Raw genomic sequence first — 144,179 nt, forward strand, 5'->3', positions numbered from 1 at the left:
GTGACTTGCTCAAAATCACATTGCTAGTAAGTATCGAGTGCCTGAGGCTGGATTTGAACTCAGGGTCAGTGATCTAACCACTGTACCACCTAGTTGCTCCAAATGTATGTATTTTTTTTTAGAAAAAATCTATAACCTGGACAACATTCCTGCTAGGCAGTTCAGATTATCAGGATTTTCTTAGCTTGATGATGAGATAGGCAAGAATAATGATATTGAACATGAGGTTTGGGTGGACAGGATTAAAGCAAGTCAGTTTCTCTGTTAAGATTATAAACCACTGGGAAAGTGAATGGTTAACAGAAATGCCCAGTATAATTTTTTAGCCCTGAAAAATGCTAAAAAAGACAAAAAAATTATACTTTCTAGTTACTTTTAGTAATCAACAAGGTTACTTATTTTTATGCATATTCATTGTTTCTATAACTAGATTGATTAATAAATCCATTAAGGGAAGGAATTCTTATAATTTTCTCTAAACTGGAGATTCTTTTTTTTATAGGTTTTTTTTTTTTTGCAAAGGCAAATGGGCTTAGGTGGCTTGCCCAAGGCCACACAGCTAAGTAATTATTAAGTGTCTGAGGCCGGATTTGAACCCAGGTACTCCTGACTCCAGGGCCGGTGCTTTATCCACTGCGCCACCTAGCTGTCCCTAAACTGGGGATTCTTAACCTGGGGTCTGTGAACTTTTAAAAAATATTTTGATAATTGTATTTCAATATAATTTATTTTTATAATTCTGTGTATTTTATCTTAAATATTTATTTAAAAATATTTTTCAGAAAAGGGGTCCTGTAGGTTTTATCAGACTGCCAAAAGGGTCCGTTTCACACACACACACACACACACACACATTTAGGAACCTCTCCTCTGAATTAAACATTCAGACTTGTATCTAGCAAATGGTTCAATAAACACTTGTCACTGATTATGAGCTATTTAGATTGTGTGATGATCTGATTTAATCTCTTCTGCAAATGGGTTTATGAATGTTGAATTTTCCACTATATGTATGAGTGTATATATTAGTCAATAAGCATTTATTAAGTGCCTACTTTATACCAGGTGCTATGTTAAGCACTGGAGATAAAGGCAAAAGACTTTTGTTTTTAAAACAATCTAATAGGGAAAAAGACATGCAAAAAATTGTGTTCAAACAAACCATATACAGTATAATTAGGAAATAACTAACAGAGAGGAGGCACTAGAAATAGGAGGAATCAGGAAAGGCTTCCGTAGAAGGTAGGATATTAGTTGAGACTTAAAGGAAACCAGAGATGAGGAGGGGGAGGCTTCCAGGCATAAGGGACTACCAGACCAGACATGTGGAGTAGAGAAAGAGGTGCTTGATTGGACAGCAAGGATCCTGGTATCACTAAATTTAAGAGTGTGCAAGAGAGATGGGGGGGGGCTCCAAGATATTAAAAGACTAGAAAGGAGGAGTGCATTATGAAAAGCTTTGAACAGGCAGTTGAAGTGCAAGTCTGGAGGTCAGCAGAAAGGTTGGGAGAGTATAGTAGATTTAAGAATCACCATCATAGAAATGATAGATTCATGGGGAGCTGATGCAATCACCAAGAAGAGAAGGCGGCCCAGGACAGAACAATGTGGAACTTTGTTACGGTTTAGTGAACTTGGCCTGGATGAAGAAAAGTAATTTTTCTTATTTTTTTTGTCTTGCAAAGATCATTAAGCATGCCAATACTCTCAGCCTCCTGGAAGTTGATTAAATTTTTTTTAAAAAGAGGTAATGTCATTTTCAGGCTGAGTTTAATTATAGTTTTTATAAAGCAGCCAATGAAGCAATAAAAAGCCTCAGTACAGAGAGATCTCAGAATGTCAGCTTGAAGGGCAGATAGAATGAAAATGAGCAACAAACACTTGGACTTAAGTAGTAAATGTTGCTATTTGTCAATCATAATTAGCCAGCAGCATTTATTAAGCATCCACTATATATGCTGTTATAATGATGTTTGTTCATTTTTTCTTTTTAGGTTTTTGCAAGGAAGTGGGGTTAAGTGACTTGCCCAAGGCCACACAGCTAGGTAATTATTAAGTGATTGAGCCTAGATCTGAACTCAAATCCTTCTAACTCTAGAGCCAGTGTTCTATTCACTGCTCCACCTAGCTGTCCCTATCCTTCATTTTCTTTTTGTTTTGTTTTCTTGCAAGGCAATGAGGTTAAAGTGACTTGCCCAAGGTCACACAACTAAGTAATTATTAAGTGTCTGAGGCTAGCTTGGAACTCAGGTCCTCCTGATTCTAGGCCTGGTGCTCTGTCCACTGTGCCACCTAGCTGCTCCCATCCTTAATTTTCAAAGAAAACCACATCATGACAAGCACATGAATTGAATTTGAGTGAAAGGGTACTGTGCTACGTCACCAGACTCATTTTCTCCTCCAGAGCCGTCTGGGTCCATTGGCCAGATGAATCAGGAAGACGGGAGATGGCCCTGGATGTGAGGCAATCGGGGTTAAATGACTTGCCCAATGTCACACGGCTAGTGTCTGAGGTCAGATTTGACTTTGTCCTCTTGACTCCAGGGTTAGTGCTCTATCCACTATACTACAAAGAAAGAATTTTATTCTTTTGTATCTTCTTCCCATTCTTATTCCTCATGTATTATTCCTATGGCAATGTGCTGGACAAGGATTTAGTCAGCTAGTCAGTTAGCATTGGATTTGAGTTTGAATCTTACTTTTGCTATATTTTCACTATGACTTTGAGTAAGTTTTTTTATTTCTTTTATCCTGCCTTTCCTCATCTGTCCAGGGAAGACATTGGGTGAAAAGATGGGTCTCTAACATCTACTTTCAAACTACACTCCTAATAGAACAAATTTCTGAGTGAGGAAATGACTGATGATTAATTTAATTCTTCAGAAGTTTATTAACTGTGTAAAGAATACTATATTGACACTGATTGAATTGGAAAGTTTAGATAAGATAGGGTCCAAGATCCTATTCCTCTTGGGGCTTCTCTTTGATTATTTTACTGAGAATCAGCAAAATCTGAACAGAAATTCATACTGATCTTATTGTTCCTACACAACAGCTGTGTTTATGCTTAGTAAGCCCTAGCTAATCATGGATGGACCATTTCCATAAAAATGTCAGGGGAAGTTCAACCTCAAGCCAAAAGGCAATTTCTGGTAGTGACAATCTACTGTTGCTCCCTCTTCTGAAAGGATAAATGGAAAAAGTCCAGGTTGCCTTCCAAGATTTGGGGGGAATTTTTGAAAAAGCCTATGATCCTCACTCCCACAAGAAAATCTGTCTGATAAATTAAGCATGAAGTCAATATACTTATTATGGTAGAAGGGCTATAAGTTTGTGTTTGTTTATCTCAAGACTGGCTTTTTTTTAAAAATTGCATTTAAAGTAAAATAGATGGTGATGAAATGCAGATCCTGGGTGAATCTGACCTTGCCCCAGTGTGTTCAAGTCTCAAGTCCTAGATATGTTGTAAAGTGTCATTATGTAGAAGGCCATAAGGAGACGGCCGGCTTTTTCTTAGGGCTGGAATCTAGTGATTCAGAAGGATGGCTTCTTCAGATTCTCCAATAGCCGCTGTCCCATGCATTACTCTATAAAGCAGCAAGTTATTGGATTGCAAATGGAGAGAGTCGTGAGTAGGAAAAATATGACAGAGTTCAGAGTAAGAAGACTTGGATAAATTCTAGCTTTGTTATTTGTTTCTTCTATAGCACAGGGGTCTCTGCCAAATCAGTAATTTAGAGTGGAGGCTGAGGTGCATTGGGGGAATGTGACATGGCTCTAATGAGTGTGTCATGAACCAAAGCGAGAAACATCTACCCTTCTGCATGATACCCCATGATGGAGCTTTTCTCGAATATAACCAAATAGCCTTAGTCCCCCACTTCTCCCTCCAACTCTACCATGGAAATTCCCAACCTGCATGTAGGGGGTCCACCCCTCAGGGCAGTTATAATTTAACAGTGTACAGAGATACCATAGGAAAATCTGCTATTCTGCCCATCTCACAATAGCTCTACCTCTTGTCCCCCAGATCCCTCCCTGGCTGTGGTAGGTTCTCCACTGGATGGGAGGCTGCACTCTCTAGCCCTGCCTGCCTTCTTCTTCATTTTGGGTGATGCAGAATAAGTTATAAAGATGGACAAGCCTGGATGGGTACTGTCTACATCATACATTTCAGTTCGTTATATTCTTCTATCCTTTCTTCCCATTCATCCCTCTTCCAAACTTCCCTATTCCTGTCCAAAACACTACCATCTTTCTTTCACTTGGATTCACAATGGCCATCTTCGATTGCGTTGCCATGTCTTGTCAGTTCTAACCTTCCACACTTCTTTATTACTTTCTTTACTGAACTTGGCCTATAGCTATCCTCCACACTGATTTTCCTAGTGTATATCATTTCCTTATTCAATAAATTACTGGCCCTCTGTTGGCCCTTTTGTCAAATGCTATTTCATCCTTATCTCATTTGAAATGTCTGTTTTTCCTTAAGTTTTATAAAGTACATAATTACTAGTATAGTACATATATGTTTATTTTAAAAAGTAAATAAACACAGTTGGATAAAGCACTAGGCCTGGAATCAGGAAGACATATCAACTCTGGTCTCAGCCACTAGTTATATGGGACAAAGCACTTAACCTTGTTTGTCTCAGTTTCCTCTTTTATAAAATAACTGGAGAAAGAAATGGCAAACCATTCCAGTACCTTTGCCAAGAAAACCCCAGAGTCAATGAAGAGTTGTATACAATTGAAATGATTCAATAACAAAAAAAAAATAAATCAGCAATCAACGAAGATAATTCCTTTAACTTGTAAGAAAAATTTTATTTAAGGCAATGGGATTAAGTGACTTGCCCAAGGTCACACAGCTAGGCAATTAGCACATGAGGCAGATTTGAACTCAGGTCCTCCTGACTCCAGGGCCCATGCTCTATCCACTATGCCACCTAGCTACCCCTTTTAAATTTTTTTAAAAAATTATTTAACTTTTTATCTTTTAATTTAATGAAAGGTAGAGGTTGGAAAGCAATGGTCCAGATGATGTCTGATACTCTGATAGGTTTACTATAATAGATATATTCAGTTCTCAGTTATTTAAGAATTAAGATCTTAACCATCTTTTCTTTTGCTTTCCTATATTACTCATTATTCCTGTTCTTTCAGACAGTCCCTGCTCTCTTATATTCAGGATTCTTATGGCTCAGGAAACTATATCTATTAAACAACCACATTTATGAAATGACTATTTAAAAACAACTTTTTCTCCCTTTCACTTTAAAACTCATTGGCTTTTCTTTTGTTTTTGGAGACTGGGTCTCTCTATCTCACCTAAGCTGGAAATGCTGATTGGCAGGAAAATTCTGACCTGCTGCTTTTCTGATGTAGATACTAAATTGAGTGGACTTTTGATTAGCTTGGCCAGAACTCCTGAGCTAGAGCAATCCACCAACCTCAGTGTCCCCAGCAGCTCCCCATGGGTAATCACAACCACTTCTCCCCTTCCCCCTTAAATTCTTCAAATCAGATATCACCTGATTCTGGTTAAAGGGAAGGGTCCTACCTACTAGAACCTGCATATATCAATGAACCTTAAAGAAATCCTTGGTTTCTTTTAAGGCTTTGCTCAGGCTCCATCTACTATAGGAAACTTTTCTTGATGATTGAAACAAATATTAAGTGCTTATGTCAGACATTGGGGACACAAATAGAATAGTTTCCACGAGAGCCAACACTTGTGGAAGTTGGGGTCAGGGAAGTAAGTGTCAAGAGTCATGTCCACAGAGCAGCCCGTAAAGAGTTAGAACAATTATAGAATCGGGTTTAATTTCTGTGCCGAGGGTAAAAGGAAGAACAAAATGAGATGGGGTTGATTGAGATGTGGAGCAGAGTCTCACTTGAGGCTGCTAGGTATGAGTTGGCTAGTTGAGTTTAAACTTTGTCCTAGTCCTCACAAATAGGAGAGGAGAGATGCTCCTCCAAGTGGTGAGAATCAAGGGCAGATGGAAAGCAATGCTGGTGTGATCTGTTGGTCTGGTCCAAGGATGGCTAATGAGGTAGTTAAATTTGTGCTTTTCCTTTCATTAAATTATCTTTATTTACTTATGTGTGTACATGTTGCACCACCTGAATGGTATAAGTTCACAAATTTAATTTTTATTAAAAAATGTTTAATAAACAAAAATCTTATTTTCTCTCACTTCACTCCCTCGCCCATTGGAGAGAAAAAAAAAACAATTCAGATCTTGTAACAAAGATTCATAGCCAAGTAAAAATAATTCTCTCAATGGCCATGTACTAAGTCTATGGGAGGAAGTATCGCTTCATGAGCAGTCCTATGGAATTATGGTCATTTATTTTGTTTTGTTTTGTTTTGTTTTTTGCAAGGCAAATGGGGTTAAGTGGCTTGTCCAAGGCCACACAGCTAGGTAATTATTAAGTGTCTGAGACCGGATTTGAACCCAGGTACTCCTGACTCCAGGGCCGGTGCTTTATCCATTACGCCACCTAGCTGCCCCGGATCAGGACTTTTTATAGGTTTTTTTTCCCCCTCCCTGAATCTTTGGACTTTATAGAACATGCCTAATAAATGTTTATTGAACTGAACTTGTAGTAGGAAAAAACAGGATTTTAAAAAACAATTTAATATCTAGTCTCTTTCTTTTTCTCCCAAATTGCATGGTGTTTTAAAAGCATCTTCATCATTGCTTCCCTTGTCTGGGTTATCATTTAATATATACTCAACACTCACCTTGATGGGGACAATAGACAAGTCCAAAACTGTCATCACCCTTAGTGTGATGGGGGAAAAAAGCAGGTGTTCCCTCCCTATAGTTCAAATGTTTATAGTTGATTACAAGTTGAAGAAAATAACCTCTTTGTGAGAACAGTTTATACCAGAAATGCTGACAATTAAAAAAAATCATTTTGCAATATTAAACAAACTTTTATTTCCAGGTTAAGCATCACATCTTGTTTTTTTTTTTTTAATATCCCACCTTTATTTGAATATTTCCAGGGAACACTAGGAAAAGCAACTCATTTTGTTTTGGATTACCTGTAATTATTAAAATTTCTTTATATTAAGCCAAAAATCTATTTCCTTTAACTAAATTTTGGTCCATCCTAGTAACTGGCCATTATTCTGCCTCCTGAAATTTATATAAAGTCTAATGACCCTTCTGCACAAGATCCTTCAAATGTTGGACAGAGCACAGACCCTTCTTACATCTTCCCTTTCACCAACTAAATATCCTCTATTCTTTCAGGCATTGCTCCAAAGGTCTAATTTCCACACGTTCTGTTATCCTCCTTTTCTTTTTCCTCTGTCTCTTTAAAAAAATTTTTTTTTACAATTTAATATTTATTTATTCTCATTCTGTGCAAATAATGTTTTTTACACATTAATAAAATATTCTTGTTTAAGAGTAAACAAAATACCCCCTCCCCCCAAAAATATAGACTCACTTGAGCGATAAAGGGGAGAGAAAAAAATTAAAATTAAAATAAATAGTAATAATTGTAGGTATAGCCAGGTGTCGTAGTGGACAGAGCACCAGCCCTGGAGCCACGAACACCCGAGCCCGTATTCGGCCCTGTACACCCAACAGTCACCCAGCTGTGTGACATACAAGCCACCCCAACCCCAATGCCCTGCAAAAACCAAAAAAAAAAAAAAAAAAAAAAAAGAAAAAGAAAAAAGATCCAAAATAAAATAAAATAAAATAGTAATAATAGTAGGGGCGGCTGGGTGGCGGACAGAGCACTGGCCCTTGAGCCAGGAGCACCCGGGTCCAAATCTGGCCTCAGACACCCAACGATCACTCTGCTACGTGGCCCTAGGCAGGCCACCCAGCACCATTTGCCCCGCACCCCCCCAAATAATCATAATAAAAAATGTGCTTGAGTCTTTGTTCCAACACCAACAACTCTGTCACGGGTGGATCACATTCTTTATGATGAGTCCATCACAAAAGTTACTTCCATATTTTTCCAACGTTGCCATTGCTGACTGCAACTCCCTCCTTTCATATTTCTCTACTACCATGTACTATATTTTCTCTCTCCTTGCACTCTGACTTTGCTGTAGGGTAGCTGAATGGCGCAGCAGACAGATCCCTGGTCCTGGGGCCAAGAGGCCCCGAGCCCCCATACCACCCCTTAGGCCCAGCATCCACCTGGCACTATGGTAATGGACAGGCCTTCCAATCCCAGCCCCTTGCAAGAAGTAAAAAAGAAAATGTGTTATATCTGACCACTCTCCCCCCATGGTCCATCCTCTCCTCCATCACTCACATCCCCCCCTTCCCCCTGTCCCCGCCTCTCTCCTTACTCCAGATGTCTATACCCCATTGAGTATATATGCTGTTTCCTCTCCTAGCCACATCTGATGACAGCAAAGATTCCCTCATTCCCCCTTGCCCCCCCTTCATATCATTGTAACAGCTCATTGTAATAAAGAAAAATCTTATTATATGAAATATCTTGGCCTGTTACCCCTCTCCTTTTTCTTTCTCCCATTACATTTCCCTTTTTTCTATTGACTCCATTTTTATACCATATTTTATCTTCAAATTCAGCTTTCTCCTGTGCTTCATCTATAAAATCTCCTTCTACCTGCTGTTAATTTAAGCATCACATCTTGAAAACAGTATTTTTCAAACAGTTCTTTAATTGTAAAGTTCATAATGACAAGATCGAATAAAGCAGTACATATGTATTTTTCCACATTCATAGTTCACACCAGAAAATTCAAAGTGATTTTTGAGTTTAAAAAATTAACTTTTCCTGCAGAAGGAAACAATCTCCTATGACTTGAGATTTAAATCACATGATGGCATTAAATGCAAGTTCAAAAATAAAATGATGTTTTGGAGTAGAAATCTTTAGTTTTCTGTTCAGTAGACGTGATTGCCTATCCTTTTCTTCCATAATTCTTGTTAGGAATTACTCATTGGAAAGTATTTCTTCTAGAAAATGCATAAATGGTCCTTAAATCCCCAGATTGGGGGACCCTGCTTCCGCATGGCCGGACACCTGGCTCCTGAATGTTTCTCATCACCCCCTGGTGGTGGGGCGGGAGGGTCAGAGCCTACATGGAATTGGTTGGGCTTCCAAGGCCCACCCGGAGGGACTGGAACCAGACCAGGGCCCGACGGGTGGGGAATGGCCCCGTGCCATTTGTAGAAAATGCATAAACACTCAAAAGAGACAAAGGGAGAAGAGAAAGTAGCAGCTGAAAAAGCAATCTTCAATATCTGTATATATCTGTAACTCAATGACAGTTCATCTTTCAAGGTCCTAGATTCTTAAATACTGTTATAAAAGTTATTCCAGCAATTAGCAGCTTTGTTTTTTTAAAAGAGATTATGTATTATTTTTTTAGTCAAATGGTCCATATAGAAACTACTAATTAATTTTGAAGCCCTATGGTATTAGTAAAAGGTGAATTTCCAATCAATTAATCTTGACAAAATCCATACAACAATTCCAAAATACTATTATTTGACAATCATCCAAGCCAGACAATGATCAAAAATGTTAGTGAGATGGCATTTGGAAGACAATAACCAAATGTATGTGTAAATGTCCAAATGTATAAGTATAAAACATACAAGGGTTTGGTTTATCTAACAAAAAAACAGCATTATTATCTATAGTACAGAAAAAAAGTTTAAATGGGTACAATCCTTTACTTACCTATGTTCTAGATACCAATGTGAGTATCTGAATCAATATGATTTATTATATTTTCCCACGATTTGTGGACAATATCAAATGATACCTGGAATAATGTTAAATGCTAAGTTCAACAAGAGAAAATATCAAAATTAATCCAAGGTTCTTTTTCAGTTGAAAGTCTCCAAACTCAATTTTTAGCATGTAGGTGAGCCCAAATCTCTGACATAGTATCAGAGACTGGATTTCAATTAGCCTTCTGCAGGAAGAACATTTTCTTTCTCTTTATCTATCTATTCATTTTCTGGGCTTCTGAACACACTACTCGGTGCAGCTTTTATTGGAGGCCCAGCTTAAATAAGTTTAGGAACTCCCAAAGAACAGAAAAATGGTTATCTGCCTCAGTGGCAGGAAGTACCAAACGAGTACCAAGCCTAAGAAAATCAAAAATCTCTGAAGGCTGAGAGAAAAAAGCTCAAGTCTGGTAGCTGCTCCTATATTCTTAAATTGTCATTAAAGGTGGGACAAAGTAACTTGCTGGATTCAGTATGTCACTGTAAGTGTGCACACACACAAATGAAGGAAGCACACCTCTCTTGGGTGATGTGTGAACCCTACCATGTGGAGAGAAGAATGATAACAGTAAGAAAGAGCTTTGTGAAGGAATATCACCAATATTTTATTTTATTTATTTTTATTTTATTTATCACATTATATGTATGCCTAATAAGCAAAATGTTGCAAAAGAAAAGTCATTCGAGTGATTCAGTGTGTTAACAGCTGGGCTGGGAATCTTAACTTTGAACTTAACTCTTCTGCTAGTAAAGAATACGCCGGGGCGGCTAGGTGGCGCAGTGGATAAAGCACTGGCCCTGGAATCAGGAGTACCTGGGTTCAAATCTGGTCTCAAACACTTAATAATGACCTAGCTGTGTGGCCTTGGGCAAGCCACTTAAACCCCGTTTGCCTTGCAAAAAACCTAAAAAAAATAAATAAAAATAAAAAAAATAAAAAAGAATATGCCTAAAAAATACCTACCCAAAAATAAAATTTTGGCTTCAAATAAAGATAAAGCTTTAAAATTTCATGAAATCCTTCTTCAGAATTTCTGAAAAATTACAGCTGAATATAAAGATACTATTAAAAATATTTCTGACTTGTCTTGATAAAATATTTTTTAAAGATAAAACTAAATGAAGACCAAGCCTTTGTGTTTTAGAAGGTTTTAGGAAGAAAATGGTGCACTATGCATCTTTGTCCAATTGACTTGTTTTTTTCCCAAACTGAACTTTGTTTTTTTTTTTTTGGCTTTTGCACGGCAATGGGGTTAAGTGACTTGCCCAGGGTCACACAGGTAATTATTACGTATCTGAGGCCAAATTTGAACTCAGGTCCTCTTGACTCTGAGGTTGATGCTCTATCTACTGTGCCACCTAGCTGCCAAAATGAAGTTAAACTTTGTTTAGTGACATTTCAGTGAAACCTCACTATTTTAGAAAGTGATAACTCATGTTTCCTTGTCTCTAGTGAACTACTATTTACATTTGTGAATGTTAGGAAAGACAACACTACAGTGAGAGGAAGAGTCATTTGTGCAATGATGTGACCTAATTCATTATTTACATAAGATGGTGAAAAGCTAAAATTAAGCTTTCAATAAAAATTAATTTTCTCATTACTGATGTTAGCACCATATGTTTATTCCAAACCACAAGACAGAAGCAGTGGAACAAATGTGATTAATTTGTTGTAGAATATGAGTAATGGAATTTGCATCTGAGATTAGAGTTTTATGTCTTACATAGTAAGGAGAATTGCTTAAAGCATTAACAAGTTATCTTAATACTTTCTTTTGGGTAGTTGAAATTAAAGGTTGCATGAATTTCCCATTTATGTTCCTCCTATTCAGGGGATTTAGCCATCTATAAATAAAATGGCATTCATGATTGCTCTAAAATAGCTGCCTAAATAAATTAGCTGAAAACTTTTAAATGTTCAAGAACAAACTATGATAACTTACCCCCTAACAAAACCCAGATTAAGACAACTTCTTCCCTCCAAGTAAACAACACAGACCTTTTTATTTAAAAAAAAAGAAGCATGTCATGTTGATCCGTGCCTAGTTTCTGCCATACTATTTTCCAGTTTTCCCAAAAGTTTTTGTCAAATAGTGACTTCTTAGCCCAGAAACTGAAGTCTTTGGTTTTTATCAAACAGCATATTATCATTGTCATGTACTACTGTACCTTTTGTACCTAATCTATTCCACTGATCCACTTCTCTATTGCTTAACCAGTACCAGACAATTTGGATGACTGCCACTTTATAATATAGTTTTAGATCTGGTGTGCTTGGCCACCTTCCTCTGTATCTTTTTTCATTAATTCCTTGATAGTGTTGACCTTTTGTTCCTCCAGATGAATTTTATTACTGTTTCTTCTAACTCTGTAAAATAATTTTTTGGTAGTTTGATTGCTATGGCACTGATTAAGTTATTTGATTTAGGAAGAATAGTGATTTTTATTCAATTAGCTTGCCCTACCCATGAGCAACTGATATTTTTCCAATTGTTTAGATCTGACTTTATTTGTGTGAAAAGTGTTTTGTAATTGTGTTCATATGGATTCTGAGTTTGTCTTGGCAGATAAATTCTCAAGTATTTCATGTTGTCTTCAGTTACTTTAGATGGAATTTCTTTTTCGTTCTCTTGCTTCTGGGCTTTGTGGTAATATTTAGAGATGCTGATGATTTATTTGGGTTTATTTTATATCCTGCTACTCCACATCCAAAGAGGAAGCTTTGGGGTTGGATGCAGAGTAAAGTATGCTATGTTCACTTTTAAAAGTTTCTTTTATGTTTTTTCCTCTTAGCTCTCATTCTTTCACAACATGACTAATATGAAGGTGTAGTGAACATGGCTGTACATGTATAACCTATGTCAGATTGCTCACTGCCATGGGGAAAGGAAAAGAGGGTGGTGAAGGAATGTGGAACTCAAAAGCTTACAGAAAGATGAATGTTAAGGACTATCTTTGCATGGAATTAGATGAAATAAAATAAGAAAAATAATAATAATTTTACTTAGATGTAATTATGGGCATAGACAGTTGTTTAGAAGGAAATGGCCATGAATCATAGGTTAGAGGACTCACTGCAAATGTTTCCCCTCACACTTTGATCCCAGGGTAGATTCAGAATCAGAGAGGGAGAATCTATAGTCAGAGCCGATGAAGAGATGTTGATCCGAAGGATTTTAGCACAGGTTTAAATTTTCATAGATTTCACAAGAATATGCTGTGCTTGTTAAACTCTTTTAATGAGATGAAAAGCTCATAATAATATTTATAGAGAAGCCCACTCAAAGGAGCCTAAGAAAGTCAGGATCTGAACTGGATTATATATATATATATTATTATTTATATTATCTTTCACATTTTAAAGGCCACAAAAGATAATGTAGAATTTGTAGGTTTACTTGAATATGAAAGAGTAGACTCTTTAAAAAAAATAAAGATAAAATAAAAGAAGTTAATTATAAGAGACTTATTCTTCACTTATTTTTTTTTACTATATGGAATTACAATTCCTCTCCACCCCATTCCCTATGAGGCAGAAAAAAAAGATCTATTAATATATTCTTCTACAGCTATAGCTTTGTTTTTTTTCCCCCTTAACCTCTGTAAAATAGTTGCTTCTGCTTTAACAGGTTTTTTTTTTAGTTTAATGTAATGAATAGATTAAAGAGAAATATTTTAAAGAAAGAAATGCTTCATCACCTTCTCAGTCCTTATGTTATTGATATATGTTAAGTAGAGCTAGGGAATAAGTATAAAAAAGAAGAATTTTGGCCTTTAAGAACTGTCAAGGCAATGCAAACAATTTTTAACAGGATTTCTTGGTCAAATTAGATGTAAGAAATGTATATTTCTAAAAAAGATTGCTGACAAGTCTCCTTTCTCAAGCCTTTAATGAGTTGTATTTCCCAGGGCTTTAAATTATAGCTTCATGTCAACTCTGCCACTTAAGATTAAATTTAAATTTTCTTTAACATTTCTGATAGCAATATTCTCTTTTTGACTTTTAATTGCAATACCAGACTATACTGTCATTAGACTATATTTTCTTTCCCAAATGGAGTTTCAAAAACCAGAGATTTTATTTATACAGAAAGGCAGTATTATAATTTGCTCTCTTTTAAAATCAAATACATTTTGCATACAAATTAAAGAATATTTACATATCAAGTAACTGAATTCATTACTTCAGTGTACAGAAGTATGAAAATACATCTTGCTGTAAAGAGTAGGATACTCACATCATAAAAACATGTTGCCTTTGCCATGTGAAAATCGACTGTTTAGTTCTCTAGATTTCTTAATGAGAGCTTTCTTCTGGGCTTCATCAAACCGGTTGACTTTGAGATCCTGATCACGGTCAAATGGCCTTCTCTCTTGGGGCTTATTTTTATCCTCAGCTGTCTTGTTCTTTAATTTTTTGTGATGTATGTCCATTAGAGACTCTGATCTTTTTGAGTCCTGGGGTGAGATGGAAAGGGGCATATTAAGAAAGAGGAAATAAAAATCTTAGCAGAATTAGCCATAATCACATGCAAAAAGAGATTCTAGGGGGTCACTGCAAACATTTTAATATTCCAATGTGCAGAGCTGATATTAACAAGGGAATGCTGAAAATAGAAAAAAAATTATATAATATCTTATTTTATTAAAGCCTCATAACATTAAAGCTAAAATTTAGAAAGGATATATTCCACAATACTACTGATAGCAGATAGTCCTTACTCTACCTAAGGGGGAAAAATGGAAAAGGCAAAAGAATAGGTCACAAAATTCAAATTTTTATTTCCATTCTAAAAAAGGTGTTTTTTCAGAGTCAATTTATGGTGCTTCACTGACAGTCACTTAAACTCTGACAATACAAACCAGGAAAAGAAGATGTTCAAAAAAAAAAGATAAGAATGGTAATTACAACCTAAGAGAAATTAAGGAGAGAGACAAATTTGAAAATCAAAAGCTAGAACTAAATGAAACAATCAAATATATAAAGAAATAAATGTTCATCATAGTTCAATCAAACATCTAGGTACAAAACAAATTAAACATAATTAAATTATGTATGATCTAGAAAGGACCTTGGAGGTCATCTAGTCCAATTGTCTCATTTTACAGATGAGTTTAAGTATATCTATCACCCAATTAATCAGGTTGGATGTGGAAAAGCAAAACTCTAAATTTAGTGATTATTTTAATTATAATATTCTATTACCAAAATAACATAACAGAGTTTAGTTTCATTTCTAGGCTGGCATGCATATGACCAAAGGTGACAGATTTATAAGAGAAAAATAAATAGTAAAAATATAATGAGAAGCCCCAACTCAGGGGGAAAAAGTCTGGAATTTATGCGATATCAATTTTCAAAACAGTATGACAGATAAAGAAAAAAAAACAAAAGTTTTTATTTTCCCATGTAAGAATAATTTTTCTAAGGTTATATATTTGTGCATAAAACATTGTTGTCTAATACTTCTGTTGATGTTCTAAATTGTATAAGTTAAGAAAGAAGCAAAAACTTAATGAGTTAATAAAACTATGGATTAAAAATGGAGAACTATAAATGTATTTGTTCTCTTAGTGAATTACCATCTGCTGGAATTTTGGAAGGCTTAATGTAGGGGCGGCTAGGTGGTGCAGTGGATAAAGCACCGGCCCTGGAGTCAGGAGTACCTGGGTTCAAATCTGGTCTCAGACACTTAATAATTACCTAGCTGTGTGGCCTTGGGCAAGCCACTTAACCCCATTGCCTTGCCAAAAAAAAAAAAAAATCTAAAAAAAAAAGACTTAATGTAGAAGTGGAGAGAGACTATTTCTTGTACCCCTGGTAGAAAGACTGTTCAAGTGTTGTATGTGAACATAAAAGCATTTTCCTTTCAGTTTCCTAGCTAGCAAGACTGCTTTAGTAATGACTAAAGTTGCAGACCAAAGTCCCTTACAGTTCTATGTGTCAATATAGGAAAGAAGAGCTTGATTTAAAAGTAGATAAAGCTACTCAAGGTGTTAAATATATATCAGCTCTCAACAAGTGTGCAAATAGAGGAGAGAGGAGGCAAGATAGTTCTAAATCATGAATATATTAAAGTAATCTTATTTGGCTTTGAAATGCCATCAATATAAAACACTCATCCTTAAAAACAGTCATCCTCAATTATACTTAGCTTTACTCTATGACTGGCTGATTGCATCGAAATGGATTGCTTTGGATAAGCCACAAACTCAATCACGAAGAGTCAGAATAAATTGCAGAGACTCATTTTTGGTAAAAGTTTAACCAAAGTTTCCTTGAGAGGCTATTAACTTGAAAGGGAAGAATGAAATAAGGTTGTGGTCATTAACAATGGACCAGTGATTAATTGCTTTTCTTCCTTTGGTGTCTCAGTAATGACATCTGAAACAGCTGCTATGACTGTATGAACTGGGCATAGGAAAGTTATCCAGGAAGATTCTTGTCAGTAATGCCATAGATGGGGGGCACCTAGGTGGCATAGTGGAGAGAGCACCAGTCCTGGAGTCAGGAGGACCTGAGTTCAAACCCGCCCTCAGACACAGATTTGGTTACAATCACTGAAATGAGTACCAATGAGGAGTGAAGGAATTTTCATCAAAAAGAAATGGAAAAATGTTTTGGGTTTCAATATTCTCAATGCTTTATCTCAATTTCTCAAAGTTGAAAAGCATTTCTTGGAAATACAAGAGATTATAATAGAAGAGAAAAAAGACAAAGACATTCTCAAATATAATCTGTTAAATGTAAATTTCCTTTGATGTGGGTTTAGAGTTTTATATCAAATATTCCAAATCTATTTCTCCTTTAAACTCTTGAACACTAGGGGCAGCTAGGTGGCGCAGTGGATAGAGCACCAGCCTTGGAGTCAGGAGTACCTGAGTTCAAATTCTGGTCTCAGACACTTAATAATTACCTAGCTGTGCGGCCTTGGGTAAGCTACTTAACCCCATTGCCTTGCAAAAACCTAAAAAAAAAAAAAAAAGAAAAACCCCAAAACTCTTGAACACCAATGAAGATATGTATAACTTCGGGAAACTCCTAGTTTCTGAAATAGGGTTATCTGGAAATTTTGACATGAGGCACTTAAATACAAGACAAAGTGAAAAATATTACCTAAGGACATATAAAAAATATTGTAAACAAAGGGGAATTATTTTTTAAAAAAAGTCTGATGTTGCTTTCAGCAGCAGCTTAATAAAAAGAAGGCAACAGTGATATTACCATGGAAACCAACAGAACTATATATTTTTCAAGAGAGAAGGGAGGAAAGCAGGGAAAGAAACAGGTGTATGTGTGTGCATGTGTATGTGTTTGAACGGAGGGATGGATGAGGAGATTAGAATGAGGGTGAGTAGAAGACAGAAAAAGAGAGAAGATAAAATAAAGATGAGCATTTTGCTTTATTACTTACATTGTAGGAAGACACCTGTTCAGCCAATTTCTTGTCTCTTCCTGATAATATTCTTTCCTCATCACTCTTACCAGTTAGCTTCTTTGCTTCCTGTGCTTCCTAGTGAATAAAAAAAGGATTAAGCATAACCAAATAATAAAATAAACAGAAACAAATCACTACCAATAATATAAAGGTTAAATTATAACAAAATTCTGAATGAAGATTGGGTCATGGAATTCCCTCCCATTACTGCTAGACACAAAAACAGGCAGAGAAGGGATCTAAAATTCTTTGTATTAAAAGAATAGAATTGAATGACTGGTGAAACAAAAGAGATGAGAGCTTTGTTTTAAAATTCTGTGTTTTGTTTGTAAGGTCTTTGTAATTTTACCAGCACCATGAAATTATCTTTTAGAATCTTAAAATGTTATACACATTATCCATCATAAAAATCACATCAGCTCCTTATCTATAAAATGAGGGAATTGTTCTACATTATTCCTAAATTCTCTTCCATTTGGAATTTATGGCCCTACATAAAGCCAAGTTAAAGAGCTTAATCTAGGATGTTTACTCCATTTTTTGCCTTAGTTACTGAAAAAAAAAAGTTACTAATAATATTTATTCTGTGCAACTCACTATGCTAAGTTCTGGGGATACAAAAGGAAGAAAAGAAAGTTCCAGTTCTTTACAAGCTTACAGTCCAATGGGGTTGATGACCTAAAGAGGATTGATTTGCAAGCCAGAAGGAAATGTCTGGTGGTCCTTCACAATTTCTGGGTCTTGAGAGGCAGTGAGCTGCCATGTCCCATCTCTATAAGAATTGTTGGATAATGGTTGCAGGAGATGGCTGTAAGCAATGCATGAAGTTAAAAAATTATGAACATTTATACTTTCTAGTCTTTTCAAGATGTCCTGATTTTCCCAAATTTTCCAAGATGGATGATGGCAAAAAACATGTTTTTTTCCAATTAAAATTTTTTATTTAAAGTTTTGAGTTTTACATTTTTCCCATTCCCTGGGATGGTACGCAATCAGATAGAGGTTATACATGTGCAATTATATAAAACATTTCACATTTGCCATTTTTTTACAAGACTAGAATAAAAGAAAAAAAATGAAACAGTGAAAAATAGCATGCTTCAGTCTGTATTCAATCAATCTTAGTTTTTCTCTGGAGGTAAATAGTATGCTTCATCAATAGTCTTGTGGGATTGTTTTGGATCACTGTGTTACTGAGAACAGCCAAGTCATTCACAATCCTTCCTTGAAAAATATTGTTTTTGCTCTGTAAAACATTTTCCTTGTTCTGCTCACCTCATGCTTAGTTCATATAAGTCTTTCCAAGTTTTTCTGAAAGCATTTTGCATGTCATTTCTTGCTTTAATTTCCTCCTCATTGGTGGTGAGTTCACCTTTTTCATTTAGGATACTAGCAATTTGGTTTTCTTCTTTTTCTTTTAATCAAATTGACCAGAGGTTTATCAATTTTATTGTTTTTTTTTCATAAAACCAACTCTTGGTTTTATTTATTAATTCAATAGTTTTTTTGCTTTCAATTTTATTAATTTCTCCTTTAATTTTTAGAATTTCTAATTTGGTATTTAATGGGGGGGTTTATTTTGTTCTATCTCTAATTTTTTTTAGTTGCATATTTAGTTCATTGATTTCCTCTTTTTCTAATTTATTCAAGTAAGCATTTAAAGATATATCCCGACAGCTGCTTTGAGTGAATCCCATAGCTTTTGGTATGTTGTTTCATTATTGTCATTACCTAGGATAAAATAATTAATTCCTTCTATAATTTGCTGCTTGATCCACTCATTCTTTAAAATGAGGTTATTTAGTTTTCAATTAGTTCTGGGCCTAAATCTTCCTGGCCCAATATTGCATGATTTTTATTGCATTGTGATCTGAGAAAGATGTATTCACTATTTCTGCCTTTCTGCAGTTGATCATTAGGTTTTTATGCCCTAGTACATGGTCAATTTTTGTATAAGTGCCATGTACTGCAGAGAAAAAGGTATATTCCTTTCTATCCCCAATCAATTTCCTCCATAAGTCCATCATAGCTAGTTTTTTTTAAACAATCTATTTACCTCCTTAACTTTTCTTATTTTATGGTTAGATGTATCTAAATCTGAGAGGTTGAGGTCTCCCACTAGTAGAATTTTGCTGTCTATGTCTTCCTGTAGTGCTTTCAGCTTCTCCTCTAAGAATCTGGATGCTATCCCATTGTGTGCATACATATTCGGTATGGAAATCACTTTTATTGTCTTTGGTACCTTTTAGGAGGATATGGTTTCCTTCCTTATCTAATAATATCTATTTTTGCAGCTGCTTTGTCTGAGATAAAGATTGCTACCCCTGCTTTTTTTTCACTTCAGGTGAAGCAAAATATATTTTTCTCCTTTTACCTTCACTCTGTATGTATCTCTTTGCTTCAAATGAGTTTCTTGTAAGCAGCATATTGTAGGATTCTGGTTTTTAAGCCACACTATTTGCTTACGTTTTAAGGGAGTTTTCATCCCATTCACATTCAAAGTTATACTCTTTATTGCCCTCCATGCTCTCTTCCCTCTGTTTGTATTTTGCCTCCTTTATCTGGATTCCCCAGCATTTTGTTTCTGCATACCACCCCCTTCAGTGCATTTGCCCTCCTAAATCCACCCCCACTCCCCTTTCCCTTCCTTCTGTTAGTTCCCCTTTTTCTCCCCTGCCCTGTCTCCATCCTCCCCTCCCCTTTTAATACTTGAAAGGTAAGATGTTTTTTGTTAACTGAGTATGTGTTTAAATTAACTTTAAGCCAAGTCTGATGAGAGGAAGATTCAGATTTCTCATCGCCTCCCTTCTTCCCCTCTATTACCATAGGTCTTTTGTACCTCTTAATGTAATGAGATTTACCCCATTCAATCCCCTCCCTCCTCCCAGCTCCTTCCTGTCCTCCTTTTTAAGGAGGAAGTGTTTTTAAATCATTCTATCTGAATATTCATCACTTCTAGTTAAGTATATTCTATCTAATAGGGTTAAGACAAATCCTGAGGTATATTTCTTCCTGGCTTTTCTTTCTGGGTTTTGTTGCTTGGATTTCTGTTAAGAGGTTTGTTTCATATCATATATGGGGAAAGATCAGGAGATTTTAGAACTGTGCCTGTCTTCTCCCTGCCATCTTGACTGGAAGTCTCTTGTCATTTCTTATAACACAAAAATATTCCATTATAATCATATACTACAACTTGTTTAGCCATTCCCCAATTGATGGGCATCCCTTTGATATCTAATTCTTAGCTACCTCAAAAAGGTCCTTTCCCCCCTTTTTATTGATGTCTTTGGGATAGACAAATCAGTATTATTGTTGGATTAAAGGGTATGCAGTTTTATAGCTTTGGGGGCAAAGTTCCAAATTCATGCCAGATTGGGTGGATCAGTTCACAATTCTACCAACAATGCATTAATATTCCAGTTTTCTCACATCCCGTTAAATATTCAATAAGTACATTTTTTGTCATATTAGCCATTCTGAATAAATATAAGTTAGTATCTAAAGTTGTTTTTATTTGTATTTCTCTGATCAATAGTGAGTTAGAGCATTTTTGTATGATTATAATTCACTTTGGTTTTTAAATGTTCATATCTTTGTTTTTTTCTATTGGGAATGATTTTTAAAAAAATTTGACTCAGTTCTCAATATATTTGAGAAATGAGGTGTTTATCAGATTCTTGTTGTAAAAATATTTCCCCCAGTTTTCTGATTTTCTTATAATTTTGGTCGTATTGGTTTTGTCTGCACAAAAAAATTTTAAATTTTATATAATCAAAACGATCTATTTTACGTATTGTTTGGTTCTAAATTTTTCCCTTATTCATAGATTTGATGGATCATCTCTTCCATCTCTTAAATCTGCTTATTCTATTATCTATGAATCATATACCATTTTGACCTTCTCTTGGTATATGATATAAAACACTGGTCTATACCTAGTTTCTCCCACACTTTCTCCTAGTTTTCTCATCGGTTTTTGCTAAATAATAAGCTTTTGTTCCAAAAGCTCAAATTTTTGGATTTATCATACATAGATTACTGTAATGCAGTTTGTACCTAATCTATTTCACTAATTCACCAATCTATTTTTAAGTCAGTAACGGATTGTTTTGATGATTATTGCCTTATAATACAGTCTAACATCTGATACAACTAAACCAACTTCTTTTGTACTTTCTTTTTCTCATTGGTATCCTTGAGTTTTTCTTCTTCCAGATGAATTTTATTATTTTTTTCTAGCTTTATCAAATAAATTTTGATAGTTTGATTGGTATGGCATTGAATAGATTAATTTAATTAGAATTATCATTTTAATTATATTGGCTCAGCCTACCCATGAGAAATTCATATTTTTTTCCAATGGTTTAGATCTAATTTTATTTGTTGAAAAAGTATTTTAAAGTTGTGTTCATATAGTTCTAGATTTGTCCTGGCAAGCAGACTCTCAAGTATTATATACTGTCTAGAGTTATTTTGTAATCATTATTTGGATTTGGCAAGGCAACTGGGATTAAGTGACATGGTCAGAATCACACAGCTAATAGATGTCAAATGTCTGAGTCCAGATTTGAACTCTATAGTCTGAGGTCCTGCTGACTCCAGGGGTAGTGCTCTATATACTGAACCATCTAGCTGCCCTTGTCTATAGTTATTTTAAATGGAATTTTTTAGTATTGCCCCGTCTATAATTTTTAAAAAATGGAATTTCTCTTTCTATTTCTTGCTGCTGGACTTTGTAGGCTGATGATTTATGTGTTTATTTTGTATGCTGCAACTAGCTCAAGTTGTTAATGATTTCAACTAGTCTTTTAGCTGATTCTCTAGGATTTTCTAAGCATAATATATCATCTGCCAATTGATAGTTTTGTTTCCACAATGACTATTCTGATTCCTTTTAATCCTTCTTCTTATTGCTAATGCTAACACCTCTAGTACAATACTAAATAATAGAGGTGATTATGCTGAAAAGGTTTCTAGCTTATTATTACAGATGTTTGCTGATAGTTTTAGAAAAATACTATTCGTCATTTTAAGGTAAGCTCCACTGATTCCAATGTTCTCTGGTGTTTTTAAAAGGAATGGGTGCTATCTTCTGTACCAAAGGCTTTTTTTTTTGCATCTATTGAGATAAACAAGGGATTCTGTTGTTTTTGTTATTGATATGGTCAATCATACTGATAGTTTTCCCAATACTGAACCAACCCTTCATCCAGGGATTAAATTGCACTTGGTTTTATAGTATATAGTCTTTGTTATATTATATTAAATTTTTTGCATCAATTTCATTAGGGAATTGGCCTAGAATTTCCCTGATTTGGCTCTTCTTGATGCATGAGGTGAAGAGGTATGTATCATAAAGGGAACTTGGTAGGACTCCTTTATTTTTCCAGATATTTTATATAGTATTGGGATTAACTATTTTTTAAATGTTTGGTAGAATTCACTTAAGAATTCATCTGGTCCTGAGGACTTTTTTTTAAAGGAAGTTCACTGATTCCTTGTTCAATTTCTTTTTCTAAAATCAGATTATGTAAGAATTTTATTTTTGTTAATCTGAGAAATTTATATTTTTGTAGATATTTATACATTTCATTTAAATGGTCAAATTTATTGGCATTTGACTGGGTAAAATTATTCCTAACAGTTATCTTAATTTCTTCTTCATTGGTGGTGAATTCATCTCTTTCATTTTTGATACTAGTAAATTGTTTTTCTTCTTTCCTTTTTTAAATTAAAATAACCAATCGTTTATGTATTTTATTGTTTTTTCATAAGACCAGCTTCTAGTTTTATTTTTAGTTCAATGGTTTTCTTATTTCCCATTTTATTTATCTCTTCTTTAATTTTCAGGATTTCCAAATTGGTGTTTAAATGGGGATTTTAAATTTGTTCTTTTTCTAGTTTTTTGTTTCATGTCCAATTCATTGATCTTTTTTTCCATTTTCTTGATTAAGCAATTAATCAATTTTCCCCCTAAGTCCTGACTACAACTCATAAAGTTTTCTCATTCTTGTCATTTTCTTTAATGAAATTATTGTTTCTATGATTTGTTTTTGATCCATTTGGTTTTTAGGGCTAAATTATTTAATTTCCAATTAGTTTTTAATTTCTCTTTCCATTGACCATTAGTGAATATAATTTTTATTTATGATTTCTAAAAAATCAACTGAAAAGGATTAATTATTTGTTTCTCCTTTTCTGTATTTGATTGTGAAGTTTTTACATCCTAATACATTCTATAAATGCCACGTGGTTCTGAGAAAAATATATATTCCTTTCTTTTCCTATTCAGTTTTCTCCAGAGAGCTACCAATGTCTAACTTTTTCAGAATTTTATTCACCTCCTTAACGTCTTTTTTGTTTTGATTTTTCAAGGCAGTGGGTTTAAGTGGCTTGCCCAAGGCCACATGGCTAGGTAATTATTAAGTGTCTGAGGTCGGATTTGAACCCAGGTACTCCTGACTCCAAGGCCAGTGCTCTATTCACTGCACAACCTAGCCGCCCCTTTTGTTTTTTTTTATCAGATTGATCTGGTTCTGAAAGGGGAATGCTGAGGTTCCCCCCCAGTATAGTTTTTTTAATCTATTTCCTCTATTTCAACTTCTTTAAAAATTTAGATGTTACATCATTTAGTGCATATTTGATTAGTATTGACATGTCTTCATTGTTTATGGTATCTTTCAGCAAGATACAGTTTCCTTCTTTAGCCCTTTTAATTAAGATTTTACTTTATCTGAGATCATAATTGCTTTCTGGGCTTAAGTTGCTTTCTCCAATGAGAAATCTGACTTTGTTTTTCTATTTTCTTTTTGATTTTGTTTTATTATAGCTTGATGTCTCATAGTCATTAGTTTTTACTTTTCAATTCTAAGTTTTAAGGAATTAGTTTCTTCAGTAAGTTTTGGTACTTCCTTTTCTATTTGGCCAATTCTAGAACTATATTTTTTTTTTAGGTTTTTGCCAGGCAAATGGGGTTAAGTGGCTTGCCCAAGGCCACACAGCTAGGTAATTATTAAATATCTGAGACCGGATTTGAACCCAGGTATTCCTGACTTCAAGGCCGGTGCTTTATCCACTGTGCCACCTAGCCGCCCCTAGAACTATTTTTTAAGAAGCTCTTTTCCCCAATAAATTTTTGTGTATTTTTTCCCTTTCTATATTGACTTTTTTCATGATTCTCTTGAATTACTCTCATTTCTTTTCCCATTTTTTTCTTCTACTTTCAAATATGTTTTTAAAAATTCTCTTTAAGCTCTTTTGGGAATTCTTTTTTGTGTCTGAGACTAAATTACATTTTCCTTTGGGGCTTTACATGTAGCCATTTTGACACTAAAGATCTCCCATCTATGTTTATGCCAAGTTTGTTTTACCTGTTTTTGCTCATATTTCTGCCTTTTTTGTGACTTGATATTTTTACATGAGAATTGGGCTCTGTTCTTGCACTATCCCAAGTATTTTGTGCTAGGGGTCCAGGTCTTACCATTGGCTTTCACTGGGTTACTGGGTTTCAGGGCTTAACTGCTTGCTTTCTCTGGAGACTAGGCTGTCCTGTACTGGTGGGGTGTGGGGCTTCCCCTGGATGTGGGATTTAGGTGCTGGCCTGATTCAGGAGTAGAGGCCTTGCTAGGTAGCTATGGTAATAGTTTTCTAGTGATTGACTCTGGAGGAGGGATTTTGCTGAAGCAATTTTCTGGTTCTTTGGAGGGGAATTTGGGAGGACTTCAGAGGCTTCCTTCTTCACTCTATCATCTTGGCACCAGAAGTACCCACAAAATATTTTTATAGGAAAAAAAATTGAGCCACATCATTCTGACATCTAAGAATAAAATTTGAAGGAGGCAAAAAAAGTGGTAGATGTGTCTAGATTTCTTTGAACAAATTGTTTTCATCAATGGTAGGGGAGACGCTTCCTTTGGACTACATTCTAACCCTGATGCATGAGGTGAAAGGTAGAAATGGAATTGAGGAAAACGAAGATAGGAAGAAAAGGCCATTAATAAAATATCACTAATTATATGCATATTTTTTCATTTCTATAAAATATTTATGAGGATATTCTATACAAATACTAAGGAGAAATTGTATGAAGATATGAAAGGAAATCAGACTACAGACCACACCTTTATGGCCACATTTATCTAATAAAAGAGGCTTATTTACTGTGCTTACAGGGCAGCTAGATGGCGCAGTGGATAGAGTACTGGCTTTGGATCAAGATAACAGGAGTTTGAATCTAGTTTCAGATTAGCCATGTGACCTTGGACAAGTCACTTAACCCTGATTGCCTCACATCCAGGGCATTTCCAGTCATCCTGACTCATATCTGGCCACTGGAAACAGATGGCTCTGGAGGAGAAAGTAAGCACAGCCCCCCTCACCCAAATCCAATTCATGTGCTTGTCATAGAATTCCTCCCTGATGTCAGTCTTCTTCAAGAATGAAGGACAAAATTACTTACAGTCTTAAAAAGTTCATGATTTGGTAGAACAAAATACCACCACCAGAAGTCTCTCTTCCAGTAAGAATTCCCTCATGTATATGGTAAAACTCCTTGAAAGATTACTCTGTTGAATGTTCCTCTGATTGTGATTATAAAGCAGGGTTATGTATGTTTGCCAAAGGTGTTTGTTTGCCTGTCTCATAGAGAAACCCCACAGTAGAGTCCAATTGAAGAGGAATTCTTTCTCAGTGATGAAGTCCTCTTGGAGGTCCTGTCTGTAGATGACTATATTTTACTTGCATTAAATACCACCAGTACAATGCAAAATCTTCCAGATGAGATTCATAGTCACTCATGAGTTCAACCACTCTACACTGAAAAAGTCAAGTGGGTAAAAAATATGCATAATGTCTAGAGCAGATTTGCTGTTGTACTCATAGGTGGTATGGGCTACACTTTTTTTCATGAATGAGCACTGAATTCTATATGTAGTCCAAGGAGGGGTTTTTGTTGGGTGATGCAGTCCAGAAGGCCTAAAAGGTTGGATACCCCTACTCTAGCCTATGATATGCAACTCAAATAATGGCTCATAGGGTTTGGCCCCATCATTATATAGCTTGAACAGACATAGTGAATAGAAAGCAGAGTAATGAACAGAAGGAAGAGAGTGGGCTGAATTGTATTTGGGTAATTGTGTAGTTCTTTTAATGAACTGTCATTATGTGAGTCAATTAAATTATACTATATAAAATAGTAAAAGGACAGTATTTTAATGAGCTTTTCCCTGAAACAAAGGCCCATATTTTTAATACCAATATTCTTCTAGTATGAATAATGGAATATCACAATCTCTGAAGAATAAACATCATGAGTCACCCAAAAGGCCATGGAAAAATGCAGAGTGTGCATTTGCACACCAAGGTCTATTACCAGAGAAGAACTATGCGTTAAAAGCAGAATAGAAGAAATTAAAGACATGGAGACTGGTCCTATAGCAAGTCTGAGAGAGAAATGATGGAAGCCTGCATGGGACACAGTTCTTAAGTAATGTCAACAAGCTAAGGAATGAGGCCCTGAGTGCTGTATATTTGTGGCAGATTTGTGAGAGAACATAGCTGTAAAGGAACTGTAAAGGAACAAAAGACATGGCTGGAGGAGTTGTCACTGACATAGATGGCAGGGGTACTCACATTGGTGGATCAAAGATTGCTAGAAGTATTGAAGCTAGAAGAGTCCAATGCCCTCAAATTATACACAAATTATTGAGTATTTTTAGAAAAGGGGTGGAGAATAGCATGCTGGGTTAAAATCCTGCCTTGGACACATTCTAAGTATGTCACTTAACTTCTCAATGCTCTGGTGGTTTCAAGGAGGCAGAGGTCATATTGAATTACAAAACCTCAATTAACATTATCTGTACTGTTTGGTATTGAATAGCAGACACCTGACTAAATGTCACTGAATTGCTAGCTTTGTTCAATGACTGATCCAGACCAATAGGAGGCAGCTCTTAAGTATTAAATTCCTCCAGGTGGGGGGTGAAGACACTGCTCTTTCTGATCCTACCTCCTGCCTCTCTAACTGCTTCTTCTGTCTTCTGCACTTAAGGTAAGCATTCCCAGGTGCTCAACTGAACAGCTTCTCTTCTTTCTACACACTCTCCATGAAAAACTGAATTACATTCCATGGCACTGACACCATGATATCCCTCTGCAAACTCTTTCTGCCCCTTCAACTCCTATAAGGCCTCCCTCCCTAGCTATCCCACAAGTACTTCAACTCAACATGCTTAAAGACTAAGCATATTATTCTTCCCCAATAACGAATATTCCCCTTCTGCTTTCACTATTTTTTTGTTCAATTCAAGAAACATTTATTAAGGGCCTTTGCTGCACTATGTACTGAGGATAAAAAAAAAATTTGGAAGTCAAACATGCTCTTTCCTTCCTCTGAAATACATGTCCAAACCTGTGTGCATAAAAACACAAGAAAAGCTAAGATAGGACAAAAAAGATTCCCCCTAAAGTATTACAAGAAAAAAAGGAGAAAGAACACTTGGAGCTGAGGGAGGAGAGGAGGAAAGAAAGGAAGGAAGGAGGGATGTTCTAGGCATGGCAAGTGGATGGGGAACACTTGGGAGTCTGGCTTAATGTGAACCAAAGCTCAAAAGTGCAGTAAGACCATGGAGAGCCTGGAATACTGGACAGAGAAGTCTGCATTTGATTTCAGAAACAGCAGGGAGAAAGTGTAAACTTTTGAGGTAGAGAGTCACCTGGTCAGACCTATATCAGAAAGAGTATTATAGATGACTGGTCATTAGTAGAAATTAATATTCTTTTATCTTTTGCTCTTGCTCACACCTCTTGAGTAAAATTTGTCTTCTTATACAAAAAAGCTGTTCACCTAGGATAAATGAAATCATACTTACTTTAGCTTTCCTTTCTCTGTCAGCTGGAGTATCTGTCCAAACTGATCGATCACCAGATTTGTCATCAGCTCTTCTCTTGAAAGTTCTTGGGCCAAGACCAAAACCTTTCAGTTCTGGAGGGAGCTCAGTCATCCATGATTCCCTTGTTACTGGTCTGAACTCATCCTTCACAAGATATTTAATTAAAAGAAAAAAGATATAAGCATATATATAATATTTTATATCAATTACTATACTTTTCAAGTGATGCTTTTTGAAAAGGTTGCTGTCAGTTAATATTAAATCAACGAAAGGTAATTGGACTTACTAAATTTACAATCAAGTATAACTTAGCCACCAAAAAATATTTAAAACACTTGCATCATCTCCTTTAGTGAGTTTTTCTTTCATTTTTTGAGCTCTCCGTTCAAATTCTGTAGTTACACTATAGTCAACTGGTCCTTTTGCAGGCATTGGTCCAACAATGTCCTCATCATCTTCACTACTCTCTGTTCCCTTTTAAAACAAAATATAATTATTACATTAAACAAAGAAGTTAGAGGGACCAGAAGTTTTTAAATTATAGTTTTACATATACAGATTACCTAGCATCGCAAGTGTCAACAAAAATATTTATCGTTCAAATAACTAAGTGCTAAGTGCCAGAAGATGTGATCATATCTGCCTTTTAAAAAGAGATAATGCATGTAAAATATTATAGAAGAAACAAGTAATAGTTATCCTTATTATTATCATCATGTAAAAGGTTTTTAGTCATATTCTCCACTGTCTAGGCTACAAAATGAATAAGGCAGATACACATTAGAGGCTCTGGGAAGTAGTGGTAGCACTCTTTTTTTTTAAATGGTCAACAGCAGTATACAGTTCAACATAGTTAATGAAAAAGAAATGAAGTACCAGAGTTAATGGAGACCACAGATCTGTTTTATATTTGAACCCAATTTGTCTTCATTGAATGAGTTTTGGAAAGAATGCTCACAAGTATGAAATTTTGCTCAGGGATATAACAAATATGGGATTACTGACTTGTAATTAGAATAAAGAAAAATCTCAGTTTGAGTATTCCAGTCCTGTGCCTAAGGAACCTACTGTGTGATCTTAGGTCAGTGACTGAAACTCTCTGGGCCTTAGACAAAATCGTCTGGAAAATGAGGGCACCATCACTAAGATAGGTAGAGGATGCTGTTTGCAAGTTCTGTATACAGAACTAAATGATCCTGCTCCTCTCTTGTTTTTCCTGCCCCCAAGGAAGTAAGTAGTATTGAAGGAAGTAGTTGCTCAGTCTCTTTAGAAATTTTTTTCCCATGGTGAACTGGTCATTAGGATTTAGGGGAGGTGGTTCTTTTGCTCCTACTCACTTCTCCCCACAGTCAATGCAGGAATTCTTATGCAAGTAGCCTATAACTGCAGCTTCTCCCTATCCACTCCACCCTTAATTTGGCTTTGGTCTTGAGACTACTGAAAATTGCATTCTTGATAGTACATTATGACCCATTAGCCTCTTCTCAGTCCTCATTCTCCTGGATATTTTTATGGTAACTGATACTATTGACTCTTCCCTGCCTTGACTTCAATGATATTCCAAAAAAGAGAGGAGAGTGCTGCAGACTCTAGTTAGAAGACACAGGTACTATTTTTTTTTTTTAGTTTTATAGATGGAAGTTTAATTCTCTAGGATATTACCAAAGCCCATGGGGTGGATGGCATCCTTGCAAATGCCAACATTGATACAAAATTTGGGGGCATTTTATACAAAATGAATGAAGAATCATAAAACCAATGAGATTTCACATAGATGACATGGTTTATGATTGTCTCAAATCTTATAATATTTGCTTAAAATTCCTATTGATAAGAATTTCACTTATGCTGAAGAGTAAATGTTTACAAATAACAATAGCATTTTCTCTGCTCATCCAAGATGTCTCTTGAGTTTTGTTGATCAGGTAAAGAATTTATAGGTGTTAGCATTGAGATGACCAGATGCTTTACATAGCAGACTGACATTTTACAACTATTAAAGGTTAAGAGACTAACTTCTGATCAGAAATATGTAGATCAAGAAATATTAATTGCATCTTAAAGAATATCAGATTAGTTAGAAATTCACCCATTTTGATCTAGATAGACCTTATCTTATCTATAGATCAATCATATACAAATTTAGGAGGATAATGACTATATTGGAGGGGAAATAATGTTATCAGTCAGGCTTAGATTTTCTAAGAACCATGGGCAAGTAATGTAAGATCCATAATAGTAATACAAATGAGTAACACAATTACAAGTTAAAAAAATTAAAGAGATTCAAAAGGGGCAATACGTGTTTGTGTGTGTGTGTGTGTGTGTGTGTATACACACAGATTCTAATTTTGAAGGCTATGAATGAGCTATATACCTTTGAACAAGCTATGCTATGTCTCCAAGTCTGTTTCTTCATTTCTAAAATGAAGGGGTTGCATTAGATTATCTTTAAGAACTCTTTCAGTTATAAAGATCCACAGCTTTACTATTATAGTTCTCCTAGCTTTGTGACTACACCTGTTTCAACCCCTAGTATTTCCTTCTCTTTCCCCTTCATCATAGCTGGAGTCCACGTTTTGGGTCTTAGACTTCCACTTTTCTCAATTATATCTTTCATGGAGTTTTAATCCATCTTACTCTCATTTTTCTGTGTGGACCAGCAAATCTCTGTATTTATGGCCCTGACTTCTCATTTCATTTCAAAATATCCAAAAGCCTCTAAAGTCCTGATGATACTTTGAAGTTTAATAATAGCTAAAATTTCCTCCTCCAAAAGTAGTTTCTAAATTGCAGTTTTCTATTTTTGTTAATAGGCTAATAATTTTCCCTAGCTCTAATCCTCAGTGATCTTTGATGTTTTCTTAAAAGAATTGCAAAAAAAAAGGAAAACAGATGATACAATGGAACAAACAGTATCAAGTTCCACAATAAGATACTGCAGTGACCAAGTGCCACAACAATTTTGCAGACCTTTCTACCTTCAATTTAAAATTGTTTGCTTCAATTTGCATGTGTATATATATGCATATATATACATACATACGTATATGCTAGTGTGAAATAGACATGCTTTAATTCATAATTCCAAGTAAGTATTAAATAACAGGAACAGTCATTTACTAGACTAATTTGGGAGTCATTTCTGACATGATTTTCTAGACTATGTCTTTTTTATTTCTTCTCTTCCTTTCCCTAATAAATCAATCAAACATAAAGACTTAAGTTTCTAAGATAATAATTCATTATTAGGTTAAACCTGTTGGGAAAACTGGAAAGTAGTCTGGCCTAAATTGGGTACAGACCAATATCTTACGCCATTTAAAGAGGGATATTACAAGAAAATTTGAAGATGAAATATCTGATTTATGGATAGGTGAGCAATTTATGATAAATAAGAGAGAGAGAGCAGTTTGAGGTATAAAATGGATATTTCTTTTACATTAAATTTAAAAGCTTTTGTCCAAATAAAATAAATGTAGCTTAGATCAAAAGGAAAGCAGAAAAGTAGAAAAAAATTTTTATAAACAGATTCTCATATCTCAAAATGGTAAAAGGAAATGAACAGGCAGTTTTCCAATCAAAAGATCAAAACGATTTACAAACATGTTTTTAAAAAGCTCTAAAATCACTGATTAGAAAAATACAATTTGAAAACATAACACTTTATGCCTACCAGACTGGCTAGGGGAAAAGGGGAAAGTGACATAAATTGGAGGGGATGTGGAAAGATTTGGACACAAATTTCCTGCTGGTGGAACTGTGAACCAATCTAACCAAGTTGGAGAAATTATGTCCCATAAATTACTAAAATTCCTATACCTGTTCACCAGCAATACCACTACTACAGTCTGTTTCCCAAGGTGATTAGGGGAAAAAAAGGAAAAAAAAAAACACCCTATTTAAAAAAACCCTACTCATAGCATATCTCTTTGTAGTGGAAAAGAACTGGAAATTGTGGAGATGTCCATGAATTGGTGAATGGCTGAACAAATTGGAGTATCTGATCATGAGTTTATGATCTCAGAAAAACATGGAAAGTCTTAAATGAAATACTGAAGATTGAAATGAGCAGAACCAAAAAAAATTATATACAGTAACAATAAGTTTTAATAACAAGTTATGTGACAATTATAAATACCCAAACTAACTAGAAAGGATATATGAAAGAAGATACTATTTGCATCCAGAGAAAGAATTGATAAATAGAAGTATGTTTAGAATGATTTTACATATAAACACACACATACATAATATCTGCATGTATTGGAGGCCATCTCAAAGGTGGGGAAAGGAAGAAAAAGGGAAAAGAAGAAAAAGAAAGTCACAGAACAAGTCTATTATATAGTTTTTTAAAAACAACAAGTTGTACATAATAGATTTTCAGTTTCATGTGAAATCATCTTTTTTTTCTATTCTATGTTTAGAATACAATGAGTAAAATAAAATAAGACATGTCAAATCTAGAGAGAAATGAAGCAGAGGAATGAGAGAAGGCCATCTGATCAGTGGAGCTCAATGTCAGCTGAGTAATGAGATTAGAAGCCAAAATGCCAAGAGCTAAAAAATGAGTGAGAGGAAAGCAAATGGAAACCACTAACACAGACTTTTTCCTATGAGTTTCTTTGCAAATGGGAAAAGAAATAAAGAATGACAAGTTGAGGGTATGGCAAGGTCTACTGATATTTTTTTCAGGATCATGTGCATGACATAAGACTAGCTCATGAGAGTTGAGGACACTGAGGAATTGGAAGATTAGAATGTTTAAGAGAATATCTCAGGGCGACTAGGTGGCGTAGTGGATAGAGCACCGGCCCTGGAGTCAGGAGTACCTGAGTTCAAATCCGGCCTCAGACACTTAATAATTACTTAGCTGTGTGGCCTTGGGCAAGCCACTTAACCCCACTGCCTTGCAAAAACCTAAAAAGAACATCAACATGTATCTTGAAGATTCCTAGCATGAGGGCAAGAGTCAAGGTGGAGTGGAGGCCTTGGAGCTAAGTACTAAACACCTTGACAAAGGAGAGAGAACAATTTGGTGAGATTAAGATGAACTGCTACTAGGATCTAGACAGGGTGATAAATTCTAATAAGAAATTATAATCATTTATGTAGAAAGATTACTGCATTGGGAGTCAGAAGACTTAAATTTTAGTCCCCATTCTAGGTTTATTCTAGCTATATAACTTTAGGCAAGTTATATAAAATTTCAATTTCCTTATCTTTTTTTTGTTTTTGGTTTTTGCAAGGCAATGGGTTTAAATGACTTGTTCAAGGCCACACAGCTAGGTAATTATTAAATGTCTGGGGCCATATTTGAACTCAGGTACTCCTGATTCCAGGGTTGGTACTCTATTCACTGCAAAACCTAGCTGCCCTATCCTAATGAAAGGTGAGATCAGAGGTGTCAACTATGTGGCTCACAATATTCCCATGTGCAGCCTGAACCTGTCCTGCCTATCTTTTTCCAAAATGCAAAGTAATATCAACAAAGTACTTTCTCCTCTGCCTTACATAAGGCAGACATAAACCCTCTAGTAAACAATAAGACACTGTCACTTAAAGACAAAAAAGCAGATACTATAGAACAATGAAATGATTTTTTCCCTTCCCTATCATAAGTTGAAGAGAGTTACTAAAGAAAAGCTTTAAAATCATAGCTGGTGGACAATGATCACCACCTTACTTCTTAAAATAATTAACAAATTCAATTAACTGCTAATTCTGAAAAGCAGCTGTCTCTCTTGCCCCACATAAAAAATGGCAAATATAATAATGTCCAGTAAGTTCTAGGTCTATGTGTATATTTTAGTGATGTGTAACCATGAAGATGTTCAATTATCATGTTCTCATTGCCAAAAATTCTTCTCAGCACAGAAAAATCTATACTGTTCCTTTTTAAGGTTTACTAATGCTACTTATTTTCCTTCTTATGTTCTCCATATTTCTAGATTTGGGATAAATACCATTTTTGCAGCAAGTACATTTAATTTTCCCCCTAAATAAAAGGAAAGGGCCACAGAAAAAGCTGATTTCTTTCAAACTATATTAGGTCCAATGTCTTATGTACTTAGCCCAAATATTGATTTATTTGGCTGAATATTTGAGGAAAGGGGATCCAAATACAAAGAAAATCTATGTATTACTAAATTAAACAAAGAAGCATTTCAGAAGAGACATATTTAGCTGATATGTTGACAAAAAGCCTTTGCAATTTTATGGGGTACTTTTCTCAAAGTTATGATGAAACAATGAATGCTGACTTCAAAATTCTATCTTAAGGCATCATTCCGCATCTACAGAGAAAAAAACCCCACCGTCACATGGGGGGGGGGGGGAAGAAAAGCCAATAGGTATATTATGTGGCCTGCAACCATATCTTCTAATTATTTTATGTCTCATGGAATAAAATGAACCATACATAATACTAATGAATGTTAACTATTGAAAGTAAAATTACTTTAAAATTCCTGCAGCAAAATTGTTTCCCAATAGGAATAATTTTCTTTCAATTTGACCTTTATTCCTTGATGAATAAAAGCTGGAGGCATTTTCTTTTCTACAATATTTTGACAATCTGATATTCATAGTGCTAAGAATCATGCATAAAGCTAATGCTTAATAAATATTTGTTGAATGAACCAATAAATTTTCAATGAGATAATATTTACCAATTAACAATATTTCAACTAAAGACAGCATCATTTTTCCTAGAAAATCTCACAGAAGAGAATGCAGATATTGGAAAAATTAATATATTTCAAAAATCACCAGCCAAAGAAAGCCTATGATGATTATCATAATCTTTCATATCCCAGTATGGGCAGTAGTCTTTCTTGTTTTAAGTTTCACAATACTGGTAAAAATCAATGTTATTTTATATTCAGGGTAGACATTTGTATTTGATTGTAAATCAGACAAATAATTAACACTGCTTCCCTTTCACTTTTCCTCCAAAAAAAATTGTAGTAGTTAGTAAAAAAAAAAAATTTATAAATAATGAAATACAAACAAAAGAACAGAAGAGGCTAGAAAAATCAAACAAATCCGAAAAAAATTCCCAATTCTGGAAAGATATATTAGATTCCTTTCATATAATAAAAACATCTTTTGTAATGGTGGTTTCTCCAATTACATGTAAAAAACAATTTTTAAAATTTTTAAAAAAGTTTTGAGTTCCAAATGCTATCCTGACTTTCCTCCCCTGCTCCCTCCTTGGGTTGGTAAATAATTTGAGACAGGTTATACATATAGCAGTCATGTAAAACATTTTCACATAAGTCATTTTATACAAGAAAACGCTAACAAAATGGAAAGGAAGAAAGGAAGAAAGAAATAAAGAAACAATATGCTTCAGTCTGTAGTACTGAGGCAACAGTAGTTCTTTCTCTGGAGTAGATAGCATTTTCCCTCATGAGTTCTCGAAATTCTCTTGGATCATTTTATTGCTGAAAAGAGCTAAGTCATTCACAGATCTTCATTTATAATATTACCATTACTGTATATAATGTTCTCCTGGTTCTGCTCACTTCACTTTTTATCAATTTATGTCTTTCCAGGTTTCTTTGAAATCACTTTGTCATTCATTGCTCATAGCACAATAGTATTTCATAACCATCACATACCACAACTTGTTCAGTCATTCCCCAATTGAGAAACATCCCCACAATTTCCGATTCTTTACTACAACCAAAAGAGCCACTACAAATATTTTTGCACAATTAGGTTCCTCCCTTTTTAATTCTTTTTTTTAAATTTATTTTTAAGGCAGTAGGCTTAGGCTAAGGTCACACAGCTAGGAAATTGTGTCTGATGCTGGATTTGAACTCAGGTCCTCCTGACTCCAGGGCTGGTGCTCTATCTACTGTGTCACCTAGCTGCTCCTCCTTTTAAAAAAACCCTTTGGGAATGGTATTGGTGAATCAAAAAGTATGCAGTTTTATAGATTTTGAGGCATGGCTCCAAACTGCTCTCCAAAATAGTGGGATCAGTTCACAACTCCACCAATTGTACATTAGTGTCCTAGTTTTCCCATATTTCCTCCAAGAATAATGATTTTTCTTTTTGTTATATCAATCTGATAGATGTAAGGTAATATTTCAGAGTTGTTTTAATTTGCATTTCTCTAATCAGTAGTGAGAATATTTTTATATGATTATAGTTTAGATTCTTTGTCTGAAAATGGCCTGTTCATATCCTTTGACCATTTGTCAATTGGGGAATGATTTATACTTATATAAATTTGGTTCAGTTCTCAATATATTTGAGAAATGAGATCTCTCTCAGATACCTGCTATAACCCCCCCCATTCCCTCCTCCACACAATTTTCTTCTTTGGTTATGATCTTAGTGGCATAATTAAAGCTATTTATTTTACATTTTGTAATGCTCTCTATATCATTTGGTCCTAAATTCTTCCCTTAATCATAGATCTGACAGATAAACTATTCCATACTTTCTGAATTTGCTTATTAAGATAAACTCTTTATGTTTAACTATATATACTCAGTTTGACCCTCTCTTGGTATATGGTGTGAAATTTTGGTCAATACCTAGTTTGTGCCATTCCTTTTTCCAGTTTTCCCAGCAGTTTTTGTCAAATACTGTTTTTAATTCCAAAAATAACTTAGATCGTTGGATTTATCAAACACTAGATTACTATGATCATTTACTATGGACTGTTCACCTAATCTATTCCCCTGGCTAGTACCAGGTTGTTTTGATAATTACTGCTTTAAAATACAGTTTGAGATCTGGTATGGGTGAGGCAATCTTCTTTCCCATTTTTTTCATTGATTCCCTTGATATTCTTGACTTATTTTTCCAGATGGATTGTTATTATCTTTTCTAGCTCTATAATTTTTGTAGTTTGACTAGTATGCCCTGAATAATTTCCTGGGTTTATCTTGACAAGTAAACCCCCCCAGTATTTTATATTATTCTCAATTATTTTATTTTATTTTTTTAGGTTTTTGCAAGGCAAACGGGGTTAGTGGCTTGCCCAAGGCCACACAGCTAGGTAATTATTAAGTGTCTGAGACCGGATTTGAACCCAGGTACTCCTGACTCCAGGGCTGGTGCTTTATCCACTATGCCACCTAGCCACTCCCCATTCTCAATTATTTTAAATAGAATTTCATTTTCTATTTCCTACTGCTGGACTTTGTTGGTAATATATAGAAATGCTGATAGTTCATGTCAATTTATTTTGTAATCTGCAATTTTGCTGAAGTTGTTAATTATTTCAATTAGTCTTTAGTTGATTTTCTAGGATTCTCTAATTCTAATACTATCATTTCTGTAAAGAGTGATAGTTTTGTTACCCCACTGCATATTCTAATTCCTTCCATTTCTTTTTCTTCTTTTTGCTATAAACTAGCATTTCCAGTACAATATTGAATTATAGTGGTGTTAATGGGTATCCTTGGTCCCCAATTCCTTGATTGTATTGGGAAGGCTTCTCGCTTATCTTCTTAATAGATGTTTGTGATGGTTTTAAGATGAATAATACTTATTGTTTTAAGATAAGCTCCATTTATTCCTATGCTTGCTAGTGTTTTCAAAAGGAACGGGTGTTACATTCTATCAGACTTTTTCTGCATCTATTGAAACAATCATGATTTATGGTGGTTTTGTTATGCTGATTTTCCCCCCTAATTTCTTCCCTAGTATTGAATAAGATTCTTGTGATATATATTGCTAAAATCTCCTTGCAACTATTTTCTTTTTTTTTAATCAATGTTCATTAGGGAATTTATTTTATACTTTTTTTTCTGTTTTTGCCCTTCCTAACTTAGGTATCAGCATTATATATGTTGCAAGAGGAATTTGGTAGGACTCCTTGTTCACCTCAAATATTTTGAGATTAATTGTTATTTATATTATTGGAAGAATTTACTTATGAATCCATCTGGTCCTGGGGACTTTTTCTGGAGGAGTTCATTGATTGCTTATTCAATTCCTTTTTTTATGATTTAATTATTTAAGTATTTTATTTCTTTTTTTCCTGTTAATCTGGGTGATTCATATTTTTGGTAACTATTCATCAAAAAATTTTAAAAAGTGTTACTCATATCTTTCACTATATATGTTAGAATGATCACACTATCTCATATAATGTTTAAAGTGTCTGAGTATAGGGGTGGCTAGGTGATGCAGTGGATAAAGTACCAGCCCTGGAGTCACCAGTACCTGGGTTCAAATCTGGTCTCAGACACTTAATAATTACCTAGCTGTGTGGCCTTGGGCAAGCCACTTAACCCCGTTTGCCTTGCAAAAACCTAAAAAAAAAATAAAGAGTATAGAACTGCTGAGGGCAATTTGAATGTAAATGCTAGGTACATCAGTAAGTCTAGAATTAAACCAGATAATTATGTGCTTAGCACTGTCAGAGTTCAGCTCTTGGATGCAGGCTGAGCACTCAGTCAAAAACTAACCAGTACATTGTATTGCATGAGTTAATCGATATCAAGAGCCCCTAGAGTTCCTTGAAAATATCATCAACTGAGAGAAATGATGTTGAGACCTTAAAGAAGTAGAGACATCACCCTAGCAGGGCTAAACATCTTTTCAACTGATTGGCTAAGTATGTCCTCCTTGGCACCCACCTTGATGGGTATCATTTTTGGCTTATAGTCGTAGTAAAAGCAGAAAGGACTTGAGCACTTTGGGGCCATCTCCATGCCATGATGCCTGTGCTCTGGCCAGGATCTTTATCTTCTCCCCACCTTCATCTCTGCCCCTGAGGATAGCAGCCTCTGACACCATGCCCAGGAGTAGGCTTTCACACTGCTTCTCAGGCATTTCCACACTATGCAGCATGCCCTCTCCCAAATCTCCCTCTGGCCTACACACACACACACACACAGAGGGAAGGGACTATCCTCTATTTTGCTTGCATAAAATACTGAATAAATGTGCTCTCCTCAGTCTTTTTCTTCTCACTCTTACTCCCTCCTTCCCTCTGTCTCTTCCCTATCCCTATCCCCATCCTTTCCTTCTTCTCTTTGTAGTTTCTCTGCTACATAGAGTGACATAGTTTGCCATTATCCCTGTTTTAGGTCATAGAAATTCAGGGGAAGGACCAGGTACTGGGCAAGAAGCTAGAGAATTGATTTCCCCCTGTGGAATGACAGGGAAAAGGGTCATCTTCTCTTTGTGATTTGGGTTACTCCCCCTGACACTGGAGGCAACCCTTACCTTTCATAACTCCTTGCCAATCAGAACTCTATTATCTGTACACAATTTTAGGGACCCACAAAAAATGGATATCCTCCTTATTTTCCAGAATGATCTAGTTCCCTGATGTCAAACTCAAATAGAAAAGGATTCTAGGAGGCATGGACTGACTACAAAAAACACATCTTAAATATATCTGTATTAAATATTTTATTTTATTGAACATTTCTCAATTACCTTTTAATCTGGTTCAGGCAGCACTTAAAAGTGCCCTGAGTGCAATACCTCTGACCTAGTTTATTCCAATAATTTCAAGTAGTATTTCTTTTAGAAAACTTCTCTACATTCTTAAATTAAGTCTTTTGTTGTTATTTAGTTTTTCACATCTTTTCATTTCCCCCAGATCAATTATAAAGTCTTTAAGGGCAGAGAAGATATCTTAAAATTCTTTTTGTTTTGCTTTTATTTGATACAGGTATCTAGCCTATAGTTAAAGATAGTCAAGGAAAGAAATTTTCCAACTTCCTTTGTAATCCATTCTAGTTAGAAATTCTAGCTTATCTTCAATTTAAATCCTTCCTATTAAATATACAGGAGATCTAGTTGAGTTTCTTCCGTCCTTAGTAGAAATGGGAAATTTTGGGGTATCATCTTCTGGACCATAGTTCTTGACTTATTTAAAGACCAAGTATAAAATAAACACCTGGGGAATACAAAAATGGCTTAGATTGGACTCTGACCTCATGGTGATTAAAGAGTTAGTAGGAAAGATAAAATATGTACAGAAATGACTATGAAGTAAGGTATGATGTGAGAGTTTGATAAAAGAGACACAAAGTATTCTGTTCAACTTGATTTTTAAAATTCAGTTTTTCCAAACCTCTGAGTTGAAAGATGATGCTGGATCACCTCTGTTTTCCCCAGTCTTCTGTGTTCGATTATTAAAACCAGGTGGCAATGCAGGACCTATAATTGGCCTACAAATAAAAGTCAGGTTTATACATTCAACATAAAAGCAAACAAAACTGGGCTAATCAAAAATCAGGTACACTGAAAAAAATTCAAATTATTCAAATGTTACTTTGAAAAGGAACTATCTTCTAAGAGTTTTTCTACCAGAAATCAGGAAAGAAATCATTTTATTTTAGTTTTCTGTTAGTCAACAATTAGATCTTCTTTCAGTGATTCTCAACCTTTGAGGACACTGATGTGCCATCCTTTCTAAGAGCTGCACAAGACAATTGTACTTTAAACATTTAAAAAAATTGGAAAATTTTTCATACTGAACTACCCTTTAATGCAGCTTATTCTCATGACTTGATGATGGATAAGTAATGTATGACCCAAGTTATGCACTTGTATTCTCAATAACTTTAAAAATTCAAAGAAAGTGAATTGGATAGATCCTCTATGGAGAACTTGGGAGAATATGGATCAGAATTGCAAAGCATAAAATTGTAGATGAATTGCAATCTCCAATAGTTGCCAGGCATTCCTATATGGAGGAGGTTACTGGGCCATTAGATAACAGGAGATACTATAGATCGAATCTAGGGAAGTCTGTTCTACTGGAATTATATCAGCCCTCAGTTTTGGTAGTCACTTTCCAAAGAATGAATAAATAAGAAAGCATTTAAAAAGTTAAGGGGTAAAACTATGTGAAAATAACTATCTAATTCCTAGGACATCATTAAAAATGCAAGCTAAGTCCTGCTCTGAAAAAACTTACATTTTTATAATGGATTATTAGAAGGATTTAACTGCAAGTCAGATGGAAAAATTCCATGGTATTGAGATGTAGAGGCAAAACAGATGACAATGCATCATTTTATTGTTATTTCAGCTAATAAAACAACATGGTTTCTGACACTAGACCATCTGACAGTGCCAGGACTCTGGTGGTGAGAAATTTCAATGGTCAATGGTGGACAGATGGATGGGAGTAGGAAGAGACTTGAGGCAGCAAGACCATACAGAAAATGATTGCAATAATCCAGGCATAAGATAATAAAGGTCTATACCATGAAAGTGGCTGTGAGTGTAAAGAGAAAGGAATATATGAACTATTACATTATGAAGGTTCAAACAATATGACTTTGCAACAGGTAAGAAATGTGGGGTAGAGAGTTAAGGATGACACTTAGCTTCTGAACTTCAGCAACAAGGAGTGTGGTACTGCCACTGGGAGTAAAAGGTAAGTTAAGAAGAGAAGATGGTTAGAAAGGTAAAAGATAATGAGTTCTGCTTTGAAAATGCTAAGTGTGAGAGGCCTAAATGAGACTACATTAGAGATATCCAATAGGCTATTGGTGAATAGCTTATTAGCCTACAGAGATATCAGTTAACAGATCTGAATGTCATCTGAATAAAGATGACACCTGAACTTATGAGATGATGAGATCATCTAGCAAGATAGTGAAAAGGAGAAAAGAAGGTTCAGGAAAGACCCTGGATGAAAATATAGCCAAGGAGAAAGAGGAGTGATCATTCATAGGAACAGAACTGAGAGAGTAACATCATGAAAACCTAGAGAGGAGTATATGCAGGAAAAGAGGATGAGTTATACTGTCAAAGGATGCAGTGGGCTCAAGAAGGATAAAGATTAAGAAAAGGTTGTGAGATTTGGTTGTTAGGAGGTCACTGGTGACTTTGAAGAGAGCAATTTTATTTCAGTGATGAGGTCAGATTGCAAAGAGCTCAGAAAAAAAGTGAAGGTACCTATTGTAGATGGCCATCTCAAAGAGTTTTATCACAAAGACATTATATTAGGGGGAAAATGTCTTTATGAAATTTAGGGACAAAATTTGTGATTCTACTGATTTAGAGAACTTAGGAGCAGCAACCTCATTTACCATGAAGACCAATGTGTTCTCTGCAACTTTTAGTCTTAGACAATAGCCTACAGCATTCAAAGGATTAGGTGACTTTCCTAGTTACACAACTAATATGTGTCAAAAGTGGGACTTTAACCCAAGTTTGCTGGTTCTCCAGTACTGAGGACTAGCTCATAAAATATGTTAATTACAAAAACCTCACTTGGAAAAGAGCAACCTGTACAATTATTTCATGCTAGTTACCTTTGTGGAGAATCATCCTGCTTTTTAAATCCAGGAGGAAGAGCTGGCCCAAAAAACCCATCATCATCATCATCATTGTTGTTGTCTTGATTTCTTCTCTTTTTTCTGAAAAGGAAGCAATTTTCTTTAAACATGAGAGAAACACAGCTACAAAATAATTTCAGGAAAATTTTTAGGGAAAACTCTAATATTTTAATTGGGAATCATATATTCAACTGATTAAGACAAAACATCAGAGTGAAAAAATGAAAACTACCAAAAAAATGAAGTAATTTTATACAACACATAAATTTTTATTTTAATCTTTATGGAGTTTTTTGCTTAAACATTAGTAAAAAATCTTCTTCATATTAGCAACAAATCAACCTCATCTGAAGTGATTTTTTTAAAGCTGTTCAAAGCCCATGAATGGGGTGTATTTCAGTCAAAACGTCAGCAATTCTTCTCTTAAGAATCATGTTAGAAAGAGTTGAAGGACTGGATGATCTAATATTGTCTCAGAGGCACAAGAAAGTCTCACTACCAAATAACTAGCTATAGACATCAATTTTTATATTAACCTATTGTATTAGAGCCACAATGAGACAGTAAAGGTAGTCAGAAGTTGTAAAGGACTTTATTTTTTTATTTTAGTAAAATTTTTATTTATTTATTTAAAGCAATGGGGTTAAGTGACTTGCCCAAGGTCACATAGCCAGGCAATTATTAAGTGTCTTAAGCCAAATTTGAACTCAGGTCCTGCTGACTCCAGGGCTGGTGCTCTATCTACTGCACCATCTAGCTGTAAAGAACTTTAGACGATAAAAAGATTTACAGGTATTTTTTTTTCAGTTTCCAAATGGTTATTTTATCAGATTTTGTTTGAACATTAAATTTATCCTCATTTTTCAATCCAAAATAGTTACCTGAATGTTGTTATGAATTTTTTGTTTATATTTTTCTTGATTGGGGGGGTATTTTATACTTTGGCACAATTTGGGGGTCATTCACTGTGCAAGTCAGGAGAGGACTTTCCCTTTGTGCTGCCAATTCTGAGCATTTAAATTTTAGTTTGAGTTGTGGATTGTCTTAAAGACTATTTCTGACAAAGAGATTTCTAATTTATCTCAGAGGCATCATATCTGTGCTTAAGGAAAATTACTTTGAAAGCAGTGTGAAGGATAACCTGGACCAGTAAGAGGCTGAAGGCGGGAAGTTCAATTAAAAAGCTGCTACAAGATCAGCCTCTGTTTGTAACCTGGTGCTTAGCACACCTGGGAACAAAAGAAGTCTTGATGAGTGAATGAAATAATACAATAGGGGGTGATGAAGGCCTGAACCTGGAGTGGTAAAGTCAAAAATAACATCTGGGAAGATAAATAGCAAACAGAGCAAAGGAATTGGTTTAGGGAACAGAGCAAAGGAGTTTTTAGGGAACAAGATCATGGATTCAGATGATAATGGTAAGTTTGTGGCTCCAATGGAGCATTAAGGTTGAGAGGCTGAGCCAAGAGTTGGCAATGCATGAAGGGAGAAACTAGGACCAATGAGAGAGAGATCTGTATAGCATTTCCTCCATGACTGAAGTTATAGGGGTGAAAGAGACTGTCAAGGGTGACAGTATAATTCCATGAAACAAAACCACTTTGTATTTATTTTGAATACATCTTGTATTTACTTAACTGGTACATGTTGTTTTCCTCTCTAAGAAATGTTAAGTTCTTTAACAGAAGGCATGGTTTTATTTCTGCCCCTGTAGCTCTGTGGCTGCCATACTTCAGGGCACAAAATTAGGCCTTACTAAACACTTGCTGAATTGAATTTATAGGAAAAAATAGGCCCAAGGAAAGAGTTTGGGGTGGGTAGGGGGTGGTCAACTTCATTTAAGTACATGGTGATGAACCATCAAGAGAAAGAAAGAAAAAAACAGTCAGGCAAGGAAGAACTTCAGGGAGAGCAGAGTCATGGAACCCAAGGGGAGAGAAAATGATCAAGCTGAAGAGTGGTGATCAAAAGTGTCAAATGTCAAAGTGGACAAGGACCAAGAATACTAGATGGTTAGATTTATCACTGGGTCACTGGTGATACTGCAGGGGATCAGTTTCAATAGAACGGTGAGATTAGCAGTAAGAGCTGAGGAACTGAGTGCTGAGGAAATAGGGGAAGAAAGTACAGGCTACTTTTTTCAGAAGTTTGATAGTGAAGAGGAAAAAAACATGAGAAGACAGCTTGAGGAGATGATGGGAATGCTTTTTGAGAATGACAGGACTTCACCATATTTGTAGGCAGCAGGAAAGAGATGGCTGAGATGAAAAGAGAAAGGGACTGATCAGAGTCTGAGAGGAGTTAGGAGAAATGAGGTCAAGGGCAAAAGTGGAGAATGAACAAGGAATGGGGAACTTCAATTCTGATACTAGAGCAAAGATAGTATGGATGAGAGTTCAGAGAGGATATGAGCTAGTTAGAAGATAAACGTATCTGCAACCGATGGCTTCATGGTTCTAGATATGAAGTAAATGATAAGAAACATGTTGAGTGAGGAGGGAAAGGGTTGAAGGTAAATTGGAGACTTGAAGACAGAAAAAGAGGCTTAGAAAAGCTCTTGTGGAGAGTGTGGTAAGTATCAGTAAAAAATTAGTAAAATGGTTGTTTTGTAGGGGTCAGGAAAAGCGAAAGATGTCAGAGAGCAGCAATTTATCATGGACTAAATCAGTGAAGTTTCCTGAGTTCTCAGAAAAGTGCTTTGGAACAGAAATGAAGAAGGCAGATAGTGGAGGTGACCCTGGGTTGGGGATTTAAAAGGCGATATTCATAGGACAATTAGGGAGGGAGATAAGATAAAGTGCAGACTCTCCTGGGAATGACTTACACAAGCCCATGAAGTCAAATCAAGAGATGAATGACAACACATGAGATCAAGGGAGTAGAAGCTGAGATGAGAGAAAGAGGAACTGGTTTAGAAATAATCAGGCTATGAGAGTTAGAAAAACGCAGGAAATTATGCTGGGGTGGTACCTACAGAATTCAAAATCTTACAGGCAGCACAGTTTCAGTGTTCAAATGGTCTAAGGAATGGGTGATTTCTATGAATGAATAGAAAGAAAAATATGTTTGATCAACTTAATATTGTATTATAAACTTCTAGACATATATTTTTTGGATCTGGTTTGGATAGTCATTTGCAAAACATCCTGAGGACAAGTATGTAAATCAAGACAGCTGAAACACTAGTTCCACATTATATTTAAATTGATTTCCCTTTAATAAATTCAATTTGTGTTAAGAAGGTCAACTTCATTTCTACTTTTTGGCATATTCAATTTCAGATGAAAGGTCCTTCCCAAAGCTGTCTCTACATTCAACTATTCTATTGCAGACAATCCCATAGGGCAGGTTTAATCAGTGACCCACGACCAAAGTGACTAACCTTGGGTTTGGATCAGTGTCATGTTCCTCTTCAGAATCTTCCCTTCCCCCTCGGTGTCGCAAAGGAGAATCACTGTCTTCATCACTGGATGATGAGTTTGAACTACTGCTCTTATAGTTGGGGGGCAGTGCTGGTCCTGCAACTAAAGAAGATTTGTTCTGGATGCTTCAACCTTCAGGAAAACTTTCCTGACCACTCCAAGCACTCTCTTGCATTCACCCAGTGCTTAATGTCTTGCCATTCACTTTAGGGTTTAGCATATACTATATGGTATGTTTACTATCATATGTGCATCCAGCACATCCTCAGAAATGGAAAGACATCTTTTTGTATTCTCAGTACCTAGGAGTAGTTATATTTTGATGGATATGTGATTTTCCCCAAGCCTTCACAAAGTCAAATCCAAGCTCCTCTCATCCTGTGTGGTTCCTGTCTTTGTCTTCCTTAAACCCTTCCACAAAGTCCTTTATAGAGGAACACCTTCTTCTGATGATTATAGTGGTATACTGATGACCATTCCAAAATCATGCCAGAGAAGTGTTAACTCTGACAGGCTCAGTCAAGCTGGAAAGCCTTAGAATAAGGACTAGGTGAAGAGGCTGTTCAAAGATCAGCCTAGCTGATTTCAGAACAGATTCTCACCAGGTTGGCTAAAAAATAATGAATTTTTGGTCAAATTAGTTCTTCTACAAAGTAATGCAGGGATGGCAATCAACATTACTGAAGGAAATAGACTGACAAAAATCACAAATCACTGAATAATCAATGAGTCTTTCCAAAGCCTGGGAGACCTTTTTGTAATATTAATATTACAAATTATTAATGTTAATATTTTGTAGCTACCAATGCAATATTCAGATTGTTCATCTATTTTCTCTTTCTCTTGTGTCTTTTACAATTTTTTCCTCTGTATGTGCACAATCCATCATATGTTGCAATCTACTTAGCAGAGTCCTATTTCTCACTAAATATTTGAACACAATGAACTTGAAAGCTTATCTGCTTTAGTATCTTTAATAATAATTTGGTAGAATTTCCCTTAATCTTCTTTTATATCATTAAATAGAACAGGTTGTTTTGGTGTCTATTCTAGAATTCAGCAGATAGCAAATTCCTTTAGAAATTTATTGGGTTGTCTTTCATCTTTATATTCCCAGCACTTAGCATTTTCTTTGCACCTATTAACATTTGATAAAAATCACACTTTGGAAAATGCCTAGAAATGATGATTACACAGTGGAAACAGAACACTAAGAATCAAATTACTTCAGACTGAATTATTTGGAAAGATACTTGGATTTTTTTTTGTTGCCTAAGTTTTCTGAGTCTAAAAAATTAGGATAGATCTTCCCCCTAGTTTACAGAATTCATGTTCCTAATGCACCTCTGATTTTTGGTTTACTCTATAAATAAGGAATGGTATCATCACCCAGGATGAGTGGAAATTATCCGTTTTCGATGCTGTTTTCTCACTCACACTAATGGTCCTTTCTCTCTTTGCTCTTGATTGTTGTAGTTTTAAGTACACAAGTTTTTTTTTCTCCTCTTTTTTTCTCATTTTCCTTTCTGCTTTTCACTAGGCATAGTGTACTTCTAGGAGAGGCAGCTCAAAGAGAGAGCATTGGGCCTGGAGCTGGAAGACCTGAATTAAAATCCAGCCTCAGACCCTTCCTAGCTATGGGACCCTGGGTAAGTTAACCTCTGATTGTCTGACAAAAGAATCCAATGAGGAAGGAATGGCAAATCATTCAGGTATCTTTGTCATGAGAGGAGTGGTCCATAGGATCAAGACAAATCAGACATGACTGAATGACTGAACAATAATAACACTGCCTCTAGGTACTACTTGTCAGCAATTTCTGACTTTGCTATCTCCTAGGACTTCAATGAAAACAGGCTAATTCTAAACTGGTTGGTATGGTCCAGGTACTTGGATTTTGCCTTGACCTGTTATTTCTTTGGCAAAGGCTGTTTCCAAAGAATCCCCTTAGTCAATCAGACTGGGATATTCTCTATAGTCATGGAGTTGCCTAAAGCTTTGAGAAGTAATGTTTCAAGGTGTACCCAGCCAGGATGTGGCAAAAGCAGGACTTCAAAGCAGATTTTCAGGGTTTGGAGGCCAGCTTTCTAGTCAATCTGCCAAACTGCCTCTCACTTGGATTTAGAAAGGATTTCAATATGATCTGACTAGTCCTGCTGCAAATTGAATGACTATGGGAAATGTAAAAAAATTAATTTTTAGGAGTAGTACAGGTTGAAGAGTAATTTCATTTACAGCAGTTGTATAGTTACAGTTTGAAAAACTATTTTAAATTTGTGCTACTGTGAATTATGTTCAACAAAGATAATACTCAAATAAGCATATGGTACTACCAAAAAAAAAAAAACCAACCTAGAGCAACACCGAGGTGTGAAACAACTATGTACTGCACATGAAAGAATTTAATGCTGTTTGTATGCATCAAAGGAAATAACCATTATGTGATAAGATAGTAGTACCATGCTATGAGAGAAACAACAGGACAAGTTGATTTGAATAAATTGTGCTTGGTGATAAGCATAGACAACTACTGGTAAAGGTTGCTAGATTTATCTGACTTCACAGCTCTAAAATCATTAATTAATTTATCACTCATCCAGTAACATTTACTAGGTGTTTATTATGTGCAAAGCACTTGCTGAGTGTTGGGGAAGTCAAAAAGAATAAAGAAAAGTCAAGGTCAAGACCTCTAGTGGGAGCAGCTTCCAATCAATCATTTAGCTCAAAGTTGCTATACTTAGGAGGAACAGTAAAGACATTTCTTTACATCTAATCAAACAAAAGGCCTTGACAAGTGCCTTCTCTGTGCTAAGTAAGCTCTGAAGAGGTAAAGACAAAAATAAAATCTACTGCCCTGAAGAAGCTTCCATTCTGTGGAGAGAGAGGTGCACAAATATGCAGAAAATAAATACAAGAGCAGGTTGTGGAAGTAGGGAGAGGGAGGAAGCAGCAGCTGGAAGAGAGAATCAGGATTTGGCTTTAATTTAACATACACACACTCAGTTAAGAAACTTATCTTACCTTTCAAGTATTAAAAGGGGAAAGGGGAGGGGGAGGAAATGATGAACTAACATAAGGAAGGGAAGGAAGAAGGGGCAAAGGGAAAAAGGAAAGAAAGGGGAGGTTGAATATAAGGGGGCAAACACACTGAAGGTTATGGTATTCAGAAACAAAATACTGGGAATATGGATAAAGGGGGAAAAGGGGGGAAATTACAGAGGGAATACAGCATGGAGGGCAATAAAGAGTTAATAATTATAACTTTGAATGTGAATGGGATGAACTCTCCCATAAAATGTAAGTGAATAGCAGAGTGGATTAAAAAAAATAGAATCCTACAATATGCTACTTACAAGAAACTCATCTGAAGCAGAGAGATACATATAGAGTATGATTTCTCTCAACACGTTCAATTTAGATTGATGTATAGCATGGAAAAAATGTAAAGACAGACTGCCTTCTGTAGGGGGTAGGGAGAGGGAAGCAAGATTAGGGGAAAAATTGTAAAATTCAAAAATAAATAAAGTTTGTAAAAAAAAGATAAAAAAAGAGAATCAGGAAAAGCTCCAAGGCATTTGAGCTGATTTGAAGGAACTGGGAATTCTTTGAATTGGATCTCAGAAGGTTGTATATAGATGGTGTTGTATAAGGAACCACAAGATGACCAGTATGATTGTGACACAGAGTACATGAAGGGAAGGCTGAGATGTTTGTAGTAAAAGATTTGGAGAGATTTGGAACAGTGACTATTGTGAGGAGATCAGAGTCGATTAGAAAAGAGTGAAAAGATTATTTCCATGGCATTTCATCCCAGCTGAAATAGATAACTATCTGTAGTGCATTTCCCATGGTTCTGTTCAGCAGGACTAGCAGACTAGGAATGAAGGAGAGCACAATCTAGGGTTGGGTTCTGGCAGAAGACCTTGCAGAGGTGAACTAGAGAGCAACTGGAAGAGAAATAGAGCCAAAGCAAGAGTGATAGTCAAGGAAAGTATCTGGGGGTAGGGGGAGAGACAGGACCTTATCTAAACCAGAGGCATGATGTAACCTACATTATGGTAGATGTCCAAAATGGGATGATGACTCTAGGAAAAAGATCATAAAATTTCTAGGAGTAGGGAGGGGTTCTCTAAATTTTCTTGTTTTCTCTAAAATGACTAGTGCAATCAAATTAATATATTAACACAATTTATAAAGTGTTTACTATAAGAATGCATTTGACTAATAATTCTCTAAAACCAGTCAGTTAACAAACATTTATCATATATACACATCTGCTAATGTGCCAGCAATTATGCTGTTGCTAGGAATACAAAGACAAAAATATAACGGTCCCTGTCCTTAAGGAGCTCTGAGTATATATAAGAGGAAAAATGTGTACATGTGTAACTACATGCAAAATAATATACAAACGACGTACAATGAAATTTCCGAGGGACACAAAACGAACTGATAATTTAACTTCAGAAGTTCAGATTACATTTTTGTCCTAAAATAAAAATCCCCCAAAGCTTAAACCTGTTTTGCTCCCCCCTCCCCTTCACTTGCTCTTTTATGAAGATTTTCCAGTCCCAATCACCAACTCCCCCCCTGCCCTGGAAAAAATTAGTATCTTACAATGAAATACGCTTTATAATGCATCTGAATGGAATTTGGAAATATCTTTTTATCTTTTATTATTATTCCCATTTCAAGCCTGATAGAAGTTAAGTGATTTAGCTCAGGATCAGAGCAAGTGGAATCTGAACATCTGACTTCCCAATTCCATGCCCATCTAAGCTGTTGTCTCAAGCGCTTTTTTGCCTGACAAACGACTTCATTAACCAACTCTTGGTCTACCTTTTCAGGATGATACTGCCACTTCCAGCCTTCTTGTCCTTAAATACCCTTCACTCAGATCCAATTCTTGTGTTTATCATGGCATCATCTCCCTGATATCATAGGGAAATAAAGGACAAACAAGCATCATCCTTAAGCAAGGGGGGGGTCTCTCCCAGGCAGGCAGACTTAGAGGGAGCTGGAGCCGGAGTCAAGGAGACCATTAGCTGTGTGACTCAGTGTCCCTACCTGTAAAATAAGGATCACAGCAGCACCTCCCTCCCAAGGCAGTGGGGTGAGAATCAAATACATGATTGTTTCAACCTGTTTTTTTTTTGCTGATCGACTGCAGGGATGACTGTTTCCTTTCTGCCTGTTCCTCTAACCTCAGTCTCGGGGCGCATGTGCACACCTCGAAGCCCTACAGCAAGCTGTCCCTCCTCGGCACTCCGGGCACCCTCCAAGGCTTCCCCCCGCCCCGGCGCCAGCTTCTCGGGCCTCGGTCCCTGCTGGAAGGAGGGAAGCCCTGAGAGGGCAGGGTCGGGGTTTCCCAGCTGGGCCTCGCCACCCCGGAGGCGCCGGGGCCGGCCTCCCGGCTTACCAGGACTCAGGTCCCGCTCCTCCTCCGCAGTCCCTCGGGCGTTGAAGCCGGGGGGCAGCGCGGGGCCGATGAGATCCCTGGCCATGGCGGCCCCGGGGGCAGCCCGGCCCGCCCGTCCAGACGCAACGCGCAAGCGCGAGACCCGCCCCCCTCCCGGGCTTCTAGTCTGGGGAGAGTTTTTCCGGCGCCGGGGAAGTGACGTCAAATGACAGCCATTGGTCCCGCAGTATGTTTACCGGAAGTGACGTAAATGCCGGCGCCTCCGAGCTTTAGCCCACGTGCTGCGGGCTGCCTGCGTGTTGGTGGTCGTGCCTCAGTTTCTGGGTTTCATGGACCCGTTCGGCTGGTACCCTCCGCCCGGGCCGCCCCCGGTGCTGACGCTCCCGGGGGCTGAGCAGTCTTCGCCCTGGACATCTTGGGTGCTTCCTCCCCCGCCGCCCCCAGCGTCCATTCCGCCGCCTGCCCTTCCCCCCCAATCCGAGAGCTCGTGGGACTTCCAGCCCACCCGGGACTGGGCCTGGGCGCCGGCCCCGGGCTACGACGGCTACGACCCCCAGCAGGGACACTGGTACCAACAGCCAGGTAAGCCCGTGATATGGCCCCTCCTTGCGCCCCCTCCCAGCCCATCCCCCATCCTCCCTCCCTTCCTTCCTGCCCCTTCTTGGCTGCTGCCTGTGGCATTAATGCCCTTCCACACCTAAAAGCATTTCTGTTAATTGTAGAACAAGCGCACCTCCAGTCGACATTTTTATGAGAGGATAGTCATTTCTTGCAAATGAAACAGGAGAAAAACACTTGAGTATTCTTTAATATTTAATATGAAATCATAAGTGCCTGTCACTCCAATAACTCCCACTGGGAATAAAATTCATGAATCAGATTTTTAAATGGTACATCAGAGTTTGGAAGAGTTAGACGTTGATATGATGGCGAGAATGACAGCAGTAAAGAAGGCTTAGATGTTGCACAGAACATCTAATGATATAACAAAATTTCTTTGGAATAATGACTTATAATAATGATTATATTATATTACATATAGTTACATTATATTATATATTATTATACTATATACAATATATGTTATATATTATAACAAGTGTCATTAGAGCAGAAGGTGACATGTAGGATTATCTACCCCCCCAAAAAATGGAATTATCTTTTATACAAGCGAAAATGACAGCACTGATGATGAAAATCCACCAAGAGTGCAGGAGTATCTCCCTTTATTCACTGACTAAATTATCATAGGGTTCTTTTCATTTCAGTTGTGTCTTTCTTCTGTCAAAACCAAAACTGCCAAACAACTTTATCAGTCATTTAGTCATCTGCCCTGTTGATCATATACCTCAAGCTCAAGGGCTGATGTAGTAATGATGATAATAATAATAATAATAATATAATAACAACAACGATAGTAATCACATACTAAGCAATTTACAAAGAATCCCTCCTTTGTTCTTCTGCAGGAGATCTTCCACCCTCTCTGCAGTGTCTTCCCCTTTCTTCCATCTGTTCTTTATTATTTTGTATGTTACTGTTATTTTTCCTATTAGAATGTAAGTCTCAGGAGAACAGAGACTCTTTTTACATTTTTTTAATGTGTGTTCAGCACTATATAAAATGTCATTCCTCAATAGATTTTCATTTATCATGTAGAAAAAGATCCAGAAGGATCCGAGCCATTCATTCCAAAGGATAGCCGCCCTCAACCTTTGAGTCCTCACAATAGACATGGGACTACTGCCTTCACTTGCCCCAGACTTTTCCTAACTTAACCAAAGTGACTTCACATCTGCCCAAATAAGCATGTATATAGTACCTACTGGGTGCTGAGTACTTTATACATATACTCTCATTGGATCCTCACAACCACCCTGGGTGGTCGCTGTTATTATCCCCATGAGAAAACTGAGGCAAATGGAAGTTCAGGGAATTATCTAAAGCTAGATTTGAACTTACTTCTTCCTGATTCCAGTGCTCCATTCATTGCACTGCCACATGCCCCCAGTTGAAGATCAATCAAGTTTTTTTTTTTGGCAAGGCAGCAGGGTTAAGTCACTTGCCCAAGGTTACACAACTAGAAGTGTCTGAGGTCAAACTTGAACTCAAGTTCTCCTGACTCCAGGGCCAGTGCTTTATCCACAGTGCCACCTAGCTGCCCCAAGTTTTTTTTTTTTTAATAATGATAAAAATAACTCACATGTCTCTGCAGAGCGCTTTCATTACAATCATCCTGGGTGAGGAGTAGTCATTAAAGCTGAAGATATTTTTTCTATTGCTCATCATTTTTTAGATTGAGCAATTCTGATTTTATGAGGCTGTAGTTAAGTATGTTTGAAGGATACCTTCAAGAAATTAGTTAATAAGCATTCAATTGTGGATGAATAAGGGAATGATCCTAACATTAAATAGGAAAAAAATGAGCAAGTTGGGACACGTTTGATAAGGTTGCATTGTTTTCATTGAACTCAAGCAATTCACAGTCTTAGAAACCACTAATAGTTCTTTAGTTATGCTATAGACTAGTTAACCATGAAATATCATCATTCATATATACATTTTTGTAAAAATATATACATATCAGTCACTCTTGTTATTTAAAAGATTCAAAATGCTGATGACTTAAAAGGGCTTTGCACAATTGTACAGTAGAGTTGGCTGCCAATGTTACCATCTTGTGAACAAGGATCAGTATGAAAAGATCTTCAAGTAAGTGTTTGATTGGAAAAGCAGGGCAAGCATAATGTGGAGTGAGGTTTAACAGACAGGCAACTGTCCATGGGCTGCCCTACTATCTCTGGAAGACAAGACTCAGAGGAAGGCTGCTAGTGTGTCAGACAGATCTTCAAAAGATTTCTAGAAGAACATGAGTAGAAACTTCAGGATGAGGAGTCAGTGAGTCAAAATCTGCATGTGATGTACAGGTCATCTTTTTTTTTTTTTTTTTTTTTTTTTTTTAGGTTTTTGCCAGGCAAATGGGGTTAAGTGGCTTGCCCAAGGCCACACAGCTAGGTAATTGTTAAGTGTATGAGACTGGATTTGAATCCAGGTACTCCCGTGATTTATCCACTGTGCCACCTAGCCGCCCCTTACAGGTCATCTTAACAGTAGTTCAAGTCTACTTTTTTTTTTGTGAAAATGCCATCCCACAGAATTCATATAATCCTGAAGGGTTATGTGTGTTTCTGTTATGGCTAGCTTTTCTATTAAATTTCTACTCTGTTTCTCAACAAAAATCCTTTGGTGTATTGTTTAAAAAAACTTATAAATAACTACAGTTCTCATTTTTGTTTTATAGGTAGAAACTATCATTTCTCCAAGAAAAACCATGACAGGTCAAACCGAAATTTCAAAAACCAGCAAGGTGGAAAGCAGAAACAAAAGGTATTAAAGGGAAGTCTTCGGAGATAGACTCTTTGTTGCCTGTGTAAGGTTTTTAGTTTTGCTTCTTTTGTGTGGATTGTATTGTAGTGATGTTTCTCCTCTAGACACTAAGTTAATGTTGATCAGGCATTAATTTTATTTACTTATCTCCTAAAGTATATTTAATGAAGATAGTTCTTTCTACCTAATCTGGTAGATCATACAAAAGCTTTCCAATTCCTGGGTACAGTGTATAATTTTAATAATTTTAATTTGAAAACTTTCACAACATTACATAAAAATATTATATAAATGCTGTGTAAATGTTGAATTTAATATAAAAACTAATATATTTACTTACAATGATTTTTCCTTTGAACTATTAAAACCTATTTTAAGGTTTAATCACTTTAATTACAGAATGTTAAAATATGAAAACCATTAACTTACATTCAGGAATTCATTTTGTTTTGGGTTAGTGGATAGAAAGATGATCTGAAAATCTGGAAGATTAGGGTTCTTGACCCTTCTCTGACACATTCTGACCTTGGGCATTTACCAGTCAGAATATTTCCTGACCTTCATTGTTAGAGGGAAGTTTCCTCAGTGGAGTTCCCTTGACTACTGAAATCCTAGGGTGTTCAAATCTGTACTTGCTCCATTTTCTTTCTCTGTCTCTATTATCTATCTTGGAGAGAAAAGAAGAAACATACTTTTTTTTTTTTTTCACTTTTCCCCCAAAGTATTAAATTGTCTTAGACTAGACTAATGCAGCCTTGTGCTATACTTAACACAGAATTTAAGTTAACCTATAGATGATGCATTAACATTTAGTTTTGCTAGTATCATTCTCTTCCTTTGGGTTCTATATATTGAAATGAACAGAATCATCTACATGTAACATTCACAGGTCTCCCCCAAAGAACTTATGGGAATAGAAGGGTAGAAGGCATTTTAATGTGGTTCCAGCATATATAATTTCTAGGTGCTGATAGAATTCTTCATTACCATCTAACTGGCTTCCATTAAATTGAAAGTGATTTATTTTAGGCCTTTTACCAGGGTCTAATGTTTATTTTCCATGACTGTTTAAAATGTAGTCGAACTTTCTATATTTAAATGAATTCCTAAGTTTTATGATTTCTTTTTCCTTAGCATAATTCCTTTAGAATTCTAACTATTTGGAATTTATTTGTTTATATTAGATCAACAAGTATTTATTGAAGTATATATACAAGGCACTATGTCAGGTTTCAGGAATACAAAGAAAAAGTGAAATTGTTCTTGTCCTCAGGGAGCTTACACCCTAACAAGCAGCACAACATATTTGTATGCATGTATATATAGAATATGCACAAAATAAATACAAATTCATTTTTTGTAGAAAAAGTACTGAAGTAGGATAAATGAACATTTTCTAATGTTAATAGCATTTAATCAAAATTTCTAGTTCTTTATTTTCTGTTTGTCATCCACATTCTGTTACTGAAATTCTTTTGGTAGCTGCTTATTAGAGGTTTTCTTTTTAAGTAATGATAAATATTTTAAAATGCATTGCATTTTTTTGACAGAAAAATAAAGAACCAGTTTATACCCATTATTGTGATACTTGTGATCGTGGCTTTAAAAATCAAGAAAAATATGATGAGCACATCTCTCAGCATAGAACAGTAAGTTTTCTTTTCTGATTGATGCCTAATTTTCATTTTCTTTCTACTTTTATATCTTTTAATTTAAATTGCATTTCCATAAGATTGATAACTTTGATAAATGTAGAATGCTCAATACTTCCCAACAGTTAGCAGGGTGGTCTGATGTCAAGCTGGCACAAGATTTGACAAATTGACAGTGTCTTCTGGGATTGTACTCTGTATGGTATGTATGGGGAGCCTTGATTCTTCAGGGACCAGGCAGATGGTATTGGGCTGGTGAGAAGCTTGAGTTGGTCTTTTTTGGTTTTGTTTTTGTCTTTTTTAAAAAGAAACTAACTTACATAGTTTATATAAACGTGTGTCTTCCCAGGATCAAATGAAATAATACATCAAATGCTTTGTAAAATTTAAAGCAGTCTATGAATGTGATCTATGACTTTTGTTGTTGCTTGCTAGCTGTTAGTTTTTAAATGCCTAAAATGCTTCACAGGGGCCCCCGTCCTTCCTATTCCCTTAGAGAGCCATCAGGCTCTAGAGTGGCCTTTGTTATGTTTTCTCCCCAAGACAAGACTTAAACCATTAAAAAAAAAATTTGTCATTGTACAGTTGGGTGACTTGCCCTGGGCCTGAATCCTACCTGCAGTGAAATCCTAAGGTTATTATGGATAGTAATCTTATATGTGACCCCTATACCTAAAGGTACTTTATTAAATGCCTCCCCAAACTATCCCACTATTATGTAGGGGAAGGCAAAGAAGAATCTTAAGGTTTTTTTTTTTTCAGGAGCTCTTTAAACTTCCCTTTAAGCCCTTCCTTTTGACTCCTAAGAGTAATTAAGCTACATTGAGAGTGATTTTTTTTCACTTTCATTCTGAGATGATCCTGCCACTCAAGCTGTGAGAGAAACCTATTACTATACTTGACCCCCATTTTCAGTATATGAATCCCTTTCTGAACATCTCTCTGCTCTGAAATGGTATTTCTTCCCTCCTTGACTTAAACAACTAACTGTTTAAGGTTACAAAAGCTTTACCTCAAAAAGCTTGATTTATAGTAAGAATCTCTTGGATCCATGCATTTTCTGTATTGTGGCAGGAGACATTTCATATGAAAAGTAATGAGTAGGGCAGCTAGGCATAGTGGATAAAGCAGCGGCCTTGGAGTCAGGAGTACCTAGGTTCAAATCCGGTCTCAGATGCTTAATAATTACCTAGCTCTGGGGCCTTGGGCAAGCCACTTAACCCCATTTGTCTAGCAAAAACCTAAAAAAAAAAGAAAAAAGAAAAAGAAAAGTAATGAGTAATGTTTTGTTTTGTTTAATTACCACAGTGCTCAGTTGATGGTTGCAGTTTTAGTGCTCATGAGAAGATTGTGCAGATTCACTGGAAAAATGTAAGTTATCACCTTTAGATTTATGCTTAGATTTGCTGGCCTCTTTTCTTTGATTGTTTGCCAACTCTGTAGTAATTATGACATAGGACAGATCATAATTATACTTAATTTTTTAGTCTTGTTATTCCCTCAGCTACTCTCATTGTCAAATTAAAAAGTTGCATAGCATGCTTAATGTTTATCAGTGGTGTAGCAGATTGTTTCAAATGATCTGGCAGAACCTCATTATGAGTCTAGCTCTTTCTTCTCTGAAAGTCACTGGATTAATTGTGACCCAAAACAGCTCATTAGGGGAAATCACAACCTGAAAATGTCTAAAAGCTGTTCATTTAGTAGCTTTATTAACATGACTAGTCCTGTACTTGGTTTTCTATGTGAAGTCCCCATGGCTCCCATACACTCTGATCAAATTTCCAGTAATTAAAAGCAGATTCATTTTGATTTTGCAAACATTCTTTTCTCTCTTAGATGCATGCTCCTGGTGCCAAGCGGATAAAGTTAGATACTCCAGAGGAGATTGAAAAGTGGAGGGAAGAGAGAAGAAAGTGAGTAAGAATTCAGAAATGGCTAAATATGTTACTGTTAAAGCTAGGTGCTTGGGGGCAGCTAGGTGGTCCAGTGGGCAGAGCACCAGCCCTGGAGTCAGGAGTACCTGAGTTCAAATCCGGCCTTACCTAGCTGTGTGGCCTTGGCAAGCCACTTAACCCTATTGCCTTGAAAAAAAAAATCTTAAAAAAAAAGCTAGGCGCTAGATTGATGAGTTTGTTGGACTTATTGCACCTAACACATCATTTTTTAGAACACAGGAAATTTGATCCTAGAGAAGTAGGACAAGTAACTAACTGAATAAAATCACAAGTCAGCAGGTTAGGGAGCTAAGACTGGAATCTATAGTCTTTATTACAACTGGTTACTATTATATATATTTCTTAGATTAGGGGTGGGATGAATTTTAAATACTTTATATTTTATGATTTCTCTTCCTAGTGATAATATTAATACTACATTAATATAGCATTTTTAGGCTTCCAATGACATTTCAGCACAATTTACCAGGGAGGTGATGTAAATATTCTTGCCTGTATTTTATAGGTGAAAAAAACCAAAGGTTCAAATCTGATTCCAAGTCCCATCACTTTTCCTATTATCACAGGATATCTTTTTTCTATTGTATGATAACTAAATATAACAATTATGCCAGGGTTCTCCTTTTGCATTTATAAAATAATGAAGTAATTTTTAGTGTGAATTGGAAAGAATACTAGACTAGAAGTTAGAAACCTGGTCTTGGCTCCATAGTTAGTGATAGGACCTCAGGCAAATAGTTAACCTTTTGTCCAGGAAACTAAGAGGTTTGACTAGATTAAATCAAATGCCTTTTTTTTAGTTCTGTGAATCTTTGTCTGAATTCATGTATACAGTGTCTTAGTGTATAATGCCTTAAACTTTTTCCCCATCCTTTCTTTATAATTTAAACTACTGCTTTTGGCTTCTATGTCTTCTTGCAAAAGAATTCAGGTATTTGTTGGCTAAGTAATTGTCTTTTTCTTATTTTTGTCCTTATAATTGATATTGATTTTGACCTTTACTCTAATAAGCAACTATACAGATTGCTGATTGAGAATTGTCATTTATTGTAGATAAGTTCATTACATTTTTCTGATGTTTGATGGTGATGATTTACAATTTACAACATTTACAATGTTCGTCACATCTGAGTTGTGTTTTTTTTAAAAGTGTGTTTGTACTCATGTACACATTCATACCTCTCACCTCCCCTGTCTGGTGGGTCATCCTTTTTAAGAAAGAAAAGAAGAAAGGGGAGAAGAAAATACTTCATCAAAACTAACAAATCTATTGATCATAACTGACAGAATATACAGTCTGAATTTTTTGCCTTCTCTATGCTGAGGTTTCCTTTGCATTGATATCACTAAGTATCAAAAAGGTATATTTTGATATGGTTTGAAGAATCTTGTTGATGTAGGATTCTGCTTTATCTTCCTCCTCAGTAATAAATGTTAATCATGAGCAGAGTGATCTTTTTGTTTATTCTCAGCATAAAGAGAGGAAAGTGAGATGCCCAGTTGTCCCTTGCCTTTGGGCAAAAATGAAGCCAATTTTGCTAATTCTTTTTTTTGCCTCTTTGAGGAGACTATGGGAGCTTATCTTTCCATTTAGCTGTAACTTTGTTATATAGCCTGGTTTAATGCATAGTGAGACTATCAAATGTTAGTTTGCTTCATTTTTTCCATCACCTAATTATTACAAGATCACATGTTTACCAATAATAATATCTGGACAAGAATCATATTTATTGATGATAATAATAATAGCTGGCATTTATGATTTGAGTCAGGACTGTCCAACCTTTTTATTGAATAAATAGACAATATATTTTGATTTGCTGTTCTAGTGAGAGCTCTGGTAGCTTGGCTTTATTTACTAAAACATTTAGTAAACCCACAGGGGAGCTGCATTTTGGATAGCCCTGATTTAAGTGATTAAATTATTATTTAAGCAATTTACAGTTTGCAAAGCACTTTATAGATTTTGCGACTTTGTGATTTTCACAATGATGTTATGAAATAAATGTTCTTGCTCCATTTTATAGTTAAGGAAACTGAGGTTCAGAGAAGTTAAGGGACTTGCTGAAGATTACATGACTCTGTAAATAATTGAAGGAAGTTTTGAACCTAATGGTTGTTGTGAAATCTATTCACTATGGCACCTTAATGTTTTTGTAAATGTTTTAAAAATTGTGGCTGCCTTTTGCTATCTTCCCAAGGTCATTACAGAAGCAAAAAAACCAAAGCCAAGTGCCTTTTGGTTTATTCATCATTGAGGGGCCATCCTTACCTAGTGATGGAATTAATCAAAAGAGCCTGGGTTTGCTTTCTCACATATGTAGAATTTTGTGAAGGCAATGGGAGAATGAAGCTCTAGATAACTAGCATGAAACCCAGATGACTTAGGTCACCCCAAGAGTTCATAAAACTAGAAGGAAGAAAACAAACAGAAGGAAAATGCAGCAATTCTGGCAAAATTTCTTGAGCACATTTTCATCATTAAATAATAGTAGAACCACCAACTTTGGGCACCAGCACCCCAGTCTCTGATGTGCCTTGTAAAGAAATGGAACTAGCACTAAAGAAAATGAAGACTGGAAAATTAATTTAATCTGACCAAATACACAAAGAAAATAGCTTTGTGTGGAGTTGGGGTGACATGATTTTTAAAGCTTTCCAAAAAAGGTAACTACCAACCTGTACTCCTATTTTCTTACCTCTGTAAAATTTTTATGAGGATAGACTGAATATATGTTAAGGGGATCCTTGGTAAAAACATGAGAAGGGAGCAAGCAAGTTTTGTAAATGAATTTCTTTTTTTTTTTCTTTTTTTTCTTTTTTGCAAGGCAGATGGGGTTAAGGCCACACAGCTAGGTAATTATTAAGTGTCTGAGACCAGATTTGAACCCAGGTACTCCTGACTCCAGAGCTGGTGCTTTATCCGCTGTGACACCTAGCCACCCCTGTAAATGATTTTCTTTAACACACCCTACACAATTGAATAGACAGTAAAGATCTTAAAATATTTCTTGAAACAGAAATAACCCTATTTAGCATCCTTTGATTGTTGGTATCGAATGAAGTATAACACGGAGATGTAAACTTACCAAGTATTCACCACCCTTGTGAAGAATGTTCTTTGTAGAGCCCTGATTAAAGAGGGATTTCTTACTGATAGTGACTGTATTGATAGCAGAAAATTATTGATGACCGTTTTAAAAAAGAATGCCCATTTCCCAGACTATGGTATTGGATGGATATTTCCATTGGGTTAGTCTATCTTGGACTGACATTGTAGATGGAAAATAAATTGAATGGAGAATTAATGCACAGAAAGAAGATAGCTGACATTATGTGTGAAAAATTATGTGGTCGTTTCACCAATTCCAAGTTACTGTTGACAAAAAAATCCTCTATTTTTTACATGGTATTCTTAAGGTGTGGCTCTATGACCTGAAATCATGAACTACAACAATCTTCTGCCCACTCCTGATGGAGATGAAGACCTTAGAGTGAAGGAGAGATATAGATAATTCTGGATATAGTCAATGGAGATGTGTTTTCTTTTTTTTAGTATATGTTTGTATCAAGGTTCTTCTCCCTGCCCCCATCTTTTGTTATAGAATATATAGTGCTTATATGCAATGTGTATATATAAAACATACATATATGCATGTATGATGTGTATACATGTGTACATATGTGTATACACACACATATATATGTATATATATACACACGTGTGCATACATATGTGGCATGATTGTCAAAGAAAGTAGATCAAAGTGAGGCTGTGGGCAGCATTTGACCACAGTCATGAAAGGAGCATTATGGGGGAAGGCTTGGATAAGAATGAATAGGATAGTTTTCATTGTACTTCATTGAAGGAAATAGCTATATCAAAGGGATCACATGTACAGTGAAATGTTGAAGTAGATCTTTTGTTTTTGTTTGGAGACTTGGATTTCTTTCCTACCTTTAGGATAGAGTTAGAACACTTCAGTAGAAAGGGCTGGGAAATTTGAGTGAATTAGAGATGCAAATGGGCAGCAAATAGTGGTGAAGTGGATAGAATTTGGAAGACTTGAGTTCATAACTAGCCTTAGATACTTACTGACTGTGTGACCCTGGCCAAGTCATTTAATTCTCTTTGCTTCAATTTCCTCATTTACACAATGAGGCAAACCACTCCAATATCTCTGCCAAGAAAACCCCAAATGGGGTCACAAAGAGTCAGACACAAATGTCAGTAAGAGATACAGACATTTAATGCTGAAGGCTCTTTTGGTACCTTAATTAATACAGGCACTGTTTCTCTGTATCTGAAAAAAAAAAAAGCAAAACTAAACCCTAAAGGGAAGGGAAATAGATATTAGCCAGAGTCTTAAGAAGGCCATATGACCTAGCTGGCATCCTGCTTGTTTGACTTTGTTTTGGTGTATAATATGATCAAAGCAAAATCATTGATTAAAATCTGTTTATAGATCTGTAGAATTAAAATGAATCAGTAATTTTCACAGTTGAAGAACTTGTGAGTTCAACTTACTTCAGCCCAACAAATACATTAATGTATTAGAACCATCAGTAGACCACTTCACCTAAAAAAATAAGTCCCATATTAGCAAAAATAGGATTTGGGTATCTAGTGGAGGAAGAGTCACAGGTGTTAGATTTCTAAATGGGAAGGAGCCAGTTTGTCTCTTGGTGCTCAATAGAAATCATGGAATTTAAAAATATTTTTATTTGCCCTTCTTTTGTTTTTGCCTCACATTTATTTTTGAATATCATCACTTTTTTTTTTTTTTTTTTGGCAAGGCAATGGGCTTAAGTGACTTGCCAAAGTCACACAGCTAGGTAATTATTAAGTGTCTGAGGCTAGATTTGAACTCGGGTCTTCCTGACTCCAGGGCTGGTTCTATCCAACTGTGCCACCTAGCTGCCCCCAATATCATCACTTTTAGTCTAGTTTAGACTGCACTCAAGAATATTACAGACACCTCTGTCTTACAACAACCCTCTGAGGTCAGGGCAGTGTGGACATTAGCTGAAGTACCTAAACTTTTAATTGCAGTTCTGCAGTTGTCAGTGTTCTATAGAAAAGAGGCAATGGAATGAAACAAATTAGCAGCCCCCTTGTTAGAAAAAGTCTTTGGTAAAAATCTTTTTGATTGTTGATGCTTGCCTTTGATTGATGTTGAATAAAAACCATTTTAGGCTTCTAACCATGTTTTGGGGGATGCAGGGGTAGATAGTAAAGAGGCAAGAAGATGGATGTAAATCCACCTTCCTTTAGAGCCAGGGAATTCTTGCTTAACCTGTTTTGTATCATGGACCCCTTTGGCCATCTGGCAAAAACTTGTGGAACCGTTCTCATAATATTTCGAAATGCAAAAACAATACCTAGGATTATAAAAAGGAAACCAATTATATTGAAATTCATGTATCAGAATATTTCAAAAAAGCAAGTTAATGGATATTAGAGTCTCTACTCAGAGAAACTTGAAATGTATGGGATGCCAAGTCCTTCTCTCCCTAATAGTATGCTCCATGAATTTGGGGCAGATAGAGAGGGACTCATTCCTTTCTTATAGAAAAGCCAGTATGGTTAAATTGGTGCAGTGACTTATTTAAAAGCTTGAAGCTCCAGCATCAGAGCACTTGTAACTCAGTTGTACCCTTTCCACATTTCTCTTTCTTCATCTTGATTTGATTTCACCTTCACTCTGCATGAGTTCATGGAAGTTTTCCCAGGTTTTTCTGAAACTATTATCCATGTCACTTTTTTTGTGGCACAACAGTATTCCATCATAATCATGTCCCACATTCTTTAATGGATGACTATCCCCTCAGTTTCCAATTCTTTGCCACTATAAAAAGAGCTGCTGTTATTATTTTTGTATATACAGGTCCTTTTCCTTTTTCTTTGATCTCTTTGGGATATAAGCCTAGTAGTGGTATTTCTAGGTTAAAGACTGTACCCAGGGTAGAATTCCATATTGTTCTCAAGATGATTGGACCAATTTGCAGCTCCATCAACAGTGCATTGCATTAGTGCATTAGCCTATTTTCCCCCATTGCCTCCAGCATTTCTCGTTTTTCTTTTCTATTGTGTAAGTCAGTCTAGTGCTGTTTGGCATTCAAAATCCATTCATCCCCTTCTATCTTTCCAGTCCTCTTAGACCTTTTCCCCCCCAAAAAACATACTCTTCAGTTCAGTACCATTGGCTCCCTAGCTGTTCTACAAGACTCCCCATCTCTTGACTCTGAGCATTTTCTCTGGTGTCCCCCTCATGTCTGGAAATGATCATCCTCATTTTTTCCTCCTGCCTTTCTTTAATTCTCAGTTAAAATTTCAATTTTTTAAATTTGCACTTCTCTAGTCAACAGCAGTTTTTCATGACTATAGATAATTTTGATTTCTTCTGAAAACTTCCTGTTCATATCCTTTGACTATTTATCATTTGGTTATGACTCTTATTTTCATAAATTTGACTTAAACAGGGCCTTTATAGAAAAACTTAGTGTTAATATTTTTTATTATTTCATTGTGTTGCAGTTTGGCAAAATGTAGTTTCCCTGATTGTCTCTTTTAATTAGGTCTATTTTTGCTTTTGTTTTTTCTGAGATCATGATTGTCAACTTGGCTCCAAATTATGTTTTTGATTTTGTTGAGTAATTACTTCAGATACAAAAATTGAATCATCATACAATAATGACAAAGTTGTAATGTTTTCTTCTTTTTGCAATCTGTTTTTAATAACCTCACTTCGGTCAAACACAGCAAACATTTATTAAGTGACTCATAAACATAAGGAATACTAGAGAAATATGTAATTCAAATGAAATAAAATTCTTGCCATCCAGAATTTATAATATTACATGGTGAAGTGATTGAAGAAACACAAAGCAGTATCAGTATTAGAGCCTGAAAGGAAAAGAAGGATGCTATTGAGAGGGTGATGACTGGACACTGGAGGTTTCCTGAAAGAGATGGAGTTTGAGTTGGCCCTTAAGGATGGAAAGGGGGGACGAGTAGTTAACTTACATGGCTAGCACTCATGATGCTGTTGTATGGATGCTGTACTTCATGTTAGTCTTTACTATCTCCTCAGTTCCAACCAATCATAATGTGTCTTTATATTCCCTGCAGTATTTGGCCCCTAGGCTCATTATTGGATAGTAGACACTTAGGCTGAGAATCTGGTTTAGAAAATATTTTCATTATAGGTCAGTTTATATAACTGTTCTTTGTTAGAGACTCATAGCTAAGAAGAATTATCTCTCCTTTTTTGTTATCTGACTCTTTAAGCCAAATACTATAATTCATAGCCCTTCTGTCACTTGTTAACACACAAATTCTTTTGTGAGCATTGCAGAGAAAGCCTGGTTGCTAACCGCGAGACTTCCATCTTAATGAGAACTCTGCCCCCTGCTGGTTTTGTGCAACAAAACTGCTGTGGAAATCCAGTTGACTTTTGAAGCAATGGGGAGGCGTGTTGGACGGATCCAAATTGGAGGAAAACTGTCGTGGGTGTGGGGCAGAGCTTTGTAAGGCTGGTATTAGAAGTTGGGAAGCCACTGAGGCCTTCTGAGCAAGGAGAGGTAGGGCTGGAAGAGGCCTCTAAAGGCTGCACCCAGTTCTTCACTTTATAGATAATCAATATGATGCCTTAAGGGGGTTTAACCTGGTTCTTTGGCTTCAGTACTGTCTCTTCCTATTACACCAACCTCAGCTTAAAATGGCAATGTGAGTTAGGTGGTATGATGACTAGAAGCTGACCCCAGGGAAGTTATCAGATCTCATGTAAAATGAAACTGATAATAAAAATGCCTACTCTTAGGGTCATTATAAGGACTAGATATTTATGTAGAAGCAAAGTTTAAAGCACTGTCTAAAAGTTAGCTCTTTCTGTTAGATTGAATGATGAGAAACTAGGGGCAGGAAGGAGCCTGGCTGGGACCTTTTGATTTGGCTGTGAAACAGAGTTGTGACTATCAGAGTTAAGACCAGCATCCAGTGTTCTACCAGATTTACCAGCAAGTTGCTCATATGTTGGATTCATTTCAATTTAATTAAAAGGTGACTCCAAGGTTGCAAGTCTGTGAATCTTGAAGGCCAGTACTGGAAACTACAAATGGGTGTTTTGGGAAAGGATGACAGTATAGACACAAATATAATTTACATTTGTTGATAAATTGCTTTGTCTTCAGTCGTTTTTTTTATCAGGTCAATTGAATTGAAGACAAGAATAAAAGTTAATCTTTTCTTTTTTCCTTTTTTCCTTGCCCTCCTTAATCCCTCCCAGACTAGACCTCAGTTTGTGTTTTGCCCCTAGTAAGTGTCAATTAGATATACATTCCCCTGAGTAGTCTCACTCTGTCTTAATTATTTTAAAATGACAATTGTCCTCAAAAATGAAATAATTTTGCAGTCTTCTGCCAGTGATAGTTTTTTTTTAATGTACCTAGACTTAGTAATTAGGGTTCATTCACATTGGAGGATCTTGTGAAATGTATTGCTGATTTTTCTCTATATTTCAGGACATAAAACAAGAATTTTAAACCTTGAAATAAGCCTTAGAAATGCTTTTTTTCCAATCTACTTATTTTACCAATGAGGGAACTGATCTCTAGAGAGGTTTTATGGCTTGCTAAATGTCATCTAATATTAAGACCCTAGGCAGAATATGAACCTGGATCCTCTGAGTTCAGATATAGCCTACTTGAAGCTCTCATCTTCATGAGGAAGAATCTCCCTTTCCCATCGCAGGTCTTCCACATATTTCCATGATCTTGCTTATGTTCAGGAAAGCATAATGAATCTGACTGTTAAAAATTGGTCATATTGTTCAGAAAAGTTTTAGAATTTAATGTATGGGGAATTTTTACAAAGATTCATTTAGAACATTGTTTTCTTATTGCTGAAGAAAGATAAATAAAGGAGGCCTAATATACTTAATTAAAAACTAACTTTGAATGAATTTTTAGTTTCAAATTTTTATACTGGAGGGTTTTTTTTTAGTAGCATTTTTATCCTGGCTTGATTACTTAAGAAGGCATGATTTTTTAAAAAATTTATTATTTAAGGCAATTAGTATGTTTCTGAGGCTAGAGTAGAACTCAGATCCTCCTGTCCTTAGGGCTGGTGCTCTACCCACTGCACCACCTAGCTTCCCTGAAGGCATGACTTTTTTAAACTTTAAAATATCTCTCTCTTAGCCTTTATACATGTAATGTGACTTCTCTAGTGCTTTTGGCCTAAGCAAAGTAAGTAGTAAAGTTTTGTTGTTAAAGTGTGGGATTAAAAGGAGAAAATTAGAGCTCCAATCTGGTTAGGAGTCCACTAGATGGTGTAGTTTGATGGTTTATTTTGGTAGTTAACTTTGGATATGAAGAATTCTGTTGAATGCTGTGTCTTGAAAATTTGGACAGCCAGCACAGTGTGGGCAGCTTCCTTAGGGTTGAGTCTAATGAGAAGATGACTTCACACTTCATTGTAGGATCCTGGATCTAGAGGTGGAAGGAGCTTTGAAGGTCATCTGACTCAGTGAAAAAAATGGGCTTCGAAACACTCAGAGTTATGCCCAGGCTTACCCAGGGAACGGGCAACATTTGCAGTCAAGAGCCTCTGACTCCTGTTCCAGCTTCCATAAGCTCAAATAGACAGTCCCCAGCTTAAGCATCTTGTCTTTCTGTCCTTAAGTCTTGGATAGCATTGTGAAAACATTTCTTTATTTACTAAAATAGAGGTGTGATTTTTGTTAACCTTGGACAACATGGACAGGCTGCTGTCTGAGGTCAAGGGGACCTCTCTCCCATAATGGACTTTTTAAAAATATATTTTGGAGCCTAGGTTTAAGTGAAGTGGAATGACCAGTAGTGACGTGGCAGTATAAGATTTTCCCTTTCTTGGTATCCCCAGTAAGTTAATGTACCCCAAAAGTGCCATTGGCACAGTCAGATTTGGAGTGTTGAATAAGGGCCATTCTAACTAAAGGAAGAAAATCTTTGCAGATTTTGATCTTAAATAATTGTAGAAGCAAAAAATAAATCACATTCCTTAGTATTCTCTGGGTTTGTTATTCCAAGTGTACTTCAGGAACTTAAACTGTATCCTGTATCAAAGAACCCTACTGTTGAAGAGGGTGGGTGGCTTTTCCTTCTTCTCACACTCCCGCTTCCTGGAGGGTGGAGGGAAAGAGCCTTAGGTATTTTGTGTTGTTGGGGTGGGTCAGGATTGTTTTTAAGAGCCTGGTTTAGAGCCATGTTTAGAGACAGCTAAGTGAATATTTGAATTTTTTCCTTGTTCATAACTAAATCAAATATTTTGTGTTTCCCTTCCTGAGGTGACTTTGCTTTCTAGTCCCCTTCCTTTCCGTATTTCTGGTTTATTGTGCCTCATCTGGGCAAATAAAAAAAAAGAATAAAATTTGGAAGGAAATAGGAACTAATTTTCCAGATTGCTGTTATTATAGACTTTTAGGACTGTGGAAGGGGTTTTGTGAGGCCATTGTTTGACCATCAGTAGGATTATGCTGAAACTCTGCTGGTGATAGGGTCTGAAATACCTCCAGAGAAGAAGGTGTTCCTGCCACCCTTCCCACCCACCTAACCGAGTATTTTCTAATGCTATTAGTAATCCTTCTCTCTTAGCATCTTCTCATTGTAGTTTTTGTCTGTCACCATTATCATCCTAAAGCATTTGCCCACAGCTAATATATACATGTACTGATAAAAACAATAGGAGTATCTCCTCTCAATTAGAGAGGAGCAATGCTAGTCAGGCAGCATTTATTAACTGTCCACTGTGTACTAGATGCCGCTAAGCACTAGGAGCACAAGGAACTGTGTAAGACAGTCCCTGTTCTTAGGGAGCTCCAGGCCAGCAGGGTGTGCAGATCCTGGACTGGAGATAGCAACGGAGGAGGCTGGGGAGGAGGGAGAACATCCTGGTCACAGGGGACAGCCAGAGTAAAGACCTCCAGCTGAGGGGGGCGCGTCTTGTGTGAAGATCCCAGAGTATGGATGGGGGTATGTGAGAAAAAAGACCCCTGGATTTAGGCTCAAATCCCACCAAATCTACCTGACCTTAGACAGATGGCTTAACTTCTGTGTCTTTGTTTCCTCCTCTGTAAAAAGAGGAGATTGATCTGTTCAGTCTTTAAGAACCAACCATTCCAGTTTTCCACCATTAATCCTTCCATCTTCATGTAAAGGGTGCAGACAGCAGCATACAGATGGTGGATGCACAGTGAAGCAGTCATCTCAAAGTCACCTTCTTGGGACTCGGACCTTTGGAAATGGATAGGAGAAGCTGTGTGCATTTCTGGATGGGAAGGGAGGCGAGTGGCCCCGGATCTGCATGTCTAGACAGTGTGGGACTGGTGGGGAAGCTTTCATCTCACCTCATCAGTCTCTTCTGCATAGTTTGTCTTCTGCATAGTTTGTCTTCAGATGGAGAACAGCCGGTACCCATCCTCTCTAAAAAAAGCCTTTGTTGACACCGTGCAGCTTTTCCTTTCACCAGCTGGGGACTTGCAGTTCCTTGGCTTTTCTTCACAGGTCTGTTCTGAATCCTCTCGGAGCTTTTCACATTCCTCTCTAGTTCGGGGAGCGCAGTGCTGGGCCCCATTGAGGCTCATCAACTTGGGTGCTGGAGGTCTGGTATCAAGTGCCGTAAGGCCCTGCCTTAAGCCTAAGTCAGAAAACTTCAAAAGCTCTGTGTGCTTGGTCCTAAAGAAGAAGCACTAGGACTGCTTTCTATTGGGCAGGGCCCAGGAAAGGAGGGCAGTCCTGAGCAGAAGCATAGATGGTGACTGCAGCAAGACCGATCCCTGTCACAGACAGCAGGCCCTTGTACCATTCAGCTTCTAAGCCCATGTGCTGAGGGAGCCCTTGACCTTGACTGTTCACTGCCCGCTGTACCCTAGGCATTGGTGCTTTCAGCCAGAGAAGAGAGATGATGATTCTCTGTGGGCCCCAGCTTGGACCTGTAGCTACATTGTCTTGTACGAGTACTGCTATGTGGAATGGCTGGGATTCATAACAGTGTTAGTGAGGATTGTACTTAAGTTACTGTGTGATAGTTTATTTCCTTCCTTCCTTCCGCTCGTCTGAGAATCTTACATGATGTTGCTTCTGTAAGAAGGCATGTTCCAGGTTCCCAAAAAATTGACTCAAAAGCCATCTGGAAAGGCCCTAAGATGATTGTGTAAATTGAGGATGTTTTAAGTCCTGGTTTTATTGTTTTTTAAAGCTTCCGTTTGTATGGTTGGTTCATGGACATCTTTCCCTCTCCATCATGACCCCAGAATCGCTTTCTCTCATTCTTGTCTATAACCAGTCAGCCCACTTGGTGGCAGTGTGGTACAGTGGGAATAGCACCAGCTCTAAAGGACAGGATCTGGGTTCATATTCTGCTTCTAATTTGACTGTCCTTGTGACTGGTCAAGTCACTGCCATGTAACCTCTGCAGATTCCTACTTTTGAATGAAAGAATGAGATTAGTTTCTGAGGTGCCTTCGGTCTCTTGATTTGTAAACCGCATCTTGCATATGCTTAATTTGTTTTTTCTTAACCCAAATAAATCTCCCTAAATTTTACTTACTGAAATGTATTTCTTGTTTTATTTCTGACCATTTTCCAATGAACAATGCTATTTCTTCTGTACCATTTTCTAATCCTCCATCCCTGGGTCCAAACTGCTGCATATCATCTAGATTCTTGTCATCTGCAAATTTAAACAATCAATCAAGTAAACAGACAGACTACATTGGGCTAAATGCTGTACTTATGAGGATGAAGAGTTGAGAAAATTCCTCCCCTCAAAGAGCTTCCATTCTAATAGGGTCAACAACATGTGAATGGATAATTCTCAATTGAAAGTGGACACATAAATATATACAAAGTAGTTGAAAACAAGGTGATTTGGTGCCTGAGCTTTCTATTAATTTATCTCCCTTTCATTTATCACCTATCCATCTCTGTCTACCCATCATCTCTATCATCTGCATACCCTTGTCCATTTGTCTGTCTGTCTATATGCCTATCATCATCTTTATGATTTATCATAATCCATCTGTACCTATCATCCATTATCACTTATCCAGGTTGGTCTTTCTATATCTGTAAGTCATGGAGGTGATCATTATACCCTGGAGAGCTGCTAAGAGAATAGAGAGGAAGAGGGTTTAGGATGAGACCTCAGGGATTGCCCACAGTTAAAAGGTGGGATATGAATGACCTAGTAAAGAAGGAGTTGGACTGGTAAGTGGAGAACAAGGAGCGAACAGTATTAGAAAAACCCAGAATGAAGAGAGTTTGCAGGGGAAAAGGTGGTCCACCAGTATATAGCAGATAGGTAATGAAGACTGAGAAAAACCATTTGAGGAAAGATTATCAGATATGCCATATGACTTTAGAGAGAGAGTGATGTTTGAGAATCAGATTGCAGAGGGTTGATGAGAGAGTGAGAGGAGAGGAAGTGAAGGCAGCAAGTATACTGAAAAAGGATAAGAACTTGAGACAGTGGTTGAGTTTAGTATAGGTTTTCTAAGGATCAGAGACTGGGCCTGTTTAAAAACTGTAGGGAAGGAACCATAGAGAAGGCGAAGCTAAAAATTCATGAGAAAAATGGGTTAATTCAAGATATGGTATACTGGAGAATATAGGGGAGTGGAATCAAGAGTATGTATTCAAAGATTGACTACTTTGTCAGAGGTGGCAAAAGAAAGAGACAATAGACAATGTCAGCAGAGTTTGAAATGAAGAGAAAGCTTTTATATAGTAACATGACAATAAAAATATACAACTTTAAATAAAGGTTATACTTTTCTATTAATATAAAGCAAATATTTAACCAGACCCAGGACCACATCTTTCAAACACTACTTGTTAGATCTCCCTTTAGATTCATACTTTTTTTTTTTATTGATAGCTTATTGTATTACCATGTTAGACCTTCACCCTCTCCATGGTTATATGCTGCCATATTTGTCCAGTTTGACTTGTGTGGCAGCATTGAAATCCTCATCAAAGTCACGATCAATATTACTGTCTTTTATTTGTCTACCAGTTCTGCCCTTTATCATGGAAGGTTATTCAGGCAAGGTTTTAACACCACTGCCTCCTAAAGATATCTCCAACATTTCAGATAAAGAGACTAAACTCACAAATTTACAGTTTTTAGTTTCTCCTTGCTTCAGGAGCTTGTGAAAGTATTCTGTGGAAAACATATACTTGCTACTTTCTTCTTACAATAACTCAAGGAGTCCATTGGATAGAGGAGTCCTGGACTTGTGGTCAGGAAGATTCATCTTCCTGAATTCAAATCCTGCCTCAGACATATATTAGCAAGTCACTTAACCCTGTTTGCCTCAGTTTCTTCATTTATAAAGTGAGCTGGAGAAGGAAATGGCAAACCACTTCAGAACCTTTGCCAAGAAAACCCCAAATGGAGCCATGATGTGTCAGACATGACTGAAAAACAACTGAACGGTATTTTTTCTGAAGAAATGAAAAGCCTGTGACTTAATCACCTAGCCCTCTCTAATTTAAATGAATGATAATTAAATATAGAAATTTCATAGTGGTTCAACTGTGTACATTGAAAAACTTTTAAAAATGATTTGAATTCTTTTGTAGAAACTTTCCAACCCGGGCCAATATTGAAAAGAAGAAATTGTTGCAAGAGGAGAAAGAGCAGAGAGGAGAAGTATTGACAACTACACAGTTTGGGTAAGTTTTCTTCTGGTAAGCAAGTTGTTCAATCCCTTTGGCTTCCTTGTATTCTCTTGCTGCTTATTTTAACAGAATGTATTTATAAACAATAAGCATAACATTCCCAGGTGCCAAGTGCTCTCTAGTCCTTGCTCTTGGAACTTTCCTTTCTGACTCAAAAATGGTTACATCTTTGTTCTTGGCAAGAATGGCAGATTTGGATGCCAGAAAGGTTTCTTAGAGCTTCCTTAATTTAAAAAAAAAATTAGTGTTTATGGGGTGGAGGAGCCTTTCAGTCAGGTAAGTGTCCTGTTGACTGAACTAAGTGATATCATACATCCATTTTTGCCATTATTTTTCTTACAACTTTTTCCCTGAAACTACTGAGATCTTATTCTTAATTTACTGTTTTGTTTTGTTTTTTAAAAATAAGTTTTTCCATTGGCATGGCCATTTCAGGTAAGTGCATTCAATGAACCCAGTCCACCTTATTTGGTCATTAGTAAAAAACAGAAGGATTATGAAATATGGTCTTGGGTTGTAGAATTTTAAGTGAGATATATGCTTTCATTCTCATGAAGAACATTTGGCCTGGAAGTGCCCTACCCTAATGCAAATCAGTAACTAATTGTGATTTAGCATCCTTGAGAGCTGCAAAGGACTCTGGTGCTGGTCACACAGCCACTGGACTTAAATTGAGCTCTTTCTGAGTCCATAGCCTGCTCTGGACTGCTGCCTTTTGTGAAATGATGCGGGGTCATTGTACCAAGTGCTTTACACCATCTCATATGAGTATTACAGTGACCCTGTGAAGTGGATATCCCCTACCACATCTATGATTCTCATTTTATAGATGATGAAGACAATGAATCTTTTTTTTTCATCTAGAAAGATTTTATTTATTTTGAGTTTTACAAATTTTTCCCTATTCTTGCTTCCCTCCCCCCACAACCACAGAATGCAGTCTGTTCATCTTTACATTGTTTCCATGGCATACACTGATCTCACTTGAATGTAATGAGAGAGAAATCATATCCTTAATAAGGAAGAAAAATAAAGTATAAGAGATAGCAAAATTACATAATTAAATAACGGTTTTGAAGATTATGAATCTTCCAGTGGGTCAATGACTTCCTGATCCTTAGATAATTAGAAAATATCAAGAATTTGATTCCTGCCATCCGTGCCAGGCTAACTATTTCTGTTCATAGTCTAAATATCCTAGATCTGAAATTGGAAGTGACTTTTGTGGGGAGGGAGAGATCTAGTTCACCCCTTCCATCTTCCAGAGAGAGGTCTTGCTTAAGTGATAGGCAGCTGGAGGGGTAGTGGAAAGAGCCCTGGACCCAGAGTCTGACAGATCTGAATTCTAAGGTGACCTCAGGCACTTTTCTGCCTCAGATTCCTCATCTGTAAAATGGTGAGATCAAATGAGATCATTTTTCTAAAACACTTCACAGACTTTAAAGTGCAGTGTAAGTACTAGCCTGTAGTAATAGTGGAGGTAGTAATTGTAGTGGTGCTAGTAGACCTCTTTCATGTGTAGTAACTGGAACCAGTCATTTAGGAAATTCTTCATATTCAGTTTCTGCTACTGTAAAGTGTTCCAAATATTGAGTTTCAAAGATTGACTTTAAAAGCAAGACATAGTGTAACTCAATGTGTTTGAGTGTATGGTGGCAGGTTTTTAGTCTTGGTGCTTAGTGTGATGATCTTACACCTGATGGATCATGTTTTTATCTCAAGGAAGCACCATCAGCTCACCCTGCCATTTTCAACTAATTTGAGTCTGCTTAATGGATTGGGGGGGGGGGAATGAAGATTCTGTAGTTGGAGAATTTAGCAATTTATTATATTTATTTAGCAATTTATTGATGAATTAGGGTAGGAAAAATTCATCGTGTGCTTTTGTTACTCTAGTAGTGAATTGTTCATATTTAAAGATTTAGATTTTAAGAAATTAAAGATATGAATCATGTACTTTGAAGACTGAGTCTAGAAAGAAATCAGCAATGAATTTGAACTCTTTTTCTATAAGACTTCTTGGTATTTACCCTGTGGCTTTCTGTAACCTGCTCTGTGTTCCCATTACTATCAGTCATGTAATGAGATTTATTCCATAAAGTCATCTATGAACATCAACCTTACTGTTTCAAGATAAGCCCTAAATATATAGTTTATTTTCTTCAATTTTCTAGTTCCTCATAAGTATCAAGATATTGGTTACAGGAAACCAGTCCTTTTGAAGTGGGGGTCTTCATCACAATGGGATGGGGAAAGGTGACCTGATGATTGTCAGCTCCTTCCTTCCTCTCAGGATGCTGAACCACTGAGCTCCCCAGAAGTATAGTCTCTTTAGACTTGCAAGGGCGTGAATTGTGCAGGTAGATTGCTTATGGTCAGTTCACACTCTGACTGTGGCTTCAGGCTTTTCGCTCTCTAATATGAAGAGATATGACTTACCTCCAAATTGCATTTCTCTGCCAATCTGTGATTCTGTGGGCCTCCTTTCCTCTTTTACATTCTTTATTTTTAAAAGATCAGTTTTTATAACTCCATGGACATTAAAGATGCAGATTTAAGCAGTTAGATTTATATAGCTAACATTTTAATTCTCATATACCAGCTTATGAATTAGTGGACAGGCTGCTGAGAGCAAGAACATGAGAGGGAACTAGATTGGGATGAGAGTGTATCAGGAGCTAGAAGATAGGAGGAATTATTTTACAGTTTACTAATCAGTCAGTTATCTGAGCCTTTGTGCTGACTCTTGCTAAGGAAGCACTGGGATGCAAAGGTAAAAGACAGACCCTCAAGGGACAAGTGTCTTAGGGGAAGGTAATACATAAAAAAAAGAAGCAGAAAGATCAGGGGAGAGTGGGCCATGAGGAGTTTTCTGCCAAGGCCCTATGCCTTGTGAGCAGAGTTCTCTTTGCTCATGTGTCCATTCACCCCCAGAGGAGGAGGAGGTGGTTTTCTGAGCTGACGGGATCTAGATGTGTGAGACTAAGCTGTGGGGCTTGCAGTTATCTGTGCGTGCATCCCATCCAGTGCTTCACATGAGTTTCTCAACCTTCCCCAGTTAGGTCCAGTGGTGATGGAATGGGAATGGAGGCTATGTTAGATGAGATGCACCCGGCTCATTCTGAGTCCTCTCTGAAGGTCTTGAAATTTGGCGTGGTTGGGAAGAAGATGGTGCTAGCTTTGGCCTCTCCTGGTGATGATGTATCAACAGAATGGGAGCTGCTTAAGATCAAGATCAACTTTCATTTGTCACAATCTTGTGTATTTGGTGACCCCAGGGTGAATGAATCTTCTGGGTTGGTAGCCTTGAGTCATGTCTACACCAGCCATTGGTAGTCTTCAACCCAGAGGAACTAAAGATTGGCCCTCGAGACATAGACCAGTGAATATAAGAAGAGATCATCAGTGGGGCTCTGCCGGTGGTACAGCCCCAGCCTTCAGTTTCTATAGCAGGAGTGACTCCTCTGGGACCAGGGAGCAAGAGCCTGAGGTTGTGAGGAGCAGATGGGACTGAGTGGGCACAGTGCAGGCTTCAGGTAGCCAGCATTCAGGCACAAGTTCCTGGGGCAGGTAGGGAAGAGTATAATCCTCAGGGAGACTGTTGGACTTCTCCAATGATAAATCTCAGGTTGAGTGCTCTCATACTGAGAGGCCAATAGATTCCACTGGGAAGGGGGCCTGTTTCGTTTATAAGTACCTTCTCCCAGTGAAGAGGGTATGTATTTATGTTTCTCTAGTACTGGTTTCCTCTCACTTTCTCCACAGGATTGTTACAGTTTGTGACAGGGAAATACTGTTGGTTCTTTTTGCGACTGGTTGGGGTTCTGAAAAGGAAGGCTTATAGCATGGCATCAGTATCAATGGATACAGTCAAAAAAAATTGCACAGGTAAAGACTATACTTTCAGGGATCATACAGCAAAATTGCCCTGAGATCCTAGAAGTTGAGGGTAAAATAGAAATTGAGAGAAATCACCTGTTACCTCCTGAAAGAGATCCCAAAATAAAAACTTCCAGGAATATTATAGTCAAATTCCAAAACTCCCAAATCAAAGAGAAAATTCTAAAAGCTGCCAGAAATAAACAATTCAACTACCATGGCTCCATAGTCACGATTACATAGGATCTGGCAGCATCTACATTAAGGGCTCATGGGGATTGGAATATGATATTCTGGAAGGCAAAAGATCTTGCTTTACAACCAAGAATCAACAAACTGAACATCCTCTTTTAGGGGAAAAGATGGACTTTCAGTGAAAACAACCAGAGCTGAACAGAGAGTTTGATCTCCAAGTACAGGACTCTGGTGAACCATAGAGGGGGTGGAAGAGAAGGACTAACTCTGAGGAACTTAATGATATTGAACTGTTTGTATTCCTGCATGGGAAGAAGATACTGATAGCTCATATGAACTTTCTCATTTATAAGAACTGTTAGAAGGAATATATTTGTGTGTGTGTGTGTGTGTGTATGTATGTATGTATATATATACAGCAATGGTATAATATAGTAAAAAGATGGAGTCAATGGGTGAAAAAGGAAGGTAAAAGAGGAAGCTAAGAAATTTCACATAAGAGTCAAGAAAAAGCTTTTTCAATGGAGTGGAATGGAGAAGGCAAAGGGGAATGAGTGAGCCTGCATTCTCATCAGAAATGGCTCGGAGAGGAAATAACATACACATTTAATAGGCTATGAAATCTATCTTGCCCTAGAGAAAAATGAGAAGAAAGGGATGGGATAAAGGGAAATGGGGGGGAGGGAAGGGGGGGAATAGGTAATAGAAGAGAGGGAAGATCGAGGGAGAGGGTACTGAGATACAACACACTTTTGGACAGGGCCAGGATGAAAGAGAAAGAATAGAATAAATAAGAGTGGGGAGGAATAGAGTGGAGGGAAATACAGCTAGTAATAACAAATGGGGGAAAAATATTGCAGCAACTTCTCTGGTGGACTTATGATAAAGAAAGCAACTCACCCCAGAGACAGAGCTATTGAAATCTGAACACAGTCAGAAGTACATTTTTTTTTCTCTCTCTATTCTTGAGGTTTCTCATCTTCTTGGGGTGGGTGGGGGGAGTTATTTTTACTCTTAGTTTACTCTTTATGACACATTCAGTTTCAATCAACTGTGCAGCATGGAAACAATGTAAAGACTATCAGACTGCTTTCTGTTTGTGTGTGTGTGTGTGTAAATTGTAAAATTCAAAACCTTACAAAAAAAGATAGATACTACTATTGTATATAATAGGAAAACAAATAAAATGTTAATAAAATATTTTAAAAATTGCACAGGGATTCTTAGGCCTTATGGCAAACAACTTGAGTTGTGACACTTTATTATGTTTCCAGTGTCTTTTTGATTGTTTGATTGGTTTTATTTGCTTGTTTCAGTAAACTATAGGTTTTGTTCTTAAAGGGAGGTCATAACAAGAACAGTTATTTTTTTTTACTAGACTCTAAAATCTGTGAGGACAAGGAATGTTATGTCATAAACTTTGTAAATCCTGGCCCAGCATGTGCTTCATGTAGTAAACACTTCATGTTCAATGCATTGAATTTCATTAATCTGTCTCTTAACATCTGTCTTACTTGTGCTCAGAAAACAGTTTAAAATAACTTGGCATTGTGGGGTTGGCAATGACCTCTCCATTTCTTCTGCCTTTTCATTTTTTTAAAAGATTTTGTTTCCAACTCTTATTTTCTTGAGAATATCATTGTCTAAATTCTGTGCAGAGTTCTGGGCTGAAGAGAGAAAGTTTAGGTAAGCCAAGGTCCCTGCTTTTGGGGGACTTACATTCTTACAGAGATGGGGTATCAGATGAGAGTTAAAGCAAAATTAAGTTTCATATTTCTTACCTATAGAAAGATGCAGAAGAAGTGGAAACAGCCTCAAAATGAAGCAGCTGGGAAGCAACAACGTGGGAAGCACAGGAAGTGGCAGAAGTGGCAGAAGTGGCATGGTGGCCGGAAAATGCCAGAGATGGGTGAAGACACAGCTGCAGGTGGTTCTTCTGGCCCTCTTCCAGGCAGTTCTCTTGCAGAAAAGCGGTGTATGGCCCAGACTGGGATCTACCAGAAGGATGTGGATCCTCTGGGTGTGCTGGCTGACAGTGAGGCTGGTGAGGATCCAGGGGAAATGTGGGATGTCATCAGTGCTATTTCCATCTCCTCTCACCCCCCTCACACCTGCAGTCCAAATGTTTATGGTTCTTGCTGCACCTTGAGTCCATCACCCACCTCTCTGTTAGGAAGGAGATGGCCTGATTTAGGTCAGATCCTCTGAAAATGGCACTTGGTCATTGTGTAAAGGATTATTTTGGGTTTCTTCACACTTCATTCCTCTTCAGACCATATTTACCAGAAATCTCTGAAATAATCTCTTTTGTCATTTCTTACAAAAGTATTGGTATTTCATTTCATTTCATTTATATGCTACAGATAGTTCAACCCTTCCCCAGCTAGATGCTGGTCTCTGGGAGCCCCACCCCTCTGAATACAGAAGTTCACTTTCTGAAAGCTGACACCTGGGTGGATTCCAGGAGATTATTGACAGATCTAGGAAATCTTAGCCCAGATCTTGGAAGGACTGAGGGATTCAGTTATACCTCACTCCAGAGAGTAGAATTAGGGTCTAGGGAATGGAAGTTACAGGGAAGGCCCAATCAGATTCAGATTCAGAAGAGCCTCCTATCAAGTGGTACTGGCCCCCCAAAAGAATTGAGCTTTCCGCAAGACACTTTTTGTTCTTGACCTTGCATTGTTCCAGTGCTTTCTACCCTTTGGTTCAGGAACAAGAGACCATGGTATAATGCAGTTGGTATTCAAATGACCATCGATGGCAGCAAGCATCAAGGCGACTCTGTCTAGTGCTGTTTGACCAGAGCAGAATGAAGTCACTCAAGATGAAATCTCCTAATACTCCTGCCCTTCCCAGGCTCTTTCCTAATTGACCAGATTGAGAACTTATGCTCAGACTCTGAGAAGGACATTCATGCCCACAGCTTGGACCAGTATTCTGATCACCTAGAGGTATTTGTCCTCAGATGATACTTTAAAGAATATATTGCTCTGGGATCAGAGCCTGACCAAATCTCTTTGCTAATGGAGTGCTTAGCATTTTTCATTATGGTGAACATTTTCATTATGTTTTTGGCCAGATCTCACTCTGAAGTGCATTTCTTTATTTCCACTTATGCACATTCATAGTATCACAGTGATTTGAAAGGAGAAGAAGGAGAAAGCACTGAACAGATAGCTCTGAACTTGGGTAGCATGGGGAAACCTCTTTGAAAGTGCCTCTAAACTGAGTGTGGACTCTGTTCCCTAGATGCTTGAATGGGTCAGGCTTGGGATGGGTGGGGGGCATAGGTGAGTTTGCTGGCAACCTGACCATCCAGCTTTTGTGGAATGCAGAGAGTGTACTCTCTAGGCATAGTCATCTCCCATTTTGAGCCTTTCCTAGAATCCTGAAAGATGCTTTTTAGACCAGTGGCATCAGAAAAGGAAAAGGAAAGACAGCAGGTTGACTTTGAATTTTGTATTTTTTTTTTTTTTTGTTAAACATTTCCCAAATATATTTTCATCATGTCTAGCCACCCTCTGGTGTGGTGTCTTGGCACCTTTGTTCTAGAACCTTGTTGATCCAAAGATGAATCTTGATCTGAGTCTGGGAACCAGTACTCTCTTGCCCATTTTTTTCCTTGAAAGGTGAAAAATCAATGCATTCTCTAAACTTTTAATCTAGCTCCTATATGCAAAGCAAATTTGTTGAATTTAGACTTAGATTAGACCACATTCCATAAAACTCCTGCTTCACTGTGTTGTAGAAATGATTGTCAATCTCAAAGGCTACTCTAGAGGAGCATAAACTCCGGCAGCCCTACCTAACTTAATAGGTTTTGGGTACAAGCCCAGCTGTACATTGTCTTCTGAGAACTGAGTTCAGAGAGGCCTATCATCAGGAGGCTGGCCTTGGCCACTGAGACAAGAAGGGCTTGCAGTCCCCTGGTGGAGATAACGCTCACCCTGATGGAATCAGGAATCCTTTGAAGTAAGAGCTAAACCACATTGGTGGGTTTGCTGTTGTTTTATCCTCCCACTAAGTGTTCTTGGTGGAATGGATATCAAATATCAACTATGAAAAATGCTGTTTCCAATGAAGTCCTTTTGAATACCAAATTGTTAAATTCTTGTCATAAGGATTTCCCAAATTTGTCATGTGGGCAGTGTAGTTTACAGTCTTTTGATCCCCTGACAGAATTATATTTTTATATTCCCACATATGGTATCTCAGCCAACTGGTCAGATTGGATGACTCACAGTTACTCAGTTTTACTTTTCCTTCCTTCTTTCCTCAATTCCTTCCTTCCATTTTTCCATCCTTCCATTATTTCTTCATTCCATTCTTCCATCTTTCCTTCCTGTCTTTTTAGCTCATCATAACCCCATAAGATAACTTTGGAATATTATTATTGGTTTCCTATCTGAGGTAGAAGAAAAGCAATTAGTCATTGATGTAGAATTGAGTAGCCACGGGCCATAGACCTTTCCTCCATGTCATTTGATGCTCTCTTCATAAGGATAGACCATTTGCATTGCCTGGAATGCTCTCCCTCTTCAGCTCTTAGCTCCTCATTTTCTTGGATTCCTTTAAGACTTCACTTGACTCCCACCTTCCACCAGAGACCTTTCCACTTCCTTCCTGGATAGTGTCTTCTCTGAGATGACATTCCATTTACATTGTTTGTATCTTCTATAGTTGTTTCCATGCTGTTGGCCCCATTAGATGGGGGCCAGGATTGAAAGCTAGGGACCAGTGCCATTTGCATCTAGTTAAGTTTGCTAAATTTACTTGTTAACTGACCGACTTATCTAGTTTTGAAACACATCTCAGTTACTTCTACCTATGTGATTGAACAAAGTCACTTAGCTAGTCTTTCTGGGTCTCAATTTTCTCATCAGAAAAATAAGATAATTGGGTCATGTTTCCTATTTTTTACATTTTTTATTAGAAAATTTTTTTTTCATCATTTCCTCCCTCTACTCTTGAGGCTTATTGTGAAGTTGTCTTTCTCCTGGGGTTATGTCTTGAGCTTCTATAGACAATATGGCTTTGTTGTATGGAAAAGTTTCTTATTCTTGTTATTTTTTTCTCTTTGCTCATTTCTCTGACCTCAGTTTTTGGATTGAGACTTTTTTTGCTGCATCAAGGTTTTGTGCCTTCTGGCTTGCACCCTTGGATGGGGGGGTTAATTAGAACTTGAATACCTGTGAAAAGAAACTTGAACCTTCTAATTTGACTCTTCTTCTTAGGCCTTTGCTATATAAGAAGTTTGAGTGGGAAAAGAGGGAACTGAAAAAACAGTTGTATCTCCCTCTCAGTTACCTTGATAACTGCCATAGGGGAAGTCATTTTGTCCCTGGCTTAGGCATTTAAGTCAGAAACTCTTGTCTGTGGGATGTAGCCTGGTGGTCTCTTCTATGGCCAGGCTCACTGTTGGCTCTGCTGGAAATGCCTATCATTTGGGGGTGTTGGGGATTCTTCATAGAATCACTGAACTCTTATTTTTCAAAATGTTTTCTGTGTCTGGATATTTTCATTACTACTGTTTCTATGAGGAGTTTTTAACCTCTTTGGGATTGTGGACCCTTTTGGCAATCAGTCTGGTGAAGCCTATGGAACTCCCTTGTCAGATGCTGTTTTAAAATGCCTCAAATGTGTAGGATTACAAAAGAAATCAATTATGTTGTCTTAGAGTTATCAAAAAATAAAACAAGTTGACAATTGGTTATAATTTTCAAATATAGTAATAGGGACTAGTTTGTAAAGTTATTGATGTTGAGAACTTGCAGGTGAGAAAACCCATCTACACTACAGGGAGATACATTCTCTTCTACTTATGGTCTTTGAATAACTTTCCCAGAGCCACACAGCCAATACGCATCATACATAGGACTTCCTTGGTCCAGAGGCCAGCTCTTTATCCATTATGCTATAACTGTTTCCCTTTAAATATACATTTTTAAAATAAAGTAAACTCTGGAGCAGGGCAGTGGGGGAGACTGTTACCTGTAATGAGCCTCCTGACATGTGCTAATGAAGTGGAAGAGAGAATAGGAAAGTTAAAACTTTATCCTTATATTGTTCCCCCACACCCAACACTGTACTAGTCTGATGGTTTTGCAGTTGGCCTTTACTCCCTATCTGAGATCTCAGCTTTGCTTGTAATTATTTTCTCAGGAACCATCTATATACATATCACAGCTGTGGAATTTCTTTAATGTTCCAAACTGCAGATTTTTCTTTCACTTCCCTTTAGTAAATTAAGAGAGCACATTGTATTTAGCATGAATCCTGGAGGAAATAGTTATACCTGGCAAAGGCTTTTGCATTTTTCCATTCAGGAGAGCATGCAGGTCATAGAATTCTTCTGTTCCTTGATATAGTTGAGTTTTCCCATTAGTTGCTCCCTCTTGAAGCTTGTGGTGTCTCCAGTGAATTAGGTTGGCACCATCTTAGACAAGTGAGTGATTATGCTTAAACCTTTCATCAGCCTTCATGTTTTCTGGTTGTCCAGAACAAATATAAAAGGATGTTTTCAGGGCAACAAGTAATACAGGCATTGTTGACCCAGGCCAAAATGGAGGCTTGCTGCTTGACCCAGTGCCGGCACCTCACCTTTTGATGGAAGCTTTAGTATTAACTGAATTCTCATGTTTGGTTCCTTCAAATAATTTTACTTTTTGCCTAGAGTCTTTAGAAGTCCTGAATATGGAAAGCTCTGAATGTCTTCATTTCAACATAAATTTCTTGACTGACATTTTACTTTATAGCATTGTTAAATATTATGGTTTCTTCTAAACAAATTTTTTAAATTTTAAAATGGAAATTCTTCTGCATTACTTGATTGGAATTGTGTTTTTGTTTGGGACATTGTGGGGAGACCGGTATTGATAAGATTAAATATATTTCTCATATCTTTTGATTGACTTGTAATTAATAGTAAAGCCTATTTGGAGCTTCAGTATATGAGATATACCTGAGTTGTATATGGTATCCTGTTGTATATGGTATTCTTTTCCTTCCATTTGATAAAGAGCATAAATCAAAGAGAAATTTGTTGTCCCTCTGGAAGTTTGTCTTTAAGAGACACCAAGACCAGGATTGCCTTCTATTGATGGCTGAGTTAAATTACAAAGCACTTTCGATGGTGGCCCAATGCAGTGTTCTTTGAAGCTGGCTAAGCTATTCCAGCCAGCATCTTGATGGGAATTTAGAAGATGCTCAAGTCGTTTTTTCTTCTCTTCCAGAATCCGACAAGGAAGAGAAGCCAGAAAATGTTGTCATCCCCAAGGAAGTCACATCAGCCCTGGGATTGCTGATGACAAACTACGGGAACATGTCAGGGTCAGAGAGTGAGCCAGAGGGTGAGTCCTTGCAGCTTAATTGCATCAAATTTTTTTCCTGCAGTTTAATTTCTAGTATGAAATTTGTTTATTAAATCCCTTTCATATTATGCTGCACATCCTTTATTTTGACTTTCAAGGTTCCATTTTAATTTGGCATGAAAGATAGGAGAGAGAGAGAGAAAATACTGGAGGCTGAGGGGAAGGTGGGAATAGACTTAGAGGAGGAAGGAGCTGAGCTTATATTTATATCTCTGTGTGCAACCATAAACATATTGGATGCCTAATGTGTATATATTAGATAAAGACCAGGCAGAAAAAGAGAAAAGAGGGGAGGAGCTAAAAATGATAGCTGAGAAATAAAAAAAAATGAAGGGAATGCTGAACATTATAGCAGAGAATCATTTATTTTCTCTATTCCCTTTCCTTACCTCCTTGGGAGGGTACTCGGGACTCGGGAACCAGCCTGAAGGACCCTTTAAAATGCACAGCACCTTTCATGGGTGGAGGGAAATTCTTCACATTGGGTGCTGGCCTGCCTGCAAAGGTTGGCAGGCTGAGTGGTGGAAACCACTAAGCAGACTTGGCTCTGCTTCATTCGTTTTCAGCAAAGCATATGCCCTTCGAAATGGGAGAGATCTTTTATTTAGAAGTGAGTCATTCTAGAAAAGTCAGGAATGTGAAGCATAAATTCTTAGCCTTTGGGGATGAGATCATGAAGTGTAGCTTAAACTAAAGTTTATGAAAGTCTTTGAGAAACTGGTAATTGCTTCTTAGATACAAGAGGACTTCACTTAATCTGTTTGCCTCTGTTTCCTTATCTGTAAATATTCTGCCTCCTAAGGTTGTTGTGAAACTCAGATGAGATATTTGTAAAGCCTTTAGGACCCTGGCAAATAGTAGGCACTATGTAAATGCTTATTTCCTTCCCCCAAAAGGACTGTTGATCTGAACCAGATCATGTGGATGTTAGAATGCTATGCGAACCCTGAGGCTTCATTTTGGTAATGTTCAGATTTCTACAGCAGCAGAGGTCAGGCTCCAACCAGATCATAGAGGAATTTGTAGGTTTTTTTCCTCTTGTGACAAGATGATTTAGAAGGGCTGTTGGAGGAGCTATGATGAAGATGAGAGTTTTAGAGTCTGAAAGTATAGGTTTGTGCCATGAAAAGAGGCTCTGAATGAAGTTAGAGAGAGGTTGATGAAAACTTTGAAACCTATTGAAAATGATCTTTGGCAAAACCCCTTTACAGAGCTGATAACATTTTTAGAGTTGATTGGGCTAGAGTCTTGCTTTAGGTATTTTGGGACTTGAAGATGATCAGGAAAGAGTTTTCCATTATAAAAGAAGATATTTAGAGAAGCAGCCCAAGTAGATAGAAAACTGACATTCAACAGGAAGACCCAGGGTCAGTACCCACCCTGATACCTCCAGGCTTTGTGAACTTGCACAATTTATTTAATTTCTTTAGTCAACTGTCTTAAGATTGAGTTGCAGAGAAAGTGCCAATCTGTATTGGCAGAGGAAATTCCATATATTAAGGTGAAAGCATAGATCTGGTTAAAGAAAAGAAAAAGGAAAAAAATGTTATTCAGTGTATTATGAACATTCAAAATTGTATTATTTTCAACCAGTTAAGTTGAAATTTCACCATTCTGTTTTTAATCTAATAGGAACTCCCTTGGATGATTGGCTTCCTTGTTCCCTTCACAAAGAACAAAGACTTAGTTACTCTTGTTTCCAGTATACTAATGTGAAAGTAAAGTGCTTCATTAAACATAATATCTTGGATTTCTTTTCTTATCAGCTCTATTTATGATAGGTGATAGTAAAGAAAGCTGTCCTCAGGTTTACTGAACCCATAAAAACATGTAGTATTACTAATAGAACGTTTTCTTCTATTTTATACAGTATCTTTAGTATCTTTGTATTCAACGGTTCCATTTTTGAGACCATCACTATTAGAAAAAGCATAAATAAAAGAATTTTGAGTAAAGTAGGAAGAAACCTCACGGACCCAGAATTAAAATTGGAATGGAAGGATGAAGGGCAGATAGGAATATAGCACTAAATTAGGAGACTGCAGAAATCACGAAAGGCCCAGAGGTACTTATAATCTTCTGCACTTTAATATCTGCAGCAGGAAACTTTGATCTGTCTTGTGTGCATCTGGTTTACGATAATGGGACCAGTGTTTGAAGTGGGAAGGAGGGAGAGGAAGCAATGAGTGACCTAATTCTTTGGTGGCTGTGAAACTCTTTCTTCCCAACCGATCAGGTGTAATTGTCACAAGCCGCTTTGGAACTCACCCTCTATTCGCCTTTTTTCTCATCTTGTCCTTCCTGGCCTAGCAAAGCACAAAGGTACAGAGCCAGGGAAGGCTTCTTTTGGGGCCCATGAGGACCATGAAAATCCATTTGATATGCTAAATGTGATACCAGGTTGCCACATTTATTCAATACAACAGGATCTATATTCAGAAAGAAAAAAACTGTTCTCAGCTGTTGCCCAGGTACACTACCAGCTGGGTTCCTTGCAAAGATAGAAGTGGGGAAGAGGAGCCCCTTCTCTTGGGATCACCAATATCTAATGCTAGCTCCCTTCTTTACAGAAAAGGAGAATTGAGTCCATGGTGAGAGTATCTGTACCTTTCTTCCACATTTGTTCTCTATAGGTTTTATGGAAAGAAGACTAGAAATATCTCAGAAATGAGACTAATGTCTTCAATCAATTGGTAAATACTTTATCAATCCCCCAGCTATGTCCTAGACATTATGCTAAAGGCTTGGGAAGCATACAGAAGAAAAGACAGTTCCTTCCTTCAAGGAACTTAAAGTCTAATGGAGCAGATGATAAGCAAACTAATATATTCAAAACAAGCTACATATGGGATAAAAAGGTAATAATTAGCAGAAAGAAGGCACTGAAATTAAGAAGGCTTCCACTAGAAGACGGAATTTTAGTTAGGATTTAAGGGAAATGAGGGAGCTCAGTAATTAGAGTACAGGAGGGGAAGATAACCAGAGAATTCCAGGGAAAGAGATAAAACTTGTTTGTAAAACAACCAAAAGGCCAGTATCACTAGATGAAAAAGTATGTGTTCAGTAGTAAGGTGTCAAAAGACTGGAAAGCTAGGAAGGGCTAGATATTATGAAGGTCTTTGAACCCCAAAATAACATTTTTTGTTTGTTCCTGGAGGTAATAGGGAGCCAATGAGTTTATTGAGTAGGGATGGAGGGGTGACATAATCACACCTGAACTTTAGGAAAATCCCTTTGGGGGTTGAAAGAATGACTTGGAGTGGGGAGAGACTTGAGACAGGCAGGACCCTCTTATCTTTCCCATCCTAGCCCTAAAAAGGCTATTGCAGTAGTCCAGGCCTGAGGTGATTAGGACCTGTGCTAGAGGAGTGGCAAAATCAGAGTAGAGAAGTGGGGATTTGAAAGATTTTACAAAGATGAAATTGATAGACTTTGACTGGGGGAGATAATGAATCTAGGATGATTTCTAGATTGTGAGCCTGAGGTATTGGGGGGAGTGCAGATTGGTGCTCCCCTCTACAGGAATTGGGTTAGGGGCCAAGTTAATGAATTTTGTTTTGGAAAAATTATGTTTGAAGACCTCAGGGTCTTCCTGTAATAATGTAGCTACAGGATTTCTCTCCTTTCCCAGCACACCTGAGCTCTCACACTCCCCTTCAGCTGCACTTTGGTGTGACTCCACTAGAGACCCCACCTTTCCTCAGTTACTCCATGAAGCTAATCTCCTTTGACAGTCTTCTATCTTATCCTCTTCTCCTAGCCTCTCATTTACACTAAATCAACTTTCTTTTTTTTTTAATTTAACCTCCTGTCACTGACCAAACCTTATTCTCACACTTTTCCCTCCTATTCCATCATTATTCACTTCTTCGACCATCTTAGAATTTTATTTTATTTTTTTCCCCCAGTTAACTTGCAAAAGCAAGTTTCAACATTAACTTCCAAAACCTTGAGTTTAAAATTCTTTTCCTTCCTCCCCATACCCTGCTCCCCCCTCATTGAGAAAGTAAATTACTTGGTATAGGTTAAAAATATGTCCTGAAAAATACCTCTACCATCTTGACCCTAGGATTTCCTGCCACTTTGATGTTTCTAGTACCCTAGATTTCCTTTACTTTTTAATAGCTACTACTATAGAATGCTTACAAAAATCTTATTTCTGTGGAATCCCAGCCATTGAACTTCTCTGCTTTTGTGCTATGGGACTGAATGTTGCTGGACAAGTTCACACAGTCAAAAAAAACAAAACCAAACAACATGTTTATCCTCTGTAATTTCTGAATTCATAACTTCAACTAGGTCCTCTACTAATAGTGAACATTTACATAGTATATGCTGCTTGGTATGCCTTGTTCTAAGCCCTTTACAGTTATTACTTCATTCATTACCCTTTCTATTTTACTACTTTATTTCAGTGCTAAACTTTTTAGAAAAGGTTGGTGAATAAAGCACCGGCCTTGGAGTCAGGAGTACCTGGGTTCAAATCTGGTCTCAGACACTTAATAATTACCTAGCTGTGTGGCCTTGGGCAAGCCACTTAACCCCATTTGCCTTGCAAAAAAACCAAAAAAAAAAAAGAAAAGAAAAGGTTGGTGACTTCTTCTGAATGACTACTTTCTTTCATTACCATTGCTTTTCTTTGAATCTGATTTCTGTCTCATGACTGTTTTCTCTAAAGTCATTCTAACTCCCAAGTGCAGGGGCCTTTTTCCTGTTCTATCCTCCTATGACCTCTCTGTAGTTTGTGACCCTGTTGACTATCTTCTCCTAATGAATGCCCTCTGCTTTTTGACTTGCTGGCTTCCTGACATCCCATTTGGTTCACATAGCAACTCCTTTAGCCTATGGCAAAGCAAAATTGACTCTATTTTACAATAAGTAAAATTTGAGAGATTAAATTTCTCATCACAGCACAATAAGGGGCCCAGATTGGTCTTGGTCAAGTCTACAGATTGATTGTAAACCCATATCGTTGCTGTCTCCCCACAAAAGAGGAAGAAGTGGAAGTTTTCAGCATGAGCTTCAGGACTTGTAGTGTCTCCTGGTCCATATAGTATGTCTCCTATCAAGGAAGAAAAGTTAGATCAGTGGGATGAAGAGAAATATCCCTGAGGTGACTTCTAATTCCAATAGCAAACAGTTATTGGTATTTACTGTACATAATAAGCCAATGAGATTCAGAGACAGAAATGGAATATTCCCCACCCTCAGGAAGTTCACATTCTCCTGAGGGGAGTAAATATGTCCTCAGATGAGTATATTCCAAGTGGGGGGTGGGGTGGGAGTGGACCCCACAGTTAGTAACTGGGACTTCTCATCAGGATCAGAGAACTCAGAGCTAGAACTAGGAGAGGCCATTGCATCCAAGCCCCTCATTTGGAGACTTTTCCAAGGTCACCTAGCTAGGAAATGTCTGAGGTGGAATTTACACCCAGATTTTCTCCATTTCTTGCTGTGACTCTAGGAAAGGCCTCATGTAGGAAATGGTCATGGAGGAGAGAAGGTATTGCTGCTGCCATTGGGTCGCAGCGATGGATGCTGATACATACTGTAGAAAAGCCTTCTCTTTAGGTACTGCAGAAAAGCTCTTCTTCCTTTCTTCATTTGATGGTCTGAAAAATTGGAGTTTCTTTTGGCAGTTTCTGATGCTCTGGGACCACGTGACCCTGGACAAACCATTTCATCTCTCTGTCTTGGTTTTCTCCTCATACCTCTCAAAGTTATTGGGAGGATCAACTGAGACAATATTTACAGACTTTAAAGTGCCATATAAATGCTGTCCTCTTCCTCATCATCATCATCCTCAGCCCGGGACAGTCTGCAAGGAGGCAGGAGAGGGCTTAACAGTGAAGCTAGAACTTAGCCTGGGGGAGGTTTTATTGTCCAAAAGAAGAGTTTGGGTGATCTCTAAGAGGCAGCAGGGAATCCTGAAACATCTGGAGCAAGGAGGTGTGAGCTCAGACCTGAACTTTAGGAATGTTGTTTGGGTGGAGGAGAGCTTTGGGAGCAGGGAAACTGAGTCTACAGAGTCCTATTCTGAGTGAAAGTGTTACTACATTGAGATTGAGGAAGGAAGGGGAAGGGGAGGGTGTTCCCTGGGACAAGAGATCCCCCTGCCTCCCCTTCGGGGGCATTGCATCATAGGCATGGCTGTTGAGTCTGGGCAGATTGTGACATCTTCCACTTCTGCTTCTACTCAAATTTGTTCTTGGTTGGTACTCTGCCCGTTATTTGAGTCCTTATATGAAATGGAGGGGACTGGCCAGTGCAGATGCTCATGATCTTTGACTTTGGGACAGATAAAAGAATTTTAGATCTGAAGTTGGGTCTATATATCCCTCGATGCAGGATACAAGAGCAATTGGAAGGAGCTTTGCAGAGTGGTCACAAATAAAGACCAGTGAGCAAAGGTTTAGGGTTCTAAGATGCAGAAAGGATTCTGGTCCTAGATACAGGAAAACCTGAGATTGAATCTGACCCTAAACACGTACAAAGCTGTGTGACTCTGGGCAAGTCGCTTCACCTCCGTGCCTCAGTTTCCTTAACTGTAAAATGGAGATCATAATGGTATCCATGCACTAGGATTGTTGTGAGTCTCAAATGAGACAATAATTGTAACATGCTAGTGCAATGCGGGATGTATGGTGGGGCTTGATGAATGCTTGTTTTCCTTCTTTTTCTTTTCTTCCACCCATTCATCCATCACAGACCTCAATCAGTAAACAGCTTAAGAACCTTCTAAAATCATGCATAGTGATTGATTTTTTTTTTTAAGTTTTTGCAATTTTGTTTTGCTCTTCTAGAAATTTATATCAAGACAGAAGCAGAATCCCCAATAGAAAACCAAGTCATCCTCAGTGATGTCCCTCAGAATCAAAGTCAAGATATCAACAAACAGGAAAGAAACTCCCCTGTGGCTAAGACTAAGAACTTCAGGAAAAATTGGATGAAAAAAAATTGTAGGTATAGGAAAAACCTCTTCAGAAAGAAATCAACGTCTGAACCACAGAAAAGACGTCCACCCCTCCTCGAGATGGTAAGTGATTTTCCTTTGTGGTCTGCCATAAAATAAAAGTTTTTTTTTTTTTTTAAGGTTGATAAATAAAGCAGAATTAAACTGAGCCTAACAGCAATTTGAGAGTGTAGATGTAACAAGGTGGAAGGGAAAAATAAATTGAGAATGATTTTTAATGTTTGAGATTTCACTAAGACAGTGATACAGTTAAGAAGAAGGGACATGTCCCTAACCAGATATGAGATAGAAGAGTGATCATTACTGGTAACTACCACCACCACCAAACCACAGCCATGCTACAATAAGAAAATCCCTAAAACCATCTTGGCTATTATAATTTTTCTTCTTTGAGGACTCTCTTCAGGTGCTTTCCCTTCCCCTCTCCCACTCAGGACCCTTTCTGCCCTTCCTTCGTCTGGGTGTCTGCTGATCACATCTGTTGTTGGTGAACAGTCTCTTGCTTTGGCATCAGAGGCTTCATAAAATTACATTCTTCAGAAAGTGTAGAGGAGGAGTGCCTCCTTTGAGTTAACCACTGCCTATTGAATAGAAAGAACAAGCACTCCTTGCCTGAGGAGGGCAGGAGGCATCTCCCACTCTCTGCCATAAAGCTGAAAGACAGTCCCTAGGGACAACTAGTGGAGCTGCAGATAAGAGTGCTGGGTCTGTCATCAGGGAGACCTGAGTTCAGATTTGACCTCAGCTATTCAAGACCTTGTGACTGTGGGCAAGTCACTTCACTTCTATTTGCCTCCGTTTCTTCTATGAAATGGGGATGTTGATAATGAACAGTAAAGCCAAGTCAGATTTGTAAAAGCATTAGCAGAGATGCTGATACATGCTGTAGAAAAGGCTTTTTTTCTTAGGCGCTGTAGAAAAGCTTTTCTTAGGGGCAGCTAGGTGGCACAATGAATAGAGCACCGGCCCTGAAGTCAGGAGTACCTGAGTTCAAATTTGGCCTCAGACACTTAACAATCACTTAGCTGTGTGACCTTGGGCAAGCCACTTTAACCCCCATTGCCTTGCAAAAAAAAAAAAAAAGCTTTTCTTCCTTAGCTTTCTTCATTTGATGGTCTATGAAAAATTAGAGTTTCTTTTGGCATGTAATCTGTTACTGATGTCAAAGTGTCCCTTACCACCACGTGTAGTTAATATCTATTTAGATGTCATTGGTGATAAGAAAGCAGAACAGAGATGCCTTGTCTATTAGACTGCTTTATAATCTTCAGCACTATAGTGTAAAAATCCAGCGTAACCAAGTTAAAAACCTGTTTCTTACTTTTTTGTTTTGTTTTTTATTTTTGCAAGGCTATGGGGTTAATTGCCCAAAGTCACACAGCTAGATGAGGATTAAGAATCTGAAGCCAGTTTTAAACTTAGGTCCTCCCTACTCCAGGGCTGGTGTTCTATCCACTGTACCACATAGCTGCCCAAAAGCCCTATTTTTTGCTACCGAAAGAACATTACTTTTCTTCCTGCTTTTATTTAGTATTAGAAATGAGATTTGATAAAGCCTTTGCAAAGTTGTAGCCCATCCATCTGCTATGCCCCAGGGATTTTCCACCTTTTCTGTGACTATCCCAGGTTAATGGCAGTAATAATGCCAATTTTATTAAAAGTAAGTTTCTCTAATTTTTTTAGTTTACAGAGATAAACACCCATCTTCATTCTATATTTGCATTTGGATTTTTAATTGCCCTCTTCAGAGAGGGCCAATTTCTCGATTTTTTTTTTCCTTTTCCCCCCTCTTCCTCCTTTTTCTCATTTTTCTAGCTCTCTTCTTCCAAATTTGCAGGCCCAGGTCAGTGTGAAGAGCTCCCAGAAGCTGGGGGAGTCCTCACAGCCTGCCTGGGCTAATTTGGAAGCAGTGGGAGGAGTTCCTCTTCCATTCTGGTCAGATTCTTTTTGTTTAAAACAGTGAGAGATTCTGAGAGAGAAGTTCTCTACCATGGCAAGTGAATCTCAAGTGAATTTGGTCTCTGTTAACCTGTTTTTATGTTTCCAAGAAACTCTAAGTCTACTCTATTTTCCCCTCACAACTTCCTCCTAGGAGCTGGTAGGACCCATTCTCAAATCACTAGAATGGGGCCATGGGGTACAAAGTGAGGGGTCTCTATAAAACTCTAGTTCTCATCTCCTCAGATTAGGTATTCATGCCAAATTCCAGGAGGTGCTCTTAAGTTGTATGCTGTGGCTAAGAGTGGATAAAAAGACAGGCTCACTTTGTCCTTTTGAGACAGATACCCAAAGGCCATTTAGCTGGCTTGGCATCCATGATGCACACTTCCTTTTCTGTTAAAGAAGCTCAGTTTGAATAGTAACAGTCTGAAATAGCATCTATTTCAAGTTTGAATGAATGAATGAATAAATCATGGTGTTGATTAAACTGTAATATTTGTTTTCCAAGAATCCTCCATGTAGCTCATCTATGTGTAGCCCTCCACATATACACAAATTATTCTGTTGTTACAATTTGGGAGTGCTTTCTATAGCAGACCATCTTTCATTTATTTTTAATTCATTGGCTCATCTTTTCTTTTGTTTTCAGCTTTTAGCACCTGACATAAGACATGAAAGAAATGTGATTTTGCAGTGTGTTCGATACATCATCCAAAATGACTTTTTTGGACTAAACTCCAAGACTGAGGCACTAGAGAAAACCAGGAATGGCCAGGTGTCAGACGTTTCAGAATCATGAACGCACCTGCCCAGAAGTCCAAGGGTGTCTTGGAGGCCAGCCCTGCCAGGATGTCCAGACAGAATGGAAAGCTTGACTCTAGTGATAAATCTCATGTAAGATATGATCTCGTCTTCTCAGAGTGCTTCCTTGGAGATGCCAATGTACTCTAGGGTCTGTGCTTGTGCTGTTGGCTTTGGGCACAAGTTTGCTAGCAGAATTGTTTGTTCTACTTACACTTTTGATGCCTAGGGAAGTTCTGAGATCTCCCCCAGGTCAGATTGAGTGATTGGAGTTTAAAATATATAATTTAGTTAAACAGAGACCAAGAGGCAAGGCATGGGGAGGGAAGAAAATTGTGGCTTTTATACATTATTTGCACAATGAAGGAATGAATTTAAGTGACTTTTGTTGGGGGGGGGGGGGGAGAAAAGAAATAATGGGATTAAATTAGGGCTGTAAAAGGGTCTTCAGGAGTAGCTAGGTGGTTCAATGGATAGAGTACTGGTCCTAGAGTCAGGAGGACCTGAGTCCTCAGATGCTTGACACTTACTAGCTGTGTGACCCTGGGCAAGTCATTTACCTCTGATTACCTCATAAGAACAAAGAAGGTCTTCAGATTTACCTGCCCAAATACATATGTTCAAATCTAGCTGTGCTCATTCAGATGCTGCACTTTGGAAATGCTTGCATAGACACGCTCTCAATTTATACTGTAGATTCAACTGAAGTGTCCTTTTGTATAGTTCAAATTTGGACCATTGTTTTTTTCTAGTGAAAAAGCATGTAAAGTGTAATATTCAATGAGGTTCAACTCATTTTACAGCAAAAGTAATGTTGATAAAATAATGTAGGCTTATGTCCTAAGTTTCAATTAGTTTGTCATAAAGAAAATATTTTATCCTTATTTTTTAAGAAATAAGTCTTTTCTGAATAAAGCCATTGAGGTCTCTTGCCTCTGAAAATCACAGGGAATTTTGCTTGTGTGTCCTTTTCATTTTGTATCATATTTATTCATTATATATGGCTATGCACTTTAGTCTAAGATTAGAAAGGACTGGGTTCAGAAAATCAGTCTGTACTTCTGATCTCTTTTCAGTCGTCATCTTTCTTGACCTTATCTTCAGTCTCTGAAACTGTCGATAATCTGTTTTTCCTTGTTCCTTGTTTCCTTCTTTTTCTAGGTTTTTGTGACACTTTCCTCTCTGACCACTCCTTCATCCAGGTCACCTTTAACCATGAGAGGGCCCCAAGACTCTGTCCTGGGATTGCTTCTCTTCTCTTGTAGTATTTTGCTTGTTGATCTCTTTAGCTCCCATATCATCTCTATGCCAATGATTATTAGACTTAATCTCTATTCTGACCTCCAATGTTGCATCACTCTAATAAGATTCCCAAGTCATTTAAAACTCAACATGTCCAAAACAGAACCTTCTTCCCAAGCTCTCCCCTGTTCTTAACTTCTCTTTTACTGTTGAGGTTATCACCATCCTGTCTGTCATCCGGGCTTACCACCTGGCTGTTATCCTTGATTCCCTACTCTCCCTTATTCCTGGCTTCCAATCTGTTGCCAAGCCCTATCAATTCTACCTTCACAACATCTCTCAATTTTACCTTAACAGCAGCTCTTGGATAAGTGTCCTTTCTCCTCTGACACTTCCCCCAATATGCCTTCAGCATCTCATACCTGGACTGTTGCCCTTACCTCCTGGTAAAGCCTCCTGTCTCAAGTCTATCCTCCACTCAGCTTTCAGTGTAATCTTAAAGCACAGATCTTCCAACCTTACCATCTCTTCAGTGATTTCCCCATCAACTCTAAGATCAAAATCCTCTCCTAAGCTTTGAAAACCCTTCAGAAGACTCTGACCTGGCCCCTTCTACTCTCCAGTCTTCTTATACCTTATTCCTCTCCCTACACTCTGGGATTGAACAACACTGGCCTTCTTGTGCTTTCTTGAACCACAATACCATCTTCTCTTTCTGTGTCCCCAAAGCTTAAAATGTTTTCTTTCCCCATCTTGGAATCCCTGATTTCTTTTAAGACAGCTCAAAAACTGTCTTCTTCATGAAGCTTTTCCCCAAAGGTGTTTTTCTATCTCTCTATATATGTAATTAATTATACAATGCATTTTGTCTATTCCACTAGTGAGATCAGGGGTTTTTAATTTTGCCTTTTTTATCCCAAGCAACTCACAATGTTTGACACATTACAACTTAATTACAATTTAATAAATATTTGTTGATTGATTGATTGTTTCATGCTCTAAAGGACTTCCCAAACTTGACTTAAGTTGCTTTGCAGTAAGTTTTCTCAGAGATGAAATTACTGTATTGACTAACAACACAGGAAAATTTCAGCCTAAGATTGAAATTAGATACAAGCAAATATTAATCAACACTGGAAGACACCCAGGTGGAATATATTTACATTTATCTCATTCTGTAGGAAAGCAACTTGAAACATACCCAGTTGCCAAGATAGCATACATTTTATATTTTGTGTTATAGAAGATGTAATGTGGATCCTTGTCATTGACTGTAATTGCTTTCTGTGCGGTATGTTCTCAAAGCATTAATAATAATAATTAACATTATATTATGCTTACTATGTGTGGGACAGTATGCTAAGTACTTTACACTAATGCTCTCATTTGATCCTTGCAACAAACTAGTACATTTCTGGGATTGAGGGGTGGACCACACTTGCATCAGCCAATAGAATGGGATCTCGTTAGTTATTGGTGGATACCATGGAGGTGAGATGTTTGGATGGCTGCTTTCGTGAACTTTCTCCAACAACAGTGATAATGGTATTGAAAGTGTGAGATGTTGTCAGTACCAAACCCTAAGCAAGGCCTAAGCCTAAAGGGTGGCAGGCACACATAAGGAATGAGCAAGCTTTGCTTTTCTCATTTTTAAGCCTATTCTGTGTGTTAGATCCGGGGGAACAAGGACAAAAGTGAAACATTCCCTATAGAGGAACTGACATTCTTAGAGCATGGGTGTCCAAATCTTCTGGTCTGCATCTTCAAATAAAAACTTGTCAAGGGCCACATATAGAATTGAATATAAATGATTGGCAAATTATCCATTGACATCCTCTTGCCATCTGCCTCATCACCCCGTTCTCATCTCTTCATTTTCAATGTGGTTTGGTTTTCCTAAAAGAACAGATCTGATGGTTATTGTCCTATTTAAGATACAGCAGCGGCTCCCACTTGTTAGTTTATTGAGTCTCTTATATGCTAGGCCCTATGCTAAGCAATGGGGAGACAAGGAAAGGCAGAAGAACAGTTCCTGCACTCAGAGCTGAAAGTCTAACAGGGAAGACAACGCATGAACAATTACATACAGAAAATTTTATACAGGATGTCAGGTAAATGGTCAACAGAGGGAAAGGCATTAGAATTTTAAAGGGTGAGGGAGGTCTGGTAAAAGTAGGTGATGAAAGTTTACTTGAAACTTGAAAGAAGCCAAGAGGCAGAGATGAGGAAGGGGTGCATCCCAAGCACAGGGGGATAGCAGGGAAAATACCCTGAATGAAGTGATGTGTCTTGTTTGAGCATATGTAATCCCTTCTGTTTAACCTAAAAGTCAATAACCTTTCACAGCCTAGACCTTAACCTACCTTTCTGAGAGCAACTTAGGTGGTACAGTAGATAAACGCCTGGCTTCAGGAAAACCTGGGTTCCAATCCAGTTTCAGACACTTAACTAGTTTTGTGACCCTGGGCAAATCACTTAACTCTGTTTGCTTCAGTTTCCTCCTCTGTAAAATGGAGATACCTCTTAGGGTTGTGAGGATCAAATGAGTTATTTGTTAATCGATTAGCACTGTGCCTGCCAGGTAATAGGCACTATATAAAATGCCAATCCTCATTCCTCCAAATTGTCCTTGCTTTTCTCCTCAAATACTGTACTGTACCTCTGGTCTCTGTGCCTTTGCTCTAAATGCATTTTACTTCACTGCCCCATCTTAAAATCATTCAGGCAACCCTTTCTATGAGAAGCTTTTCTGATTACCCCTCAGCTGCTTGTGCCTTCCCTCATGCACTGCCTGGACTGTTCCCTTTTGTTTTTATTATGTATTTATTGATTTATGTACATGTAGTCTTCTGAGATAGAACATAAGCTCCCTGTAGGTAAGGAAGGCTTAAATTTAGTCTTTGTATTCTCATTCAGGATATGAATGCTATCTGAAACACAATAGGTATTGTTGAATTGAATTGGACTCTTGTAACTGAGGATGTCTTTTATAGCTTTTTGCTTATTGTGTATCACTGTTCTTGTGCTGTCTCTTGTATCAGTGCTCTTTGAGTCTCACCTGTAATTTTGATTCCTCTGAGATGATGGTGTTCCATCACCTAAGGCCCTATAGCATCACAGGGAGAATGCTGTTATTTAAAAAATGGACTTGGGTTATCAGGAAACAGTTTAGGAATGTTGCAAGTGCTGTCCACTTTATCAAATGCCTCATTATAAAATGAAAGTATTTGACTCAATGGCCTCAGGTCCATTCCAATTGTAAATCTATAATCTGATATCTTTTGTAAAATAGGACATCTGGAATTAAATCCTGTATCCTAGCTGGTTCATTAATATCTTAAATAATACTGTAATGGATGGGGAAATTTGCTGAGAAAAAAACATCTATTTGTTCTTTAAGACTGAGAGGGAAATGCAAATAATGTGACTAAATACACATTTACTGCATTTAAATATGATGCATTTTCTGTTGTTCTGAGCCTCCCTTAAAGAGGCTTAACAGTCTGGAATTCCAGATCAAGAATGAGATCCTGTTTTGTTCTTTATCATGCTTGCCATATGCTCCAGCCCAGAGTGCCCTGCATCCCATAAATACATATTGAATTGATGTCAGGGACATTTTTTTTTTTGAGTCTACTCAGAAAGGCATCAAGTAGACAGCTCTCCCTGGGCCTCTACAATTGCTAAGTCTCAACCTTTTTGTGCATGGAAGGAAAGAAGTATCTTCTCCTGAGTTCCTTTGGTGGGTTGTACAGAGATGTCCGTGGCCAGTTCCCTGGCAGCCCAACTTGAGCATTCTTCATTCCTAGTACTTGGAATGTTTGAGATCAGCATTTCTTACATTTTGGAGTCAGAGATTTCAGTTGAGTGACAAAATCTTTGATTTTCTTTTATTCTCATTCTTTTTCCTAGTCCTGATCTCTATAGGATTTGTTTTCAACTAAGAGGATTTTAAAGCATCTAGGTGTGCAGTGAATTGAGTGCCAGGCCTAAAATCAGGAAGATTTGTATTCCTGAGTTCAAATCTGGCAGTGTCACCCTGGGCAAATCACCCCTATTTGCCTCAGTTTCCTCATCTGTAAAATGAGCTGGAGAAGGAAATGGCAAAAATATCTTTGCCAGGAAAACCCCAAATAGGGTCAAAGTCAGATGTGACAGAACAACTAGAATAACAAAGAAATCTATACTTTACAATGGAAGTCAGAATCTTGAACTTCGAGCTGTAGTGTTTAAGGATTTTGTCTTGCCAGCTCCATTTAGTGTTCCATTTTTAAGTTGCTTGTGTTAAAGGGCTTCAGTTCCTTTGCTATGTTTGGTTTCATGTCTTATGCAATTGTTTTATTCTGCCAAAACTTTATTTTCCTTTTTTCTTTTTCTTTTCCCTACCAGACTATTTAACTTGTTAGTTGTAACTGTTTAACAAAGTCCAACTGCTCCAAATCTAACCTCAGTCACTTACTAGCTGAGTGACCCTGAGCAAGTCATTTTACCTTTTTTATCTCCCATTTCCTCATCTGTAAAATGAGGATGAAAATAACAGGACTGACCTCCCAAGGTTGTATGAATCAAATGAGATAATAATTTTAAACTGCTTAGTATCGTGCCTGGCACTGGGAAGGTGTTAAATAAATGTTCACTTGAATAAGTTTTTTTGGCTAGCACTTCACACTGCTGACTCTTATCAACTAAAACCTTCAGTTTTTTTTCCCAGAACTGCTATCTAATAATTACTCCCCCCACTTGTATTTGCTAACATTTACATAGCACTTTAAAGTTTGCCACACATTTTAGTAGTAATAATTGGTATTTATATGACATTTTAAGGTTTACAGAACACTTTATAAATAGCTTATTTGGTCCTCCCACTGACCTTGAGAAGTAGGTGCTATTATTATTATCCACATTTTACACTTGAGGAAACTGAGGTAGTTGCTCAGGATTGTAAAGCTATGGAATGTCTAGGCTGGATTTGAACTCAAACCTTCCTATCTCCAGGTGTAGTGTTCCTCTGGATCACTGTCTAACTGCCTCTGAAATGTAGTCAGTGACCATAAATATGCTTTTCTAGGAGTTTGTCTCTGAATAGAAGAGATACAGAATGATAGAAAAAGTCTTGTCCTAGATTTGGAGCCAGAGGGATGGTTCAAATCCACACTACTACTTAAGTATTGGATATTCTTTAACAAATTATTGAGTATATATGGGCTGTAGTTTCTCATCTGTAAAATAAGGGGGTGCACTAGAGTGAGTCTGAAGTGCCTTCGCAAACTAAATCTATGATTCTGTAATCTTAGAAAAATCAATGACCTGGATAAATACCTAGATGGTGTGCTCATCAAATAGTATAGTTCATATGCCAGATGACAGAATTAGTCCAGAGAATTGGGATAAATTTAACATAAGATGGAATTCAGTAGGAAAAAATGTATCATTTTATAACATATATATATAATCTTATAGATATTATTTAATTATACATATGAAACTTGGCTTCAAAATATAAAATGAGGGAAGAATGATTAGATAGCCAGGGTTTTTTTTTTAAATCTGAGAGTTTTAGTACACTATAAATTGATAAGAGTCAGCAGTATGAAGTGCCAGCCAAAAAAACCCAATTCAACCTTTGCATTAAGAGAGTCATACCTTTCAGGAAAAGGAAGGCCTTCAAATATGCCTACTGTAATCTTTATTTGTTAGACTTTACCTGGAATACTGTGTTTGATTCTTTAGTTTTTAACTGAATATTCAGATTAAATTTCTCTGTCAGCAGAAAAAGATTCTGAGATCTGGTGGCATGGTCTTCTGGGGAACTAATTACAACTGCTCATAAAAAGAAGAAAAAGTTCAAGAGAAGAGAATGGAGGGAAATGAAATAATTAACATCCATAACAATAAATGTGAATAGGATGAACTCACCTGTAAAATGTCAGAAGATAGCAGCCCAGCCTAGAAAGCAAAAATCTAGTAATGTGATATTTCCAAGAAATGCACTTGAATTATAAAAATTAATGTAGAGTAAAAATGATAAGCAGGAGCAAAATTTATTATGCTTCAGTTACACTCAAAAAAAGAATTGGGTAGCTATTATGATTTCAGATAAAACCACAGTGAATATAGTGAAGCTTAAAAAGAAATAAACATGAAATCATTATACTTAAAGGCTGAATAGATCATGGTTCAACATCAATACCTAATTTTATATATGTATGGCTTCTGTCACATGCATATATGCTTTGACATAGAGAAATAGTAACACTAAAATAATAAGAGATCTTAATGTACTTCTATAAGACCTTGATAAATCCAAACAAGGTAAAAATGAAAGACTTTAAGGACTTGAATAGAACTTTTGAAAAAGTAAAGACTATTATTGAATGAGAATAGAAAGAAATGCCCCTTACATGTATATGGGAACTTTCCAGAAATTGACTATGTATTGAAGCCAAAGCAAAAAAAAAATGTAGTAAAGCAGAAATACTAAGCACATCTTTTATTTATTGTAATACAGTAAAAATTATATTAAGTGAAAGGCCCTTAATTAAGAAGAAACTGGAGGCTAAAATTCTAAAGAACTGATGGGCTGAAGAACAAATTATATAAACAATAGAAAATTTCATCAAATAAAGTGATAAAATTGAATATAGTTAAAACAGTCAATGACAAGTTCTTTATTTCTAAACAATATTAACAAAAAAATCAAAGAATTTGGCAAGGAATTTAAAAAAACTTGAACAGCAATAAATCAAAAATCCTTAAATAACATATTTAAGTTCAGAAAATTAAAGAACTTTACAAAATTGAAATCAAAAATACCATTAATAAATTTAACTAGATCCATTTATTCTTATTTTTCTTAATATATGAAATAGTCTTTTTAATCTAAGAACGTATATTACATATAATAGAAAAAAGACCTTCCCAACAGAATCAGATAAAACAAAGATGACTTTCATAGTCACTGTTATTAACAGTGCTAATATGCTAGCATATTAAGAAAAAAGAAATAAAAGAATAAATAAAAAATAACTGCAGTTATATAAAAATGCTCTAAATCACTAATAATTAGGTAATTGAAGATTAATGAACTTGAAATTCTACCTCATCTATCAAAGACAAAAAGAAATTGACAAATAGTGGAGAAGTTGTGAGAAAACAGGTTACCTTAGTGCAGTTTATTGGAAGTATGAGTTGGTTTTGGAAAGCAATTTGTAACTGTTCCCAGAGAGTCACAAAATTATGCTTAGTCTGCCTCAGTTATGTTAATCACTTCTAAGGCTGTACCCCAAAGAAATCAAGAAGAAAAAACTATTATAAAATCATTTATAGTAATTCTTTTTTTAATTTTGCCCCCAATTATTTGTAAAAATAATTTTCAATATTCATTTTTAAAATAGAATTCCAAATTCCCCCCTCTCCAATTTCTTCTTTGAGAAGGCAAGCAATTTTATATAGGTTATACATATTTAGTCAGGCAAACATTTCCATATTAGTCATGTTGTAAAAAGAAAACACGGATCAAAATAAAAATTGAAGAAAAATAAAGTAAAAAAATGTATGTATAACTACTCTTTTCATGGTAAACAAAAATTGGAAATTAAAGAGGCATCCTATCGCAAAACAAGTTCTGTTAGATAAACAAATAATGACATGTGAATGTAATAGAATATTAATATGCTACAAGAAATGATAAAATGGATAATTTAAGAAACTGGAAAGATCTCTGAACTGATGCAGGGCAAAGTGAACACAGAATTAGGAGAACAAGAAAAACAACGTGATAGAAAAAGATTGGCCTGGAAAGCTATACATGAAATGATAAACTCAAAGACCTAAACAATGAAAATGAAACACATTAGCCTCCTGATGGAGAGATAACAAACTCACAATTCAGAAACAGAGACTTTCTGACATGGCTAATGTGGAAATTTGGGGTATTTTTAAAAATAATTTTTATTTACTCAATAAAGGGGTAAGAGGGACTGATTAATAATTTTTTAAAAAGACATAACCAGAGGTATTCTTCCTCCTTTCTACTCCTTATACTTAGATCATTTATTCATTTTTATTAAAGAGCTAAGGGACATTGATTTTTTTCCTCTGTAGTGCCTTTTAGTTAACACTACTAAAGGACATGTGTATTGCCTTTAGAAGGCAGCATAATGGCAACCAAACGAGAATCCTTTTAAAATTTTACTCAACCTTTGTAGCCAGATCCAGCATGAGACAATTGCCTGGCCTTGAAAAAGAGAAATACAGCGTGACCCATCTTTGATATTTTTTGAATTCAAAGTCAAAAGAGTTTCTGGCTCTTTTTGCATCTCAATTTCACTGTGGGAGTTCTGTTCCACATCTTTGGTGGCCTTGGGGAAGCAAGTCCCTTAGTTATCTGGTGGCCTTGGGGAAGCAAATCTCCTTATAAATGGAAAGGAAGACGTTTACCAACTAATTATCAGTCATCATTGTTTACCGAAGTTTAAAGAAGGGTGTGCTGATGTGAAGCATTAGTGGAGAAAAAATGGAAATAAATCTGTTCTTTGAATAAAGTTTTTAAAAGCATAATGTGTTTCAATTGGTCTTGAATTATTTTGTCAAGAATATCCTGAAATCATACTAAGATGTGAGGAAAGGGAAAAGTACTGACTGCAAGTCATCTGTCCTTTATAAGGCTGCAAGTTCCTTGCTCCTTGTTTCCAGATTGGGGAAAGTTTTAAAAACTGATTTCTGGATCATAGCTAAAAATACCCTGGCTCAAATTAGGTGAGAACTTAGCACTGGCACTATTTTTGGTGGCTTCAGGGAAATGTGACAAGGAAATATACCTTGTATTGTTTGGAGGGAGAAGATATTCTCTAGTGTTGTTTTAGAAAGCAATGAATATAAACAATGAAATCCCTAAAAAAATGCTGTTCTAAAAAAAAAAGAGGGATGGGGGGAAAGGAGAAAATACTGAATTAAAGCATAACTGAATATGTATGGCAGGGTCTGCGTGGGTTGTCATTTCCTTGAGTCTTCTAGAAAGGAAAAGTATTTGAGCTTGAATTAAGCCTTCACTCTGTTAAATGATGTAGACTGAATCATAACAGACCATAACAGACTTCAGTGTATTGAGAAGAGCCAGACAAAAACTAAGAAACAGGGAGGACAGATCTCAGTCTTGGGAGAAGCATAGCTATGGAATAAATTGAGAAGCAAAATTTTTTGAAGCATCTGTCATCACTGTCCTCCCTGGGCAATCCTGTTCACTAGTGGATGCAGCTTGAGCAGACCCTAACGGGCAGATGGCCTAATCAGTCATGAGTCAGGAGTACCCCAGATTCCCAATTCTAGAGAGATGGCAAACCCCATCAATAAAACAAGTGGATTGGGGAGCAATATCTTTGGAAATGTCTGTGATGTAAAAATAAAAAAAATATTAATAAAAGACAAAACAATTTAAAATACTCCAGTGACAGTTAACCTTCAACCCATATTCTGAGTGATTTGGGGCCTTTGGGGACAAAGAAGATTTTAGACTCTAGAGAAAGTTTGAATGGAAAAATGCTTTCATTTCCATTGTGACATCCCCTGGACAGTCAAACAAATTACCTCAAGGGAAAGCAAGGTTAGATGTGACATTTCTGGGAGAAGGCTATGGGAGCAAAACTAATCATTGGTAAATAGAATTCAAGGTATGATATCATGCATAATAATGGAGTTTATCCTATAGTACAATGTCTACCCTCCTCACCTACTTCATGTTCCCCTTGAAGTCTCTTTTTACTTTGTGCTTTTCTCCTTGGGGATGGCAGTGGCATCAGTGGAACTCAGTTCCTGTTATACCTTGCAATATAATAAGATGGTTGAATTTGCTAACAAATTTACTGAAGGAAACTTACCTTTTTTACCTCCAGAAATCCTATACTGGCAGATGTATGTGGATAGAGTGGTGAGGTGGCAATGGAGAGAGGACAGTGTCTGCAGAAATTTTGATGTATCAAATGTTTATGACCCAGAGAGTTCTTACTGTGAACCCAATTTGGGTTGAGATTATACTGGTCAAAACCAGGATTTTTTCTTTGTACTCTTACATTTAGGAGAAAGGGGCAAGTGATAAGAGAAAAACTTGATATTTAGGATATATTCCAAAAGAGTAAACTGCACAGGATGTCCTAGGACAGCGTATATCTTGTCCAATCTTTTCTACCTTGATAATCTTCATCCTGAATATCTTCTCTCCAGTGAAGTTGTCATCATTCATTCAGATTGTTGGCCTTGACTCACTTCAAAACCCTAACTCTTCCCTATTCAAATGTTTCCTTTTAAAGTAAGTTTGTAACCCTCAAAGTGCTATATCAATATTAATTCCCATTGAAGTAGGAAAGTGGACAAATATTTTCATGAAACAGAACTAGCAATAAACAAGTTTTTGCTCTCTGGTTCATTTAGTTTTTGTATTAACCTTATTGATGGTTCTTTACTGAATTCCAAAAGACTTCATTAGGAGATGGACTTTTATTATTCTCATTGTTATATCTTTAATAGGTTGCAGCACATTCCTAAAGATAAGAAAAGATATGATCAGGGAAGGAGGCAGGCCAGACAGTGAGACTTAACAGATGGACAGCCCAAGAGCTGCAGTTTGTACTCAGAAAATGCTGAAAAACTTGGAGGAAGAACTCTGATGTGTTGGGTGGATTGACTGGAGAATGTATGAGGAGGATAAGGAGTAGGGAAAGTGAGAATGGATTGGAAACTATGTCAATGGAAAGATGTGACCCCAGATCCACCAAAATGGGACTGAAATATTATTATAATAATCATAATCACAACATCATGGATTAGAGTTGGAAAAAACCTGAGAGGCCATCAGCTCCAAACTTCTCATTTCATAGATGAGGAATTGAACATCCAGTGAGATGGTTACTTCTTTGAGGTTATAAATAGGATGACAGGCCAACTTAGAATATGGGTCCTCCAAGTTTAAGTCTAGGACTTTTTTCCAGTTTTATACTATGTTTCCTTTGTTATTACAAATTATGATTATAATATTAATGATGTTGCAATAGAATGCTTTGAAGTTTCAAAAGTACTTGAAAACTAAAACATCTTACCAAGAGTCCCATAATTTAGGAAGTTTCAAGGCTAGGAATTGAACTAAGTCCAATTCCCTTTCCATTATACCAAACCACCTTTCTGTATAAATAAAAGATCTGAAAGACTGGCAGCACGTAAAGGATGTTGTCCGCTGCAGGGACCATATTGAGGTTTCAAAACTTTTTTTTTAATGTATGTTTTCATTTGCTTAAGGTCCCTATAAGGAAACACCAGACCTTGAAATGGTTAATCTTCAATCAGCAATTATTTATTAATTGTTATATATATGTGTGTGTGTGTGTGTGTGTGTGTGTGTGTGTGTGTGTGTATATACATATATATATATATATGTATATATGACATTCCAAAGGAAGGGGGGAACAGTCTTTGCTCATTCTAACTCAATAATAAACTTGTTTTTTTGCAAGGCAATGGGATTAAGTGGCTTGCCCAAGGACACACAGGTAAATTGGTAAGTGTCTGAGGTCAGATTTGAACTCAGCTAGTCCTGACTCCAGGGCCGGTGCTCTGTTCCCTGCACCATCTAGCTACCCCATAGGAGTTCATATTCTAATGGAGGATGCAACATATAAACCATTATGTACATACAAGATATATACAGATTAGTTGGAAGGTAGTCTTAGAGGGAACAAACATAGAACCAATAAACGTTTGAATATTAACAGATTTGAAGAAATCAGGAGGCAAAGAGAAGGAAGAAGGAGCATTTGAGGCAAGAATCTTTCTTATTCTTGCCCTACCCTCCCATATGTTCTTAAAAGTCAATATACTTAATGCATCAGATTTCTTCTTCCAAGTCTTTCAGTATTTCCTAAGTACCAATCAGCATCTGGGCTGTCCATCTGTCATCTCGCACTCCCAGAGGACAGTCAGGGAGTCAAGAGATATCTTGTATGAGGAATAGCAAGGCTGGAATCCTGGTTGTACATGGAGATGAGAGAAGTTGCTTGGTTGCTGCCCTTTGTTCTTGAGGAGGACTAAATGATATCTTTATGTTGGAGTCAAGGTACAGTGTGTCCAACTGTGGCTTATCAGACCAATACTAACTCAGAATACTCTACCACAAGTCAGACACAAAGAGTTTATGTGAACTCCTGAGGTGATGATGTCTCAAGAGATGTATGAGAGGGGTGGCTAGGTGGCGTAGTGGATAAAGCACCAGCCCTGGAGTCAGGAGTACCTGGGTTCAAATCCAGCCTCAGACACTTAATAATTACCTAGCTGTGTGGCCTTGGGCAAGCCACTTAACCCTGTTTGCCTTGCAAAAAAGCCTAAAAAAAAAAGATGTATGAGAAGGCTGGAGAAGTAGGAAGGGTTTAAGTTAGGAAGGACTTTAAATATCAAAGAGGATTTTATATTTGATCCTAGAAGTAATATAGAATCACTAGAATTTATTGAGTAGAAGGGTAACATGGTCAGACTTGTGCTTTAGGAAGATCATTTTGATACTGGAGGAGGGAGAGATTTGTGGCAGGGGGACCAGCTAGCAGGTTACTGCCATTTTATATTATCATTGATCACCATTGCTATGAATGGAATCATTTAAATTTTATTCAATATGCCCATATTAAGCAGAAGAAACTTGGGCTTTCAATAGACTTTCTATCCTTAGGCTTTCTAATACAATTGATCTAGAATATGAGTTTCATAGGGAAAGAACAAGTGAGTTTAAGGGAAGAAAAGCCTGGGCTCAAATGCTTGTGAGAATGGGGACTGGAGGGAGCATGAATAATACAAGTTCCCAAGGTACTTCAAAAGCCTTTTTTAGTTCCAACCTGCTCCTACACCAGTGACCTACCCAAAGCCTGGTCAGATTTGGCCACTTTTTTTTTTAGGTATTTTTTTATTGAATAATTACATTTTTAAAAATACAGCATTTGAAGTATTTTTTCCAATTATATGTAAGGACAATTTTTAACATGTTTTTTAAATGTTGAGTTCCAAATTATCTCCCTCCCTAAGACAATAAGCAATTTGATACATGTTATATATGTAGGCACAAGAAGCCTTGGAGATCACAACCTACTTATATTGAGTAATAAATATTGACCATGCATGATTCCAGAGTGATAAATACTGACCATGCATTATTCCAGACACTTTTCCAAGTCAACTTAATTCAATTCCACAGATATTTATTATGCACTTAATATTATGTGAGACACTGAAGATCTCAAGATGGGATATGGATCCTACTCTCCAGGAAAAATCAAAAATAATTAAAAAAAAAACAGGGTGGATTCAGTGCAGAGTTCACTTACTAACATCAAGCAAAGGACAGGAACACTTTCAGGAGGAAGAGACAGACCACTTTCCCCTTGGAAGCAGATCTGGATCATGGAGGAAGACATCTAGATAGGGGATTGAAGGAGGAGGAGAGAGACTTCAGCATTGGAGAAAACAAAGGGGAAGATGAGAAGGGAAGGAGAGCAGTCCTGTTTGCTTGGATGTAATGCAATCAAAAGGAGTAGCATCTGATTCTTCTGAATCTGTGGATTGGAGAGGATGTATGTAGATGGAACCAAATACCTAGCTCATAACTTTATATTTTATCCAATAGGCAATAGGAATAAGGGAACAGTCATGATAGTTTGGGAAGATCATTTGAACTGCATTGGGAGGACAGAAATTGGAGAAGAAATAGCTTTGAGGCAGGAAGACTCTCTCTCTCTCTCCCCTTCATTTTCTCTCTTTTTCTTCTCTTTCTCCCTCTTCCCCCCCTCTCTATCTTCCCTTTTATGAAATTGTATGAATGAAATTGGAAATGTGAAAAAAAATCACAGGTGTTGGTACCATAGTCTCCCATAATAATCCATGTTGAAATTAAGCAACCCAAAAGAGTTCTGACATTGAGCTTCTAGGTTAAAGCCAACGTATCCCTACAAAATAATTTCCTGCTCCATGAGCCTTTGCTTCCCTCTTTTTATACTTTATACTTTAAGAAGCAGCCTCAGGGGAGAAGCCACCTTGTTTACAGAAAGCTCCCAGGGGTGTTATGTCCTACAGAGCAATTTTAAGTCCGTATGATCCAAGGAATCTCTTGAGGAACACCAACAACTCTAGTTGCTTCTGTAAGTAGTAGTAAACCCTGCAAATCCGCTCCCCAAGCCTGGGCAATGGTGGTAGGTGGTGTTACCCAGAAAGCTTTGATAAGAATGAAGCCTATCAGACTGTGCCCACTTCAGATACAGCTCTGGTTGGGATGGCCAGTCTTGTGGTCATTGCTTTAGATGTCTGCATCAAGAATGGGTTCAGAGCCAAGTTTTGATAACTGAAATGGAAAACCAGGTCCAAACCCTTGAATGAGTGACTGGCCGTTGTGAACTTGAATCACACGCCGAACCTCTGGCTAATATAGATGCCCTGTTAGTACAATGTGTTTTCTTTTTCTTAAGGAGGAAGGGGAAAAAAAAAGATCAAACAGTGAAGAAAATGGGATAAGTGCCCAGCCTTAGACACATGGGAATTAATAACCGTTCTTTGTGTCAACAAAGAGAAGCCTTTTGTGTGTGTGTGTGTGTGTGTGTGTGTGTGTGTGTGTGTGTGTGCAGTGTTAAAGAAATGCAGCTCTCTTACAAGGCTGGCCAAACTTCAAAAATTCATGTTGTTTCCTCCCTCCAGGAACACAGCGTTCATGCTGCTGGTTAAGGAGTGGAAGCTTCCACACTGAACTGCAGCAGGAAGGATTTGAGTTAGATCTGGGTAGAGCAGCTAAGTGCTAAAGCTGGTTTCCCAAGGGGGTTGTGGTGGTACCATATTTCCTAGAGGTCATTTAAAAAAAGATCCTTAAGATCTGACCTTTGTGGCTTAACTGAAGCTTATTAGAAGGCAGGAAAAACCTTTAAGACTCTCAGTTTCTATGATTCCGTAATTCTCTGATTCTATTATTTTAATATGACAAGAGTTTTCTGCATTGTTAATGTCCCCTTTCATGAGGTGTGATGATTGTCTTGGGAAAATGGAAAAACAAAAATAAAAATAGATGTCCATAGAGGGTAGGCATTATTAGGAAAAGTTAGATATTTTAAAATTTTGGTTTGAGGTCTTCCTAATAATAATAATATGATTTTACATAGTGCTTTAGGATTTGCAAAGCACTTTATAAATATCTCATTTGATCTTCACAAGTTAAGAGGCATTTGCTGTTGTTATTGTACTATTTTTCAAATGAGGAAACTGAGGCAGACATTAATTTAATTGCCTAGGGTCCAAGTTAGTGCTCAAGATGAGATTTGAATTCAGATCTTTGCCACTACAGGTTCAGTACTCCATCCACTGTGCCTTATTTGAATAAAAGACAAATGGAAAGACTTTTTGTAGGTTTGTGAGTGCTTATTGGCCTTTCATCATAATTTGCATTGTATTTAATAGCTCACGAAAGACTCCAATACAAATGCTTTCTGTGCTCTGAGACTATATAGTGGAAGAACCTCAGAACTTAGATTCAGAAGACCTAGATTTGACTCTTGTCTTTCTGAAATTGGTGAATTCATCTAGAAAAGCACTGAGATAATGCCAGTTGCATTGAAAGGCAATTCATTGTAGTGGGTAGTGAGGTGGGCTCAGAGTTGGGAGACTTGGGTTCAAGTTTGCTTTCTTCTCCATACCAGCTGTGAGGATGGATCTGGGCAAACTGGTTAACTTTCCATCATCTCAGAGGACATTCCAAGGCTAAGCAGTTCTGTTCTGGGAGACGGGTGGAATCATCAACCCTAAACAACAACAAAAAAACCATAAGACCAACAATCAAAAAAATGCTTGTCCTGCCTCCCTTATAGGCTATTGTAAGAATCACTTGATAAAATATGAATGGTGATTTCCTATCAAAAGGTACTATAGGGGGCATCTAGGTGGCGCAGTGGATAAACCACCGGCCCTGGAGTCAGGAGTACCTGGGTTCAAATCCAGTCTCAGACACTTAATAATTACCTAGCTGTGTGGCCTTGGGCAAACCACTTAACCCCATTTGCCTTGCAGAAAAAACCTAAAAAAAAAAAGGTACTATGGAATCCCTGTGATTATGATAGACTGAAGAGGATAATATCAAAGGCTCATGTGGAAAGGTTTGCCTTTACAAGGAGCAGGGCCACCAAGGACTGGGGAAGGGAGGTAAGAATAAGGAATGATGTCAAAGAGATTTGATGGGAAAAGGGAACAAAAGATACATGTTTCCCCTTGAGGACCAGTGGCTTCATGCACGAAGCTGTCTTCTGAGCAAAATATTGTTATTTCATTCTAAGGCAATCAGAAAGCTGAGGTCACTTTTGAACATGCTGAAGTGATTTCCCTAGTGGGGGTTGTGACAAAATCGATCCCTGATCCCTTTTATTTGATAACTATCCTTAAAATACTTTATAGTTTAGTTGAGAGAACACAATTATTTCTGAAAAGAATAAAAATCTATGATGAGTGAGGTAAGAAAGATAATCTATTTTAATGGATAGAAAGCAGGCTTCTGCCTCAGAAAGGCCTGGGTTCATATTCCAACTCTGACACATGCTGGCTCTGTGAGACCCCCAGCCCTCTCTGCAAAACTGACCTGTCCTGAACAAAATTTCCTGTTTTCTATGAGGATTAAGATCAAATGCTTTACTTCATGTTTGACAGGCATAGGGTCTCTCTCCAGAATGAACTGTCTGATGTTAGGAGTAATGATAATGACAGTTAAACACTTGATTTACTTTGACTCATTTGAGTCTCAGAACCTCTATAAGGTAAATACTGCAGGAATTATTATCTCTATTTTACAGATGAAGATAGTGAGATATATGAAGTTCAAAGAATCAGCATTTAGAATTGGATATATCTTAACATTTAGTCAAAATTCCACTTTCAACAGATGGTGCAACTGAGACCCAGAGAATTAAAGTCACTTGACCCTGGCCACACATAGAGAATTAGTGACAGAGATAGGAGTAGAACCCAGGTCTCAATGGCAAGTCTACTGCCCTTTTTTACTACATCACACTCTTTTGCTAATTAATAAGGCACTTCCTTCCTCACCCAACCAGCTTTATTTTGTCACTTTTGACAGAACGTTTAAAGACCAACAGGGGATGCCACGAAGTTCTTTGATCCCCAAAGATTGAAAATAATGACTCTCCCTCCTCTGAACAGCCATAGCACTCTGTACCTTTTACTTCACTTTTGCAATATCCCTTATATTAAAATTATCTATGTACATGCACCTGTTACTTCTCCTGTGAGAACAGAACCAGAGAGCAGACATTATGCCTAGCACTAAACAAGCATAGTTAGGGTTCAAGATATATATGTTGAAAGAACAAATGAGGGGCGGCTAGGTGGCATAGTGGATAAAGCACCGGCCCTGGAGTCAGGAGTACCTGGGTTCAAATCCGGTCTCAGATACTTAATAATTACCTAGCTGTATGGCCTTGGGCAAGTCACTTAACCCCATTTGCCTTGCAAAAAAAAAAAACCTAAAAAAAAAAGAACAAATGACGTAACCGTAGTTTCATTTCTATAACCTGATTATTTTCCTTTCTCCCTCATTATTTTTGTCTCTCCCTTTGAATTAGACTTGGTGTCTCTGTCAAGTTCTTTCTCTTTGTCTCTTCTTATCTGTCTCTATCTAGCGCTTTCTCTCTGCATCTGTCTCCATCTCTGTCTCTGGCTGTCTCTATCTCTCTTTGTCTTTCTGACTCTCATTCCTATCTTTTTATCTTTGTCTCTGTCTCTGTTCCTCTCTCTCTCTCTTATTTCTATCTCTCTTTCTGTCCCTCCTGCCCTTCCTACTCTTCCTGCTCCTCCTTCTTCTCTTCTTCTTTCTTCTTGTCTCTCTCTCTCTATCTCTGTCTCTCTCTTTCCTCTTCTCTTCCTCCATCTTCCCCTCATTCTCTATTTTATCTATTTCTGTCTCCCTTTGTCTCTGTCCCTCTATGTCTCTTTTACTCTCTCCTCTCCTCTTCCTTCTTCCCCTCCTCCCTGTGTCTCTGTCACTCTCTCATCTCTATCCCATCTTTTTTGTCTGTCTCTCTTTTCCTCTCTTTCTATCTGTGCATGTATGTATCTCTATATCTCTCCCTCTTTTTTGTGTCCCTCTATCTCTATCCCTCTCTCTGTTTTGTGTCTATCTCTTACACTCTGTCTCCTCTTCTCCTCCTCCTCCTCTTTCTTCTCTCTCAGTCTCTTTCTCTCTGTCTCTGTCTCCATCTCTGCTTCTCTCCCCTTTTGTCTCTGACTGTCTTCTCTCTCCTTTTCTATAGCTTTGAAGCCACATCGTTCTTGAGGGCAAGGACCATGCCCATGACTTCCAGTCCTTTAGGTTGGCTGCTGGTACTTAATCAATGTGTGGCTTCGATAGAGACGATTTACACTTAGCCAGCATGACCCTGCAGCTCCCCGGCTTCTCCCCACTCTCACAATGAGTTCCTGGAGAGTCATTGTCATTTTGGTCTGAGGGAAGGTGAGGACTGTGAGACTCTAGGATCTGTGGGTAGGGAAAGGCAAAGAAATGAGAACAGGAATTTCAGAATGAAGATTGTAAAATCTTGCTTGTAGCTTAATGCCTAATGAGGAATTCAGGACCCCAGTTCTCACACATCCATGGTCTCTCTCCTCTGATGGGAGCACGGTCATTTTCTAAGCTACAGCCAAACAAGAGACGTTCAAAGCTGATATGGCCTCAATAGGATACAGCATAAGCTGAGGGTTTGTTTAAAAAAACCCAGACCTGTTCATCCATAATGAATGTTGGCCTCCAGTTTCCTAAGCTAAGGTTACAGCGCGTGGGGCCTTCTTTGCAGTAACCCAGTCGACTTTGAACTGAGCCGAGGAGAGAGGATTTCAAACAGGTGGTGGCAGCAGTTTCCAAGCCAGCTCTGGGTCTGGGCTTCCTTCGGTTCACAGAGCATTTATGGAGGGGGATGCTGGCTTCTAGGACCTGGTGCCCAGGCTCGTACTGTATGGAAACCAGTAATGGGGGAAGCTAGGGGCTCACCAACACGGACGCTTTACTTCCAGATTTCCCAAACCCTAAGAGGAGGATAATGAAACATCCCTCCAAGGACTGAGAGTAGTGTTCTTCAGTAGTCTATGGAACTGTTTTGAAGATGCTGTCACCAGTGACAGATTTAGAGAGAGGGCCAGGGACAGAGACACACAGAAAGGGAGATATACATGCATACACACAGATAAAAATAGAGAGACAGAGACAGAAAGGTATAGATACATAGACACAAAGACAGACAGGCAGAGAGGGACAAATAAATAAAGATAGAAACACCTAGAAAGGAAGACACAGAGGGTTAGAACAGAGGGACAAATAGACACAAAGAGACAGAGAAAGCATATATTAAATTCTTACCAGATGGGGCGGCTAGGTGGCGCAGTGGATAAAGCACCGGCCTTGGAGTCAGGAGTACCTGGGTTCAAATCCGGCCTCAGACACTTGATTACCTAGCTGTGTGGCCTTGGGCAAGCCACTTAACCCCAATGCCTTGCAAAAACCTAAAAAAAAAAAATTCTTACCAGGAACCACTCGGCTAAGTGGATCATTGGATAGAATAATGGGTCTGGTGTCAGAAAGACTTGAGTTCAAATTCGGCATCAGATACTCACTAGCTGTGCCACCCTGGTCAGGTCACTAAACCTCTATTTGCCTTAGTCCACTGGAGAAGGAAATGGCACACCACTCCAGTGTCCTTGCCAAGAAAACTTCACAGACAGAAGAGTCCCTGGGACCAAAAAGAGTCAGACGCTGAACAATTGATCAACCACAAAAATAAACCCTAGGTTACAAGCAAGCAAGAGAATCCTTGCCCTTGAGAACATACATTCTAATGGGGGAAGACAAACACATGAAGGGGTCAAAATGTGCGAGAAGAATTCTGGGAGGAGAATCCATATCTAGATAGATAGATAGATAAATAGATAGATAGAGATATAGATCCCTGGACTCTGGCAAGATAAGGCAAAAGCTCATTTATGGGAACCAAGGAACCCAGGGAAAGTCTCAGATTCTAGTGGGGGAAGAAGTGGTATTGGTGGTTCAAATAGAGGAAATATCATGAAGAGATGGCCAGTAAATAGGGGAGAATTTGAACTTACCCTGAAGAATTATGAATTAAAAAAAAAGTAAAACATGTCAAAAGATGTCATAAATGCTGAAAAACCCAGTGAATAGCTGTGTCCTCCTTAGCTATGCCAGAGTTATAGTTTACCTACTCCACAGGGGGAAACTCCTGATAAAAAAATGTCATAGAACCATGTTGTTGATGTATATTTGTACTTTAAACACCGATGGACTAAATACTTAAGTCTGGCTAGTCAAATATGTTTCATTATATAACTTGATCTTCTGACATTGAGACTAGAAATATTTTTGTGAATTTTGTCTTAGAATATGAAAACTTAAATTAGTAACCTCAGCAGCTCTCATAGGTTTAATTGTCATTTCTATGCAGGTGGCTTCCAGTTATCTCTATTTCATCCCAGTCTCTACCCTGAGCTTCAATCCCTCATCACTAATTACCTATTGGGCGTTTTAGTCTAGATAATCCAAAGACATTTTAAAATCAACTTGTCCAAAACTGAATTCATTATCTTTCTCCTTCTAAATTTCTGTAGATTCTGTATTTCTTTAGATGTTTCACTTAGCCATCCAGTCTACCAGGTGGTGACCTTTGCATTACCCTAGACTTCTCTCTTCCTCGTCCCAAATATCCAGTCAGTTGCTGAATCTTGCCATGTTTGCCTTCACAACACCTCTCACATTTATTTGATCCCTTCTCTCTCCATATACAGATGCTACCTTAATCAACTAATCCTCGATTTTTGCGAGAGTTTCCTCATTGGTCCCCATGCCTCGGTTGTCTCCTGACTCCAGTTCACTCTGCAGTTAAATTCCTCTTAAATGTGGGTCTAATCATGTGGCACTTCTACTTGATCAACTCCAGTGACTACTTCTAGGATCACATATAAAATCTAGTTTCAAAAGTTTAAAAGGCCCCAACCTGACTTTCTAACCTCAACGGACACTCTGTGATCCAGCCAAACTGGCCTTCTTCTTCTTCCTCATAAGTATTCCCCATCTCTTGTCTCTGTCCTTTTTCACTGTCTATCCTCCTTATCTCCACTTTATAAGGTGAATAGCAGTGCCTGCCATTTAATGAATATTTGATATCTTGAAGCAAGGCTTCTTATGATTCACAGAAAATCACAAAACCTTGGAATTAGTAAGGCTGTCAGTGACTGTGTTCAATCCAATCCATCTAAGGACAAGAAATACAAGAATATACCCCACTAAGGGTTATCCAACTTCTAATCAAAGGTCTGAAATAAGGCAGGGGAAAACCATGGCTTTTTGATATAGCCCATTCTACTTTTCTACAGCTTAAATTGTTAGAGATGCTTCCTTACATCATACCTACACTAGCGAATGTCAGAGGAAGTTACTTAAACCCAAGTCTTCCTGACTTCAAACTAGCCTAGCACTCTTTTCACAATTGCCTGTTATCCCTAAAGTTTAACAACAATAGAAGCAGCAGCAGCAACCACAAAAAAACTTTTGACCACAGAGGAAAAAAATCTCCTAGCATATTTTCATTTCCCATTCCTAATTGCAGAAAACCCAAAGAATTTTAGAACTGGAAAAAACCTTAGTCACTATGTTGTAGCAATACTATTTTGGTACAACTAGTTGGCATGTATGTGTTGTTACTGAGTTGTTTCAGCCATGTCTGACTCCTTATCCCATTTGGGATTTTCTTGACAAAGATAATGGAGTGGTTTGCCATTTCCTTCTCTAGCTCATTTTACTGATGAAGAAGTTGAGGCAAACAGGGTTAAGTGACTTGCCCAAGGTCCCACAACTAATAAGTGAGTGAGATCAGATTTGAACACGGGAAAATGCCCCACACTTTATCAATTGCACAGCTACCTTTTTTACATAATACATTTATATTATATATATATATATGTATATATGTGTGTGTGTGTATATATATATATATATATATATATATAAATTATATAGGCACTATATAGGCATTTATATAGTGCTTTATAATTTGCAGTGGATTTTTCTTCTCTAACCTCTTGGGTTTTATATATAAATAACACTTAAGTGAAGTAAGGAGGTAGCAAAAATGAACTCTACTACATATCTATCAGTTCAAAATAAAAACTACACATGAAGGCAGTGAAAACTTTTTTAAAATTAGATTTGCTTTCCCCTTTTGTAAAAAAGAAATTTATTTTTTATTTTTCCAATTATATGTAAAGATAATTTTCAACACTCATTTTTATAAAGTTTTCTCCCTGTTACCCTTCCCTCCCCTACTCTAGGATAGCAAGTGAACTGATATAGATTATACATTTTGCTAGATTTTCTATCTTTTCCCTGTGTTTTTCCATATACTTATTTATTCTTTAAATTTTCTCTTATTGTTTACTTTAAAAGCTATGAAACTCACACTTCATAGTTTTGGAGATAGTCCTAAGAATTAAATAAATCAGTCAGTCAGTCAAAAAGTATTAATATATGTCAGATACTGTGTTAGGTACTGAGACCACAAAGACAAAAAGGAAATTATCCTTGTCCTCAGGGAGTTTACATTCTATTGGAGGAAACAATAGTCATATATACAAAGTAAGTTCAAGGTAAGTGGGGACCACTAACAACTAGGAAGTTCAGGAAAGACCTCATGTAGAGAGTGGTTCTTGAAATGAGTTTTGAAGTTTACTAAGGATTCCAAGGTGCAATTCGGCCATATAGTGAATAGTGCCTTGGATCTGGAGTCAGGAAGATTCACCTGGCCTCAAACACTTATTAGTTATGTGACCCTGGGCAAGTCACTTCACCCTGTAAAATGAGCTGGCAAAGGAAATGGCAAACCAATCCAGTATCTTTGCCAAGAACACCTCAAATGGGGTCACAAAGAATTGGACATGACTGAACATTAACAAAAATGGCTAAAATTTGGAAGTGAGGAATACATCCATTGTGGGTATGGGGGACAGCCTCTGTAATATGTGGAAGGTAAAATATCTACTATAATATCTAATAACCTTTCTCATGGAAGTAAAATTAGAATTGTTTTTGCCATGTGTACCAATGGAAAAGAAAAACCAGGATGAAGAAAAAGATGAAATTCAGAAGGGGACATAGAAACCATCTCAACCTGTATATAATAGAGGTTCATAGATTATTATACAGATCTTTTTTTTGGTTCTTCTTTGCTTGTTACCATATTTGTGTTTATTGGTAATTATTAAATTCATTTTTAAAGAGAGAATTAACAGGAAAAATATAAAGAATTGGGATCAATGTGGTAGTTATTTATAACGAAGATCCTCCCACATTTCACTCTAAGTGGAGATTAATTTTGGAAGGGAAAAAAACATCAGCAATTCCATTTTTTGAGAAAAAAAATAATGGAGGCAAATCATAAGAAGATAATATGGGGGTGTGTGAAAAGGGGGTTTTGTCCCATTGTAGTAATTCAAAACAAACAGATCAAAAACCTTTTCTGTGGCAAAGACTGAACCACAAGGAGTCAGAGACTGGGAGGATTGTGACCCAGTTTGAGTTTATCACTTAAATTCTTCTTTAAGTTATAAGTAACTCAGACAAATGCAGTTGACAGTGACAAAAGAGTCAAACCACACAGTAAAGAAAAAAAAATTACTATGAGTAACCCTATAGAAAGGCGAAGATGTAGGGAACAGCCTCTAGGAGGAATCTCTGCAGGTGTAACCTGAGAGTTTATTTCATTTATTGTTGGGATAGGTGACTTGTTCCAAGTTGTCTATCTTTATTACTGCACCCAGAGAACTGGCTATACCCAACGGCTCTCATATTTAACAACCACAATAAGGTTTCCAAAGTAAGGTTTCCCACAGTAACTCTGGGTGCTCATCCTCATTTTGCAAATGAGTAAACTAAGGCTCAGAGAGGTTAAGGCATGCTCAAGCGCACACAAAGTGAAGTAGATGGAACTTAAACCAAGGCTTCCTGACTCCAAGTCCATGTCCATCCTTTTTTTAAAAAAAAATATTTTTGGGCAGCTAGGTGGCATAGTGGATAAAGCACCAGCCTTGGAGTCAGGAGTACCTGGGTTCAAATCCAATCTCAGACACTTAATAATTACCTAGCTGTGTGGCCTTGGGCAAGCCACTTAACCCCATTTGCCTTGCAAAAAGCTAAAAAAAATATGTTTTTATCTATGGCCTTGGGCAAGCCACTTAACCCCATTTGCCTTGCAAAAAGCTAAAAAAAATATGTTTTTATCTATAATTTATGGGATAAAACAAGTATTTCTATAACAAATAATAATTTTTAAAAGGTCTATCTAGTCATAGAATCTATCACAGTTCCTTGCACATGATTCAATTTTTTTGTCATTTTTTTACATGATTCATTTAATAAATAAATGTCTTGTTATCTAAAGACCAGCAATCTAGTTTTCTTAAGAATGAGTCAGTGGAGATGTTTTTTTTAAAATAGGTTTTTGAGGAGAAGAGTGCATGATATTGAAGAAAGATGGCAGGAAGTTGTTTCAATTCTTTTCCTCTAAAATATGCATTCAAAACTTTCAAGTTAAAGGATAAATTCAGAAATTCTAACATTTCCAACTGGAATGGGAAAACAGATATCAAGTATAGATGTGTCACCATGGCTTGTACACAGACTCATGGTATACTATTCCCCTACTCAGTTATCTGGCTTGCAGCTTGAGACATTTGTCTGTAGGGAAGATCCTTAAGCAAAGCTACCTTTCTTTTCCATGAAGGCTGAGCTTCCGGATAGCTTGTCATCTTTTTCCTCCAGCACTGTCGAAGCTGTGAAAAGTGAAAAGGAAAAATGACTTTTTAAGCTTCAATGTTAATTGGATTTCAAAATTTTCTGAGATTTGCTCACTTGGGTGGCAGAAAGATGATTTCCCTAAGAAATCTTCATATTTTAACAATCTTCAGGATTTTTCAGAGCAAAACCATATGTTTATTTTCCTTTTCTGGAGCATAATCTAAGTCATATCTCTTTTCTTCTTCTAATTTTATTGGTGCCTTTTAATGGGGACAATGATTGGACCCATGATTTTATTGACGTAGAAAACTCTCACATAGGAAACTCCCTCTGGCAATGCAATTCTTTACCTTCCCTGAAAGGATTGTCTTAAAGAGCTGTCTGGAGTACTGAAAGATTGATTTGCTTAGATATATCGACTTCAAGTCACTATTTACTGCATCAAGGCTGCCTTCTTTTTTATTCATAATTTTTAAATGTACCATAATCATTTCCCCAGTCACCATCCCCAGCCACCATCATTAAACTTTCCTTGTACAGTGTTGGATTTGGAATTATAGGACGTGGATTCAAATTCTGCCTCTTTTCACTTTGTGACTTTGGGTAAATCATTTAACATTTCCTGGTTTGTGTCTTAAATAAATAATAGAGGATTGAACAAGGTTGCTTTCCAGCTCTAAATTTGTAATTGTATCACATTTAATTAAGAAAATAGGATCCAGAGTATATGCAATATCTCTCTACCAAGAGGAGGAGCAGGTTTCATTTCCTATTCTTCAGAATCAAGATTGATCATTGCAGTTAATCTGATTTTGGCTACATTTTAGCATTGGCCAATTCCACTTTTCTCTTGGTCACTTTAAAAAGCATTAATGGGGACAGACTGGACATTTACTATACTCAAAAGGACAGAATTGATAAGATAATTGATAGCTGATATTTCATTAGGAAATGTCTGGTGCACTCAGGTCATTGTCTTCTTTTCTAATTTCAAGTACAAAGCAATTCACTGGAATTTTCTTTTTATTTTAACTTTGTTTTTCTTTAACTTTATACAGTAATGGGGTCAAATGTACTTCTCAGGGTAATCATTCATATATTATTTTCACAAAATATATTTAGCTGTTGAAAATGAACATTTCCCAAATAGTTTTAGGAATAATGTTTTGATTCAAAGCACTAGGGCTCATCATCTTTTTTCTTTTTTTAAAATTCATTTTTATCCATTTGTACATGTTTAGTTTTCCAAGTTACAAAATGTCCCTTCACCTCCCTTCCCACCCCCCTCCCTTCAGTTTGGAATGGTCAGGTTGGCATTTTAGATACATATTTTGTTAAACATATTTACAAATTAGTAATTTTTGGCATGAGGAATTAGAATCAAGGGAAAGAGATACATAAGAGATAATTTTTATAAAGTGTTCATCAGATTGGGTAGGGGTGCTTTTTTCTGTGTATTTTGTTTTGTTTTTCTTCTTCAGGTTGGGAATAATATAGTCCATAATTTGTCAAAAACTGTTATCCTAGCTCTCTGGACTGCTGAGAGGGGCTGCTTCCATCAGTGTTGTTCATCTCATAATGTTGGTGTGTAAATTCTTCTCTTGACTCTACTCCCTTCACTCAGTGTCAGATCCTGTAAGTCATTCCATGCTTCTCTGGAGTCCAACCATTTATTGTTTTTTATAAAACAATAATATTCCATAGTATTCATGTACAATAACTTGTTTAGCCATTCCCCAATTGATGGGCATTCCCTCAATTTCCAATTCTTTGCCACTACAAAAAGGGCTGCTATGAATATTTTGAAACATGTAGGACTTTTCCCATTTTTGACAGTTTATTCTGGATACAGTCCTAGAAATGGAATTGCTGGGTCAAAGGATATAAAAGTTTTATTGCTCTTTGGGCATATCCATGTTGTTCTCCAGAAAGGTTGGATCCATTCACAACTCCACCAGCAATGAATCAATGTCCCAATTCTCCCACAACCTCTCTTCCCTTTTTTCTCAACTGGGCTAATCTAATAGGTATGAGATGATATCTCATTGTGGTTTTAATTTGCATTTCTCTAATCAATAATGATTTGGAGCATTTTTCATATGCTTATATATAGCTTTAATTTCTTCATTTGAAAACTCTGTTCATATCTTTTGACCATTTATCAATTGGGAAATGACCTCTGACCTTATAAATTTGATAAAATTCTTTATATATTTTAGAAATGAGACCTTTATCAGAACTCCTGGTTGTGAAGATTGTTTCTCAGCTTTACGCTTTTCTTCTAATTTTGGCAGCCTTTATTTTATTAATGCAAAACCTTTTTAATTCAATATAGTCAAAATCATTCATTTTGCAGTTTATAATTTGCTCTAATTCTTGTTTGGTTATAAATTTATCCCTTTTTCCATAGATTGGATAGATAGAATTTTTTTAGTCTATTATCTATGGTGTTGTTCTTTATGTCTAATTCCTGTACCCATTTTGACCTTATTTTGATATAAGGTGTGAGATGTGGATCTATGCCTAGTTTTTACAATACTTTTTTCTAGTTTTCCCAAAAATTTTTGTCAAATAGTGAGTTTTTATCCCAGAGGCTGATGTCTTTGGGTTTGTCAAATAATAGATTGCTATAGTCACTTACTGCATTTTCTTTTGAACCTATCCTAATCCACTGATCCATTATTCTATTTTTTTAACCAGTTCCAGAAAGCATTATTGACTGTTGCTTTATAGTATAGTTTTAGATCTGGTAGAACTAGGCCATCTTCCTTTACATTTTTTTTTCATTAGTTTCCTTTTATTACTCCAGATGAATTTTGTTACTATTTTTTTTCTAACTCAGTAAAGTACTTATTTGGTAGTTTGATTGGTATGGCGCTGAATAAGTAATTTAATTTGGGTAGAATTGTCATTTTTATTATATTAGCTCAATGTAGCCATGAGCATTTGACATTTTTCCAATTATTTAGAGCTGACTTTATTTGGGTGAGGAGAGCTTTATAATTGTGTTCATAGAATTTCTGGGTTTGACTTGGGAGGTAGATTCTCAAATATTTAATGTTATCCTCAGTTATTTTAAATGGAATTTCTTTTTCTATCTCTTGTTCTTTGTCATTCATATATAGAAATGCTGATGTTTTATGTGGGTTTATTTTATATCCTGCTACTTCGCTGAATTTGTTAATTGTTTCAAGGAGTTTTTTAGATGGTTTTCTCAGGTTCTTTAGGCATACCATCTTATCATCTGCAAAGAGAAAGTTTTGCTTCCTCATAGCCTATTCTGATTCCTTCAATTTCTTTTTCTTCTCTTATTGCTACTGCTAGCATTTCTAATACTATATTGAATAGTATTTCTAATACTATATTGAATAGGCTCATCATTGTAACTGAAACTTGCTCTGAACTCCTAAAATCTTAAGAGATTCAAAGAGAATTTTGTAAGAACTAGTAACACTAGCCCCCCTGACTGACATAAGAGGATTTTTTTTCTGAGAGAGTGATATCTAATTTGAATTGAGATCATCCTCATAGGATCATGAACTAAAAGACACATGAGAGATCATCTCATCAACCCCCTTCATTTTTTTATGGAGGAAATAAAACCTAAAGGGTATTGAAGAGTATTGACCAAGGGTGAGTGAAATCCCTGACTCTAGATTCAATCCTATTAAACTAGCATCTATTAAGTTCTTATAGGTTAGGTATTGTGGTATGCATGTAAAAGCAAAAATGAAACAGATCTTGCCCTTCCTGAGCTTATGTTCCACTAAGGGAAGCAATATTAATCGATTAGTAAGTCAACAGGTCTACTTTATATTAGACTAGGGGAACCAAGAAAGTCCCTGACCTCAAGGAGCTTACAATTTAATGGAAGAGACAAGTACAAAGATTAAGTAGGAAATATTTAAGAGATAGAGAAGGTATTACAAGAGAGACTGAGAAAGACTTCCTATAGAAGATGGGATTTAAGTTGGTATTTAAAGGAAACCAGGGAGATCAGTAAGTCCAGTGGAGGAAAGAGAGGGGTTCCTTGCATGGGAGATAGCCAGAGAAAATGTCCAGAGCCAAGAGTAAGATCATCTTGTTCTTGGAACAGTCAGGGGGCTAGTGTCACTAGTTCAGAGTATGTATCAAGGAGTAAGGTATAAGAAAATGGGAAAAATAAGAGGGGATGAGGTATCAGGGAGTAAGGATTAAGAAAATTGGAAAAGTAAGAGGAGGTAAGGTAATGAATAGAGAAGTGGATTTAGAGTATAAGGAATATTCCTCTTCCTGAATTCAAATCTGGCCTCAGACAATTCCTTGCCATGAGACTCTGAAGAATTCACTTTACACTGTTTGCTTCAGTTTCCTCATCTGTAAAATGAGCTGGAGAAGAAAATGACAAAACACTCCAGGTTCTTTGCTAAGAAAATCCCAAATGAGGTTATGAGGTTGAGAAGAATTGGATATGATTAAACAACAACAAAATAATGAAAGGCTTTAAATGCCAAACAAAGGATTTTTTATTTGTTCTTGGAGACCATAGGAAACCACTGGAATTGATGGAGAGGTGGAGTGGTATGTGACATGGCTGATTAAAAAAAATCATTTTGATGAGAATGGGTGAATGGGGCAAGACTTGAGGCAGACCTCCCAACAGGCTATTGCAATAGTTCAGATGTGAGCTGATGAGGACCTATAATAAGGTGATGGGAGTGTCAGAGGAGAGAAGGAGATTTATTTGAAAGATACTGCAAAGGTGAAAACAACAGATATTGGCAACAGATTGGATATGGGGATGGGGGGGGCTGAGGGAGTGTGAAATGGGGAAGAGTTAAGGATGACTCCTAGGTTGTGAGCCTGAGGGACTGGGAGGATGGTGTTGTCCTCTTCAGTAACAGGGAAGGTAGAAAGGGGCAAAGACTTAGGGAGAAAAATAATTAGTCTGGTTTGAGACATGTTGAGTTTAAGATTTCTGCTGCTTACTTGAAGGACAAGGTTAAGTCCATAGAGGCTGAAGTGGAATTCCAAAAGAGGATAGCCCAGGACATAAGAACTCTCTCCCAATAGTATTAGGAATAAGTGAGATTTAGGGCAACTAGGTATTGCAGTGGCTAGAGCACAGACCCTAAAATCAGAAGGACCTCAATTCAAATCTGGCCTCAGAGACTTAGTAGCTGTGTGACCCTGGGCAAGCAAGAGCCACTTAACCCCAATCATCTAGAAAAAAACAAAACGAAAAGAATAACTGCGATTCCCTAACGAACACCCTCATTGTACAAATGAAGAATCATAGTTCTTATATTATTTTAAAAATGTTTTAAGTGACTGGGGTCTGGGCTATGTCAACTACAAAAATCACTGAAGCCTCTTTTACAGTGTGATTGCTTTCCCCCACCTCCCCCATCCTGATTTCCGACAGTTTTTGAGTCAAAGAAGGCAGAATATAAATACTCTAGCTTTGGGGGGGGTACATTTAGAAGCCAGGTGAACGTGATCAACACAGATCTCCCATTTGAGGCTATGCTTTATTTTTCACTATATAAAACACCTTCTGGAAATCTGTAAACCTAGTATATTGATAGTAACTAGAATATTCAGATGTTCTCAGTATTCATTTAGAACTGGATGCAGCTATGAGCCCTTATGATATGTAGAATTCTGTGGATCTCCCTGAAAACACAGATTACTATATGCAGAGACAAATATGTCCAAGCATACATCTGAACATAGATGTGCCTATATCCCCATAGAGATATACAGTTTCTAAAAATCCCCTATGGAAATAAAATAGTAAGATAGCAAGTTAATACAGAAAAGGGAAAAGGCAAAATTATAAGAAGTTATTTACCCAACTTACACATCTGGGAAAGCTGGAAAAACACTAGATACCTGGAAAAACACTGGAACAAATTATCAAAAAATCAATTTGCAAACACCTAGAAGACCACAGGATACTGGGTAATCATCTACATGGTTTTGAGGAAAAAACCAAAGCTTAACAGATGAATCTAATTTCCTTTTGTGATGGAGTGACAGGCATGGAAGATTAGGAGAAGCAATATGCACAATCCACCTTGATTTTAGGAGGTTTTGTACTTCATTATGCACATGTCCCTAAGATAAGAAAATAGATGAGAGATGACAGGCATAGTAGTAGGCATATGTGGAATTAATTGAAAAGTGATTCAGGGCCCAACCTCAGAAGGAATTTCAAGGGGTATCCACTTCCATGTCTAGGTTATTGCTTTCTTTTTTAAAAAAATATTTTTTAAAGCTTAAATTTGACGATTGTTAATACATGCAAACATTTTAATATGCAAAGAGGAATATTAAAGATTATATGAAATATCACAAACTTTTATTACATCAAAATTTTAACAAGAAATGAAGACAATCAATTTAACAAGATAATAGCAAAACAGTTGCCTTGTTAAAATTAATAGTATTTCCTGCTTCAGTGATGTGAATGATGAACTAAAAAACAATATTGTTTCTTCTGTAGCTGATGATTACATTTCACATTTATAAGTGTTTAAACTTTAAAGTGCTTTTCTCAAAATTACCTCTGTAAGTTGGTAGCAAAAAAAAATCTATGTTTATGAACATAAGGCATCTGAAACTCAAGGCATTAAAACTTATTACACCCAAATGCTCCCCTGGCACCCCAACATGCATTCTTGATCCCCCCTTTTTTTAGTATATTACATTTCCCTTTATTTTATAAATGTGATTGGACTTGGAGGTAGACAGGCATGAATTTCAATGTTGTTCCTGGGCTAATGGCTCAGGTTTTCTCATTTGTGAAATGGGGATGATGATGGTGAAGAAGAAGATGATGATGATATCTATCTATCTATCTATCTATCTATCCATATTATATGCCTTCTTTGGGCTATTTAGGGGTCAAATGAAGCAATGTATGTGAAGTGCTTGGTAAATTTCAAAGTATTTTGATTCAGTGACACTGGCCATCCTGCTATTCTGGTACAAAAAAATTCCTTCTTCTGACCGAGGAATTTTCCTTGACTATGCCCCTAAGCTTCTTCATCTCCTCCTGACTTCCCTGATTCTTCAAATCTCAACTAAAATCCCACTTTCTACAGGAAGCCTTTTCCAATTCCCCTTAATTCTAATGTGTTTTCTCTCTTCATTATTTCCAATTTATTGGGTGTAAAGCTTGTTTGTACATTTTTTTGCATCTTTCTTATCCAATCAACTGTGAGCTTCTTGAGAGCAGGGACTGTTGTTTCCTTCCTATCTCCAGTACTTAACACAAAGTAGGCACTTAATTAATGCTTTTGGACTGCCCAAGATTACCCAACTAGTAAGTGATGGAACCCTAATTCAAACTCAGATTCTTTTGGTAAAAGTCAATGGTCTCATTACTACACTAAGCTCAGGGAAGAGGGTGCTAAACCTAAAATATTGGAGGATGAGATTAGAACTCAATATCTCTTTGTTAGGTTGGAAAAGTTGATGCAGCCTGACCTGGAATGAGTTCACAGGCAATAGATTTAGAACTGGCATGGACCTTAGAGGCCATGGAAGGACAAACTGAAAACAAAGTAGATAAGAGAGCTTCAATCCTTGTAAGCATCTTCAAGGCTGAAGTCCAATACAGATGCAGGGATTTAGTGGGTCAAAAGCTGAAGGTGAGACAGGCAAGAATGATACCTGTTTTGAAGAAGTAAGAACAATATTCTTTTCTCTAGAAACACCACTACTAGTTTTATATCCCAACTAGGTCATAAAAAAGAGAAAGGACCCACAAATACAACAATATTTATAACAACTCTTTTGTGATGGTGGAATTTGTGAAGATACCCATCAATTGGGAAATAACTGAACACATTGTGATCTATGAATGGAAAAGCATACTATTGTACTTTAAGAAATGATGATTTCTTAAAACTGATTTTAAAAGCTAATTTCAGAAAAACCTGGAAAGACTTGTATATAAACTGATATAAAGTGAAATGAGCAGAAAAAGGAAAACATTGTACATAGTAACAGCATTGTGTGATGATTTACTATTAATGACTTAGCTCTTCTCAGCAATACAACAGTCTAAGATAATTATAAAGTACTCATGCTGGAAAATGCTATCAATTTCCAGAGGATAAATGGACTCAATGCAGATTGATACATACTGTTTTCAATTACTGTTTTCTGTGGTATTTTTTTTGTCTTTTTCTTCTTTCACAACTGTGACTAATATGGAAATATGTTTTACATGATTACATATATATATATATAATCTATATCAAATTACTTAGCATTTTAGGGAGAGGAGAGGAGAGGGAAGAGGAAAATAAATTTGTAATTCAAGATCTAGTAAAAATGAATGTTAAAAACTGTTCTAATTGGAAAAAAATACTATTAAAAATAACAAAAAAAAGAATAGTTAAGCACAATGTGAAGTGTCGATTATTTAGTAAAGTGGTCAAATCCAAACATAGATGAATAAAGAGCAGTTAGATGACATAAGATCTATAGCCCTGAACTTGGAGGTCAGAAAAATCTAAGTTCAAACCTTACTACATTTTGTTGGTTATCATACTTTATCCTGGGGACAAGTTACAGTGTTTCTGACTGACTGACCAGAGCAATACAAACTTGGAAGGCTCTACCACAGGTTGGGTATAACTAGTCCACATGGACATTTAGAGTGGAGATATCTCTAAATTTGTGTCTCACATTTCCTTTGGGCTACTGAAATTCTGTTTTGCTCATAAAGCACAGAACCTTCCTTTTTTTTAAAAAAAAATTTAATCAATATTTTATTTATTTTCCCAACTACATACAATGGTAGTTTTTACCAATTTTTTTGCAAGGTTTTGAGTTTTACAATTTTTCTCCCTCCCTTCCTTTCCTCCTCCTTGCCCCTGACTGAAAGCAATCCAAGATAGAATTTACATATGTAACCCTGCTAAACATGGATCAAAATTAAACATGTTATGAGAGAGGAATCAAATGGAAGAAAAAAAGCATTAGAGATACATAATACATAATACTTAAGAGAACTTTTAAAAATTGAAGATAATAAGCTTTGGTCTTCACTTAATCTTCACAATTTCTCCTCTGGATATAGATGGTATTTTCCTCCACAAGACTCTTTAAAATTATCTTTGGTTATTGTACTGTTGAAATGAACAAGTTCATCATGGCTGAACAAAACCCCATGTTATTGTTAGAGTGTACAATGTTCTTCTGGTTCTGCTCATTTCACTCAGCATCAGTTCATGAAAATCTTTATAGACTTTTCTAAAGCCCATCCCTTATCATTTATTATAGAACAATAGTGTTCCATCACATACATATAACACACTTTGTTTAGTCATTTCCCAATTGATGGGCATCCCCTCAAATTCTAGTTCTTTGCCACTATAAACAGAGCTACTATGAATATTTTTATACATGTGGGATTATTACTCTTTTTTGTGATCTCTTTGGGATACAGACCCTGTAGTGGTGTTGCTGGATCAAAGGATATGCACATTTTTATTACACTTTGGACACAATTCCAAATTGTTCTTCAGAAAGGCTGGATCAGTTCACAACTCCACCAACAATGTATTAGTGTTCCAGTTTTCTCACGTGCCCTTCAGCATTGATCATTATCCTTTCTAGTCATGTTGTCTAATTTTTGATGTGTGAGGTGGTACCTCAGAGGTGCTTTAATTTGCATTTCTCTAATCAATAATGATTTAGAGTAATTTTTCATATGACTAGATAGTTTGATTTCTTTGAGAATTGCCTTTCTATATTGATTTATCAATTAGAGAATGACTTGTTTTTTTTTATAAATTTGACTCAGTTCTCTGTATATTTTAGAAATGAGTCCTTTGTCAGAAACCATACTTGTTTTTAAAAATTGTTTCCCAATTTATTACATTTCTTTAAATCTTGGTTGCAGTGGTTTTGTTTGTGCAAAGCCTTTTAAATTTAGAGTGATCACAATTATTTGGTTTGTTTTTTACAATGTTCTCTATCTCCTCTTTGGTCATAAACTGCTCCCCTTTCCATAGACCAACAGGTAAACTATTCCTTGTTCTCCTGATCAGTTTATAATATTATCTTTTATGTTTAAATCCTGCACCCATTTTGACCTTATCTTGATATAGGGTGTGAGATGTTGGTCTATTCCTGGTTTCTGCCATACTATCTTCTAGTTTTCCCAGCAGTTTTTAATTGAAAAGTGAGTTCTTATCGCAGAAGTTGGAATCTTGGGTTTAATCAAACAGAAAATCACTATAGTCATTTACTGCTGTCTTTTTTGCATTTAATCTATTTCATTATTCCACCACTCTATTTCTTAGCCAGTATCAGATGATTTTGATAACTGATAGTTTATAATATAATTTTAGATCCAGTATTGCTAGGCCACTTTCCTTCGCATTTTTTTATTAATTCCCTTGATATTCTTGACCTTTTGTTCCTCCATATGAATTTAGTTACTATTTTTCCTAGCTCACTAAAGTAATTTTTTTTGGAAGTTTGATTAGTATGGCACTAAATAAGTAATTTAATTTAGGTAGAATTGCCAATTTTATTATATTGGTTCAGTCTATCCATGAGTATGATATTTGCCCAGTTATTTAGATCTGATTTTATTTGTGTGAAAAGTGTTTCATAGTTGTTTTCATAGTTTACAGAACATTCTTTGATGAAGGCACTGCATACTGGGTAGTCCTGTGGTATAGCTCCCATGTCTGACAATGGATTCTAAAGTTCTTTAGAGAGACTTTGAGAGTGTCTTTGTATCACTTCTTCTGACCTCTATTTGAACTTCAGATATTTACTATATGGTTGAATTAGGGTAAGTCACTGAATTTCTACCTGTTTCAGTTTTCTCATCTGTATAATGGGGATATTAATAGCAATTACATCATCAGATTGTTGTGAGGATCAAATGAGATACTTTTGATGTGTTCTGCAAATCTTAAAGAAATACATAGTACATAAATACTAGCTACTATTATATAAAAGAATATAGGATCTCCCTTCGTACAACTCCTAAGCTAAGCCTAATGACTAAAAGAAGGGTGCTGGCAGCTCACAGCTTTCTTCATAAAGAATCATCCTGGGGCAGCTAGGTGGTGCAATGGATAGAGCACTGGCCCTGGAGTCAGGAGTACCTGAGTTCAAATCCAGCCTCAGACATTTAATAATTACCTAGCTGTGTGACCTTGGGCAAGCCACTTAACCCCATTGCCTTGCAAAAAAAACCTAAAAAAAATCATCCTTACAGAAAAAAGCAAGACCACCATCCACTTGATGACAGTTTTCCTTGTGGAAAGAATGCTTCTCTAAAGTCAAATGGGTTCAAATCTCACTTAGCACACTTACCTCTTATGTCTTTGGCCAACTCATAAGACCTCTTTGAGTTTCAGTTTCTTAATCTGTTAAAATTGATGTAATAATAGCTATGCTATATACCTTACAAAGCCATTTTGAGGATCAGTTATGATTGATTTAGAAAACTTTGTAAGCTTTCAAGTGATAATAATCACAAGTGCTAAACTTGTAAACCTCCACATAAAAAGTGATAGCAAATGGCATAGATACAATCATACCTCAATTAAATAGCAATGTCTAGTAGCATATGAATAAAGACTGAAGTGAACAGCATGGACTCTAAGTGCTCTAGGAGCTCAGAGAAGAGTTCACTCTAGTCTGGCACAATGAGGAAGTGAACAAAGTATTTATCAAAGGATGGATGAGATATGGGAGAATATATTGAGAAAATATATCCAAAAGGAAGAATATATTAAAGAAAGTTTGGAATTCAATTCAATAAGCATTTATCAAGATCTTTTAGTTCAAAAGGTGCTATCCTAGATACTGGAGATGCATGATGATGATGATGATGATGATGATGATGTTTGACCTTCATTCTTGAAGAAGTCCATGATGTACTAATGAATTGAATTTGATTGGGGGAGGGGTGTGCCAAGCTAAGTCACCAGCCTTACATTCTCCTCTGGAGCCATTTGGGTACAATGGATAGATATGAATCAGGATGACTGGACACAAGGCATTCAGGATTAATTGTCCAAGATACAAATATGAAAATGGAAAGTAGTCTCTGCTTTAATGAAACATGTAAGAATTGTGACAGAGACTGAACCTGTTATTTGATTGGTACAGAAAACCCAGCATAAAACATAAGTCAGTACCTACTCTACAACTGACTTGCCCAGTGTCATACAACCAGTATTTTTTATTGTACTAGTTGAACCCAGGAATTTCTGTTTTCAAGATAGATTCTCCATCCACCATGTCACACTGACAAATTTATTTTGAATACTGATGTGTCAGAATTCCTTTTTACTCTTCATGGCCATCATCATTAAGTTTTAGGTTGACAAGCCTATAGTTGTCTATGCAAACTGGTGTTAAGAAACAGAAAGTCAATCCAGTGAATGACTAGGGTCAGAAATATGGGGCCCTGATTAGAAAGAATGATATGATGAAAACAATGTAAATACTATGCCTTCTGTGAGGGATGGGGGGAGGGAAGTAAAATTAGGGGAATAATTGTAAAACTCAAAATAAATAAAATCTTTATAATTCAAAAAAAAAGCAAGAATGATATGATTATATTTAGACCAGAAAACAAAAGGGACTATTTAATCACAGATTGTAGGAAAACCATTTTCATAGTAACCATAACAAGGAATATAACTTCTATTTGGTTATTGTGAGAAACTTTAAGTTTCTTGGTGTGGTTATTATATAAATGATTATGATGTCCTTTTTTATCTCAATGAAAATTAATACTTATATAAACAAAGTAGAATAGAGAGGGTTGAGCAAAAAGCTGCACTTCTCTATTAAGTTTGTTTTCTCTACTACTGGTTTTTCTCTTAAAATATATAATAAATTCCACATATTACTTTCAAAGCTATCCTGCTTGTTTGTGATTCCTTCTGGCCTTCTTTCTGTTCACTTCTGTGCACTTCAAAAATGGTCTTTAACGACTCTCTTTACATCTTTTCTTTATTTTTTGTTTTGGTAACACTGTCCCTACATTTTGTCTTTCACCTCATTCTTCCATCCTAACATTGAGAAAAAGAAAAACAAAATCTTTGTGCCAAATAATCAAGAAAAAAAAAATTCCCCCATAGTCTAAGTCCAAAAAGGCACTTCTTATTCTGCAATCTGAATCTACCTCTCTGTCAGGATAGGAACAACAAAGTTCCCATTGACTCTGTGGAATCATTGTTGGTTATTGCACTGATCAGAGTTCATGAGTCTTTTAAAGTTGTTAGTCTTTGCACTGCTGTTATCATTGTATAAATCATTCTGGGGTTCACTCTGCAACAATTCCTACAAATTTTCATATTTCTCTGAAAATATTCTTTTGGTGATTTCTTATACATGCAATACTTACATACCATATTTTGTATGATTCATTTATTTTCTCATGGACCTCAGACTGTTGGATTACATGATCTTTAAAGTCATCTCCAGCACAAAAATCTCTGAGAGTATTTGTAAGTAAGGGTAATATTCCTCCTCAATTAATATAATCACAGAAGGGTCAGAAGTCCTTTATTGAGTCTAATGATATCATTCTTCTTTTGTCCTTGAAATTACTTCTACCCTTTATGGTCATTTTTCTGCTTCTTTGCTATATCACATAACCACCTAAAAAGCAAATTGTGGAGGTCTTTGTAGACAATATGACAAAGTGCTTAAAGTCTTGTCTTGACATTAGCAAAGGTTCCTAATTGGTCTCTGAAAATATTAGTTGTGTGAGAAGAAATCTCAACTTCTCAGAGCCATAAATAACTCTCAAAGACTATACTCTACAGATGAGTTGTTGGTTGCTGGTCCTTATTAATGAGTGGAGTTTCCATTCCAGGAAATTCCTATACATATAAAGTCAATAGTACACATCCACTCACCTATTCCTTCTATTTACACAAAAACAGAGAATATCCCCAAACCCTACAATAACAGAAAAATAGAAAGCAAGGAAAAATATGGACATTGTAGATAAATTAAGAAGTTTAATTCCCTTCAGCTTTTATGTTATTGCAGAACTTTGCCCATATTGCACATATAAAATATTTACTGAGAGCTGTTTACTTCTATGTCTTCAGGATGCTGGCTACATCAGTGATTAATGTGAAGATAAAGACAAAATCATGTTGAAAAAATAAACATTTTTATATTCTCCATGATTGGACTTATCCATGTAATGAGTATACTTGTTCAAAGGATAGGATATCTTTTTCCTAAACTCATAAAAGAAAACTTGATGAAATAGTATCTCTGATGAGCTTAGTAAAAAAGGTTTCCTTTCCCTCTGGTGCAGTTTCTGAATTAGAATACATCTTTCTGACCAGCTGTTCTCTGACTTCAGCGAGGAGAAACTAAGAAGAAATTAGATTAAGCAGCAGTAAGACAGATTTAGGTTAGGCATAAGAAAATATTTCCTGAGGCTTGGATATTGTGATTTTAAAACAGAGGTTATAGGATGTTATAAAAAAACTTCATGTACTTTGAAATATTGTTGGTTTGGCTTTGTCTAAAGGTTAGGCAGAAGGAAATGGCAAACCATTCCAATATCTTAGCCAAGAAAACTTCTTGCAAAGTATGGGCATGCCTTTGTCCATTGACTCATAAATACTCAAACATGCCCGAATGACTAAACAACAATAACAACAAAGGTGAGATGTATGAACTAGAAGAAATTTCAAAATCCCTACCAATTCCATGATTTTATAATTTTCCTCAAAGATTTTGACCACATTCCAAAGTTAACCTTTCTTCTAGATGTAGGGCAAGGGCTGTGGTGAGATTCAAATAAATTAACAACTGGTTTGCCAAACATAAAATTAGTTATCAATTCTGCTAAACCAGTACAAACCAGTTGAATTCCACCACTGGAAGAGTTGTTAAATGTTTTTTTGTATCGTGGACCACTTTGGTAGACTGGTGAAACCTTATATAAGCTTATAGCCTTATAGGAGTTTGTAACTCCTTTTCAGGATAATGTTTAAAAAATTTATATGGGAAGGAAATTCCCCCTTAGTTGAATTTACTGAAAGGACCTGGTTGAAGCCAGAGCAATGACTTAAATAATGATGGTTATAGGCCATTGTTCTTTATCAGCTTGTCTGCAAATGATTTTTTAAGGTCTTAAAATTTGTAACTGATAAAATTATAAATCAAATTACTATAGAATGGGAAGATTATATTTAGTGAGAAAACATACAAAGCAGTTTACAAATCTAAAGTCACTATATAAATGCTACTTGTTGCTTTTGCTGTTGATTATTTGCTGAGGATTATTGCATTTCAATTTGATAGAAGATGGATTTCTTGAGTTTTACTCCACAAGGTAAAGATGAGTCACTGACCACTAGGAGGCTCTGAATGAGGCATGAGAAGAAGTCAGAGAGAAGAAACATAGAGGAAAAACTCTAAGAAGAGAAAGATAGAAGAAGCAGGAGAGTAATTGGAGCATAGGAAGAGTCCCAAGAAGCTGGGATCAGAAAACATAAAAGGCTTTCAGTTGCCTTGCTGGAGACTTGCTGATTTAAAAAAGAGACATTGCTTTATTGACTGATGATAAAAGTTTGGAAAAGCTATCATAGCACATTGGTAGAGAGATGAATCCTGCTCTTGAATGAAGAACTCTACAGGCTTAGTTTTCTCTAATACCACCAACAACCTGAGAGAGGAGAAACCTCTTAGGGTGTCTACTTTGCCCTCTTTGCATTGAGTGAGAAACAGAAGGGGAAAGACAATCTTTGCTGTGAGAAGAGGCATCAAATTGATCAGAGAAAGGAATCTCCTGCTATTTTCAGATTTCAACTGTTTGCCATTGAAAGAACATAGCACATTTTTCTCCATCTGTTAAGGATGGTACTGAGCAAAAAGACTTCATTGGTTTGACAGAAGTAAAGGAACAGTTTTTCCTAATAGGAGAGCACTGGGGACTAAAAAAAAGAGACCAATTATCAAAGAATTGACTTTGCCCAGTACAGATTATTTATGAAGGGGTCTAGGACACCAAGACTTGCATCCAAAATTCTAAGTTGCCCTGTGTCCATAGACTTCCTCCCTTAGGTGTCACTTTATTACCATGGACAAAATGCATCAGAAAGAAATTGTGACCCAGGTTTATGAATGGATTGTGATGTTTTGAATATTCCTGATTTTATCTTCTTTTGAGTATATGTTACTGAATTCTAAAGAATGATTGGGTCAAAGATGAGGATGATACTTATCCTTGGTTCTTGATGGTATCTGACTGCATCATGATATCAGGAAGATAATGCCATGACAAGCAAGTGAACTGGATTTGAGTGAAGGAATGCTGTGTAAAGTTGCCAGCCTCACTTTCTCCTCTGGAGCCCTTTGGATTCAGTAGCCAGATATGGATCAGGATAGTTGGAGATGACCCTAGATGGTCACACTAGTAAGTGTCCAAGACTGGATTTGAACTCAGGTCCTCTTGACTCCAGGGCTAGCTTCCTAACTGTGAGTTATGCCTTTTCTACATATGCTTTCTAAGTTTGATCCCACTTTCCCTTGGGTCAAAGAACAAATCATAAAAACAATCAATAAGTTCATTTAGGAGAATAAGAACAGGGGCGGCTAGGTGACACAGTGGATAGAGCACCGGCCCTGGAGTCAGGAGTACTTGAGTTCAAATCCGACTTCAGACATTTAATAATTATCTGGCTGTGTGGCCTTGGGCAAGCCACTTAACCCCATTTGCCTTGCAAAAAAAAAAAGGAGAATAAGAACAATTTTGGTATGATAACATACCAAAACCTGTGGGATGCAACCACAGCAATTCTTAAAAGAAAATTTATATCTCTAAATATTTAAATAAAAATGTAAATTTAAAAAACTAGAAAAAAGAACAAATTAAAAATCTCCAATTAAATATCAAATAATAAATCCTAAAACTCAAAGGGGAGATTAATAAAATTGAAAGCAAAAAATAAATTGGACTAATAAACCTAGGATCTGATTTTAGGAAAAAGTAAATAAAATAGCTAACTACATAGTAACTTGATTTTTTTCTTTTTAGGCTTTTTGCAAGGCAAATAGGGTTAAGTGGCTTGCCCAATGCCACACAGCTAGGTAATTACTAAGTGTCTGAGACCGGATTTGAACCCAGGTACTCCTGACTCCAAGGCCGGGGCTTTATACACTACACCACCTAGCCACCCCAGTAATTTGATTTTTTAAAAAAGGAGAAAAATTACTGGTCTCAAAAATTAAAAGAGGTATATGTATAACCAATGAAAATGAAATTAAAGGGGCAACTAAGTGGCGAAGTGGATAGAATACTAATCCTGGAGTCAGGAGGACCTGGATTCAAATCCAGACTCAGATACTTACTATTTACTTAGCTATGTGACTTTGGGCAAGTCACATAATCCCATTGCCTTGCCAAAAAAAAAAAAGAGAAAGAAAATAAAATTAAAGCAATTACTAGGAACTATTTCACATAACTATGTCAATAAAACTGTTACTCTAAACGAAATAGATGAACATTTACAAAAGCATAAATTGTCCATATTAATAGAAAAGGAAATGAGGAAACTGGGGGAAAATTTTTACAGTAAGTTTCACTGATAAAGGTCTCATTTCTCAAATATATAGGGAACTGAGCCAAATTTGTTTAAATAAAAGCCATTTCCCCAGTTGGTAAATTTTCAAAGGATAAAAACACAGTTTTCAGAAAATTAAACTAAAGCTATCAATAGCCATGTGCAAATTACTGTTAATTTAGAGGAATGCAAATTTTAAAAATTCAAACCCATCAGACTGACTGACATGACAGAAAAGGAAAATGTTATGTGTTAGAGGGAATGAGAGAAAATAGGTACACTAATGCACTATTGATAGAATTATAAACAGGTCCTATGATTCTGGAGAACAATTTGGAATTATGTCAAAATGGGCAATAAAATGGCACATAGTCTTTGAACCAGAAATATCACAAGTATAAATAAACACCAAAGATATTTAAAAAAAACACAAAGGAAAAACCCTTATGTGTAAAAAAAAATATTTATCACAGCTCTTTTTGTGGTAGCAAAGAATTGAGAATTAAGGAGATGCTCATCATTAGAGGAATGGCAGAACAAATTGTAGTATATGATTGTGGTGGAATACTACTGTACTGTAAGAAGTAATGGGACAGTTTCAGAAAAACCTGGAAAAACTTATATGAACTGATACAAAGTGAAGTGAATAGAACTAGGAAAACATTGTTCACAGTAACAGCAATATTGTAACAACTGAGAAAGACAGCTACTTTGAGCAATACAATGATCCGAGACAATTCCAAAGTTCTCATGATGAAAATGGCAGCTAGGTAGCAGTAGCATGGTGGATAGACCACTGGCTCTGAAGTAAGGGGAATCTGTGTTCAAATATAACCTCAGAAATTCATTAGCTGTATGACCCTGGGCAAGTCACAAACAATTCTTGCCTCAATTCCTCAACTGCAAAATGAGAAGGAAATGGGGCCGTATAGGGCTGGTCATGAGTGAAACTACTCATTAATAACAGTCTGATGAAAAATACTACCCGGGGCTGCTAGGTGGCAGTGGATAAAGCACCGGCCTTGGAGTCAGGAGTACCTGGGTTCAAATCTGGTCTCAGACACTTAATAATTACCTAGCTGTGTGGCCTTGGGCAAGCCACTTAACTCCATTTGCCTTGCAAAAAAATCTAAAAACAAAAACAAAAACAAAAACAAAAAACAAAAAACGAAAAATACTACCCAACTCCAAAGGGAGAATTGAAAAGTAAGTACAGTTTGAAGCATATTTTCTTTCGCTTTATATTTCTTGCTCCCCCTCCTTTTTTCATTAAGGTTAATGTGGAAAAGTTTTGCATGATTTTATATGGATAATGGGTGTCACATTTCTTGCTTTCTGAGGAGAGTGTTTAGAACTGACAGTAAAAAAAAGTTGTTTTTTTTTTTTAGTTTTGAAGTTAATACTGTCATGATGACTATTTTTCTGTAAATAGGAAACCCACTATAGTGGTGAATAGTAAGAATATATTCTTTCTATATTATCCCTTGGATAAGAAAGAGGAAGCTCTGAGTTATTGTTGGATGAATCCCACCTAAGAGAAACTTATAAACCTACCAATGTAAGTGCAGGTTGTGGTGATTGAGTCATCCAAGAGAGAGACCGGAGAGGGATCTGCCATACCTGCAGGCTACACTAACCACTTGGGTGGATCTGTTGACACACTCAGGATACACTAATGAAGAATCTCCTTGAAGATTAAAGATTTAAAGGCTAGAGATGATATAGGATATATGATTGAAGTAGATGAAATGCAAGAATTAATGTAGTGGTGTGTCCATGGGGTTTCTAAACATAAGTGTCCCAGAAGACTCTTGATAACCCTGGTTCTGAGACAAGAAATTACAATATTTTGCCCTAAGTCTATACCAGAGAGATACATTCTATAAAGAAATAGACCCTTTTCATCACTGGGCCATGAGTGTATCTCTTCCTTGATATATTCCAGGAATTAGTGAGGATTAAGGAAGAATTATAATTCCACTAAAGCCTAAATTCATTTGAGATAAGAAGGGAATTGTCCTATTACTTTATTCTCTTTGTTATTTATATTTTGTGTCAATTAAATGCTGTACTATTGGATTTATGACTTATGTGATCTTTGAAGAGAGAATATTTCACTGTTGGTGTTGAAGTCCAAGATTCCTATAATCATTACCAGAAATAGCTAAACTAAACCTGAGGAAATCGTCAAGGGACTCTACATTCAGAATTATCAAGGATAATTCAGACCCCAGTGTCTATTTTTAAAATATCCAGATTGTACAGGATTCAGTATTATTGAAGCATACCACAGTCTCAAGTATACCAAGGATCATTATTGTGTAGCAAACTTAACCTGAGTTTTAGTTTCCACTTCCATGAAATAGAATCATGATTGAACTACCTATCTAAGTGATTATAAGGACAGGAGATAATGATATATATATATATATATATATATATATATATATATATATATATATATGAATGTTGAAGCAGCAGGAGTTTATAGGAATTATGAGATCCAGATTCAAGTCCAACTTCTGATAACTAGAAGCTTTATGTTCTTGCCTAAGTGAAAACTTTGAGTAACTTTCTAAAACTATAAGTGTAGAACAGTTGTTAAACCACTTTTGTGGAGGAAGTGGTCATACTAGGAGTTCCCTACTTTGATGAAATCAGATTTACAGATCCAGATCTGAAAGGGACCGTTGTCTCATACAATCCTTCCCCTTATTTTGGAGATTAGACTCATAGAAATACAACTTGCCTGGGTCAATGAGTTTAATCTAGGCGGCCTTCCTCCCCCCAAAGAAAGTACAACATCCATTAGGCATAAGTATGATTCCCATTTTATTTTTTTTAATTTTAGAAAGGTTTTACTTATTTTCAGTTTTACAATTTTTGCCCCATCTTGCTTCCCTCCACCCACACCCCACAGAAGGCAATTTATTAGTCTTTACATCATTCCCATAGTATGCATTGATCTAAGTTGAATGTGATGAGAGAGAAATCATATCTTTAAGAAAGAAACATATTGTGTGAGATAGAGCAGAATTACATAAGAAGCTAATTTTTTTAAATTAAATTAAAGGTACATAGAAAATCTTTGGTCTTTATTCAAACTCCATAATTCTTTCTCAGGATACAGATGGCATTCTCCATTGCAGATATCCCGTAATTGTGCCTGATTGTTGCCCTGTTGGTATGAGCAAGTCCATTAAGGTTGATCATCACCCCCATGTTGCTGTTAGGGTGTACAATGTTCTTCTGGCTCTGCTCATCTCACTCAGCATCAGTTCATGCAAATCCCTCCAGGCTTCCCTGAATTCCCATCCCTCCTGGTTTCTAATAGAACAATAGTGTTCCATGACATACATATACCACAGTTTGTTAAGCCATTCCCCAATTGATAGGCATTCCCTCAGTTTCCATTTCTTTGCCACCACAAAAAGAGCTGCTATGAACATTTTTGTACAGGTGATATTTTTACCCTTTTTCATAATCTCTTCAGGGTATAGACCCAATCATGGTATTGCTGGATCAAAAGGTATGTACATTGTTGTTGCCTTTTGGGCATAATTCCAAAATGCTCTCCAGAAAGGTTGAATGAGTTCGCAGCTCCACCAACAATGTATTAACCCAGATTTCCCACATCCCTTTCAACATTGATCATCATTGTCCTTTCTGGTCATATTGGCTAGTCTGAGAGGTGTGAGGTCGGTACCTCAGAGATGTTTTCATTTGCATTTCTCTAATAATTAGTGATTTAGAGCAATTTTTCATTTGACTATGGATTGCTTTGATTTCCTCATCTGTAAATTGCCTTTGCATATCCTTTTACCATTTGCCAATTGGAGAATGGCTTGTCTTTATTTTAAAATTTTGACTCAGTTCTTTATATATTTTAGAAATGAGTTCTTTGTCAGCAACACTAGTCGTAAAAATTGTTTCCCAATTTACTAATTTCTTTTGATCTTAGTTACAGTGGTTTTGTCTGTGTAAAAGCTTTTTAATTTAATATAGTCAAAATTATCTAGTTTGTTTTTAATGATGTTCTCTATCTTTTCCTTGGTCATAAATTGCTTACCTTTCCATAGATCTGACTGAGAAACTATTCCTTGATCTTCTAGTTTGCTTATAAATTTTTTTATGTCTATATCCTGTATGCATTTTGATCTTATCTTGGTATAGGGTGTGAGGTGTTGGTCTAATCTTAAGTTTCTTCCATACAAACTTCCAATTTTCCCAACAAGTTTTTATCAAAGAGAGAGTTTTTATCCCAATAGCTGGACTCTTTGGGTTTATCAAACAGCAGATTACTATCATTTCCTGCTATTGCACCTAGTCTATTCCACTGATCCACAACTCTATTTCTTAGCCAATACCAGACAGTTTTGATGACTAATGCTTTATTAATATAGTTTTAGATCTGGTAGGGCTAAGCCACCTTCTTTTGTACTTTTTTCATTAAATCTCTGGAGATTCTTGACTTTTTATTTCTCAATATAAATTTACTTACAACTTTTTCTAACTTATTAATTTTTTGGAATTTTGATTGGTAGGGCACTAAACAAGTAGATTAATTTAGGTAGAATTGTCACTTTATTATATTAGCTCAGCCTATCCATGAGCAGTTGATATTTGCCCAATTATTTAAGTCTGATTTTATTTGTGTGAGAAGTGTTTTGTAATTGTTTTCAAAAAGTTTCTGAGTCTTCTTTAACAGGTAGACTCCCAGGTATTTTATATTGTCTGAAGTTACTTTCAATGGGATTTCTAGCTCTTTCTGATGCATCTTTCTAGTCATATATAGAAATGTTGAGGATTTATGAGAGTTTATTTTATATCCTGTGACTTTGCTAAAGTTGCTAATTATTTCTAGTAGTTTTTTAGATGATTTTTTGGGATTCTCCAGGTATACCATCATGTCATCTGCAAAGACTGAGAGTTTTATCTCTTCCTTATCTATTCTAATTCCTTCAATTTCTTTTTCTTCTCATTGAGGAAGCTAACATTTCTAATATGATATTGAATAATAGTGGTGATAGTGAGCATCCTTGTTTCACCCCTGATCTTATTGGGAATGCCTCTAGCCTCTCCCCATTGAATATAATGCTTGTTGATGGTTTCAGATACTGTTTATTATTCATTCCTACATTTACCATTCATTCCTATGCTCTCTAGTGTTTTAGTAGGAATTGGTGCTGTATTTTGTCAAAAGTTTTTTCAGCATCTATTGATATAATCTTATGATTTGTGATAATTTGGCTATTGATATAATTAATTATGCTAACAGTTTTCCTAATATTAAAAAAATCCTGCATTCCTGGGATATATCCTACTTGGTCATAATGTATTATCCTAGTGATAACTTGTAGTCATTTTTGGTAAGATTTTATTTAAGATTTTTGCATTTATATTCATTGGGGAGATAAGTCTATAATTTTCTTTCTCTGTTTTAACTCTTCCCAGTTTAAGTATCAGTACCATATTGATGTCATAGAAAGAGTTAGGCAGAGTTCTGTCTTCACCTATTTTTTCAAGTAGTTTATATAGAATTGGAACCAATTGTTCCTTAAATGTTTGATAGAATTCACTTGTGAATCCATCTGGTCCTGGAGATTTTTTCTTATGGAGTTCAATAATGGCTTGTTGAATGTCTTTTTCAGAGGTAGGGTTATTTAGGTATTTAATTTCCTCTTCATTTAACCTGGGCAACTTACATTTTTGTAAATATTCATCCATTTCATTTAGATTATCATATTTATTGGTATAGAGTTGGGCAAAATAATTCTGAATTATTACTTTAATTTCTTCCTCATTGGTGGTGAGTTCACCTTTTTCATTTATGGTACTAGCAATTTTGTTTTCTTCTTTCTTTTTTTTTTAATCAAATTGACCAGAGGTTTATCAATTTTATTGTTGTTTTATTATTGTTGGTTTTTTAAATTATTGTGCTATTGTTATTGGTTTTGTCATAAAACCAGATCTTGGTTTTATTTCAATAGTTTTCTTGCTTTCAATTTTATTAATTTCTCCTTTAATTTTTAGAATTTCTAATTTGGTACTTAACTGGGGTTTTTTATTTTTTTCTTTCTCTCATTTTTTTTAGTTGCATATTTATTTCATTGATTTCCTCTTTCTCTGATTTATTCATATAAGCATTTAAAGATATAATATAGGTTGGACTTCCGGTGAAGATGGCGGAGAGAAGACAGGCACAGTTCTAAAGTCTCCTGATCTCTTCCCCATCTATCACATGAAACAAACCTCTTAAAAGAAATCTGATCCAGAAAACCCAGAAAGAAAAGCCAGAAGAACAGCTACCTCAGGATTTGTCTCCCACAGCAGCCTTGGACAAATCCGGGAATCTGGGCCAGTGAGTCTGGGCTCCAAGGGAGGATCTTCCCTGGATCAGCCAGATTAACAGCTGAATT

At 36.7% G+C, this 144,179-nt stretch overlaps 2 protein-coding genes across 2 annotated transcripts; one reads left to right on the forward strand and one right to left on the reverse strand.

Moving 5' to 3' along the window:
- Positions 1-13,810: 13,810 nt before the first annotated feature.
- On the reverse strand, positions 13,811-51,341 carry GPALPP1 (GPALPP motifs containing 1). Its single transcript, XM_074191707.1, has 8 exons — positions 51,204-51,341; positions 45,745-45,886; positions 42,339-42,443; positions 40,142-40,238; positions 28,423-28,557; positions 28,063-28,227; positions 17,171-17,269; positions 13,811-14,213 (listed from the first exon to the last, which is right to left on the reverse strand). Exons 1-8 carry the CDS (start codon positions 51,286-51,288, stop codon positions 13,995-13,997), a joined length of 1,047 nt encoding a protein of 348 aa, XP_074047808.1. The 5' UTR covers positions 51,289-51,341; the 3' UTR covers positions 13,811-13,994.
- A 132-nt stretch (positions 51,342-51,473) lies between these two features.
- Positions 51,474-102,824, forward strand: NUFIP1 (nuclear FMR1 interacting protein 1). The gene is made up of 10 exons (XM_074191708.1): positions 51,474-51,785; positions 54,505-54,590; positions 56,141-56,239; positions 57,551-57,613; positions 58,082-58,158; positions 72,826-72,918; positions 78,786-79,042; positions 84,234-84,350; positions 91,175-91,407; positions 93,935-102,824. The coding sequence occupies exons 1-10, from the start codon at positions 51,533-51,535 to the stop codon at positions 94,082-94,084; spliced, it is 1,428 nt and encodes a 475-aa protein (XP_074047809.1). The 5' UTR covers positions 51,474-51,532; the 3' UTR covers positions 94,085-102,824.
- The last annotated feature ends 41,355 nt before the right edge of the window (positions 102,825-144,179 follow it).

The sequence above is a fragment of the Macrotis lagotis genome, chromosome 6, assembly GCF_037893015.1.
Source record: "Macrotis lagotis isolate mMagLag1 chromosome 6, bilby.v1.9.chrom.fasta, whole genome shotgun sequence".
Classification (NCBI taxonomy): domain Eukaryota; kingdom Metazoa; phylum Chordata; class Mammalia; order Peramelemorphia; family Peramelidae; genus Macrotis; species Macrotis lagotis.

Bases quoted from the DNA above. Each gene is read 5' to 3' on its own strand.
- GPALPP1 (XM_074191707.1), bottom strand. From the start codon at position 51,288: ATGGCCAGGGATCTCATCGGCCCCGCGCTGCCCCCCGGCTTCAACGCC. The intron at 42,444-45,744 runs GTTAGTCACTTT...CTTCCTTTTCAG, and splicing joins GACACTGATCCAAACCCAAG to AAAAAAGAGAAGAAATCAAG. The intron at 40,239-42,338 runs GTAACTAGCATG...TTTTATTTGTAG, and splicing joins CAGGATGATTCTCCACAAAG to GCCAATTATAGGTCCTGCAT.
- NUFIP1 (XM_074191708.1), top strand. From the start codon at position 51,533: ATGGACCCGTTCGGCTGGTACCCTCCGCCCGGGCCGCCCCCGGTGCTG. The intron at 51,786-54,504 runs GTAAGCCCGTGA...TTTGTTTTATAG, and splicing joins ACACTGGTACCAACAGCCAG to GTAGAAACTATCATTTCTCC. The intron at 56,240-57,550 runs GTAAGTTTTCTT...TAATTACCACAG, and splicing joins ACATCTCTCAGCATAGAACA to TGCTCAGTTGATGGTTGCAG.